The sequence below is a fragment of the Asterias amurensis genome, chromosome 1 (genome assembly GCF_032118995.1).
Source record: "Asterias amurensis chromosome 1, ASM3211899v1".
Lineage (NCBI taxonomy): Eukaryota > Metazoa > Echinodermata > Asteroidea > Forcipulatida > Asteriidae > Asterias > Asterias amurensis.
Genome location: NC_092648.1, coordinates 4,973,472 through 5,116,685, shown reverse-complemented (window position 1 = coordinate 5,116,685; position 143,214 = coordinate 4,973,472). Strand labels below are relative to the sequence as shown.

General features: G+C 39.5%; 10 protein-coding genes across 15 annotated transcripts in view; 5 read left to right on the top strand and 5 right to left on the bottom strand.

The window, feature by feature from the left end:
- The window catches only part of LOC139939733 (protein YIF1B-B-like), a 14,223-nt gene extending 7,125 nt beyond the window's left edge, over window positions 1-7,098 (top strand). For both annotated transcript variants that reach the window (XM_071935838.1, XM_071935830.1), the window contains exons 2-7: window positions 893-1,152; window positions 2,038-2,142; window positions 2,611-2,750; window positions 5,030-5,185; window positions 6,063-6,156; window positions 6,876-7,098. In XM_071935838.1, coding sequence (XP_071791939.1) covers window positions 893-1,152; window positions 2,038-2,142; window positions 2,611-2,750; window positions 5,030-5,185; window positions 6,063-6,156; window positions 6,876-7,043 — 923 coding nt within the window. In that variant the 3' untranslated portion in view covers window positions 7,044-7,098. The remainder of the gene's footprint in view (window positions 1-892; window positions 1,153-2,037; window positions 2,143-2,610; window positions 2,751-5,029; window positions 5,186-6,062; window positions 6,157-6,875) is intronic.
- A 3,842-nt stretch (window positions 7,099-10,940) lies between these two features.
- On the top strand, window positions 10,941-28,688 carry LOC139943519 (uncharacterized). 2 transcript variants are annotated; one of them, XM_071940336.1, is made up of 6 exons: window positions 10,941-11,110; window positions 13,847-14,210; window positions 14,806-15,012; window positions 16,183-16,509; window positions 16,886-17,072; window positions 26,987-28,688. In XM_071940336.1, the coding sequence occupies exons 2-6, from the start codon at window positions 13,858-13,860 to the stop codon at window positions 27,047-27,049; spliced, it is 1,137 nt and encodes a 378-aa protein (XP_071796437.1). In that variant the 5' UTR covers window positions 10,941-11,110; window positions 13,847-13,857; the 3' UTR covers window positions 27,050-28,688. The 2 variants fall into 2 exon arrangements, with proteins under 2 accessions (XP_071796437.1, XP_071796436.1); XM_071940335.1 differs by lacking the exon at window positions 26,987-28,688 and having other exon boundaries at window positions 16,886-20,673.
- LOC139943506 (uncharacterized) lies at window positions 21,260-25,165 on the bottom strand. The gene is made up of 2 exons (XM_071940334.1): window positions 23,830-25,165; window positions 21,260-23,096 (listed from the first exon to the last, which is right to left on the bottom strand). Exons 1-2 carry the CDS (start codon window positions 24,284-24,286, stop codon window positions 22,027-22,029), a joined length of 1,527 nt encoding a protein of 508 aa, XP_071796435.1. The 5' UTR covers window positions 24,287-25,165; the 3' UTR covers window positions 21,260-22,026.
- A 162-nt stretch (window positions 28,689-28,850) lies between the features above and the next one.
- LOC139943495 (uncharacterized) lies at window positions 28,851-40,875 on the bottom strand. 2 transcript variants are annotated; one of them, XM_071940321.1, is made up of 14 exons: window positions 40,748-40,875; window positions 39,375-39,570; window positions 38,753-38,837; window positions 38,168-38,364; window positions 37,421-37,574; window positions 36,861-36,974; window positions 35,849-36,018; window positions 34,638-34,742; window positions 34,035-34,193; window positions 33,358-33,495; window positions 32,020-32,184; window positions 31,250-31,406; window positions 29,955-30,919; window positions 28,851-29,500 (listed from the first exon to the last, which is right to left on the bottom strand). In XM_071940321.1, exons 2-13 carry the CDS (start codon window positions 39,558-39,560, stop codon window positions 29,982-29,984), a joined length of 2,568 nt encoding a protein of 855 aa, XP_071796422.1. In that variant the 5' UTR covers window positions 39,561-39,570; window positions 40,748-40,875; the 3' UTR covers window positions 28,851-29,500; window positions 29,955-29,981. The 2 variants fall into 2 exon arrangements, with proteins under 2 accessions (XP_071796422.1, XP_071796412.1); XM_071940311.1 differs by having other exon boundaries at window positions 28,851-30,919.
- Window positions 40,876-42,044: 1,169 nt separating this feature from the next.
- On the top strand, window positions 42,045-49,500 carry LOC139943490 (uncharacterized). The gene is made up of 3 exons (XM_071940298.1): window positions 42,045-42,296; window positions 44,506-46,148; window positions 47,393-49,500. Exons 2-3 carry the CDS (start codon window positions 44,758-44,760, stop codon window positions 47,808-47,810), a joined length of 1,809 nt encoding a protein of 602 aa, XP_071796399.1. The 5' UTR covers window positions 42,045-42,296; window positions 44,506-44,757; the 3' UTR covers window positions 47,811-49,500.
- A 4,734-nt stretch (window positions 49,501-54,234) lies between these two features.
- On the bottom strand, window positions 54,235-74,202 carry LOC139943470 (uncharacterized). 3 transcript variants are annotated; one of them, XM_071940284.1, is made up of 13 exons: window positions 74,035-74,202; window positions 70,379-70,823; window positions 68,409-68,513; window positions 66,843-67,118; window positions 66,323-66,402; window positions 65,336-65,531; window positions 64,901-64,998; window positions 64,038-64,216; window positions 61,534-61,718; window positions 60,969-61,053; window positions 60,197-60,523; window positions 59,268-59,329; window positions 54,235-58,547 (listed from the first exon to the last, which is right to left on the bottom strand). In XM_071940284.1, the coding sequence occupies exons 2-13, from the start codon at window positions 70,505-70,507 to the stop codon at window positions 58,416-58,418; spliced, it is 1,854 nt and encodes a 617-aa protein (XP_071796385.1). In that variant the 5' UTR covers window positions 70,508-70,823; window positions 74,035-74,202; the 3' UTR covers window positions 54,235-58,415. The 3 variants fall into 3 exon arrangements, with proteins under 3 accessions (XP_071796385.1, XP_071796390.1, XP_071796395.1); XM_071940289.1 differs by having other exon boundaries at window positions 59,268-59,326; XM_071940294.1 differs by having other exon boundaries at window positions 66,843-66,911.
- Window positions 74,203-76,549: 2,347 nt separating this feature from the next.
- LOC139941743 (uncharacterized) lies at window positions 76,550-91,126 on the top strand. The gene is made up of 10 exons (XM_071938362.1): window positions 76,550-76,614; window positions 78,032-78,319; window positions 79,508-79,856; window positions 80,755-80,827; window positions 82,369-82,494; window positions 87,205-87,304; window positions 87,936-88,034; window positions 88,355-88,474; window positions 89,223-89,534; window positions 90,504-91,126. Exons 1-10 carry the CDS (start codon window positions 76,590-76,592, stop codon window positions 90,737-90,739), a joined length of 1,728 nt encoding a protein of 575 aa, XP_071794463.1. The 5' UTR covers window positions 76,550-76,589; the 3' UTR covers window positions 90,740-91,126.
- Window positions 91,127-91,631: 505 nt separating this feature from the next.
- Window positions 91,632-98,252, bottom strand: LOC139943460 (trafficking protein particle complex subunit 6b-like). The gene is made up of 5 exons (XM_071940274.1): window positions 98,078-98,252; window positions 97,066-97,245; window positions 95,986-96,069; window positions 95,067-95,160; window positions 91,632-94,441 (listed from the first exon to the last, which is right to left on the bottom strand). The coding sequence occupies exons 1-5, from the start codon at window positions 98,156-98,158 to the stop codon at window positions 94,410-94,412; spliced, it is 471 nt and encodes a 156-aa protein (XP_071796375.1). The 5' UTR covers window positions 98,159-98,252; the 3' UTR covers window positions 91,632-94,409.
- Window positions 98,253-98,651: 399 nt separating this feature from the next.
- On the top strand, window positions 98,652-113,212 carry LOC139943450 (pinin-like). Its single transcript, XM_071940264.1, has 9 exons — window positions 98,652-98,780; window positions 100,269-100,373; window positions 102,195-102,263; window positions 102,891-103,074; window positions 104,291-104,388; window positions 104,883-104,958; window positions 106,996-107,151; window positions 108,938-109,076; window positions 110,637-113,212. Exons 1-9 carry the CDS (start codon window positions 98,671-98,673, stop codon window positions 111,212-111,214), a joined length of 1,515 nt encoding a protein of 504 aa, XP_071796365.1. The 5' UTR covers window positions 98,652-98,670; the 3' UTR covers window positions 111,215-113,212.
- Window positions 113,213-116,419: 3,207 nt separating this feature from the next.
- Window positions 116,420-124,068, bottom strand: LOC139943439 (actin maturation protease-like). Its single transcript, XM_071940253.1, is given in 8 exon segments — window positions 116,420-117,497; window positions 117,499-117,704; window positions 118,453-118,523; window positions 118,915-119,041; window positions 119,796-119,926; window positions 120,793-120,876; window positions 121,578-122,039; window positions 124,000-124,068. Coding segments are annotated over 7 exon segments (1,101 nt in total). The 5' UTR covers window positions 121,913-122,039; window positions 124,000-124,068; the 3' UTR covers window positions 116,420-117,350.
- Window positions 124,069-143,214: the final 19,146 nt, after the last annotated feature.

The following is a 143,214-nucleotide window of genomic DNA, read 5'->3' as shown; positions in this document are numbered from 1 at the left end:
TATCGATACGGCGCGCTGCCCATGGTAGCGAGGCTGGCATATGATATATGTGCACTTGCAAAAGGGCATGCACCACAGCAAAACCACCAAGCACCGCAGCAATTACTGTGGGGTTGTGGCAAAGTAGGCAATTTATAAAGACCCAGCCAAGTTATTTTGATGGGGGGCTGTGCTGCGTTAAAAAAAAAAATGGTCATAGACCTTATGCACATGACGTCATTTCAGTAGGGCGCCCTCACCTAGAGGTCAAAAGGACGTTGTTCATTGGCCAAAACTATGCGCTGCACATACAAATCTGTGAGTTTCAATTGTTTTTTGCACCATTTTTCCTCTAAGATGGCGGCTGGATGACATCAGTGCATATAAAGGTCTATTGTACGAGTGGACCGATAATGACAAATTTTGAAAGAAAGGAGTACAGCGTCCCACTAACTGCCCCCTGGTTATAGTTATTATGATTATGTTATAACTATTTTATTTGCCATGACAGTACAAAACAAAATACAAAGACAACATACCCCAAGATGGGCAAGGGACAACAAAAGCAAGTACGTAGAATTGTTGCCCAACATCTGTCTGGGATACACAAATATATAAATAATTAAGATAACCAAGTTATAGTAAACAAAGCAATAATAAAATCAGATAATAACACAAAACCAATAATAAATAACTAAGAATGAAAAACAAGAGCAAGCAAAGTTAAACAAAAAATAAATGTATAAATAAATAAAAAACAAATTTTATGGATGGCTATAAAGCAGACTATTAAAAGGATGGACTATAAAACTAAACTAAAATGTGTTGCCTGTAATAAATAATTTTTTAATGAATCATTTATGTTGCACAGAATCTAATGTTTATCCACAATATTTTATTTGTTGTAATTTAGCCAGCCAAGCACAGGGTTATCAGAGAAGACCCCAGCGACCCCAGGGTCAAGATGGTCCCACTCCGCTCTTTGATGACACTAGTACTATGGGAGGAGGGCAGCCGGGACCAGGGGGAAACTTCCAGGCTCAGGGGCCATACGGGCAACCACAACCCGTGGGGTTTCCTGGTCAACAGTTGATGAACGACCCCATGGCCAATATGGCAATGCAGTATGGTGCTGGCCTGGCCGACCATGGGAAGGAAGTCATGGAGAAACAGGTATGGGAACTCCAGGCTAGTTTGGAATAGATGGATTGCACATAGCGTCATCGACTGCCATATTTGATGATAAACAATGGAGAATTGCACGTCAGTACGTGCTGTGCACAACTCGCAGCCAATGATAGATTTGGATGCGTGCACGTTTCAACAAAGATGGTTTTCAATGTCATGATCTGCAATCCATCTTTAAGTCCAGCATTGGTGGAAGAAATGGTACCTGCTGAAGATCTTGGCCCAATTTCATGGCTCTGCTTAGCGTAAGCAAAGGATCCGGGCCCAATTTCATGGCTCTGCATTGGTGCTTACGGAGGCAGGGAATTCTGTGCTTACGGCAAGCGTATTTCACGGGTTAGCGACGATCTTTGGCTTCTGCACGTGCGTACTCCACGTTACTAGGCATTCTATGCTTACAAGGCTAGCGCAAAATTCGCACGTAAGCAGGGAATTGTGATCGTAAGCGCAGAATTTGGCAGTAGGCAAAACCATGAAATTGGGCCCAGGGTTTACGGGGCAGGAATTTCTCACTTACTTCAAGTGTGTTTTTTGTGTTAGCAGGGAATTTTTGCTTGTGCTTGTGCGTACTCTACCTAGACACACTCCCCACGCAGGGTGTCTAGGTACTTGCAATGGGAGACTTTTGGGGACTCTAGGTGGCAGCAGACTTACTAGGCAAATCCATAAAATGGACATTTATCTGGTAAGTCTGCTGTCACCTAGCCTAGCGTTCAAAAGTCCCCCGTTGAAACTGTAAAGAATCAGAATCTTTGGACCTTGGTTCAAGGTCAACTGATATCCAAACAAACAAGCAGCACATCATGTAAAGACGCAACATTTACAAAATGACTACAAATCAATGAGTGATTTTTGCATTCTCCGTTACAGATTGACAGATTTATGTCTGTGAGTAAGCTGAAATACTACTTTGCGGTTGACACAGCGTACGTCTTCAAGAAACTGGCGATACTTCTCTGTCCGTTCACACATACTGTAAGTTGAAATAGTTCTGGAACTTGGCTTGGCCACGAAATGCCAAATTTAAATACAGGTTTTCAAATGGGACATAAGAAGTACTTCGGGAAAGTATAGTAATTTCACAATACTTCTGTGTGTAATGTTGCGCACTTAAAGACACTGGACATCTTTGGTAGTCAGTGTATCTCAACATATGCATAAAATCACAAACCTGTGGAAATTTGGACTCACAAATTTGAATGCTTTCAGATGCCTAAAAAATGCTTCAGGCATGAAGTATTTTAATATTTTCACAAAAACTACCTTACTTCAGAGGGAGCTGTTTCTCACAATGTTTTATACTATCAACAGCTCTCCATTGCTCATTACCAAGTAAGTTTTTAGGCTTTTTAAGTTTTTTAACATTTACACCGTTGCCATCATGAATGTAATCTATTTTTAGTGTCTGACCACCATTGATCTTCATATCTTTTCTTCATACAGGATTGGACAATTCAGTACAATCAAGAAAATGAACCAGTAGCCCCTAGATATGCGGTCAACGCTCCTGACCTTTATATCCCCGTCATGGGCTTCGTAACCTACATACTACTGGCAGGTGTGGCTTTAGGACGGCAAGATAAGTAAGTCCTTACTCACTTCACTGTCTGCTTAATATCTAGTAATGAAGAAGTTCAGAAATGTCCAGGTTAAAGGCAGTGGACACTATTGGTAATTACTCAAAATAATTATTGTCATAAAACCTTTCTTGGTGACGAGTAATGGGGAGAGGTTGATAGTATAAAACATTGTGAGAAACGGCTCCCTCTGAGGTGCCATAGTTTTTGAGAAAGAAGTAATTTTCCATGAATTTGATTTTGAGACCTCAGATTTAGAATTTGAGGTCTCTAAATCAACCATCTAAACGCACACAACTTGGTGTGACAACGGTTTTATTTTATTTTATTATTATCTCGCAACTTCGATGACCGATTGAGCTCAAATTTTCACAGGTTTGTTATTTTATGCATATGTTGAGATACACCAAATGTGAAGGCTAGTCTTTGACAATTACCAATAGTGTCCACTGCCTTTAACTGTATAATGGAAGACAGGGTGGCCATCCACAATTAGATAGAACAGGGTATCTAACAAAATGTGTAAATTAAAGCAGTGTGGCTACGAAACAGCCGGGTGTGTTGGTATCTTTCCTCTCCTTTCATCTCCTGGTCCCCGGTTCGAATCCCGCCAGGGGGCATTATGTGGATTGGGTTTGCAACCGTACCCGATTGCAGTGCCCTTACACATACCAACTAAGTACTTATTGGGTACATTTAGCAACAGAACAATTCTATCCCATAAGGTTTTTTTGTTGTTGTAGTGGTACCCCACTGAGGATTTCGTCAGAATAGCAGGGCCCAATTTCATAGAGCTGCTTAAGCACAAAATTATGCTTAAGCAAAAACAATCATGCTTAGTAAAATCAGATTACCGGCCAGGACTCTACTCAATTGTTATGCTAAGTAAACAACAGCTAACTACCAGTCACAAGCAATGTATATGTCATGACATTTTGTCCAGTAACATGTGTACAAAAAGCAAGCTATTTTCGTGCTTAAGCAAATTTTTTGCTTAAGCAGCTATATGAAATTGGCCCCAGGCCTTTAAATAACCCAAAGCACCCACAGAAATTCCTGCGGTGCCCTACGCTTTTGCTGTGGTGCCCTGTGCTTTTGCTGTGGTGCCCTACGCTTTTGCTGTGGTGCCCTGTGCTTTTGCTGTGGTGCCCTGTGCTTTTGCTGTGGTGCCCTGTGCTTTTGCTGTGGTGCCCTGTACTTATGCTGTGGTGCCCTGTGCTTTTGCTGTGGTGCCCTGTGCTTTTGCTGTGGTGCCCTACGCTTTTGCTGTGGTGCCCTGTGCTTTTGCTGTGGTGCCCTACGCTTTTGCTGTGGTGCCCTGTGCTTTTGCTGTGGTGCCCTGTGCTTTTGCTGTGGTGCCCTGTGCTTTTGCTGTGGTGCCCTACGCTTTTGCTGTGGTGCCCTGTGCTTTTGCTGTGGTGCCCTGTGCTTTTGCTGTGGTGCCCTGTGCTTTTGCTGTGGTGCCCTGTGCTTTTGCTGTGGTGCCCTGTGCTTTTGCTGTGGTGCCCTGTGCTTTTGCTGTGGTGCCCTGTGCTTTTGCTGTGGTGCCCTGTGCTTTTGCTGTGGTGCCCTGTGCTTTTGCTGTGGTGCCCTGTGCTTTTGTTGTGGTGCCCTGTGCTTTTGCTGTGGTGCCCTGTGCTTTTGCTGTGGTGCCCTGTGCTTTTGCTGTGGTGCCCTGTGCTTTTGCTGTGGTGCCCTGTGCTTTTGCTGTGGTGCCCTGTGCTTTTGTTGTGGTGCCCTGTGCTTTTGCTGTGGTGCCCTGTGCTTTTGCTGTGGTGCCCTGTGCTTTTGCTGTGGTGCCCTGTGCTTTTGCTGTGGTGCCCTGTGCTTTTGCTGTGGTGCCCTGTGCTTTTGCTGTGGTGCCCTGTGCTTTTGTTGTGGTGCCCTCTGCAAGGTTCCAATACAAATTTACATTTTCCTCATGGAAGTGCCCCTTACCATAGGAAAATTGCTGTGCCCCTTCAAGAGCGAAGTTCAAGCCCTGGAAAAGAGAATAATAGTACAATAACGGAAGCATCCCGTTACTGCAATTTTTCAACCAAAAGTCAAATAGATGCAGGGTTGTATGCTTCGTTTTTGTAAGGGCAAGGGCACCAAGGCATTTTCTCTTTGGCAAAAGGTACCCTATGAGGAAGTTGTAAATTTCTACTGGAGCATTTCAAGGGCACCAAGGCAATGGCAAGGGGGAAACGGAGTTTTGCCTCCGTGAAGTATCAGGCCTGTAGATGTACTGTATAAGATGTATTTTTTAAAGATACCCTGTTGTTTTTTGTGGTGTGATGTAGGTTTACCCCGGAGCAGCTTGGGATGCAAGCAAGTACAGCACTCGTCTGGCTCATCATAGAGATTGTGGCCGTCCTCCTCACCCTCTACATCATGAACATCCATAGTGCTCTTAGGAAACTTGATCTGGTAGCGTTTTGCGGCTACAAATATGTGGGGTGAGTCATTGAATGTGTTCTTAATCATAACCCGTCCTAGCCTGAACATCTGACGTCGCATTTGTGAAATATGCCAGAGATCTGCCTTTGAGCCTATGTCCGTAATCACCTTTGACCTCGCATTCATTTACATTGCCTTCATGGTCCTGGAGATTCGCAGCTAAATCTGATGTACATGTGTATACATATAGAACCAATACCTGTCTACCGAAAAAGACGGGACCTTTCTAAACTCATCCATGCATAGGTAGCACTGTTCAGTTTCTGTACGGTGAAATACAACCAGCAGGGCTTGATTTCATAGAGCTGCTTTACAAAGTATCACCACCGAGAAAAATGTGTGTAATTTCTATCTTAAAGCTCACTTGTTAAAAGATGATAACGATAGTAAGTATCCTTTGAAATTATTCCATTTGAAATGAGAACATTTGAATCTGAATCTGCGCTGAATCGTTTCACAGGTGTTCGTTTGTGAATACTGTGGCCAGAGATGCAGTTGGTACCCGCTGTCACCGCGTTAAATGTGGACTGATTTGATGTAACAAGTAGACACTATTCAGCTGAAACTTTCACATGTGACTTTTGTTGTATCTTTCTTGATAGCTTTGCCAATTAACCCTCCTGCTGACTGACCATTGGAAACCATTAGAAAATCCATTCCACACCCTCGCCATTGCTTTGTACGCACTCCATAGCTTTATCATTGGACCAAAGTGTAACACAACCATGCATGATCAGTGAAGTGTGTAAATGGTTTTGAATGGTGAGACAGTGGCCTCCGTAATCAACCTCAGAGTAGGAGGGTTAAGTTGACAAAAAAACAAATGGTGACCCTACAAATTAACGTAAGTTTCATTTGTTTTGTTTTTCTTTACAGAATGATTGTGTGTCTTCTTGCCAGTATTCTATTTCAATCGTTGGGGTACTATGTTGCTCTTCTCTACTCAAGTATATCAATTATATTCTTTTTGGTAAGTTGCTTAAACTCAAGCGTAACTCTTCCTTCAGTGAAAACTGATATAAATACTGGTAAATGTGGTATGTCATGGCCTAGCGGTTAAGAGCACCGTATTTAAGCTCTGGTGTTTCTGAACAGCAGATTGTGGGTTTGAGTCCAAGTCTTGACACATAAGTCCTTAAGCAAAATACTTAACCATGATGCTTCATTCTTCGAATGGGACGTAAAGCCATTGGTCCTGTGTGTTGTGTAACACACTTAAAAGAACCCAGTGCACTTATCGAAAAAAAAGGGGTTCGCCATGGTGTTCCTGGTTTGATCGGCAGCATATTGCGCCACAGCACTTTGTATACATGGTACTATGAAAAGGAGTAGGTCTCATACTTACTTGGTAAGAAACACTACAGCTGTATGAACTATGTTGAGAAAGGATTGACTTCAAAGTAATATGGTGTTGATAATTTGGTGGAAAATTTATATTTCTGTGGTGTCTGTTTGTGAATGCTGCGGCAGAGATGCAGCTGGTTGTTAATGTTCTCTTTAAATCCAAGCCCTTGTTTGCTTTCCGATATTGTTAATTGGAAGCTTAAAATATAAAGCGCTAAGTATTTTTCCTTTTGACTTTTCATTGTACTTTTTTAGTTTTCATTCCAGGAAACTATTCGTTCTACTCTAGTTGTTTCTAAATATATTGATATATATATATATATTTTTGATTTTAATGAAATGCAGGTTCGGAATATGAAATTGATCATTTTGCCGGAGTCCCACGAAGACAGTATCGGACACGGCAACAAACGACGTATGTACTTGCTCCTGTTTATCGCTACCTTACAGCCAATCTTCATCTATTGGTTGACGTCGCACCTCACCGGCATCCCAGTCAAGGGTAAAGTCTGAGACCAACATTGCTGTTATTCAAATTCAACCCCCCCCCCTCCGCTCCCCCCTCCCTCTCCGCTCCCCCCTCCCTCTCCGCTCCCCCCCCCCTCTCCGCTCCCCCCTCCCTCTCCGCTCCCCAACCCTCCCGCCTTCCACTTGCACATCTAGCCCTTGAGCATTATCGCCGAAAAAAAAGGTTAAAAGACAGAACTCGGGGTTCTCCACAGGGTTAAATTTTGTCCGGGCGCTAAACCAATCCTGCACTATCGTCAAATTGCGCAAACCATTCCTGCATTGTTTTCGAATTGCGCAAATAATTCATGCACGATCTTCATATTGCGCAAATTATTCCATATCTATCGGCATATTGCGCACACTACTCCTATACTATCGGCAAATTGCGCAAACTATTCATGCTCAAATAGATAAGCCAATAATTTATTATAATTTGGGGGCTAAGTGTCCTTACTCGCAGCTAGAGCTGAATTGCGAAGGACGCGGCTACAACGTGTTCGAGAAGCAGGCACGCAAGGGCGCATTCAGCTGCCAGCCACATCAACCCATTATGACCACGGAGCACAGCCAAGATTGAAAGTGTTTGATTTTTTCCTGAGGGAAGAAAACCGAATAGTCTGGAAAACCCTCGTGGCACAGCAGAGAATTAATGCACAACTCAACTCACATATGGCCCCGACCGGGAATCGAACCGGGGTGAGAGGCGAGCGCTTTACGCAGAAGCCAACCGTGCCCGGACAAAACCGCATGTGGAGAACCCTGAATTGGTTTTGCTAACAAAACAGTTGTTGGCAGTGAAAGCACTTATGTAACCCACCATATACATAAACTGACAAACCTGTAGAAATTTGAGATCTGGGTCATGAGACAATAGTGAAAAACTGAATACTGTTTTTGCGTGACATTGATTCAAAACAAAAATGAATTTTCCTTGGTAAAGGGCACCCTATGAGGAAATTGTTACTATACTGGAGCATTTTAAAGGCAGTGAACACTATTGGTTATTACTCAAAACCTTTCTTGGTAATGAGTAATGGGGAGCTGTTGATAGTAAAAACATTGTGAGAAATGGCTCCCTCTGAAGTAATGTAGGTTTCGAGAAAGAAGTAATTTTCCTTGAAGTTGATTTCGAGACCTCAGATTTAGAATTTGATGTCTCGAAATCAAGCATAGGAAAGCACATAACTTTGTGTGACAGGGGTGTTTTTGCTTTCATTATTATCTCGCAACTTCGAGGACCGATTGAGCTCAAATTTTCACAGGTTTTTTTATTTTTTGTTATGCACATGTTGAGATACACCAAGTGAGAAGACTGGTCTTTGACAATTACCAATAGTGGCCATTGTCTTTAAGGGCACACAGACATGACCATGGGGCATGGAAGCAATCTTCTTTGTTGCCTCCAATAAGTATCAGGCCTGAATGGCTCTTTTGGAAGCCACCATTTCTCCCGAGACTTTTACACAAGGTTGTACCTTTCCATCTGACTAACAAAAAATTACTTCCTATTTATGCTTGATCAAAATTGTGACCCCCCTCCTTGTGTCCTTAATATTTTTACTTGTTGGTCGGTAGTGTACATGTAGACTGTGCTATTTACATGATTAAAATAACTTCATAAAGCAAGAAGTTTCTATTTTTTTTTTCCCCTTAACTTTCCTTAAGTATCTTTTATTTCACAACTTGAAAACATAAGCGTAAAACAATTTGCCTTAACAAAATATTTTGTCCTGTGTTAACTGTTTATATTACTTTTGGGTTATTAAGTTTAACTTGGATGATCGTAAGATATTTCATGCGCAAACAAAATTGTCATTACTTACAAACACTAATGTTAAACTCTGCAACTATTGTATAACAATAGACCCATTGCATAACGTGAAATGCTACAGTGACACTGAGGTTACGAACACGTTTTTAAGCACAAAGAACAGCTATCGTTCAGTGAGGAACCTTTTTGGTCTCGTTTTGAGCGCTTTTTGGCCTCAGTGAGGCACTTTTTTTCAGGAATGAGACATCATATGCACCGGGTGTATAACCTCTCCATACTAGGCCTAATTTCATAGAGCTGCTCAAGCAGAAATTATTGCTTAAAAAGTATTTGCTAAGCGGAAATTAACAGGATACCAGTCACCACTTCTACATGTGACATTGTAGTTTGGCTGGTAACCTTATTCTGGTAAGCATGATTTTGTTGTGCTTAGCTAGTTTTTTGTGCTTAAGCAGCTCAATGAAACTGGGCCCTGAAAGGGGCATATACTTTGAGTAATATAAGATCTCATTATTTGATGTAAAGTTTTGGCATTAACTTTTCATAGTGTAATAACAAAAAGCTTTTTTGAGAAGTACTTTATCTTTAGTAAACTGAGAAGAATGTCTACAGTATAATATTTCATCAGTAAACAAACATGTACAGTTGACTCTTGTTGTAACAAGATGATCGATGGGACTTGCCAAAAATGTACCTTATTACAACAGCAACATTGTTATAAGTGGACAGAAAGACGAAAAAACACAAAGCAGAAATGAAATTTTGGATTTAAAAATGTACTCTATTAAGTAGAATGAGTTTACCAGTCAATCATTACCAGTCAAAATAATGTCCCATAATACTTAGCACTCTGCAGGCACTGGCGGTACGGCATTGTTCTTATTGCTTTGGTTTAAATCATCGGATATCAAATCTGTGAGTTGTATCATTTTTACTTTTGAGAACATACATTTACGATACAATCACCTTGATCATCATCATAATGCCTCCCATGGGTGTAATCTATTTCTAAAATACAATCTCATCCTAGAGCTCATTGGATCATTCAAATCATCTACAACTAACAAATGCAGCGCCATCTTTAAAAACCAAAAGACCGATTATAGCCAGCTCAGAGCAGGCTTAAGATTTAAGACTGGCTATAATTACAGACCGCGCTATTGCAATCGGTCTATAATTAAAGACTGTCTAAGCACGTCTCAAATTAGCCGGCTATAGCGCATAGACTGGTTTAAGACCGCTTGGTGCAATCCGCCCCTGGTCTTGATCTTGGAGGATTACAATATTTTGCTTTCCAATGTTTTATCCATTCTTTTTTTCTGTGGGATTTGTTTATGTACACATATTTTTGTATAATAAACCAGCTTTGAACAATAGGCATGAATAATGTTTTGGCGTGAACTGAATTATTTAATTAATGAGGCTTTTCACCCTATGATGTCAATACCAGATTGTGAAACTGTTTAGGTGTTGTTTAGGACCAACTTTGAAAATGTGGAGTTTTGTAGACAGTAGTGGAAAGAGCAGGGCCCAATTTCATAGAGCTGCTTAAAAGCAATGAAATTTGGCCCTGGATTGCAGGGTGGTATTGGAGATTGGAAGAAGGTTTCTAAAAAATAGTACTTCATTTTAATATATTTTTAAAAATAATTATCAGACGCCACCAAACACTTTATGATTGCCGCTTGAGTCATACAAGCCAAAATTAACTTGGGGAAATTATATCACAATTTATTGATGAGTTATTTATGCAATTTTCCTTTGTGGTTTAACTTGAGTAGCCTGCAGTAGAACTATCTCCCTTTAATCTTGTAACTGAGTTTTAAAGAGATTTGCTCGAATTGTTTTAAAATCAATATGTATGTGATGGGAATATAATAGGGATGAGCGAAGGTGAACATACTGTGGGAAGTTTAGTTGTTTTACAGGATGATAACAACAGAGGGCGCGCGTCATACTTAGTGGAGCGAGTAGAGCCTTTTCGAAACCACGGCTTTGAGTTTGGGCTTCGGCGGGATGCGGGCGGTTCAGTCAACAACGTACGCTTTGATGATGTTGCAGGCAGAGGGGGGTGCATGCTGGAGGTAAAGCCGTCGTTTCGAAAAGGGACATGAGCTGTCTGCTGGTACATGGTATGGTGGGCCGCAGGAGTGTGTGGTGGGTGGGGAAAAACCCAACTTTTAATGGCAGGTCTTTGTGTTGGACTGTCCTGCATGCAGCTTCTACAGGGCGTTCAAGGCAAAAGTGAAACAGTAGAACTGAAGTTGATTAAACAGCAGCAACGAGTTGAGCTGTAAAGGTAAATGGGAAACTTTCTGAAGGGCTGGCTGGAAGTTAGCTCCACTTGTGGGACTTGTGTGGCCAAGAAATAGGATTCAGCTATCCTTGTTGTTGGCCACCACACCATGGAGGAAGAAATATTCCTTCCTCCATGCACAAGTGCAAGTGGGGCTAGCTGGAAGTGGAAGACGACCCAAACCGGATAACTTTCCGTATGTGGCGCCACCACTTTTTCACTCATTTTTACAAAAAGGGATATCTCATTGAGGTAAATTAGATACTATATCCTCTGCTTACCAGTTATCACGCTATTATGCCTTTTTCTTTGAATTGGGAAAAAAATAATGATGCAATATATCAACCGATGCCCTAATTATCTTCATTTATTAATACGAAGTATGCAAACATATATTAAAACTTGATGGACATTGAAATGTTCACACCACACGCCGATCTTGGATGACTTCAACTGGCCCCGTTTGTTTTGAGTTTTTCCTATTTTCACGGCAAACAAGAAAGTATGGTTTCCCGGTGAAGCCGTATGGAAGAAACATCTGCAGTGACTACAAGTGTTCTTTGAGACTCTGTGTATGACTGTATAGCCAGCAGTTGCCTTCATTTTATTCAAAATATTTTTTTATTAAATTTTTAAAATTACCATGGTAACTTGCAAAATTTTTTTAAAAATAAAACAAAAATAAAAAGTGTGAATAATTACTGGCTTCAAAGTCTGATTTCTATTTATTTTTTTTTCTACTTTTTTTCTTAATATTTATAATAAAGCGTATTAATAAACAGTGATAATTGAATCAACAAGCTGATGTTTAAATTTTAATATAAATATTTATAGTATTGATTTGAGGGTTACAAAATAAAAATCTCAAAAAATATTAGAAAATGATATAAGGCACATGGCTTCTTTAAGCCTCGGTATTTTTCTTTAAGAATGCTCAGCAAAACATTCAGTCACATGATTTTGATCATCATGAATTGTGAATTGAAATAGCGTTTGATGAAACTTTTTCGGTGGGCAAATATTTTTTTATGGCCTCAACATTATGACATATTTTTGTACCTTGTAGAAATGCCTAAAATACCAACTTTTTTGCATTTACAAGTGCAAATGACCAGTGGAGCCTTACGTGTTTCTAAGTTTTGGTCAAAGAAGAGGAGACTCTTTGCTTGGCAAATAAAACCACACAATTTTTATCTAGGGACTGTTTACATCGCGCACAGAGAGGTAAAAGATTTGCCACGATATTAGGGACACCTCGAAAACAGGACCTCCTACGATACTATTTTATTTCGAATGAAAAAGTGGTGGCGCCATACGGAAACTTTTCCCAAAATACTTCTAGCTAGAAATCTTTTATTATTTTAGTGGAGAAATTGCCTCTCTCTCAAAAACTACGTTATTTCAGAGGGAGTCGTTTCCCACAAGGTTTTATACTATCAACAGCTCTCCAATGCTTCCCAGATCGAAATTCCAGTTGAACCTAGTTAAACTGGGTTTAACTGGAACTAGTTGAAACCAGTTGATAAACTAGTTAAACAAGTTAAAACCAGTTGGTTTAATATGAAAAATGGACAGAAACCAACTGGTTTATACACAGTTAAACCATGGTTAAACCTATTCCAAACCAGTTGGTTAATATGGAAAATGGACGAGTTTGATCACTATCCAGTTGAACCAGTTGCCCCAGTTAACTAGGTTCAACTGGAATTATGACCTGGGTTGTACCAAGTCAGTTATAAATTAAAATTTGTTATTAGTAATATCCACACATGTACCTTCCCTTTATTGGTTAAGAGTTAACCAGTTGATGTCTTAACAAGTTGACTTTGGTGTGAGTTGATCTGGGTACTAGTTGATCTGGGTATGAGTTCACCCTGGTACAAATTGTCCTAGGTAGTTTGGGTAGCCTACGTGATGCTCAGATAGCTCCCCCTCGCTGCAAGCTCGGAACTTAGGGGTTATTTTTGATTCATCAATGACACTTCAACCACACAGCAACAACATCTTTCGTCTCATCATACCACATCAGGAATATTGGTAAGATTCGTAAGTACTTGGACAAAAGTGCCACTGAAAAGGTCATTCATGCATTTGTTACTTCTCGCCTTGACAATGACAATGCTCTTCTCTACAGTCTTCCTAACAACCAGATTTCCCGTCTTCAACGCCTCCAAAATACTGCTGCCCGCATTGTGACACTGTCTAAGAAATCCTGTTCCATCACCCCCATTCTGAAACAACTACACTGGCTCTCTATCTCTCAACGAAGCATCTTCAAGCTGATGCTCATTGTCCACAAAGCACTTAATGACAAGACTCCATCAAGAAATCTTCAAACAAGTTCAATGCTTCTTCTCATTGAACCCAAGTCTCAACACTCATGGGGAGACGGGTCTTTTTCTTCAGCTGCGCCACGCATCTGGAACTCTCTACCACTTAATCTTAGAACTTGTCTTTGTACCACAACATTCAAATCTCTTCTCAAAACTTATCTTATGTCACAGGTTTTCAAGGACTAATTTTTGTTGTGTCTGTTTTTTTTTTTTTTTTTTTTTTTTGGGGGGGGGGGGGTTTACTGCGCCTTGAACACCCAGCAGGGTAGATAAGTGCGCATTACAAGTCTTATTATTATTTATTAAATTGACTTGGGTACAAGTTGACCTGGGTTTGTGTTGACTTTAGGTAGGAGTTGACCTGTTTCCCACACCAATGACATACCATTGCTCCTTTTGTTTTTAGATTAACTGACCATGGCAAGGCTAAAAAGTTTTGATGATATGCCGGATCTAGAACCAGTTCATCCACGTTTCAAAGTCTTCAAGAAAGATGGGAATAGCAACCTGTTTCTACCCAAAGAGAAAAACAAAGACGTTGTGGAGGAGAAAGATTCAACTTCAGTTAGAAGATACAACTGTATATCTCAAAGTCCGGGCACAAACAATCATGAAGGGGCTGGCGTCCCAGGAAGGGATCGCAACTTCAGCGATGAGAGTTGCCATGGAAACTCATCAATGCTTTCCCAGTCACCTCCTCAGAAGGACAAGATGGTGGACAGTGGTCGAAGAAGCGAGAAGGAGAAAGCTGAAGTAGTATCGCTTAATCAGTGAGTTGAAATGCACAAAATAGTGACAACAAAAGACGGTGAACACTTTTAATTGCTTGTTTTAGAATTGGGAATCATAACAGCAGTGTTGTCTAGCCATGGTAGGCGATGCTGGGCATGCCTGCCTGCCTAGGACTCACAATTTTTGCCCAGTCCTCTGAGCAAAATACATTGCGCCGCACCGATTTCCCCTTGAATAAATCAAGATATTGTCCACTGTGCATTGATCTGAGACACAGCTATGATATGGAGTATCAAATGTCACAGAGAAAGAACACAGTCAAAATTCAACTTATTCATAATTACGTGGCCCCATAACACAAAGAGTTTTAAAACCTGGCATCATGTCTGAAGCTTTCACTCCAGCAATAATGGCCCCTTAACTAAACATGGATAATTTTGTTGATCCCCTTTCCTATGGTGGACTTCGAAAACTCTGGATTTATAGCCCGACCCCTAAAATTGGTCTAGCAGTATTACAACCCTGTCTGTGACTATTTGTTCAGAGCAATCATTCCAGTACAATACCTATAAAATAAAAAATAAAACAGACACAGCCAAATACTTAGCATTTTGTACAATTGCACAAATCCAGGCCCAGAAGAACCACAACATCTGAGAAAAATGAGCGGGAGTCTGGAATTCCGACTTTAGGAGCCCTAGGAAGAAAGCTAGCTGCAGAAGGAATAGAGCTTGACAATCTAACATGGGTCAAATTCTACACTGATGCAATTCCTCCACCAGTGTTGCAGGTTGCGGCAAACATGTTCTTGACGGATTGTCGGCCATCCAAACTAAAAAGGTGATAGTTTGTAAATTTTAATGGCACTGGACAATATTGGTAATTACTCAAAATTACTTGAGAACAAGGAATGGAGATCTGTTAATAGTATATAACATTGTGAGAAACGGCTCCCTCTGAAGTAACGTAGTTTTTGAGAAAGACGTATTTTCTCACTCAAATAATAAAAGACTTTGGGCCTAAAATCTGTTATTAAAGGCAGAGGACACTATTGGTAATTACTCAAAATAATGATTAGCATTAAACCTTTCTTGGTAACGAGTAATAGGAGAGGTTGATAGTATAAAACATTGTGAGAGACTGCTCCCTCTGAAGAAAGAATTAATTTTCCACGAATTTGATTACAAGACCTCAGATTTAGAATTTGAGGTCTCGAAATCAAGCATATTAAAGCACACAACTTCGTGTGACAAGGGTGATTTTTCTTTTATTATTATCTAGCAACTTCAACGACCAATATTGTGCTCAAATTTTCACAGGTTTGTTATTTTATGCAACTGTGAAGGCTAGTCTTTGACAAATACCAATAGTGTCCAGTGTCTTTAAATAAGGGAGTCAATGTGTGGTGAAGAGGTTTTCAACTAGTGGTTTAATCCCAACGAGGCCTGGTTCTTGATAAATTTACCTAGACGAAGTCGAGGTCAATTATCAAGAGCCAGGCCTCGGCGGGTTTAAACCACTAGTTGAAAACCGATTCAACACACTTTGATTCCCATTCATAAATACCTTTTCGGTCAAAAACATCGACACTTGTTGGTCAAAAAGAAAAATAAATGCAACCATTATAATTGTTCAATGATTTCTTTCAACACAACACCCCTCCAGCTATAAAATGGTAAAGCCCTCCGCCGCCCTCGGGTAAACAACTCCTTATTTATGGTAATAACTATTTTGAGTAATTACCAATAGTGTCCACTGCCTTTAAGGAATGAATTAAATGGCCCAGTAACCAGGGGTACTAAAATTGGAAGTGCTATGAGACGCCCTTTATGTGTATAAAGTGCTACATAAATACTCTTCCATCTTAAAATCAGATCAACTTTCAAGCTTTGAAGCACTTAATCGAAGCAAAACAACAGGGACCAGCTATGTGTTTGTTCACAAATGCCTAGTCATCATTTTGTTGTGCCCAAACACTAATATAGAGTATTTTGGAATCTATTTGTACAGATCTGATGGATTATCTTGGATCTTTGTTCGTGCTCCTCGTGGAGATTTTGAGCTGTCTTCCTCTTCAGAGGAGGAGGAGGAGGATGACGATGAGGATGAAGATGATGTTCAAGGGGATAATGATGGGGAGGAGGAGGAGGAGGAAGAGGAGGAGGGGGAGGAAGAGGAGGAGGGGGAGGAAGAGGAGGAGGATGAGGAAGAGGAGGAGGGTAGTAAGAGACGGAAGAGAACGGATGTACCCGGCCTCAAAGATGCATGGGAAAAACTCAACGAATCAGGGGAAGAGATCAACTTCCAGAAAATACAGCAACTTGCTCTGGCTCATGGGTGAGTTTGTATAAATTTGGAGGGCTTTTTATGAAACCTATGTTTGTATTGAATGGCAGTGGACACTATTGGTAATTACTCAAACTCATTGTTAGCATAAAAACCTTCTTGGTAACGAACAATGGAGAGCTGTTTATAGTATCAGACATTGTGAGAAACAGCTCCCTATGAATTTAAACAGTTGAGTTTTTGAGAAAGAAAGATTTTGAGACCTCAGCTGAGACCTCTGCGTTGCTTGCAGTTTGCTTGAAGGTCGACCTCGTTGGATATCGTATGCAGAAGCACTGTATAGTTTTTCGTATTCTACTCATGCTTGTGTGATAACGTTTAGTATAACTACCTGGTATTAATTATTAATATGATTTTGTGTTTATAGGACTTTATGTGGTAAGTGGATGATCTTTCGGAGACGAGGCATCCACGCCGACCTGTCCTGGGAAAGGATATTCCGTGCAACAATCATCGGTCGCCTCGGAAAATGTGCCAAAGTCAGCACGTGGGATGAGAATGAAGATACTCACGTCATCTGTGTGTACAACAAGAACTTCACTGACAAGGCCGAGGTAAGGGAGTTAGAAAACCGACTTCGAGCCATCGGGATCCGATGCAGCATGCATTACAAGCCGGATGTCTTTACGTATCTTGGGGTGTACAGAGGAAACGAGTGGGGCTTAAAACCAGTGATGTATTACAGTAACTTTGATCTGCGGAAAAACAGCTCCGTCATTGTCGCCAATTATGAGTGATTTCTCCGTTTTGAACCAGAATTCTTTTTTTTTTTTTGCCCTCAAACAAAAGAAATTCCGTTTTTTTTTACCCCCCAAACAAATTCATAAAAAAAATGAAGTTAAAACCATAGAATGTGGAGTAGGGCTTTTAAAACCAAAGATAAATGTTAATATTGGGCTTCACGTTCGCAAGTTTTCGAGCTCAGAGTTCATGGGCGGATTGCACCAAGCGGTCTTAAACCAGTCTATGCGTTATAGCCGGCTAACTTGAGACGCGTTTAGACAGTCTTTAATAAAAGACCGATTGCAATAGCGCGGTCTATAATTATAGCCCGTCTTAAATCTTAAGCCTGCTCTGAGCTGGCTTTAATCGGTCTTTGTTTTGGTTTTTAAAGATGGCGCTACATTTGTTTATTTGATGATTTGATACAAAGAGCTCTACATTGAGATTGTATTTTAGAAATAGATTACAGTTAGAGGCATAATGGTGGTGATACTTTGTATCAGAAATGTACGTTCCCAAGAGTAAAAATGATACAACTCACAGACTGGATCCCCGATGGTTCAAACCAAAGCAATAAGAACAATGCCGTACCGCCAGTGCTGCAGATGTGCTAAATATTATGGGACATTTGTTCGTATTTCATTACTTTTGGCTGACTTATCTAAGACCGGCTTATTGCAACAGGCTTAATGACTGACTGAGCTAAGACCGTCGAAGGCAGATAGCCGGCTATAACTGACTGGTCTAAGACTGCTGACTAAGACTGTTTTATAGCAATCCGCCCCAGGCTTTTTTCTCAACAGCCTATCACATCCCTGGTGTATAGGAACGATGGTTAACAAATAAGTGGGAGGGGCGGAGGATCTGGACAGGGGAGTGTTTTGCGCTGATGAGCTTACCCAGAAAAACCCTGGGTCCTTGGGTCGAATTCTCAAAGATAGTATAACTAACAACTAGTCCTATGAGTTATTACAAACTTAAGCTAGTCCTAAGTAGACTTGTCTTAAAGACATTGGACACCTTTGGTAATTGTCAAAGACCAGATTCTCACTTGGCGTATCGCAACATATTCATAAAATAACAAACCTGTGGAAATTTGGACTAAATTGGTCGTCGAAGTTGCGAGAGAATAATGGAAGAAAAAACACCCTTGTCGCCCAAGTGCTTTCAGATGCCTTGAATTCGAGACCTCAACTGAGGTTTCAAATTCAATTCAAATATATTAGTGAGAAATTACTTCAAATAAAAAAGAAGAAGAAAAAAGGGTATTATTGGGTTCCTTGATGGGTGAAGGTCCCCAGTGTGTACAAAACTAATTGGAGCTGTTGCCACGAAGTCAGGGTACAAACAAAATAGGGACAATAGGAGGTCTTCATTTGCAGTTGGTGCTAACACATGCCAACTTATGGTACATGTATTACTTTTATACAATGTGGAATATTTAGATTCAATGCAATACACTGCCAGAGTTCTCCTCGTGCACGAGCTATATATCGGGGCAATATGCGCAAATTGCATGTTAGTATGCGCAAATTTGGGCTGATACACAAAGCAAATATTAAAAGTTAAACGAATCGTTTGTTACTAACTTCACAAGAATCTTTAAGAGCAACGCAGCAACATTCGGCCAAACTTCAATTTTTTGTTCAGATGCCCCACAGTTTTTTGAAGAATGCTGCGTTTTAATTTTAGAGATTTTAATCTCAGAGTTTTCCTCATAGATTTCAATTTATTGTATATTTTATTTTATCATCTACCCTACTGATTTTTATATATTATAGCTTCATACATACAAGTTTATTTGGAGTGGATAAACTATAAATCTAACACACCCATTTTGTATTCGGGAAAGAACTGAGTATACAGTGCTAACACACATTGGTGTATGGGTAAAACCCAAAATTAATCTTTAAAATAAATCCGCAATTCTCGATATCGAGAATTGATAATTGTTTTAATATTTCCTCAAAAAGTAAAGCATTTCATGGAAAAATATTTCAAGAGAAGTCTTTAACCATTACCTTCTGTAAACCCTGTACTTATTTGTAAATCTGTGAACTAAAAAAAAAAATTCTGTTCCGAGAGTGTCCAATGGTTTTAAGGACAAAGCAAGTCGGGTAAAGCATCTTGCAACAGGGCCAACCTCTTCTCTTTACTATAAGTGTACTATAAGTGTCAAGGTTATTTAACGTGCATAACACAACACACTCTGCTGATCAGAAACACCAGAGGTTGAGCTGGTGTTCTTATCCGCCCAGCTGCATTGACACGCCACTATCCAGAAAAAGGAAATTTTGAATGTAGAAAAATCTCTACGTTAATTGATTTGAAGCAAAGTTTTCATTGATGCTGTTGTGCTATAAGCTGCACATCTCGATTTAATAACTTTGTGAAGATTTTTGCTATTTACGATCATGTTTTACTCAACTAAGTACTAACACTATTTCAACCACTTACCACTAAATTTCACTGATAACATCACAACCATGTCACACGTGGCAATTAACAGGCAACGGCCAGTTCCTTGCAATCTCCGACTAAAACATATTTTTATTCACACATCAGTTTCTCATTATTTTCGTTGGGACAGTGACTTAACAGCTGAAAGAATGTCTCTTGTGCTTCTGAGTGTACGGGGACCGATTTCTTGGCTCTGCCTACCGTGGGCAAAGAATCAGCGCTTTCGGAAGCAGGGAATTTTGCGCTTACGTCAAGCGTATTTCACCGGTTAGCAGGTAAATTTGTGGCTTGTTGGCGTGCGTACTCCACGTTACTAGGAATTCAACCCTTACACAGCTTGTTCAGAAGTTTAGCGTTTGCCATGCAAGCGGAGAATGGTAATCGTAAGCGCAGAATCCAGTGGTTAATGGAGCCATGAAATTGGGTTCAGTGCAGTTGGTTGCCTTCAAGTTGCCTGAAAATTGCCCTGTGTGACAATAAGGCCTTTAAAGACACTGAACACTAATGGTAATTGTGAAAAACCAGTCGCTCAATTGGTCGTCGAAGTTGCGATATAATAATGAAAGAAAAAACACCCTTCTTGTCACACGAAGTTGTGTGCTTTCAGATGCTTGATTTTGAGACCTCAAAATCTAATTCCGAGGTCTCAAAGTTTAAATTTGTGGAAAAGTACTTCTTTCTCAAAAACTAAGTTACTTCAGAGGGAGCCGTTTCTCACAATGTTTTATTCTATCAACAGCTCCCCATTACTTGTTACCAAGTAAGGTTTTATGCCAATAATTATTTTGAGTAATTACTAAACCACTGTCTTTAAACTATGCTGTATGGTTTTAAAAAATCGGACATTTTGTGTTTTTGCACATTTTTTATAGTAATTGTCAATGTGACAAATAGAAATTAAAAGAGAAAATTTATAATTTATTTGATTTATTCATTAAAAAATTTATTTTACTTATGACATTTAATTTGTGCCTCTTGGTCTCTTTGCTTTAAATGACTTAAATAAAGTAATTTCAAATTTTATGTATCACGTTACTAATTGCAAATAAATGCTGATTTGAAAGTGTTCAAAATGCCTCAAAATTAACCTCTTTTCTTTTCAGTTACTAAGCATTTACACATCCATGTATATCACACACATTCATCCCTTTCTAAAATTTCTAACATCCTAACTCCACCCACTAACCTACCAACTTAAAGGCACTGGACACTTTTGTTATTTTGTCAAAGACCAGTATTCTCACATGGTGTATCCCACCACGTGCATAAAATAACAAATCTGTGATAGTTGGGACTCAATTAGTCATTGAAGTTGCAAGAGAATAATGAATGAAATGATCCATGTGGAAGCTGACAGAGACTTGCTACGACTGCATAGCCTGCTAGCTTGGTTTTGTGGTGAGACATTCCCTTCAGCAGGGCAAAGGTTGTTGACTTTTTACTTTTTATTTTCAACTTACAATGCTTTTAAAATACACATCAGTGTAAACTGGCACACAAAAACAAATTAATGTTTTGTTATGTTGAAATCTGAAACTTACTTTCTGTTTGCATATCAAGTAATTTACAGAAACTGATGACTAAATTTTGAGTTGAACAAACAAAAATTGACTAGAGCCGGAATCGATTCTGTGACACCCAAGTTTACATGCCGGTGCTGCACTCTTTTTGTTGATGTGAAATACCAAGACCATTTAAACAGAAAAAAAAATATTTTCTCAAAAAATACAGCAATCTTTATTGTGATTTGTCAATTTGAAATAAGCACAAAAGTGTATGAATGTGCTTGTCTCTCCACCGGTCTGGCCGCTCAAGCCTTTGCTCAGCATCTGACACTACTCGACTCATGGAACCTAACTCTGTCAAGCTTCTCAAGTCTGCTTCAAGTCACACCTTCTCTCATTTTGCTCCCCATACCTGGAATGCACTCACTTGTGGACAAGTCGTTAAATGTCTGTCGTGGTGAAAGCATTGTGACTCTCTCTCCCCTGCACGATTCCGAATCTCCCTGCAATTCCTGTGACACTGGAAGTATTCTCGAGAGACTGCTGCCCCCTGCGAGACTACTGCTCCCACGACTACAGTCCCATGATAGTCCACAACCAGCAGCTTTGGACGAGAGCAGCGATCTAGCGAGAGCAGTATTCGAACCCGGGAAACCTGATTCATTATGCCACCACCACGTCTTGATTCTCTCACTGTGGCAGATCATTAACGCCTTGCTCCAACCCAGCCTTGCCCCAACCAGTATTGCGGCAGATCATTAGCGGCTTGCCCCAACCCAGCCTTACCCCAACCAGTTTTGTAATTAACGTACCATCCACATCACTGATGTGCACAGAAAACAGTCAGGTTGTACTCCCCAGGTCCATTCCAAAAGGCTACATTCTGCGATTCATTGCTCAGTTCCAGACCCAGAAACAACCCTAACGCAGAGAAGAGTAGAGTAGCCCTCAACCCTTTAGCGAAGAGATTGATATCCCCCATATGTGTCATGATGTGAGACCAGAAGACGGAGTAACAGTGGCGTTGATGTCTCACCATCATATACCTGAACTCCCTCCACACATAGTCAATATTCAACCCACCTACAGCCAGTGAAGGCAGAACAAAGAACATGATTTTCTGCGACCAGATGAGCACGTTGAGTAAAGGAAGTCCGACATTGTCACTGTCGTGGCTGACGTCGCAATATGTGAAGATGACATAGTTCCAAGTGAGGTGAGCTGTGATGCCCCACGTCGCTACAGCCATTGTGAACGCCATCCAGATCCCGACGAAATCCCGCATCGCGTGAAATCGCCGGTAGACTGCCGATAAATGGTCCCTACACAAGTCGATGGAAAGCATTCCCTTTGGTGCCTTACTCGCCACAAAGTGTGCCACCACGCGGAACTCGCTCTGGAAGGACTTGCGTTCGATGTAAATGAGAAAGCAAAAGGAACCATACATGATGTAGGAGACAAGGGCACACCAGAGGCTTATATTAGCATGAGCATCCCCATTCGGGCGATAGACATAGTCATAGATGATTCTCAACACGCCGTTACCTGTCGGCCAGATCAGAAACAGTCCACAGGTCACACATGAGAGGACACAATTCCCTCTGAGGTATTGAATTCTTTCTAAGATGTAGTTCGTTTGTAGAGCAGCCCATATACCACTGGAGTTTGACCCCGTCTGAAGGAAGGTCATGAGTTCCGATAGTAGACCAAATATTGGAACCACAAAGACCTGGAAGAGATAGGTGAAGTATGACACTAGAAGTAGTGTGCTTGCACGTTTACCCCAGCCAAACTTACAGTAGATGACAAAGTCATACAGCATTAATCCAGACATGCCGACCAGATAAAGGAGCATCAACAATCGCACAAGGTAGAACTTGGTCTTTGCCGCTGGAAATGAAGACAGTGAAAGGAATAGTTCAGGATGGAAACAGTCAGTTTGTGGGGTCCAGGGGTCGGTTTCACAAAGATGGTCCTAACTTAGGACTAATCCTAAGAGTTTAGTTAGGACAAGTAACTCGTCCTAACTGGAGATAAGACTAGTCTAACTCTTTGTGAAATCCACCCCAGGGGTGCCCAATCAAATGCTGGGGTGGATTTCACAAAGAGTTAAGACTAGTCTTATCTCTAACTCGTCCTTAGGACTAGACTTAAGCTTTTAGTATCTCCTAGAGACTAGTTAGGACTGTTCCTAAATCCACCCGTGGAAAGTGGGGAACATAGAAGAAGTTATTTAAACCGTAAACACCAAGAATTGTACACCGAGTTTAACTGTGGAAAATCTTGAATGTATCATTTCAAAATAACACCAGACATTGAGTCAGACTACTAGATTGGCAGCATATTGCGCCACAGCACCTTGTAAACCATTACAAGGTGTTATGTAAAAGGTCTCATAACTCAAACGTAGTCCCACATACCTTGCAGGAAAAACTTGTTGAAGTATTTTGAGTGTCACTAAGTGCCGTCACTGAGTGACGGATATGAGCGCTATATAAGAAGCCACTATTTCTATTATAATTGTTAGTAGTGGCATCATCTACAGTATATTCAAGCAAATAGTCTTTTTTTGATTAACTTTTTGGGGGGATAAAATAGGTGAAACAAAATAAAGGTGACAAACCTGATGACTCATGGCTAAGCTCGTTTCCAAATTCATCTCTGCATATGTTGCAGTGCATGTGATCCAAGCCTAACTCGTCATCGGTTTCATCAGTTGTTGTACTACAGCTCGACACCCGATGGAGAGTTTCTGTCGCTCCGTAGTTGTTGTTCGTGGCACTTGATGGGTAGCCAATAAGTTCAGTGGTGGAGTTTGTCCTAGATCGACCAGCCTGGAAGTGTGCTGCTTCCTGGGGGCATAATGGCCATTCTTGACTACTTGCCCTCCGTTTTCTGGTGGCATCCCTCCTGGGTCGCCATAAACCCAAAATGCAGAGGGTTATGACAAGTGAGCGTGGCCAGGGCTGAATCTTCCTTGGGTACCAGTCTTCACCCTCCTTATCAGCCAATTGACTTGAGGGTACCGGTGAAGTATCCGTGTTTTCAGATGAATGTACTCCAAACATTACCTCTGCCATGATTATATTTAGGATAAAGATGGTCGTGTGCTTGTATCGAAAAAGTTGATCGGTTACGAAAATGGAATTTTGTGATAATTAGGTGACGTTTGTGATTAACACGAAAATCTCTTTTGAGTAATGTTGGTTCTGAAAAGAGCTGTTGGTTGACCACATCAACGTTTCGATCAGTATGCTCTGATTGTCTTCAGGAGATGTTTTGAAAAATTCTCTTTTGAGTGGTGTTGATTCTGAAAAGAGCCAATGGTTGACAACTCAATGTTTCGATCAGTGTGCTATGATGGTCTTCAGGAGATGTTTTGAGAAAATCTCTTTTGAGTAGTGTTGATTCTGAAAAGAGCTGTTGGTTGACAACTCAATGTTTCGTCCAGTAGGCTCAGATTGTCTTCAGGAGAAATGTTGTAGTAAATAGATCGGGATTTCAACCCAGCTCAGTAACTACAGCTTCGCACAGTGCTAATGAAAGTAATACTATTCTCATTCTTTGCTATATACTTAAAAGCCGTTTTCTGAAAAGAACATTGTCATGGCAGACAGAAACTCTGAGGGAATTGAAAGTGAAATATGAGTTAAAAGCAAGAGGATGTGACTTGCAACTAAGTGAAAGAAAACAGGATCCCGCTGTTCTGTAAACAGTGGAATTTGAAAATGCATAGTTTGCTCCAAATATTTGGTCACGCAATCTTGTTGTTGCATTAAACATAGGCATGATACAGTGTATTTGAGGAGAAAAGTACAAATTTCACTTTGTATTTATTAGTGCTGACCTACTTAACACTACCTGTATAGGCTTGAATAGGCTTTAGGCAAGTTAAAATACAAACATGTGACCTGGGTTAGTGATGTTGGAAGTGCTTTGAGACGCCCTTCAGTAATTGACAGCTATATATAAACACATCAACAAAAGTAAGTCCCCCCCTAAACAATTTGTCATAACATCGTAAAAGGTAACACATTTTACCAATACAACTGATTAAGAAATAATTCTATGACATGTTTCCTAAGTGGTGTATGAAAATGAAAGATGTCCATGAATTCATGGCTGAATGAGCTCAAATGGAAGACAAAAACTGCCATTCTCAAAAGTCACAAAGATTGCGTTGTGTTGTTCACCGATCGCGATGAGACGAGAAGTTGCCTGCGTCACATTGACGGTCGGAGACGGGTAGCATTTTTGAGATGGAGCAAGTACCACCCATGCCTAATAGAAATACACAATCTGAGAATGGGTGTCGAGTTGGAGAGCAACATGCAGAGTGCTGTGTTCAACCAGTTACAGCCTACGGTGGTGGGAGTGTCATGGTGTGGGGTGGTATAAGCCTTACCAGGAAAACAGGTTCAGGGTAGCTACTGCTTTGCTGGCTGGTGAAGGCATCGAGCGAATGGTGTGGCCGGCAAGTTCCCCCAACCTCAATCCCATCCCTGTGGGACCAGCTGAAGCGATCTGCATATTCCCACATCAACGCCAACAGCAACCTGGCTCACCTGTCCCATCTTCTGCAAGTTCAGTGGAATGCCATCCCACAGTGGCAGCATGTCACCAGACCGACCAACACCATGACGGTGCCAGGCGGTCATTGGCAGGCGTGGTGGATACAGGCGTTACTGACCTGTATATTTGATAAACCTTTGTGACTTTTGAGAAGAGCAGTTTTTGTCTTCCATTTGAGCTCATTCAGCCATGAATTCATGGACATCTTTCATTTTCACACAACACTTAGGAAACATGTCAAAGAATTACTTCTTAATTAGTTGTATTGGTAAAATGTTTTACCTTACGATGTTATGGCGAATTGTTTAGGGGGAGACTTACTTTTGTTGATGTGTTTATATATATCTATATAAATTTTTTAAAAGTTATAAGCACTACTACTACATCTTTTTATGATATAGAAACCGTTTCCCCACTGTCTAAACAAATGATATAAAGTACATAGGCTTACCTAGAATAAGGTTTCACTTTTTTAGATTTCTATTAAAGGGAGTGTATTTGTTTGGTTATCACTCTTATAATTAACGGCCAATGAAAACTTTTGGTTAGAAGCCTATTGCAGCTTTTGGAAGTATAAAGCATTTTACAAAAATATTTGGTTAATGTCAAAATGTGTTATTTTCTTTGTCCCCAAAATTTGAATCTGCGAAGCATTACTGCAGTAACACTTCTCAGATTGTGTATTTCTATTAGGCATGGGTGGTACTTGCTCCATCTCAAAAATGCTACCACCTTTTGAAATGAGCTTTTGACAAGTTAAGTTTCTTGTATAAATTTGTATTTATATAGGATTAAAACAATTGAACAGTTCCACAAAACGCTAGGTGTTTTTTTGCCTTTGAAGGCACTGGGGCCGAATAAGCAATAAAATTCACCGCAAGACAGATTTTCAGTATCACCATAGAGATTTGTATTGTGACATCACACTTTACTTAGCGACTACGATTGATTTGAAGTTACGATCAATTTGAGACCTTTGTGAAATCGGCCCCTGGACACCTTTGGTCCTTGTCAAAGACAAGTATTCTCACTTGGTGTATCCCAACAAAAGGGATGAAAAAATCTTTAAAATCTGACTCAAAAAAAAAAAAAATGCCATTGTTGCACAAATTGGTGTTTTCAGATGCATAATAAAAGACTTCAAGCCTGTCCTATTTTTTTCTATGAGTGAGAAAAATTACCTCTTTCTCAAAACTTTGTTATTTCAGAGGGAGCCGTTTCTCACAATGTTTTACACTATCAACAGCTCTTCATTGCTTGTAACCGAGTAAGTTTTTATACTTCAAATTATTTTGAGTAATTACCAACAGTGTCCAGTGCCTTTAAGTGTTACAAACTATGAGTGTTGTAACAACCTTGAAAACTGTTTTAATTTCTGTATTAATAGCTTAATGAGTTCCTTTTGTAATATTGCAAACTTGGGTTTTCCCACAGGTAAGGCAGTGTTTGCTAATTATGAGGCAATTGAAGAAAGTGAAAGGACTTAAAAACATCTACTTGTCAGGTAGATTTTTGTTTTTTTGAGAATTGTCTGGCTTTAAATTTTACCAGGGTGTCGTGGCCGAGCGGATAAGAGCACAGAATTCAAGCTCCGGTGATTCTGTTCAGCAGAATCCCGGTCGTGACACTTGTGTCCCTGAGCAAGACACTTAACTATAATTGCTTCTCTCCACCCAGGGGTAAATGTGCCATTATACACTTTCGGTAAACAGTATTGTCCAAGTCCCACACTTCGTGCATCACAACTTATATATAAAATAACAATCCTGTGGAAATTTAGGCTCAATCGGACATCGGAGTTGGGAGAAAATAACGGGAAAACCCACTCCTGTTTTCGCGCCTTTTGCCGTGTCATGACATGTGTTTATAAAAAATCCGTAATTCTCGCTAACAAGAATTTATATTGTTTTACTGTTTTCTCAATAGTAAAGCATTTCATGGAATAATAGGGAAGTCTTTCACCATTACCTCCTGTAAACCCTGTAAATTATTTGTACATCTGTGAATTTTTTTTTCTTTCTCTGTACCGAAAGGGTCCAATGGCTTTAAGGCCCAGTGACCAGGGGTAATAATGTTGGAGCACCATTAGCGTCACTACGTGATGGACCTGAGCACAATATAAGAAGCCATTATTATTAGTATTATTACTACTGCGAAACAGATTTTCGGAATTCAGGAGACTTCTCAGTTCTGAAATGAACTTTCCAGCTTTTTAAATAAATACTACCTGCGCGGAAGGTAGAAACCAGGACTACTTCTTTGGCTTTCAAGTGGATGGTTATTAACTTCACTACCGTGGAGTGAGTTCTTAACTGGTCCCAATGTTTTGACTAGCTTGCTCTAGTCATCGTCAGAAGACAGTACTCAATGATATTTTCAAAAGAACAAATACATTGCAGTTTTTATCCAAAGAGATTGTTGGTTTAAAGACACTGGACACTATTGGTAATTGTCAAGAGACCAGTCTTCTCACTTGGTGTATTTCAACATATGCATAAAGTAACAAACCTGTGAAAATATGAGCTTGATTGGTCGTCGGAGTTGCAAGATAACTATGAAAGAAAAAAACACCCTTGTCACATGAGGTTGTGTGTGCTTTCAGATGCTTGGTTTCGAGACCTCAAATTCTAAATCTGACGTCTCAAAATCAAATTCGTGGAAAATTACTTCTTTCTTGAAAACTACGTTCCTTCAAAGGGAGCCGTTTCTCAGAATGTTTTATACTACCAACCTCTCCCCATTGCTTGTTACCAAGTAAGGTTTTGTGCTAATAATTACTTTGAGTAATTACCAATAGTGTTCACTGCCTTTAATTAATGGCACACTATTTTGTGTTGGATACGTGGCATGGTGTACCTCCCTCTTGATGTGTCTTCATGGAATCTCAGGACTTCTTTAGAATATTTTTTTTGGGGGGGGGGAGGGGAACAAAGAATCTACAGTTCCATAGTTTCGGAGGAGTAGTAAAACAAAAAAATGGAAGTCAAACAATTTTTCAACTACACAAATACAACAACTTGTTATAATTTAATATGTGATACACACATACTGTAGTATGTATTTTAAATGGTTACTTAACAGATGACAATTGCAACAATAACATACAATATTTGCATCACTGGGTGAAAAGGTACAAATTTACAATAGCCAAGTTAATCAATAGACATACCTCAAAAACAAAACAAAACATGGCCGCCTTATTTGATGACATTTAATTTTATACAGGTTGTTTGGACGATGGTTGAAAACTGAAGAGATTTACTTTTTTCTTTAAAATCCCTATGAGGATATTGTAAAATTCTATTGCAGCATTTTAAGGACACCAAGGCAATGACCAGGGGGCATGGAGGCAATCGCCTTCGTTGCCTCTGTGAAGTATAAGGCCTGCTCTACACTGTATGTTTGACATTAGGCCAAGTAAAATAAATAACATGCTGCTCGTCTGGACTTTTGGAAAAAGTTGGTGAGGGAGGTCCTTGTTATTTGTTATTTTTAAATATGTTGTTATTTTTTTCAAGATGGCCACCGTGTCTCAGATGGCCGCCATATCGTATTTGAAGATGGTTATATGGTTTTATGAGTTTGTTCTGTATGTCCTCAAATTCTGTGTGTGTTTCTGTGTCTATTTTGATACATTGTTATTCTTTCCAAAGAGTTATTCTTGCTTTTGCTCCAAAGTTATTCTGTGTGTATGGCATCACGTCTTGTCCTGGTGCAAAGAACTGTGGCATGCAAACATGAAGGGCAAAACGTTTCAAAGTAATGAGTTTCTCATTATGCGTTTTTTGTAGGCCTACATGTAAGTAAGATGATGAAATTGCTCAATAAAAATGAAGGGTACATTTGAAACAGCTATCAATAATGTAAATAACAAATAACAAAAAATTCGGTGGGGCCGCCAAAATTGAGGCGGGCGGGGCAGGCAACATGTTATTTATTTTCCTTGGCCTTAAATGTTCAGGCCAGATGTAATGATGCATATTACTTTTACTACCTTGTCCCACATCTTTCCAATGGCCAAATATTATGCGTGCTAAAACCGTTTTGTATCCTTTGGTATTTTGGTGGTGCTGTACAAATCCAGTTTTTATTACATAAACAATAGTAATTATATAAACAAACTAGAATAGTTGTGTTTCTTTTAAACAGATTGATTTCAAAATCACTTGTACTTACTGCGTGACTATGATTTGCAGTTTAGTGTCAGACCAATGGAGGACTAAATCTCTCTTTATCAAACTCTTTCGTCTCAAACCGGGCGATGCTTCTTGCGGCACTTTGCTCAGTACTTGATACTTTAGTGAAACCAGCTTCCTGTGACCTTTGATCTTTGACCTCAATTGACCGGGTCAACAGCTGGTTAGATACCTCATCATCATCCTCATACTCAAAGTCTGATGATGAAACCAGAGTGTTGGTTGAGGCCTGTGAGTCAGTTCGTATCGAGGAGGTGATCCTGGAATCCAGGCTTGATTGGGCTTGCTGCTTAGCCTTCCGAGACCTCCCGCTGCGGTTTGTATGTCTTGACGACGGAGGCTGTGGGGAATTGGATTCGTCTAAGTTTGAGCTGAATCTCATGGAAGAGTTCCTTAAGGATGTGGTGGAGAGCTCAGGTGATCCCATGGACCTCCTTGGATTCTTAGATGTCGACGCTTCAGGAACTGTGCTCCGAAGGGTACCTCTAGGAGTTACTTGTTCTGGCGAGCTAGCACCAAAGTCAGTGCTATTTGTAAAGCTTCTAAGTGATAAGCTAGAGGCCGCTTGCCTCGAGGCCTGCTTATCTGAGACTCTCTTGGTGGACGCTGGAGGCTGTGGCGACTGCAGGGAATGTCGAGGTGCTGAAGAAGCCTCCCATAGCTTCTCAGTCACCACCTGCTTCCTGTCGCCATTTCTACTAGAGGGTCTGTCTGGATAAGCACCAAACCCAAGACCCTCGGCTGGCTCACTGTAACCATTGCCGATGCCGTTCTGTACTCTGGATGCATCCTCCTCCATTGACCTTCTCATAATGTCATTCTCCTCCTCTGCGTCTGGGTTCCTTCCGGCGATGTCCATGATCAGACCGGTTGTAGAAACGGCAGTGGATGTAGCCCTTGGGTTTCTAAGCAACTCTCTGATGGAGCTTTGGGAGACCACTGCATCTGTTGAAATAAAATAACAATAATAATAACTGAGCAGGCTATTATTAAATCATCCTTATTTGCAGCTGAGAAGCTCAATTGCGAAGGATGCTGCTACAACGTGTTCAAGCTGCTGGCATGCCAGGGCGCCTACAGCAGCCAGCCACATCAAGACACAGATATAAACATGAAGAACAGCTCAAAACTCGTTTGTGTCGTGTCAGAGAACCAATGCATGACTCTAGTCACATACGGCCTTGGCCAGGAATCAAACCAGGGCCACATTGGTGAAAAGCGAGCACTTTACGCACTACATTCTTTTTTACAAGGTGTTGACACACAGGTACTTACATGATGGGTTGCTGTCCTCTGACCTAGCAGTCATCTGCTGTGTGTCCAGTGAACTCACAGGGGTGAGGTCGCTGAGTCGACTTTCCGATAGACAAGATTCCCTGGCTTCGGCCAAGAGTCTCTGCAGTGTATCATCTGATAGTCTTGGAGTTTCCTCCTGGAACATAAAAACAAACAATGAGAGACAGTCACATGATGATGACTAGAGCAAGCTTGGTGAAACGTTAAGACCAATTAATAACTCACTCTGTGGTAGTGAAGTTTGTAACGAGAAGTCCCTTCGATCCAATAGATGTCTTGCATACACGAAATGTACAAGGACGCTGAGGTCACGCGCACATTTTTAAGCACAAAGAACAGCTATCGTCTAATTCGCTTTTGGAGAGTTTTACGTCACATGCAGGGGTCTATGAATCCTTTCTGTAATCAGTAGCCAATAAAGTTCCCCAAGTGATGGGGTATGTTGTTCCCTCAAGGGTGTGGAACATGCCAAACCAGGCCTGTATGCTTCGTTTTTGAAAGGGCAAGGGCACCAAGGCATTTTCTCCTTGGTAAAGGACACCCCATGAGGAAATCCTACTGGAGCATTTCAAGGGCACAAAGGCATTGACCAGGCGGCATGGAGACAATCGCCTTCCTTGCCTCCATGAAGTATTGTGGTATGAGGCCTGCCAAACAACGTGTTACTTTTTTATGATCGCTGACCTCTGTCCAATTAATATGACGGTGACGTATTACCAAATAATTGACTTCCATAGTCAAGAGCTCACCTGTGCATCATAATCTTCCTCGTCGACTGCAGACAAGGCTCGGCCAGACCGTGGTGAAACCTGAAGGATTGAATCCGTCTCTGTTGCCGCCCTAGAGCTCAGCTCTGAACACTGCTCCAGCAGATCAGACAGGTTCTCTTGGGACATACGAGGAGACTTGTAGATCTAGTAAAAGACAAATATCAAAGAAGGAGAAACTGTTGACAAACTTGCCAAATCTTGTGGTTTTCTGACAGATGTTCTACAGTGTATTAAGTCGCGGGATTCTAGGAAAGCTTTTGCGTGGTCACGTAAAAGACAGCAAACAGCCACAAATCTGTTTGGGTGCATTTGATTGGCTACCCTGTTTGTACCAGTTCTTTACACTTGTGGTAGCCCTAACCAAGGCCATTGGAGCGCTGTGGTACTTTCGCTTGCCACTTGAAAACTAAGGTCAAATGTTGGCAGGACTTCCACAGACGGCTCAGTCGTCTGCTAAATTAGAAAATATTGATGTCCAAGACGACACAATGTAATTATAAAACATAACATTTATAAGTTGCAGAGTCACCAACTGTTTGTGTTTAATAAACAATAAATATATATATTAATTTGCTGTCGCGGCGCTCTAAAGGCTTTTCAAACACAATATCAACCTATACCCTCGCAGGTACCCATTTCCACCCCTGGGTAAAGAGAAGCCTCTATTTATTTATTTATTTATTTATTTATTTCCAGGCAAACAGTACATACAAAGAAAAGGTAATAAAAATATAACAACATAGAGAACAAGCCTTTCGTGTAACCAAAAAGCGAAAATAATCACTATCTAAAGGCGATCCAGACAATAAAAAACGTCATAAAATTTTTGAAAATAGCACATCAAATACCAAATCAAATATAAATGTACATAAAATCTATAGAAAATTCATTAAAATTCCAAAAAGAGCCTGGCAACAAATTTGTATAAAAAATTTATCAACCAGAAACGACCACACATCCTCGCTCCTTTCAAAAAGGTACGAGGCCAAATTATCTTCCCCCTAATTCTTCCTTATACCTAAATACTTTTAGACCTACACAGCCAAGAAGAATACAGTTATTTGAATATTGCACAGAACTATAGTGAAACCAGGAACCTCAAAGGAGCCATAAAAATAAGGAAGTACATGAGTCTATAATTATTGCTTAAGGACACAGGTGTTATGACTGGGATTTGAACCCCTCGACCATGACACACTTTCATTACAAACTTCATCCCCGGTCTATGTCTATCTCTAGGATTTGTTATTCTAGTTTCACAACCCTTGTACCACATGTTATTAAAATCTAACTCGCAAATATTTTATTCTCACTCACCTCATTTTCTACACGGTTTTCAAGGGTCGTCAGTTCATCTTCAATAATCTTCAGTCGGTCCTGCTGCAGTCTCTCACCCTTAGCATCTCGTAGGATCTTCTCACCAAGGTCAATGTCCTTGTAGAAATAGCTCCTCTCCTAAATTTGAAAAACAAAACACACAAAAAAACAATGGAATGAGAAAAAAACCTCGAAATCTTTTCTATCTTTAAATAATAACTAGTTCCTTTATAGGGCATTTTACAACAGCAGTATCAATGCACTTTACACGACTCTGATTGGTCAAAACCTGATCACTTGTATTGTGAGTAATATACAGATTGGCTCTGGAAACTAGGGAATAAATGGCGCCATAACCAGCATGCATCGTGTACAACTAGTGTGTGTACTTTGCGCTGAATCGCATGGAAATGCACCTTAGTTTCATTGGCACTCCGCGCACAAGCTTGTATGTGCTGAAACTGTATCAATAGACCCCTTGCATTTGTATCGAAAAACTCTACAGGGCTATGAGCTCACAGCTACCAAACAGGTATCCAGATGGCACATTTTAATTAACCAATAGCATGGGTTAAGAGTATGCAAGCAGCACACGCTGGGTTAAAAAATTTTACGGCGAGATCGATCACCCTTGGGGACGAGGTTGACCTTAAGATCTTATGGTGAACTGTGCCTACCTGGGATGGAGTTGTGCTGATTCGCTCAAAGTCTTGTGCAGGTAGCAGTGCCTTGAGTTTATTATCAATATCTTGAAGAGCCTGTTGCTCTGTAGCATCAGGTATGTACCCAAACCCAGCCGATACTTGAAGGGCATTCATGCCTCTAGTGTTCTCCATCTGAGGGTGAAATCGGAAGAAACTTTGTTTAGAATTCTTTAGTATTTCTAGACAATATTATTTCTGTCATTGCTTAGCAAACACAACAAGGAATTGGTAACCAGTCATTGTTGATGGGATTTGAGGTATTGCATGGTGAGGTATCAATACATACTTGGTTTGCCAGGTAGTTGTTGTGTAGAGAACTCTCTTGCTATATGTGTCAATTGACTTAGTTTTGTCTCCCTATTCATTGTTTACCCCTTGCTTGGTTCTGTCTTCTTTCTGACCCTCCCTCTCTCTATTCATATTTCCACTTCACTGCTTATGTTACACTTAGTAATCTGTTCAGGTTTGCTGTGCTGTCGTTCAGTCTTTGAGAAATTATGACTGTGCAAGGGTCGAAACATCAGGCCATTAAATATTTTTTGAATGGTTGCCTTTAATCATAGATTCAATTATTACCTTTTCATTATCATCAACCAGCATCTCAACATCTTGCAGTAGTTCTTCAAGACGCTTTTTCTCATCATCGGTCATTGCAATCACATTCCCTGCATCAGTGGCCAACTACAGAAAGAATCAAAAACCAAGAAAGAGAAGCTCAAGTCATTCTGTGGAAGTGTCGTGGCCGAGCTGTTAAGAGCACCGAATCCACTCTGGTGTTTCTGATCAGCAGAGTGTGGGTTCGAATCCTGAGTCGTGACACTTGTGTCCTTAAGCAAGACACTTAACCATTGCTTCGTCCTTCGGATGGGACGTAAAGCAGTTGGTCCAATGTGTTGTGTAACGCATGTAAAAGAACCCAGTACACTTATCGAAAAGAGAAGGGGTTCGCCCCGGTGTTCCTGGCTGTGGCTGCTGTATGTGCCGTAGCACCTTGTAAACCCTTATAAGGTGCTAAATAACAGGGTCTCAGAATTCATCACTGCAATATCCTATCTTTCTGAACGATTGTATATACTCAGCGCCTTGAGTACCTTGTTTGGTAGATACGTGCGCTATATGAGACTTCGATATTATTATTCAATATTATTATTATTTTAAAATATCATTTCTTTTTCGGTCACAAATCTCATTCTTTAATCGAAAACTAACCCAATATGATCTTGCACAAAATTTCTGAACAAAAAACTTGTTGTTTTTACTTAAACTGAAATTTTGTTGAAAGGTGGTCCACACTGTGGGGTGCACAAGTTGCTGTGTCTATTTGGTGTTTCTTGAGAAAAGAACACAAGTGTAAAGACCAGGATGCGAACCAACACTCTGCTGATCAGAAATAACAGAGTTTGAGTCCAGGGTTCAATTTCACCAAGCACTAAGACTCATTATAAATTGAGTTGTCTGTATTGCCATAGTGGTTCGTGTTGTGACATCACACTTTGCTAAGCAATTAAGATTGATTTGTAGTTAAGATCAATCTTAAGACAAGCCACTAGATAGAAAACCCTAGATACCAAAAAACAGCCTAAAAATAACTCATGTGTGAGTGTTAAAAAACAAATTTCGAAATGCATTTCATTCATGCACTTTGGCAGACTATAGGATCACTTAGTGAAAACTTTTTTTTTCATTTCACCTGGTTTTAGCCTGTGAAATGGGAATAGTTCATATTTCACCTCGTGATCATATTCTGGGGCAATGTCCCACAAATAAACAACATTCTGAAAACCTACATCTATATTCCTCTGAATAAAGTCATTATCTCCTGCATGTTTCCCATCTTGACCTTTGCCCTTTGACCCTCCTTTTCTTCTCCGTTTGGTCTTTGCATCGCCAGCATGTTCACCACCACCTTCTGCCTGGCTGCTCCTGTTTGTGTTGTTACCAGGCTGGGAACCAGAACCTAGTAATATCAAATGAACAATAGAAAGCTGAATTTAAAGGTACTACACAGGGTTGGTAGTGCTGACAGAGTCGCAATGAGTGTTAATGTTTGTGTATTCAAACCGTTATACGAGAAACAATGAACATGCGGAAATTTGGGGCTGAATTTTCAGGAGAAAATAGTGAAAAAATATGCCAATGTTCAGCATGTAAACACATAGTCCTGAACTATGGTTCTGATTGTGGATCCGATTAAGATCTGTTACTAAGTCATAGGGGTGTGGGTTCACACCAGGTCATGACACTTGCATCATTTTGCAATAAAACTGTAATTGTCTCTTCACCCAGGGGTCAATGGGTACCTGTGAGGACAAAGATGGTTCTTGTGACTGATTTAAGGCAGAGTCACACTGCAGCAATAACGAGAACGATAACGATCATGACGCAAAGAGAACGTAGAATGCGTCTCTTTGCGTCGATATCGTTATCGTTCTCGTTATCGCTGCAATGGGACCGGGCCTTTAGGCTGATGCGCTACATATTTGGCAGCATAAGCTATACTCCCCAGGGTGCTGAGATGGTTTCAGGGTATAAATAAGTGGCACCGTTTTGGGGGTTGTAATGTTCAAATGCCATAAGCGTCACAATTGGGAGATACCGGCGCTATGTTAATGAAATTTGATTTCCATTTAGTGTCATTTATTCTGGCTGTGAAGCCAATGACCCAACGAGAGGCAAACTTAATACTTGTACTAGCCCAGAACCAAATGGAGAAACAACACAGACGGAAGTTTAACTGTTTTAGATGTGGGAGGAAAACCCCAAGAGAATTATGATGTCCATCAATATTAAGCCACTTACCCCCTTTGCTTCCTTGGTTTGTATTAACGGAGTCGGCAGCGCTCCGAGCAGAATCTATCTCAGCTGGCTGAGTCTGGAACACAGGATCCAGCAGCTCCTCTTCAATCCCAACACCTGAACAACAAACAAACAAAAATCACTTATTGTATTTGGCATATACCGTGCAAGTCTGGGGCGTATCCATTTTCAGAACCACATTGCTTCACCGCGTGGGACGACCAAAGATGCGCTGGGTAGACAACATCCGAGAATGATCAGGTTGTGATGTCTGAACTCGAAGCAGCAGCACTCGGTGGTGGGAGCGGAACCAGTGGTTCAATAAAGTGTGCACAGGCAAGGATGGACTTGAACACCACCAGAGGTGTCTTTGGGTACATTCTAGATACCCCAAATTAAAAAACTCTGCAAACTTTAAACGCAGTTTATTTAAAAAAAAAACAAGATGTGGACGTTTGCGTGTCAAGTATGTCTCCGGCAGGCGCCAATTACGCATGCCACAGACGCACCAAATTTGATCGCTCTTTTTAGTCATATGATCTTGACTGCACCTCTAGTCTTACCTTCACTGTGACTTGGGGGAGGTACCAGAGCTAGAAAGCGACAGGTATTCTCAGTCACCTCTCTCTGCTCGTCGCGCCCCTCTGGCTTCAGACCCTGTAACTCTCTCTCGAGATCCTTGTGGGCTTTCAACCTCTGCCGCTTCACCTCCTTCTCCTAGACACATCATGAGTAATGAGTTATGAGTTATGCATAAGAATAAGAAATTGAGTCTTGAAACAGCTTCATGAAAAGCACTGATGTAACTTTTTAAGTCAACACTGCCCACTCAGAATGGGCAAGAGGTGGAAGTGATTTTGTAATGAGTAATGAGTAACTCTAGAAAGTGAGTCAACAGCTTTACAAAACGTAACTAAAAAATAAACAGGAACTCAGTTTGGTCAAGAGGTGGAAATGTCTACAGTTGGCTTTGTGTACATTCAAATCAAGTTAACATTTTGTTTATAATAATAGCAATATTGGTATCTTACATGTACATAGCGCTCATATTTGTCACTCAGTAACGCCCATGGCGCCTACATTCAGTATTGAGACCTCTTTTCTGAACATAGCACCATGTAATCATTTACAAGGTTCTGTGGCGCAATATGCAGCCAATCAAAAAAGGAACACTGGGGAGAACCCCCTCTCAGACCTCAAGTCCAGTGAGCTTGACTGCTTGATATATTTACACCAACATTAATATTTAGGCTATAAATTAAACTCCAAGAACAATGATCATAAATATTGTAAATACACTCTTTACATACCTTGATAACTCTCTTGGCCAGGATCCGATCAAGCTGTTGCATCTTCCTCATCCCTTCTCGGACCTTAGGATCTTGTATCTCATCCAAAGGGTCGGATCTAGCTGAGGAGACTTCAGGGGAGTCTTTATCACTCTTTGGGTGTTCCTTCGAACCATTGTTGTTGTGAGTGTTTGAGTTGGTGTGTGGCATACTATTGTCTATAGATAGGAATAATTTGCATACAGAGACATAGTAAAGATGCATGGTTAGATATTGTGACTTGTGTTAAAAGGAAGGTATTACTCTTACAATCAATAGCAATAAAAAATCTTTGGTTAGAAGAGTACAGCAGCGTTTGGTAGAAACATTTCACTTTCAAGAAATGTGTTTATGTAAAAAGATGTTAGTTTTTATGGCACAAATTTGAATCTGAGAAGCGTTACTGCCGTAATGCTTCTGGACCACTTGCCTACAGGTGACCTCAATCCTCCAATATCCTCCTTGGAGTCTTAAGATTGAAATGTCTGACCCAGTGATTAAGCAAACTATCATTTGGGCCAAATTGAATTTGCTTCCAAGAAAATGAAATAATAATTTGCATTGTACCTTCATTGATATCAGAATTGCTGTTGTCACCGCATTCACTGTCGCTATCAGAAGAAAACAGCTCCACGACCTCCAGATCAAAAACCTGTAGGAAGTAGAAAGAACTTGTCATAGAAATAGGTTAAAGACAGTGGACACTATTGGTAATTGTCAAAGACCAGTATTCTCACTTGGTATATCTCAACATATGCATAAAATAACAAACCTGTAAAAATTTGAGCTTGATTGGTCGTCGGAGTTGCGAGATAACTATGAAAGGAAAAAACACCCTTGTCACACGAAGTTGTGTGCTTTCAAATTTCGAGACCTCAAATTCTAAACTTGAGGTCTCAAAATCAAATTCGTGGAAAATTACTTCTTTCTTGAAAAACTACGTCACTTCAGAGGGAGCCGTTTCTCACAATGTTTTATACTATCAACCCCTCCCCATTACTTGTTACCAAGTGAGGTTTTATAATGATAATTATTTTGAGTAATTACCAATAGTGTCCACTGCTTTTAAACCTTCCGACGGTTTGTGGACCTTATGAGCATTTTAGTACAAGCTGATTGTGGCCGCTATGGCCTTTAAAATGTTCATGCCTTACATTACATTTCTAACTGTATTTGATTTGCTTCTAACCTGTTGATCCACAATAGGACATTCAGGGGGTAATATCTCAAGGGAGTTGTTGATGTCGATCCCATGCCGTGCGCTCCCTGCAGACGATGGTGCCTTTAGTGAGACACGACTACCTGGTCTGTGGTGGTTGCGATGGTTGCTCGCTGGACGAGAAATCTCATCTAGGTTACCCTTGGTGATGTCCATTGCTAGAATTCTGTATGAGGGAAGAGAAAAAGGAGTTCATTATACTGATAGTGACAAAGAAACTGGCTGTATCAAAGACAAGGTAAACAATTTGTCTGTTTGTTTATTTGTTCATTTAGACTTAGAGGATCCTCCCGATACTTGGCAAAGCTCCCCCTAAAGAATAGAAATGCCGAGCTGGCGACAGCCAATTTTTCTCATACAAATATTGGTTAACATCTATGATTATAAACAAAAATGTGTTTCCTGAGTTCTGTAAAAAAATCCACAGGCCTACATTGAGTGTTGTTCCTAGAAAAAAACTGCTAAATTATTTAATCAAGATCAAGGCAAATCTCACAGGACGGGAGGGATACAAACCCATAACCTTTGCAATGCTAGAGAGCAGTGATTTTCATTCAGGAACAAGATGGCAATGATATTCTAGTCACTGTGAAATCAGCGATTAGCTTGGTTGGCCAGATTTGAACTTGTCCAAGAGTTGGTAGTCGCCAGTCTACAATGTTATTGTTAATTATGAATATGACTGGAGAGCTGAACACTGAAGGTGCATTGATTTTCAAACATCGTATTCATAATAAACAAATAAAAAACAACCATTGCATTTATCTTGGTTGGTTAATCCACTTTTAAAAAATGAGATAATAATTTCATTTGCAAAGAACAAAACAAAGTCATGTTTTTGTAGAATGTTAATGCCATTTGATTTGATTTTAGATTGTTTTAATTTATTTAATATTGTTGAATTGAATGTAAATGTGAGAAGAGTAGAACATATATTTATAAATAAAATGTTAAGAAAGTATCTGTCACTTTTACTGTGTCAGTGTCACCACTGCTGTGTCACTAGAGTAGTGTCAGAAAAAAAAGCTTTAATTAATAATAACAACACTTTGGTGTAATAACTTGGGCTTAGTAACTGAAATTAGAAAGGGTTTATCCACAGATGTTGACATTTAAATACAATATTACTAACACTACTATTCCCTTTAACAGAACATTCTTTTTTGAAAAAACTTACGATCATCGCAACTAAACTTTCTAAAGTTCGTAAGATTGATCGTGGAGAAATCGGTCGATCGCGTTCGAGAACGGTTTAAAAATACACTGTTCCAACAGGCGACACCAACGGATTGGAAGTAATCTCGTAACCAATATGTTTCTAAATACCCCCTTTTATCACTCACCATTTAATAAACGCAAACAAATTCGACAAAATGATGAATTTTCAGCCCAAATTCAACTGCCTCTATTCGTACGATTGACGGTTCCTAGACAACCACAACGCGCCGCCATCTTGCTTTATCGCAATGCATGCTGGGATGACAAAGTTCGCAGCTAAATAGCTCTAGACTTGTGTACAAGTCGTTCAATGTCTTTCGCGGGACTGTATTAGAGTTTCGTAGTCTCTCGTGCAGAGCACCAAAATGGTAAGCCTACTCCAGTCGGGCCCAATTTCACAAACTTCTTTGCTAAAAAAAAGATGAGTGGGGCACGAGTCAAATCAATGCTAACTTAGGCCTTTTGGCTGATAATTTTTTTTCTGCTAGGCTACTATAGAAACTATTTTTCTGTGCTTAGCAACGGTTTGTGTGCTTATTACAGGCTGTGCATTCGGGACAAGGTAATTTGGTATTACTTCAATCGAGTTTGACTCACCTCCATGGTTTGACGAAATCAAATTTAAGCTAGGCCTAGCGGCAGCCATCCTTCTCAGACCCCACCATTATCTCACACGAGAATGTTAGATCGGAAACATTCAAGTTAGTTCTACAATGAAAATAGCTTGGATCTCATTATAAGAAATGTATAGGTTGTACGTGTATATTTTAAACGAATAGCTGTATTATACCCCAGACAGAATGCTGAATGAATGTTCATTCCGAGTGACTGCATTCTTGTCGTGGCGAGGGACAAGAGGGAGGGGCAATATGGTCCAAGTGCCCCCAAGCCACTGCCCATAATTAAATAGGCGAATACCCATAGTGAACAACAACGTACATGTACATCTTTAAATATACGTCTGTGGCATTTTACTGGAAGGAAATAAACTGATCCACAGCAGAACAAAACAAAAACCAAAACGATGAGTGGGCTCAATTTCATAAAGCCTGTAAGCACACCACAATTTGCTAAACACAGAAAGGTATTGCTTAACAGAAATAGGCAACATACATTCCTACATTGTTGCGTTGTGACCAACTTAATTGCTTTGCAAAGAAATTTGTCAAGCAGTATTTTCTGTTTAAAGAGCTATATGAATTGGCCCCAGCAGCACGTGGGCCAAAATAAATATGCAACCCAGTTTTTTAACAAAGAAAATATGACCCGTACTTCACCCTAGTGTTGGTTTGAACGGGTATCAATGTGGCATTGGGGTTGTTTTCTTCACAGCTCAAATCTAGGCACCAAACTACAACAGTGCTTAAAAATTTGATCAAATAGTTTAACAACCCCTCCTCTGCATTGGTCTCGCCATTTTGGGGGTCGTGTGGTAAAAGGTAGGCCTAATACTATCAAACCTTGTGTTTTCATAAATAGAGATATGAGGATTATACGCAATAATCATGCAGGAGCTTAACTTATTCCAGATAAGATTTAGATGAGATTAAGAAATTAAATAAAAACCGAACTCGGCGAAACGGGGGCAGTTCAGTTGTGGCATAGAGAGAGACCCAGTGCAGAGTGCAACAACATCCTGTGTGCGGTTCTCACCACCCAATGGACTTTATATGTGTAAGTTTGAACTTCGTGCGAATTCTGGTGCGTTTTTCACTGTTTTTCACTGTTTTTCACTGTTTTTCACTGTTTTTCACTGTTTTTCACTGTTTTTCACTGTTTTTCACTGTTTTTCTTCCTTATCCATGGTGTAGGCCTATATACTTTTCTTGATGCACACATTGTCTAATAATGAGATGTATAAATTTAAAGTGCCAAAAAACAACAGTTCTGAAAATGACTGGCTAATTTCATCAGTGGATACTATTAGTAATTACTCAAAATAATTATTATCATAAAACCTTACTTGGGGAGAGGTTGATAGTATAAAACATTGTGAGAAACAGCTCCCTCTGAAGTGACGTAGTTTTCGAGAAACCAGTAATTTTCCACGAATTCGATTTCGATATCTCAGATTTAGAATTTGAGGTTTCGAAATCAAGCATCTGTAAGCACACAACTTCGTGTGACCATGGTGCGACAAAGGTGTTTTTTTTTTCTTTCATTAATATTTTGCAACTTCGACGACCGATTGAGCTCGGGTTTGTTATATTATGTATGATATGTTTAGATACACCAACTGTGAAGACTAGTTTTTGACAATTACCAATAGTGTCCACAGTGTCTTTAAGCAGATACTGCTTGGTGACAAACTTCTTTGCTAAGCAAAAGTTAAAACTTTATTCGTTCTCTCCATGGAGTTCTTGGCAACATCGCTGTATAATTATATAGCGATGAAGTTCACTTTTCTGAGAGTCCTTGGCTTCACAACCAGAGTTAAATAAATGGAAATGAAATCCTTGTAAACAAAAACCGGGGGATACGTCTTATTGCATTGCCACAAACCAATAAAAGTGAAGTGGTCCAAAGTGTTGCTCGTCTCGTAAATTTTCAATTACGGGCATGTGGTCATTTCAAGGTTTGACAACTGGCGAGCCACGAATAATCTCATTTGACATGGAAGAAAAAAACACCTGTTGAATGGAGACGCAAGGAGACACCAAAAAGGGCCTCGTGAAACAACAGAGTTTTGTTTTGAAACACGACTATCCGTATCGGCATTCCTTCACAGTACTCGCATTAAACGTATACTTGCTCAAAATGTGGTAGCCTCCATTCAAGATGACGTAATTGCTCAAAATAATTGTTAGCCCTGAATGAAAATTGGTAAGGGAACTTTTACAGGCAACTTGGAGGCAACCAATTGCAGTGCATGAGTACTTTGGTAGCACATAAGTGATTTTTTCAGAAAATGTTTTACGATATACAAGAGAACATTCAAAGTGCCAATTGATTCTCTTCTTGGAGATTGCCTGAAACTGGTTGCCTATAAATTGCCTCATGTGACATAAAAGAAAAATTCCCAAATGTTACCGAAAAGATTATTCATACTTAAAGTGCATTTCAACAGGCCTATATAGATAGAAATGTTTGTACATCGAAACACTCATTTGTATTTGAAAATAATGGACATTTCAGTGGCTGATTTATAAATATTGTAGGTATGGATAAATTTGCAAATCATAAAAAAACACATCTCAATCAACGGAGGATGTTTGTGCAAGAGAAGAGTTATTTTTAAAATTGGACGAGGTCATTTTATACGACAATGTAAAACGTAAACAGACAACACAATAAAGCATTGTGGTTGTTCAAATAAAAAAATAAAAAAAACACTTTGAGGATTCGGTTATGACTGTAGCGGGCAACTTTGTACATCACGTTTCCTTAAAGGCACTGAACCCCTTTGGTAATTGTCAAAGACCATATTCTCACTTGGTGTATACAAATAACAAATCTTTTAAAATTTTGACTCAATATTGGTCATCTAAGGTGCAAGAAAAAAATGAAAGAAAAACACCTTTTTGCACACATTTGTGTTTTAGATGCCGAAAAAAGGCTCGAGTGAGAAGTACCCCTTAACTCTTCAAAGGGAGCCGTTTCTCACAATGTTTTATACTATCAACAGCTTTCCCTTGCTCGTTGCCAAGTAAGTTTTTATGCAACAATTATTTTGAGTAATTACCAATAGTGTCCAGTGCCTTTAAGCATGGAGTAAAGTTCCTCCATTCTTTAAATGTATGTGGTCATATTGAGAAAACAAATAAAACTGACACAAAACTTTAATTTGTGACAGCCCTTTGCATCAAACTTTCACAAAGGTCACCAGTGCCGTCAATTGCCACCATGTAATCTTTATATCACTGTTTTGCTTTCTCTCTCCCAGGACTATCTGCATGTAATTTCCCAATAATCCACGACACCTGTTAGTTTGCCTTCAAGACACCCTCATCAATGTGCACCTAACCCCAAGGACCCATCAGAACTGGTCCAAAATCTCAAGGCTCTCTGATGTTGTTTGTTACACGCCGTAATCACTAGCATTTCGCTCCCCCGTCGGTTTGGTGGTAAGCCGCTCACTGAGCTGGGAAAGAGAGTGTTTTCTGAGAACATTTTTTCAAAGCATACCTGAGTCAACATGGCGAGTAAATGGTTGGGTATCATCGCCTGTCTCACATTGGTTCTATTTGTGTTAGCGGTTAGTGTTTCCTCATCCTCCTCGAACTCAAATGATGATGGCTTAGTGAGATACAAAAGACAAAGTGATGTGGCTGTAACATCCAAGACAGCAACTGATGATGGAGGAGAAAGTTTGGAAACAACAAAGAAGCCCAAGAAGAAAGGAAAGAAGAACAAGAAAGGAAAGAAGAAAAATCCCACCACTGAGGGAGTTCCAATTGAAACGGAAGACACTGATAGTGATGCCGTCACCACTGCTGAAACACCGGGGCCTACTGATGATGATGGGCTGCTGGGAATCGCTGCCGTACCCCAGGCCCCTCCATGCAAACCGGTCGTCGACCAAGGCCTGGGTTTGAACTTCACTCTTACATACGACCCTCCCGTGCTTTACGTTCACGAGGGCCAAATGATAAATGTTACCATCTCCTACTCCGGATTAATAACCCCACGTGCCATGGTTTTGAAGAGCACAGACGAAGCCATGTTTGTCATCCTCAGCAATGACACTTTCCTCATGACTCCGATTGGCACCGACGACAACGTCACAATGACCGTGACACTGCAAGGGGTTCGTCTGGGTGTCACCGTCCTTCAGGTCATACTCCTAAACCCAGTCACTTCCGACGTGGATGACGCGGACGTCTTCACCTATTTAGTAAAAACCAAGAGAATACCTCGTTTTATTGACACTCTGTTTGATTATATGCTCCTGCCCCTGGTTCTAATCGCGACATGCGGTATGGGATGCAAGCTCGACTTGGACCTCATCAAGGAGAAGCTTCGCCGTCCCATCCCAGTCCTAGTCGGCCCCGTGTGCCAGTTCATATGCATGCCCATCGTTGCCGTGTGCCTGTCCAAACTCCTTGAGTTAGACCCCTTGACGGCAATGGGGCTCCTGACGGTAGGGTCCTGCCCGGGTGGCGGCCTCAGCAACATGATCACTCTCTTAGTGGACGCCGACCTCATCATGAGCGTCACCATGACGTTCGCCTCCACCTGCCTAGCCCTCGGAATGCTCCCACTAAACCTCTTCATTTACGGTCGGTTCTTCATACCCGAAGGCTCCGAAGGCGAAGCCGGGATGAACCTCCCCATCAGCAAGATAATCATGCAGATCTTCTTCCTGACCATCCCCCTCCTGGTCGGGATGCTGATACGACACAAGCTCCCTAAGGTGGCCCATTATGTCATCAAATCCCTCAATGTTCTCTCACTCACCCTGGTGATCTTGACCCTTGGTATCGGGATATACTCCAATGTCTATGTCATCTACTCCCCGGGACTAGTTCTCCTCGGTGGTTTCTTGCATCCAACGCTCGGCTTCATCATCGGATTCGTCTTTGCAAAGTAAGTTCGGTTCAAAAATATTACGTCTCTAACCGTACAACCAAATCCAATACACAGAGCATCCCCTGCAGAATTTTCACTTTGTGACCAATTAAAAACTCACTCCACGGCAGTGAAGTCCCCTCGATGCACTAAGTGAAAATAGTAAATCCCAGCCGATTTCCCACTTTCCGCCTAGGGCCCACCCATTTAAAAAAAAAGCTGTTAAGCAGAAAATTCTGCTTTACAAATTTCATTGCTAAGCAAAATTTGAGTGGGGCACCAAATGCAACGGAACTTTGGCCGGTACCAAGATTTTGCTATGCAATGTTTTCTGTGCTGAGCACATTTTTGTGCTTACAGGCTTTATGAAATTGTGGGCCCTGTAAGTTCATGAGAAAGACAGTTCTTTTTAAAACCGAAAATGAGAAGTCTCTCGAATTAAAAAACCCGACTCCGCAGCAGTAGATAGTAAGTCAAGTTCTCAAGAACTACACAGCAAGTATAATCCACACGTTGTTACCGCAAACCGATACATTGATCATGCAATGCCTCAATTCCAACATTTACATGTTATTATTACTGTGGCAGTTACTTATTCCATCATCTAATAATCCCAGTGCAGTATAGAGAATCTGTCAAACCACAAATCGTATTTATTTTATAAAATGGTTAAAGAAGCTTTGATAAACCATTCTGGAAATGAATTCAGTTGAATGTATGGTCTTTGTGGAAACTTCCCTTAAAATATTTTCCCTTAAAATATTTTCGCTTGAAAAGTGTATATATGTGAGAAGCAATTAATTTTGACCTTTGCGAGTCACAAAACTTTGCGAGTCAAAAAACCTCAGCAGTTCACAATTGTTGCGAGTCCAAAAACCTTCGGAGTTTAAAAACCGTGAGAACATCAACTTCTAAGTTTGCAATATTTTACAGCGACCCCGATGAAATATTGCAATTTACACAGGGGTTACTTTATATTTCCTACTACTACTTAAGAAAAGTGGAATGGGTTTAATTGCCTGTTGTGCAGCAAAAGAAAGATATAATTTTCCAGACTTAGTTTACAAACACGACCTCTTGTTATACCCCCCAGCGACCATGCTCATCTAATTTTGGTTTCATTTGTCACTATCCCAGGCAACTTACAGCAAATGCAAGAGATAGTTCTCCTGACACCTTTTCCAAACACCAAATCTTGTTGTACCCCACACCCATCCCACTGACCATGCTCATCTAATTTTGGTCTTATTTGTCCCCAAAAGGTTCATCGCTCGATTCCCGATCGACTCCTCCTGCACCGTGAGCATCGAGACAGGCGTCCAGAACAACTTAATTGCAATTTCCCTAATCAAGCTGTCCTTCGACCAGCCCGAGGCCGACATCATGGCTCGTATGCCGATCATCGTTGCCATCTCAGCGGTCAGCATCGGCATCGGGATGATTCTCGCCTCCATACCCATCAACAGACGGCGAACACGCAACGAGAAACGGGAGAAGGAGCTCAGGTCCGTGAGCGATAAGTACGACTACAAGCCGGTCGAGCTGGCCGAAGAGACGCCGGAAGCTGGTATTAACGGCAAGGTACCCAATGGTGTGGAAGATGATGTGGTGTTACCCCACGATATCGTGGTGCTAGAGACCAAACCAAAGGGCATGGACGATCCAGAAACTGTGGTGTAGTATATTAAGACTTTCCCATGGTAAAATGGCTTGATTTGTTTGTCTCCATCATTTTTTCTACCCTTTCGTATAGGCCTAAGGTACATTTTTTAAAGGCGAAAGAGTTCACAAAAGTCGTGGCTAAAATGTTTCATCATGTCGGTTTTAAGGCCGTTGTCCAGTCTGTTCTGGGTTGGTTCATGTATTTAATTGTGGTTATACCCATTATACATCGATGTGTGTAGCACTGTATACTTAGTACTTCCCGAGTTCTGTGAAAAAAAGAAGTCACATAGGCATGTTACTCGGGTGGGATTCGAACGCACGACTTTTAAAGCTGTTGCTAGCGAACCATTTTCTACCATCTCTGTCCTTACCCTGTGTTTTTACTAAGTGGAGATTTTATGAATGAAATTGGTGGCATTTTGAGCTTGCAAAAGGCCCCATCAAATTCTTTCAGAATTTCAAAGGAGGCTTTTATAAAGGGGCGGGGCACAGGCTGAGAGCGAGGGAAGCTTGATGGTTTAGTATACCCGTAAAGTTATAACCTTCTATAGAAAAATGTATAAATATTATGATTTATTTCAGAAAGTGTGAAACAGAAAATGTTTTAAAATGATGAAAATGTTTTTAAATGTAATTGTTTATGTCTTTAAAGATGACGCATAGGGGTCTACCAGTAACATAGAGTGCAACACATTTTGTTTCTGGCAGTTCAGAAAACACTTATTTTCGTGTGTATAGAATAATGTTAAAGTTTCATTTACCTGCTGTTTTTTTTTGCATGCCATACTACCGGTAGCACAGGAAACGAACTTAAAGGCAGAGTATACCTTTGGTTTTGGAGCCGTTCAAATTAATGTAGATGTAATACAATAAAACTGAGAACAATCTGAGAATCGTTTCCACAGTAACGCTGCTCAGATTTATTTTTGGGCAACGGTTATTTTTGTTTTACATAACCACACAACTTCAAAAGCGAAGTGTCTAAACTTTGTTTAACTTTCGAAAGCTGCTGTAGACTTGTAACCAAAAGTTTGTTTTGCCGTACATTTAAAGATTACCAAAGAAACACAATCTTCCCATTAACTTATAGTGTTAAATTTGATGAGACAAAAATTACTTTTCTTGTTGATTGAACCATTATGCTTATGTATATTAATTAAAGTCATCTTTAAAGATGCTAAGTCAGATTTTTGGCCGATATGACCCAAAAATTTTGATTTAAAATTCAGTAGGTATTTTGATGGGGGTCGAGAAAGTTACAAGCTTTCATTTGAGCCATTGCTCGAAAAAGGCCGCCAATTATTAGTAGCAGTGAAATAAAGTGCTCAAAATTAGTTGTTGTCGGGATCCCGACAATATATCACGTGACCAATTCTTATGTGTTTTATAAGAAACGTTTTAAATTTTTGTCATGGTTCCTGACCATTAAAAGTAAAAGTTAAACTTTTCGTTAGAGCGGGTGATACTCTTTGAAATACCATTCACTCAAAAAAATCTATTTTTTAATGTTTGGGGCCAAAAATCTGACATAGCATCTTTAATGCACGGTCAATTAGAGACTAAAATGATTTAAGCGCCATTTGTATACTAAACTGCCACCGTTTGAAACACAGTAGCAGTTGATTGTTATTTATGGTCCATATAGATAAACCGTTTTCCAAATGTTATGGTTTTAATGTCATAAAGTCTCATTCCAAATCGTTAATATCTGTATCGAAAGAAAACCATCATTCTGTTCGAGATCGCCCAGCTGTGTAATAGGCCTACTATGGTATCACCAATGTTTGTGGCCATAAAAAATTAATACCTTTTGTCAATAATGCCAAAGTTACTCACCGACCTACTTTATCTCTCTTTCCTAAGAATGTTACGTAATAATACTATAGAAAAATCAATTTATTATCTCGATTATTTACATTTCTGATTAATGTTTTTACAAGCTTACTGTGTTTTTCTTTGAAACTTTAAGTACTCAATGTATTTTGCATTATCGTCATTGTAGGCGTTTTATGTTGTCTATTAATTAAACTATATTATTTCAGAATATGAATATTCCTCAAATATCGTTTCCACTTATTGTGAATCTCGAGCTGGGGCAATTTCAAAAAGTTTGTAAGCATAACAACTTGCTAAGCAGAGACAAATCTTGCTTAACGGAAACTGGTTATACCAGCTAAAATTCCATAAGGTTTACATTGTTGCAACTGCAGTGCCCCACTCAATGTTTCCTTAATAGCAAAGAAGTTTGTTAAGTAGTATTTTCTGCTTTACAGCTTTATGAAATTGGTCCAGGTCCTTGGTCTTGCTCCGAATAGAGGCACTTTTGTTTTTCATGAACTTAAACGTCCCCTTTCTGTTCATGGCGGTATTTGTAAGAAGGTTGTAGTGTTATTTTTTCACGAACAAATATTGACTGCATCGAGTAATATGATTTCAACGATTAAGACCCCCAAGGTGATCACATGAAGTTGTTTTGTAAACAAATTCAGCCGCAAAATTGGCCAGAAGTCCCCCAGAAAAATACCGCACCATGCCCCTTTTGCCCCTCAATTATCAAGTTAAATTCCGATGCTCCATGGAAAGTTTTCCCTTGAACACGGGTATTCCCTTATAGGCCTTATCTGTATTTTATAGTGCCTATTAAAATTTCAACTCAATTTATCGAGCGCCCTCCACGTCCAGAAGTTTCCAGTCACCTTGTGGGGAAGACATGCATGTCTTCCACGTTTCGACCTAATGTTTCCTCCATTATTATTATCCTCATCTTTATACAGGTAATGCTTTTCATTTTGTTATATATTCTTCTTTTAAGTTGTGTATGTTTCTTGCAAATGCATGCCGACGCAAGAAGTAGGCTACACCAACGGTATTTATTAAGTTGCCAGTCCGCCTTTGCTTTTTTTCTTGTTTTTAACCGGTAAATTCAAAATGGCGGCACATGCACGTTTCGGCGGGTTTCAATTCAGGTGTTCAAATGAATTCCACTACTCATGGTTTGGACAGGCTATTCGTGTTATTCCTGTAAAGGTTGTATTGGATTCATTGACACGTCCGGTTAGATTAGTTTGGAATATCTTATTTTGAGTAAATATACCCTAAATTATTTCATAATGAATGAAAAAGTGGTGGCAGGATACGGAAAGTGTTTCAAATGTCATTATCCAAGACGATACTGATTCGTCTTTTGTCTTTTCCTCCTTCTTGCAACCTTTATGCCATATAGGCCTATAAGTACAGTCTGACTGTTTTTTACTAGGCCAAATAAAACAGTTTCTCAGTCTCACCTCCTCAAAAGCAGGGTTGATAAATTTTTATACCTTTGAGTGAACTCATAAAAATGTTTGTCGGGTGAAAAAAAAAAACTTTTTTCACACCATTAAAATAATGTATCACTCTGTACGTTTTAATTGTCTAGTATAGTGAGGATTCTTCCCCATCAAAAGCTTCTTCGAGGTTGGACTCCTCCCCGTGCAAATAGCATGACATCCCACACCAGTGATACTTCAAGTTTATAACTCTAGCCAAGGGTTTACCGAAAGGTGGAAATGCCATCAATTCAACATACCTACCAGAAGTTGGATCCCAGACAGACTTTGCAAACAATCTCTGCAAGAAAGTGCACAGGCTGAAGTCATCTTGTAGAATGGGGTCTTTGTTAGCACCCATCAAAAGCAACTGAATTTGATTTCTGAGAAATTACAGAACTGGGAACACCAAACTGTTGTATGGATTGGATTGATCTATAAGTGATTTGGAATATTAAGGTAAGCAAATGGGCAAAATTTCATAGAGTTTAACCCCCCCCCCAAATAAAAAAAAAATAAAAAAAAATAGCTCAGCTTAACACTATTATGCTTACCAAAACAAGGTTGGCAGGTAAACTAACATGTCACATGTGCAATTTGTGACTGTTAGTGTTTATCTGCTAAATGTCTACTTAAAGGCAGTGGACACTATTGGTAATTACTGAAAATAATTATTAGCATAAAACCTTACTTGGTAACGAGTAATGGGGAGAGGTTGATAGCATAAAACATTGCGAGAGACGGCTCCCTCTGAAGTGACATAGTTTTTCGACCAAGAAGTAATTTTCCGCTAATTTGATTTCGAGACCTCAGATTTAGAACTTGAGGTCTCGAAATCAACCATCTAAACGCACACAACTTTGTGTGACAAGGGTGTTTCTTCTTTCATTATTATCTCGCAACTTCGATGACCGATTGAGCTCAAATTTTCACAGGTTTATTTTATGTATATGACGAGATACACCAAGTGAGAAGACTGGTCTTTGACAACTACCAATAGTGTCCACTGTCTTTAAGCTAAATTTTCTGCTAAAAACAGCTCTATGAAATTGGGGTCTGTTATTCCGAAACTTCTGCTAAGCAAGATTCTTGGCTAAGCAGGTTTTTTAAGTTTGCAGCAAATTTGGACACCCTTTTACTAAATCCTGATTAAAACTTTGCTTTGTAGTATTTTGTGTACACCGTTGAATTGTCTGTTAGTGAAAATGGTGATGACACACCAAGAGAATGCCCCCCCCCCCCCCCATTGTTGATACATTTTAAACAACATGAACTTTAACCAGGGTGAACAGAATGGCCGAGATTGTGATAGGGTGTTGGGTCAGGGACAAAGCCGTACTGTTTGGACAACACATTTATCAATAATCAGAAGCACTCTTTGATTAGATTCCAAGATGTGACCATGCGTTTGTATTTATCATTCATGTTTTTGACGCGTTATGTTTGGTTTTAAGATCAGAATGATTTAATCTCATTACAGACTAACAGAGGACAAAATGTGGTGACTTAGATTTTGTATTGGAATTATCAAATAAATGTTAATCACATTAGTAGAGACAAAATGAAAGAGTGCCGCATACTAGATAATATTTTTCATTCGTTGGGCCATGACCAAGAAAATACTTTAACTTGATAAATAAAGTTGTATTTTGGTAATGTATTGAGTTGTTTGGTGAGATCCATGTGTTTTGAATGGGTGAAGACGAGCTCGCTTTTTGTGTACAAAACCAACGAGGCGTCCTCACTTCGCTTTTTGTGTACAAAACTAATGAGGACATCCTCACTTCGCTTTTCATGTACAAAACCAATGAGGACAACCTCACTTCGCTTTTTGTGTACAAAACCAATGAGGACATCCTCACTTCGCTTTTCGTGTACAAAACCAATGAGGACATCTGCATTTCACTTTTTGTGTACAAAACCAATGAGGACATCCGCATTTCACTTTTTGTGTACAAAACCAATGAGGACATCCTCATTTCACTTTTTGTGTACAAAACCAATGAGGACATCCTCTCTTCGCTTTTCGTGTACAAAACCAATGAGGACATCCTCTCTTCGCTTTTCGTGTACAAAACCAATGAGGACAACCTCTCTTCGCTTTTTGTGTACAAAACCAATGAGGACAACCTCTCTTCGCTTTTTGTGTACAAAACCAATGAGGACAACCTCACTTCGCTTTTTGTGTACAAAACCAACGAGGCGTCCTCACTTCGCTTTTTGTGTACAAAACTAATGAGGACATCCTCACTTCGCTTTTCATGTACAAAACCAATGAGGACAACCTCACTTCGCTTTTTGTGTACAAAACCAATGAGGACATCCTCACTTCGCTTTTCGTGTACAAAACCAATGAGGACATCTGCATTTCACTTTTTGTGTACAAAACCAATGAGGACATCCGCATTTCACTTTTTGTGTACAAAACCAATGAGGACATCCTCATTTCACTTTTTGTGTACAAAACCAATGAGGACATCCTCTCTTCGCTTTTCGTGTACAAAACCAATGAGGACATCCTCTCTTCGCTTTTCGTGTACAAAACCAATGAGGACAACCTCTCTTCGCTTTTTGTGTACAAAACCAATGAGGACAACCTCACTTCGCTTTTTGTGTACAAAACCAATGAGGACAACCTCACTTCATGTACAAAACCAATGAGGACATCCTCACTTCGCTTTTTGTGTACAAAACCAATGGGGACATCCTTGCTTCGCTTTTTGTGTACAAAACCAATGAGGAAAACCTCACTTCATGTACAGAACCGATGAGGACAACCTCACTTCATGTACAAAACCAATGAGGACATCCTCACTTCGCTTTTTGTGTACAAGACCAATGAGGAAAACCTCACTTCATGTACAGAACCGATGAGAACAACCTCACTTCATGTACAAAACCAATGAGGACATCCTCACTTCGCTTTTCGTGTACAAAACCAATGAGGACAACCTCACTTCACTGTTTGTGTACAAACCAATGAGGACAACCTCACTTCGCGTTTCGTGTACAAAACCAACGAAGACAACCTCACTTTGCTGTTGGGTACAAAACCCAACAATTAGTGAGTGATTTACACCATAAAACAAACCATAAACAGCGAAAAATTGAACGACAAAAAATACTTTATTATAAAACAATAATAGTTATATCATAATAATCAAATTTAAATACAATACATTTGTAACGAATTATATAAGTTTTACAAAACGGTGCATTACCTCGAATACTAACAAAAGCTGCAGTTGAGTGTAAAAGATACACGTACAAACAAAACATGGGCACTTTGGTTCGCTTCAGAAGTTTTCTATGTACAAATTTAGTCGTTGCTTAATTAATTAAGTTATATAATGCAAACACAGCAACAACTTTTAAAACATATATGCATAGTTGATCTTTTCAGTCCACAACTAAGAGTGAGCAATTTGTATCAAAATGGCAAGATAAACTTAGAAAATTTACAATTTTAAAAGTTGGTCCCAGCTTTTAGTACATTCAATTCTATAGAAATTTGTTTAGTTGTTCAAGTGAATTTGAAGTAAATCCTAATGCAGTAAAACTAATTAGTGCGAGTGAATTTACATGTGGAGTATAAACTGTATGGTTAAGTAACAAGAAATTTGTTAAAAGTGATGACTATTTCTACTAAGAAAAGAAAATAACAAGCAATGACTTATTTTCGTTCACAATGATAACAAATTCATTAAGCAACACAGCTGAACTGACATTAAAATCTGGACGGATTTCTATACATTTGAATTGAGGCAATAAATTACATCAAAAATCTTTAAATTCAACAATAAATACATGGATGGACTATTAACTTGTCAAGTATAAATATATTGGATATTTTAAAATTTGTCCTGGGGCTGATCCATTCTGTGTTAGAAACTTCACAGTGAACAGACGGTCAAAAGACACACCAAGCCATAGAGCAACTGACCCCCTCTAAATCTAATTTGATCTTGTACCTCGACCATATAAAAACATTCATTTAAAATATATTGTGTTGAAATACGTGCATTTTCACACTGCGTGTACTATGCTAAGGTATTTAACAAGGATGTGCGCAAAGCAGTAACTTTTGGTGAACCATGCAGCGCTAATTTTCAGTGCTTCCCTACCAGGAGTGAGCGATGTGTGAGGTATTGATACAGCGCATTGCCCATGGTTGCGAGGCTTGGTCTAGTGCCAAGGTATGCGCTATTGACAAAGAAAAAGGGTTATTTTGTACACTAGACAGTTTTACACACACAATTGACTGATAGCCCCAAGAGGGAGCAGTCTAAATACTTATACAATAGTTGGCTTAGTGGTGTATTCCCTGCCTTTCACATCTGTGACCCGGGTCCAAATCCTGCGCTGGATTTCACAAAGAGCTAAGATTGATCACAGCAAGCTTTCTAAGCAAAGGGCAGGCATTTATTTGGGGCTGTACAAAAAGTAGGAGCATTTTACCAAGTACAAAGGCTGACCTAGATGTTCACATGGTATAGCCTTTTAAAAGACTTTTCTGGCTATTTTCAATCATAATTTGTCAATCGTACTGAGAAATCCCCATTTTCTAATCAATATGTGCACAAAACAGGTTCAGTCTAAATTTCTTGCTAAGCAAACTTGCTGGACGAAATCGTTCCCTGCAGGTATCTTCAGACATGGCGCACTTGGGCTGTGGCTTCTTTACCAGAAAGATATGTTGTGGCCACATTTGTTTAGCATCCTTGAATAACTGTATGTGATTTAAGTTCATAGTTATTGTACCAGATTAGGCACCAGACTATTTTCTTTCAAGCCTTAATGTGGTTTTGTGCATAATTATGTATTTTGGAGAGGAAAAAATGGCACCAAAGAAGTAAATAGGGTGGGGCCCCACAAAACCTTGGGACCAAAGCAGGACAATACAAACAAACACTACTTGTATACCATAATTATAGCTCCATGCTTATACACTGTAGTAATATATAAACATAATTTAAAAAAACTGAGTTGTCAGTGAGATATATCAATGCTATAGGCCTATTCGTTTTTACTTTGATGTAAATACAAATAATAACATAAAAGCGGTGGGGAACAAACACGTTCATCAGGAAACACAGTTTCAAACAAATTCTTTGGTAATTCGGATGCAGTCATTTGTGTTTACAGAACACATGGTAAAAACATCCCATCCAATACGAGAGGCATTGATTTTCTCAAAATGAATGGCAGTGCCAGTCTGTGATTTTTGTTCAAAAGCCTAGAGGAAGTTGATTTTCTGGAATTTTAACGACTCTCAAGAGAGAGAGCAAAATGCTGTGCAAAATGTGTCGGTTGCTACTCAAAAATCATCATTTGCTACCCATTTTTATAATTCAGTGTGCACAAAATTTGCTCTGTTAAAATATTTTGCTATGCAAAAGTGTGGATGAGATCGTTCCCTAGAGCACCAAATCTTGTACCATGTACATGTACCATGTACCATGTACCATGTACATACACCTTATTGAACAACTCAAATACACTTTACTTCAGCCCACACAAATTGTTTGCCATGGAATGTCAGATGTCACATGTCACTTCACACACATTTACCTCAGAAAATCTGGAGGTATAAAAGCTACAGGTAGAGAATGCCATAGTAACCAAGGCTAGATATAAAACCCATAGTTTCACTCAAGCCACATACATGAAAATGTGTCACTACTTGTACTCTGCAAGTCACTGTGAACACAAGGAACACAAGACTATGTGAACACCTAGACTAAAGGCACTGTCAACACTTGGTAGTTGTCGTCAAAGAACAGTATTTTCACTTGTGTATCCTAACAACTGCATAAACTCCCCAACTTGGGCCCAAATGGTCATCAAAGTTGTAAGAGAGAAGAAAAAAAAACTGGTTGCACAACTTTGTGTGCTTTCAGATGCATGACAAAAGGCTTCAACTGAAGTCTTAGCATTGGAGTGAGAAATTACCCCAAAACTACATAACTTCAGCGGGAGTTTTTTTCTCACAATGTTTATATTTTCAACAGTTCTCAATTTACCAACTAAGTTTTTATGCCAGTAAGCCTGTGAAAATTTGGGCTCAATCGATCATCGAAGTTGCGGGAAAATGATCAAAGAAAAAACACCCTTGTTGGACGAATTTGTGTGCTTTCAGATAGGAATAGAAGACTTCTAGCTAGAAATCTTTTAATATTTTAATGAGAATTTACCCTTTTCTCAAAGACTACGTTACTTCAGAGAAAGTCGTTTCCCACAATATTTTATACTATCAACAGCTCTCCAATGCTCGATACAAAGTCAGTTTTTAGGTTAAAAATTGTTTTTAGTAATTACCAAATGTGTGTGTTTGGTAGCAAACAATATCCTTGGAAGTATTTATACTGTGCACGGTACTATAGGGGTAACAACTGACATGATGTTTTGCCTAGTACATGTATGCTGATGCAGTTACGCAAAGTTTGTCTTTGCTTATATTGTAGCTCCTTCAGATTGGGTCCCAAGGCACAAGCTTAACTACATTTTAAGCACTTGTTTAATGTCACTTTTAGGCACTTGTTAATAAACCTATATTCATCTTGTATAAAAGAAGAGGTGATATGCTTATCTAGATCTAGTTAAATAGCTAACAGATAATGTCTGTTGTCTTTGACAGAAAACGCAGCAACTAAATTTACAGTGAAATTATTTTCTATAAGGTTTAATTCTAGAGCAAAATGCAGGCACCATGTGTGTTTTGAAAATCTACTCCCTAATAAAACATAAATGCACTCAAGGCGTTTGTTAATGACTACAGTCACCTCTGCTCAAAGACTAGTTGGTTAGCAAACATATAATATCAATTGTCTGAAGTGGTTGTCCCTCACCAGAAAATTTAGAACCTGTGATACTTTCAAAAAACATTTACACATTTTTAAGACCAGTATGTTAATATCAAATTTTGTTTAATTTTAAGACAATGTCATACCAAAAACCAAAACAAAAACACCATTGCAGATAAAAGGACATAATTATCACATTGAAACATAATTCAACCGTCCAATTTGCATCGCGGATAACAATTAGTATTAATTTTTATAGGTAAAAACAAAATTAATATTTGTTATCCCTGCTAAAATCTCGGTGGTCTACTTGTAGTTGGTAAGACACTGCTCTAAAATTTCAAAGGTCGTGGGTTTGAATCCCACTCTGAGTATACAGTACTAACACACATCAATGTATATGGGTGAAACCAAAATTTAAATAAAATTCAACTGACCCGCAAAAAATTCCACTTTCCACTGTGTGCATTTTAGTAAAGACAGACCGCAAAATATATGATTTAAGAATACTCTTACTGTGACTCCTCACTTGGTGCGTTTGTGTCGTTTTCTTTGATCTTCTCAAGCTCTTCAATGTGAGAGATGATTTCTTGGTGCTCCTCCAGAAGTTTCTGGAGCTCTGCTTGCTTCTTTTCCGAGGCCTCCTACAATAAGAGAAAGAAAAAAATTAATGGTTTACTCATTAGCCAAATAGTTTAAATCCACACAGCGTGGAGATGCATGCATACAATACAAATAATTGTTTACTTTTTTGTATATCGCCATAGTTTTTTAAAGTCGCCACACACACAAGGCCGACAGGCCACTTCAGGGTGTGGGCTACAATTATTTTATTCCAGAGGCTGTTCCCACCTACTCCTAGTCCTAGGGCTGACACAGGGTTACCCCAGGGTGGCACAGCATTGGTTGGGAGCATTTTTTCTGTTAAACATTCAAAAGCGCTGGTCTAGGTCAATCAAAGAATTATCACTTTTTTTAAATAGTTTTTTTTTTTATGCAAGTCGCCAGACACAAGGCCCTGAAGGCCACTTCAAGGTGTGGGCTACAATAAACTATTTTTCCAGGGGCTGTTGCCACCTACTCCTGGGGCTGAAACAGAGTTACCCCCTTTACAGTCCATACGGACCTAGGCTTGGGTATCATCCATAAGAAGCCTGGCTGTTAGAGCAGAAAGCACTACCTCCCCAACTTTTATGAAACAATCATGGTTAAGTGCCTTGCATAAGGAAACAAGTGTCAAGACCGTTACTCAAACCCACACTCTGCTGATCAAACAACAGAACACCAGAGCTTGACAGTGCTCTTAACTGCTAGGCCATGACACGCCATGTGGTCATAACTGGTGATAACAACTCAAATCTTACCTTCCACTCTTGCATAAGTTGATCTGATTCAGACTGTTGAGCCGGATTTTTGCCAACACCTGCTGGTATACAAATATTTAAAAAAAAATAATAATCTAAGGATCCTATTTGTAAAAATGGACAAAAATTCAATAGACATTTCTGTTTTTCACTTCAACATTTACACTGGGTTACTCCTGGGAAATAAACTACGAGTTTGACTTTCATAAATGACAAAAACATAAGGGTGTGGCTGTGAGGTTCATTCCAGTAATTTCCAGGGATTTTCCCAAGGTTTTGGATCTACAGTGTGAACATGGTTAATAACTGGCAAGGCACAGCAATTTTTTTAATGTGGTATGGGGCATTTCTATGGGGAAAATATAAGTTTGTATAGGAACCTTGCAAAGGTACCACAATTGATAATTGTGCCGTGGGTGTTTTGAATCCTGACTGGCAATTATCAAAAACATTAAAGGCAGTGGACACTTTTGGTAATTGTCAAAGGCTAGCCTTCACAGTTGGTGTATCTCAAAAATATGCATAAAATAACAAACCTGTGAAAATTTGAGCTCAATCGGTCATCGAACTTGCGAGATAATAATGAAAAAAAAAAAACACCCTTGTCACACAAAGTTGTGTGCGTTTAGATGGTTGATTTCGAGACCTCAAGTTCTAAACCTGAGGTCTCGAAATCAAATTCGTGGAAAATTACTTCTTTCTCGAAAACTAAGGCACTTCAGAGGGAGCCGTTTCTCACAATGTTTTAGACCATCAACCTCTCCCCATTACTCGTCCCAAGAAAGGTTTTATGCTAATAAATATTTTGAGTAATTACCAATAGTGTCCACTGCCTTTAAGTTGTCTTATGGAATAAAGTTGGTTCATGTCATCCTGCTTAAACAATTCTGATTGGGGACAAAAAAAATTTCACAAAGATGATGACGTACCTTCAAGTTCAGCCTCTAAGACTTCCTCCTCCAGATCAACAACTCTACTCTCACCATGGTCATCCTCAACAGATACCACGATAGCAATCGACAACGGCAGCATCCTCTCCCCCTGAGACAAGGAGCTGCTCTCTGAAGACTTCTCACTCTTATCCCCGCACAGTTCTTGTCTGGTGGATTCGTTCTTTAACTCACCGGTGGGTATACTGTGGGAGTTGTTCTCATTCTCGGTCAGGTTTGACTTGCGGGATCTTGCTGGGCTCGTTGGGGGTGTGGACGGATGGATTTTGGAAGTTGTGGAGTCTTTGCTTGAGAACGTGGTAGTTCCTGCAATTGGATGGATACAAAAAGGATGCTTGTTTTTTGGGCCTCGACAAAAAGTGATGTATAAATTGTACTTCCTTCAATTAACTGCAGAGTTGTTAGTTTTGGGAGGAGTGATCTGAAAGTGCGTCAGGGTGTACACAGCTCAAATTTTACACTGGACCTCAGGCTTGAGGCCTGTGATTTTAGCTTTAGGCCAGTAAACCCATGAACGAACAAATCTTGTTCTCTTGTGTTTTCAATTTAATAGGAATACCCTTGAACAGAAACAAATTGTATTTAAATGACGACTTTGGGTTTGATAAAATATCTTTCAGTTCTATGAGTAATGAAAACTTAATACCCGTGAACACATAGGAGATAAGTCTTCTCTCACAGGTCTTCGTGCTTTTTCAAACAAACACAAGTGAAATGCATGTTATAATGGATAATTTATTTTGGCAAATACCTCCAACACCACTGGATGAGCTGTTAATCTTGCAGAGGTCTGATGTGGATGTTGCTGGGGTGCCACTCGGTACTCTGAAACCAGTCTGTGGAAAGGAGGAAAGTAATTCACTTGAAATAAAAGCCTTGATTTGTACATAACAAACTCAAAATAATCTGGATGTTTGGACTCTGGAAAACAATGTTATTATGTCATTTCTCCCCCTTCAAGGCAAGTTCACATATTAGAGGGAAAACAAATTGAAACATTGCAACTGGAAAAACAAACAACATAAGAGATGAATCTTCCCTTAAAAAAGTTTAGATGATAAAACCATGTTCTTATTTTGATTCTAGTCTCTTCTCATTTTGATTCTAGTCTCTTCTCATTTTGATTCTAGTCTCTTCTCATTTTGATTCTAGTCTCTTTTCATTTTGATTCTAGTCTTGTAAATAAAATCCCAACCCAGTAAAGATTCTGAGAAACAAATCCTTTGGTCTTGTGGAATTTCCTTCCTCCCAATTACAGCAAGGACAAGGACAACGTTGTTATAAATCTAAGGCCTGTGTGGGGGCTCAGTATGTACCTGCTGTGAGTAGATGTCCTCAGAGTCAGCAAACTTAGCATTACTGCCTCGTGTAGGTGGAGGAATGCCCTCGATGCCTGGGGGTGGATCAGAGGGGAGACTGGCAGCTCGTCTACTCAGAGAAGACTGGCTGATTACCCCTACACCTGGTGCCGCTAGTACTCTCTCTGTACTCTGTGTAGGAGCTACAAAGGGGAACAAGGGGAAGTGATTATTCTTTGCTTCTAAAGCCACTTTCGTACTATGTCTCTTTAGCCTGTGGAATACAGCCCTGGGAAGCCCTAAGAGTTCTTTACCCCACTGTTACCCCGAGGCACTATCACACTGTGTCCCTTTTCCGTGGGCATGCCCATTTCCTGAATAGATCAGGGGTAAAGTGATTAGAGTTGTGTGAAGGGAGTGATCGCACTTTTTAAAACATTATTGTCAGATCTCACACTTAACTTTTACCATTGCTAGCCAGTCAGCCATGACCCAATTCTAGAGAGCTGCTTAAGCATAAAATATTGCTTAACAATTGTCTGCTTAGCAGAAATGATCAGGACACCAGTCACAAATCGTAAATATGTCATGATAATTTAGCTGGTAATCTTATTCCTGAAAGCATGTTTTTGTTATGCTTAGCTACTTTATTGTTGCTCTATGAAGTTGGGCTCAGATCAATTACATGTCCATGTCATAGTTAATATAGAGTTGTAATGGTCTTTGCCTTGGATTTGATTCTTTCAAATATAAAAATTTTCACTCATGTATACAAAATCCTCCACACCCAATCTCCATCATATCTGGTTGAACTTGTTCATTCCCACAACTCCAATCTGATGAATACAGGCAATGACTCCGCTCATCAGCTGATCAGACCCGGCTTTCCGTTCCTAGAACTAGACGGAAAGCTGGGGATAGCTCATTCTCCATAGCTGCCCCTCGCCTAAGGAATGAGCTCCCCGCGGGTCTGAGAGAGGCGATCTCGTTGCCTGTATTCAAAAGCCTCCTCAAGACATTTCTTTTTCCCCACCCATCCTAGTTTGTTTGTTTTCTTTTGTTGTCATAGTCTCATGTAAAGCGCTCTGTTCTCCGTAGAGCGCTATATAAATGCTTTATATTATTATTATTATTATTTGTACTGCACCTGATCACATTAATTTACAAACCAGCTGAACCAGTTGAAAAACATAGGATTTGAGGCATTGCATGGTGAGGTATCAATATATACATGTATTTGGTTTGCGGTAACACCATGTGTGTTCTACTTGCCAGGTAGAGTTTGTTCTTAGAGAACTGTCTTTCTTAATTCTACTATCGCGGCGTAGATTGTTCGGGTGTTCGAAAGACTTCTCAGTTCTGAAAAGAACTGTACTGCTTTTTAATTATTACCCGGACGGATGGTATAGAAATAGGCGGGACTACTACTTTAGCTTACAGGATCGCAATTATAACTGTACTGCACAGTTGAAAAACCATACAACTTTGTCCTCCAACTGTATATTATACACTCAGAGAGACTGGCTCAAAGTTCCTATATAATGGGACTTTGAGCCAGTGGAACACATTGTGGCTTAAACAGAACATTTTTTGATATTTCAAATTTCAATAGTGATATGAACATGCTGTAGGGCATAATTACATTTAATACTGGATTTCATGCATACATTACACACCACTGATATGAAATGAGTGATACCCCATAACAATATTACTTTAGAAAGAAGAAACTTTGACCTTGGTGTCTCTGTAGGTCTAATTTGCACTCCACTCGTGAACAAAGTGTTGTCCCTACAACAAAAGACTAAACGTTCAGCCCTGCAGAGATGGATCACCCACAAACACACATCACAAGTGCTCAAGTCTTTGCAATCACAATCATGTTGGCTGGCCAACTTGAGTTTATGAAGATAAAATGGCAGCAATTTTGATAACAAACACAACTACAATGTGAACTTGTGATAAAAACAGAAAGGTGCACAGTGAATGCCTCGGTATACATACTTGCATATCATCACAAAGTGTTTTGTTTTATAGGTAAAACTATCTTACCCCGATAACGCTCAGAGACAGAAACTGACATATAGCCAACTTGGATAAAACATAACAGAACTTTAATTAAAAGACACTTAAGGCACTGGACACTAATGGTAATTACTCAGTAATGGAGAGCTGTTGGTAGTATAAAACATTGTGAGAAACGGCTCCTAATCTTAGGGTTTGCACGTTACAGTGCAAGGGTGGGACTCGTCCTAAGATTAATCCTAAGTTAGGAAGAGTTTGGTGAAATCGACGGCAGGATTGGCTGTAAGTTGTAATCAAACTGTTGACAAAACAAAGCATTGATTCCTTCTCAATTGAGTCAATACTCAACTAATTCTCTTGTTGTGGTTTGCTTGGTGTTGACATTCACATCAAGTACGTAAGAGTTTTTTTTACTTCAAAGAGTAGACTCCCAGTAATTCCCCCCCCAAAAAAAAAAATTCAAAAAATGAAATTGACTTGAAACATCTTAAACTCACCTGGTAAGCGTGTTAACCTAACTTTACTTCCCCCATCATCGGATGTCTTGGCTAAGCATTTACTATTGTAGTAGTATGGTGCAGGTACACGGGGCTTGGCTGAGCCTGCGAGCGTGGACCTTGACCTCAAGTCACTGTACTGCACAACTGAATGGGGACTCCTTGGATTTCTAAAACTCCTGAAGCAATCAATCGAAACACAGAAACAATTATACTAATTTTGGTCTTTACCCTTACATTTATGTGTGTCAGCACTGTGTATACCACGTGAACTTTGTTTACGATAAGTGTGACCTTGTACATTTTTTGGGTGTTCTGGCAGGCAAGATACTGCACTGGTCATCTGGGAAAGTTGACATTTTGAGTCATAATTTCCACATAAATCCAAGAGTTATGAAAGTAAAAACTGGATAAGTTTTGAGATGTGCCCCCTTTCATCATATCAAAAGTTGATGAATAAGACAGTGCAATCTCCATAAAATATAAGATTTTATGTTTTCTTCCATTGGGCTGTGTACAAATCGTGCCTGCAAGAAGTCCAGGCTCTGTGGCTCTTTTGTAAACATGTGATGTCACAGGTCACATGGTCTATACTCACTGTATATTAAGCTCTTTGAAAACAATCACATGCATACTACTCGGTTGGGACTTGAACCCATGACCTTTGCAATTCTAGAGCAGTGTCTTAGACCACCGAGATTGCCCGGTAGCTAGAGGCTTGCATATGCCAATTATGTTTGTCGCAAGTTTATGGAATGCTACAAAATGCTGGTGCAACATGCACTCAACTCGGTAGGTGGAAAGCAAAAGTAAGTGGACATTTATGTCAAAAGCAAAGTCAAAAAATAAGTGTTTTAAAATACCTTATTGTCAAAGGTGTAGCTACTGTCTTTGTTCTGAGGCTTGATGGACCTCCAGATTTCCTTGCTGGTAAAAGACTCTGCAAACTGGAGAGATTCCCCTGTAATAAATAGAGTCAAGACAAATCATTGTAAACCAAACCGAGATTTAACTGATTATTAGAGTGCTAAATCTATGTAAGATTGGTTCTTGAGAGCCCAATTTCATGAAGCGTAAAAATTGCTTAGCACAGACGAATCTTGCTTACATGTAGCAGGAATAGATTACCAGCCGAATCTACCATGTAATGTATTTTGTTTGTCACTGGTTCCAAACTAAATTTTGATGAGCACAACAATTTTGCTAAGCAGACTTTTCTGCTAGACAGCTGTATGAAATTGAGCCCAGTAACCCCTACATGGTATAACAAAACTACCCATTGTTTTATAGAACCTTACCTTACAGACTTTCCTATAACATTCCTCCAGTCCCACCAGCTTCTTGTTTGCATTTTGGATATCTTCAATGATGGACGGAGCGAGGCTGGATTCCCTGCCGGTGCTCAAAGAGCGTAGACTCAACTCTTCAAGGCCCAAATCTTCAAGATGGGTCACCCCGCTGTTAGTTGCAGCAACAAAATTTCGGACAGATTTCCTACAAATTGATATGAAAATTTGCGATAAATTGTGGCACGCTTGTAGGAGGGGTAAATCTATTTGGAATTAGAACTGAAGCAGGGGTGTGTTTTTGCGGTCGTAACCAATATTCATTTCAATGGCCAGTGATCAACCAATGACTGGTTTAACCAAAAGTTATCGGTCGATCGCAAAAAATGCACCCAAGGTTGATCATCACCAGGCTGAGCAACATGTAATCCACTGAAAGTATGAAGAACACCACCTGCCTCTGAGGGTTGGATGCATTAATGCTCATGTCGGCCTAGCTTGATCGCATTTCTCCATGCTTCTCAGTCTTAGTGTAAGGTTCAAGTCAATGCACATGAGGTCTACTGGGATGTTGTTCATCTGGGCCTGTTCTTGGGCAAGCATGTGCCTGTAAATTACCTTGTGTACCATAGGTCTTTGTAATCTTTCATATGTTTTGAAGTGCGTCTTAAAAGAGCTCTTTCTTAAATATAAAGTCTTAGATCTGAGTACAGGAGTGTAAATGATTGAAAGACTGACCATTGAGAAAACCGAGGTGGGACAAGACCAAAAGTGAATATGTAGCCTACTATTAATAGACCGATCCAGTAGGCTCCGCCCACGATGCACGTGTGAGCAAGAACACATGGGGCTCTCCAATGCCTTTCGGCACAACTCTGCCGCGCTCCAAGATATGCGCACGCATGTCGGACCTTATTTGTCGGACCTTCGTTGCGTTGTGACTGGTCAATACACAATGGGGCGGAGCTTAGTGGATCGGTCTATTGAGGTTGAGCTTACCTTAAAACTGGCGATGGATTATTATTTGGATTTAGCTGCAGCTGGGCTTCATCCTGTCTGGACTTTGGAGGTTTCGCTTTCTAGAGAGGATAGATAATGAGACACACCTTTTAAATATGGCCGTTAATAACATGCATATGAAGTGATTTGGTTTTACGCCAACACTTATGTGTGCCAAAAACAAAGAAGATTCAAACCCATGTAGTAATTAGTAATGTGATGCTTGTGTGACCATTCTGAATCTGCATTGTACATGTGTTCAGATTAAAATGCGTCAAATTAGCTAGGTTTTTAAAGTCATAATTTCAGTATTCACTTTCTCTTTTATAAGTTCTACATCATTTTGTCATAATATCCTGTCAGTGAAGTTGTGTAAATCATTCGCATAAAACTTACAGGGGACATTGGTTTTTCCAAGTTTTTGAGTTAGAAACCTTACGCTGCAAGCGTCCCCGCAATGGCGGCTAAAACAGATTGGTCTATAAAGCAACTCCAGAAAACAATTTAAGACTGGGCTCACCCTGATTGGCTGTGGTTGGAATCCTCTTGGCTCTTCTCGGATCCGTAGAGCTTCCACTCGCTGTTGCTGCTGTTTAGGGCGGAGGATGGGTAGGCGAAGGATCATGGGTGGGGTATAAGGGAGTGCCATCGGGGTGGGACAAGGGTGTTTGTAGATGTACAAGAGGGAGGCAGAAACACAGTCGGGATCAGTCAACAATACTTGCTTAGCGCTAACCTGCTGTAACTTAGGTTGTAATCCCTGCTCTAAACCTGCCTGTCCTGGATCGGTGTAGGCCTGTTAATTGTCAATCACAAAACTAAACTAAAAACCTGGCTTACTGTTAAACCTGTGTGTAAACACAGAGCTGGTCCTAGCCCTATATAGGACTCTTCCTCTGTGCTGTAGTATAACACGAAAGTGTAAAGTCACCAGGGCTAGAGCTGGTCCTTGCTCTATGGTGTAAATAACTTCAATGTTTAAGACCTACCCATTCATGAGTAAAATCCTTGGCAGAAGCCTTGTGGATGATTAATACTACACCAGTAACAATAGGGCTACCCCCTTTAACCAAGTACAACTACGTAACAATAAAACATCCTGTGAACAGTTGGCCTTCAGATGGCTCTTAAAGCAACAACAACCTCAAACCATGGAGCTATGGTCTGACGCAATATAAATACCTTTCTGGCAAGATACTCATTGCATGACCTTATCCTTATTAACAAATAATCAATAATCTGGTAGGGATTCTTTATGTTTGTTCAACCCACTTTGAGTAGGCTGTAAAAGAGATAGACCTCAAAGATGGTAGAGTGTGATTGATATATAGAAAGAGAAAAGTTTAAAATACAATGTAACTTGTGTAGAACATCTTAAATGTGTATCTACCAACATGTACAATTATAGGCCTAAAGTTAGAGCTAGATCCTTTCACTACATAGTTTTCCCTCTATATGATACTAAGCGCAAAAACAAGCACAAGCTACAACGTAAATTTTCCAATAATCTAAAATTCAAGTATTATAGAAGTCATAACTGATCTGTGACCTACATGTCTTAATCTGAACTATAATGCACCAAAGCATCCTATGGAAACATCACACCAACTTTTTGTATAAAGAAGAATTATGTAAATTAAGTTCTAGATGTGGGAGGAGAACCCCAATAGGGGGAAAAAGCTTAAGAGGGAACTGCAGCCGATTTCAAGAAACGCTAGGATTAATCCTTTCTCGAGTTACGACGAGTAACTCGTCCTAACTTAGGATTAATCTTAAGGTTTGCATTTTACAGTGCAAGGCTGGGACTCATCCTAAGTCCTAAAATTAATCCTAAGTTAGGAAGAGTTTGGTGAAAACGACGGCTGGTCCCATTTTCATGACTCTGCTTACTCTTAATTCTACGCTTATGGCCTATGCGCTTTACTGTACAGCCATCGCAAACGCAGATTTTGGCAAAGCAACCAGGAAACATAATCTAAAGAAAATTGTTTTGTTTTTTATTCTGTTGGATTGTCAAAGCCGATAATCCTTGACATGAAACTAAGCAAAGCACCTCATTCTGTAATTGTTTACAAACACTACTTACCCTTCTTCGTTTCTCTATAGGTGTCCTTGGTCTAAACAGTGTACCTCGAGGCTTAGCTAAGGGAGGCACGGAGTGATAGGTACGAGGTGAGTTAGGAGGTACCTCCTGAAGACAAATAAAATACAAACCATTTTATATTAAGACCATTAAAGGCAGTGGACACTTTTGGTAATTACTCAAAATAATTTTTAGCATGAAACCTTACTTGGTGACGAGTAATGAGGAGAGGTTGGTAGTATAAAACATTGTGAGAAACAGCTCCCTCTGAAATGACGTAGATTTCGAGAAGGAAGTATTTTTCCATGAATTTGATTTTGAGACCTCAGATTTAGAGTTTGAGGTATCGAAATCAAGCATCTGAAAGCATCTTTCATTATTATCCCGCAACTTCGACGACCGATTGAGCTCAAATTTTCACAGGTTTGTTGTTTTATGCATGTTGAGATACACCAACTGTGAAGGCTAGTCTTTGGCAATTACCAATAGTGTCCAAAGAGCTTAATTTTGAGCAAGGTTGATAAATTGTACCTTGTGTGAATGGACAGAGTTCACTGTTCATAAAGGACAGAAAATTTGAGCTTTCACCTTCGGGACCTTGGACAGTCTGAACATTATTGTCCTTTCACAAGAAGTGCAATTTGTAAAACTTCACAACCATGCTAAAATTAAGCAAGAGACCCCTGCTAATTACTACTGTCGTGATAAAACAATCAGTTAGATTAGAAAATATATTCCAAGCTGACATCATATTGCTTTAAAAAGAAAACAATCAACTTAATCACTTGAAAACATTGAAATGAAAACAGCTGTTACCTTTTCTTACAGATTAAACAAACAAATTAACAAACAAACACTGCATCAATTTCCATTTAAGTTTTAACCAACCATTGCAATGGAAGACTTGAGGATGTTTTTTTATTTATAGTTCTTGCCAGCAGTGCGCTTGCTCAGACCTACATGTATGTGCACAATACCGAGCATGTGCGCGCATGCTCAATGCCGCATAAAACGACCGTATTGTCTGCTGCCACCAGCGTCTCAAAAGCCTCCCAATAATCATCGCCCATGCCATTCAAGCTACGTGTATAAACCTCCTGGAGGGCAACTGATTGATTTTTGTGTTTATATTGTAGCACTTAATGTTTGTCAGTAAATATCATAAACTCCTAGGTGCCAAATGAACAGTGATGAATTCCACACAGGCTATGCTAGTCTTTGTATCAACTAAATATTGACATAGGTTTCACAGTGTGGCTATGGTATGACCATGGTATGCCTGAAAGCCTCACCAAACAGACAAAAAAAGTGAGGGAGAAATGGGTTCTTTGAAGCTAATGATAAATTAAAAAGTAACTAGACGTATCTATTTGAAGTCGTTAATGCTCTTGGTGTGAGTTTGAATTACATTGTAATAAAAGAGAAATTTTCTTTAAACCCAAATGAAACTAAGTAATAAACGATAGATATGTTGTAAAGAAACTGGTAAATGCTGTGTAACATTTTTATGTAGAAATCATTTTGTAGGAAGGCGACAGAATGTTGACTAAAGCTTCCTAAATTGCACTCATTAAGCCCCTAAATGGAGTCGATCAGCTTGCCAATGAGGACTTTTCCCAGTGCTTAGTGTTTAAATGTAGGGCCTGTAGACTTTCGTTGTATCTTTATTAATAGCATTGCCTATAAATCAACATTACCAAAATGAAACATCTTTGAAAAAAGAAAAAAAAAAACACATCTTTGACTCAACCTTTAAGGCTGCCTGTTGGTTTGAAGAAACTACCAACTCGAGTCTAGTATCGTAGGGAATGAAGTTAGTATCAGCCTTCCTGTACATTACGCAGTTCAACACTAGAAGTTCAGAAGGCAAAATAGATTAGTTACGAAAAGCGGTGGACAGCTATTTGTTAGGTTGGACACTTATTGGTCTACAAAATAATAAAAACCAAATAACGAAAGGATGTTTTACTCACACTTCCTAAATAAACACCAGTCATGTTCCGTGGCATGGTTCGTTGTTGCCGAGCTGGGAGACTGTTGTATGTCAACATGATGTGTGCACTGGCAGGTGGCAGATCGGCACTGGGTTGCACACTCTTCATAATTAGAAATGATGTGTGTGCACGCACGTCGGTTGCGTCAAGAGCAAATCATCAGTTTCTTTTTTTATGCTCAAACATTTTTCATTGTATCAGTGAAGCCCCACAGGAAGCTGATATCTTCTTAGCATTAATTAGTTCAGTGTATCCAGGTTGTATCCACGTCACATGGTCTGTTTTGATCCCATACTTTCCCCCCAGGAGCTTGTTTTAATGATGAGGAGTCCCAGGCTGTCTGTCTGGCAGTCCTTTGGTATTGATTGAGATAAAGAAAAACTCCCTTCTGTTTAGCGCATCTTGTTACAAACTTCTGTATTTCCTGAAATTAACAAAACCATCATTCATTTGTTAGAATGATCTTTAATGAAAGGAGTTAAAGCATCCCGATGATACTTTGTTCTTGTAAGAGAAATGCAATCTATCCTAGTAGTAGGGGGACAGCCATAGATTTCACTAAACTCATCCTAACTTAGGATTAATCTTAGGACTTAGGACGGGTTCAGATCTGTATCCAAATACGTAGGACGCATTGAACCCATCCTAAGTTAGGACAAGTACTCGTCCTAACTCGAGTTAGGATTAATCCTAGCGTTTCATGAAATCGGCTGCAGGTCTGATACTTCATGGAGAAACTGAAGGCGATTGCCTCCGCGCCCCCTCATAATTGCATTGGTGCCCTTGTAAAGCTCCAGTAGAAGTGTAAAATTTCCTAAAAGGAGAACCTTAATGCACCAAGGATAAAATGCCTCAAGTGGTGCTCCTGCCCTTTCAAAGGTGAAGATACAGACCTATGACAGAATTACAAATTTGCACTAAACTATTTCAAAGGGCACTAAGGCAATTGCCAGGGGCATGATGGAAGCAATTAATTTGGTTGCCTCCCTCGACTATAATCCAAGTCCGAAAAGAACCCGACCCTGGTTTAACAAAAGTTAATTATCTTCACATTTGTCGGTTGAAGAACTTTCAAGGAAAGGTCAAATTATAATTGGAAATCTTAAAAAGCTATTAATGGAAAATCCTAGAACACTCAGCATGGGTACTCTTTAAAGAAATTGAGGCTTACAGTTCTTTTCAGGGCAAAAACTTGCTTTAAAAAATAGTTGAGTCTTCATTGTGTTCTGTTCTGAAAACTCATTAATTCTTTTGAGGATTATTTTTGACGGGGGTACAACAGGGAAAGAATACCTTTTAATAGAAAACTTTGGGGCCTAACTCCCTCTGCCACATTATTATTATAGTATAACTAAATTTAATTCAATATATTTTTTTTATCTACTTATTAATTATTCCACTCAATTTTCAACAAACAACTATCAGGCCTGCATCTATCAAATATTTAGGTTTCTGAAAATCAATTTGTGTTTTTTTATCAGGTAATGTATGAATGTAGGCTACCTGGCTTAAATATTGATGCGCATTAAATAATTTGGATGTGGGAGGAGTGAGGCTAATTAGACCAATTTGAATAAGAAAAAATTCAGAACGCGTAGTTTAATTATTATTTACATGGCTCTCTTTTAACATCGGTCTTATCATAGACGCCATTTTATTTTATGAAAAGATGTTAAAACTTAAGAAAGAGAGCCATGACAACAGCCAAAACAGGTGGGCTTATTACTTAGACGTAGAAGCGCGGTGGTGGTACTGTGTAAGATGCCAGTTCCGTCTTGTCCTGTCTGTCACACATGTCAATTGTCATGTCACTGTCACCAGTGTCAGTGCCACTTCATTTAGAGTGACAAGTAACGACTATGTACAATGAAAGGGCTATGCTAGCGTGGCTAGGAAAAAGACATAATCTTTGACTGTATCAATGTGTGTGTTGTTTAGTTTCATTGTACTATTGTTTGTTTTAATCGTTAATATCAATTTGATAATTGATGACAGTTCGTAACTGTTTGGTGAGTTTTTTTTTTTTATCGTTGCCTTGGTCAGTTACTTGCATGATGATTAAAGTTGAGTTTATGTTAGGCCTGGGCGAATAATTTGAATATCCGGTTAATGGCGAATAGGTTTTCCTATCCGTAACCGCGAATGCCTTTTTTTTCTTAACCGGATATCCGCATAGGGCGCGAATAGCTATTTATAAACCGGATAGTTCTGTAATTACAACCAAGTAACCGGATATTCTTTAATATCCGAATATCCGCGGACGTCGGGCGACAACTGACATGAATGTTTTGTCTGAATCCTAATGAAACTTCTATTAAGACAGCATAAAACAGCATAAATTAAGTATTTAACTATGCTCACCTCCGTGAAGAGTCAAAACAATGACATTTCTGACGTAATTTGTTCAAAGATTACAAAAGTTTTCCTTCACGTAGAGTCATCCACGATCAAAAGAAAAAGCAAATCGCCATCTTTAAATTAGATCCGGTCATTTTTATGAATGAACCGAGTGACACTGTCTAAAACTAATATCAATCCGCCCAGAAGATCTCATTCACGAACGAACAGCGCCCTCTAGCGACAAAAAAAAAAAAAATTCTAAATATTTTTTTATTTTTATTTTTTTTATAGCGCCCTCTAGCGGCGAAAAAAACTATTCGAATATCCGGTTAATTTCGGATAGTTGGCCAGCGGTATAACAAAATTTCACTATTCGCCCAGCACTAGTTTATGTATGTTGAAATCATAAAATAGGATAAAAGCAAACTCAACTAACCTGTTTATGTAGGGCCAGGGGTGGATTTCACAAAGAGTAAAAAGACTACTGACTAGTCCTCTCGCGATTTGAACATTTGAATTAGTTATCTTTTGAATATCCTAGCCTACACGAATACGATAACTTTTTTAATATGAAAAAAGATGTTTTTTTTTAAAGTCCCACTTTGGGTCAGGAATAGTCCTATGATGTAGGACTAGTCCTAAGTTCCACCTTGGGTCAGGAATAGTCCTTTGACGTAGGACTAGTCCTAAGTTGGAAATTAAGCTTGGTTCATCAAACTTCCTGCGAATGCGATACAAATTTGACGTCACAAATTCGCAACAAATAATTCGCAGCAGTTCAACTCTGCTCAACTCACTTGCCATATCAGTGCGAAAGGAGGGTTGTGATGTCAAATTCACGTCAAATTCGCTTCGCAAAAGAATCGCATTCGCAGGAAGAACGGGGCTTTATTATTAATTAGTCCTAGCCTAGTATAAAGTGACTCTGACAATTTGACCCCCAGCCTCCAGCGACAGTACATGGCTAAGACTATAATAAATAAAAGCATGCAGAGGGAATCCTTAGTTTTATTATTTTAAAGTTATTTATATGATGTGGCAGTTTATATTTTACCATTAGGCATATATTTACTAATGCTCTGAAAAAATACTTCATGTTCATCGACATATCACAGTTTCCACGACAGCAATCAACACGAACATACAAAATCAGGGTACTTTGGGGGTGCGGGGTATTCTGCAATTGTGTCAAACAAAAGTTTTTTAACTTGGTTGGAACACAAGTCAACAGAACAACAACAAGAACAACACTACCACAGCATTTGCTTGGTAAATAACTCACGTAGTGTACTTACCCATATTATCAGTAAAATGTCCGTCCTTGGTTGTCTAAATTCACTTGACTTAAAGTTCAAGTACGTAACGTTAGTTTATCTACTTTTTGTGCACCACAAGGCAATAACTATACAGCGGCCATGATTTTCATTATGCATGGTGCACACACAGTGTACACACACAGTACACAGTCGCCACACACAACGTTTTATTGCTTGGTTGCATGACGCGCATGATGAATGGCCGCTAGCTTGAGTGACGTCATAGCAACAAGAACCCCCCGAAGCGTTTAATAACACACATTTTGATTGGTTCAGTAGATACCACGTGACTATGTTGCAAAACTTTGTGTCGTCTGCTAGCTCCTAGCTTGGAAAAGAGTGCAGTGACCATAGAGCTATATAGCTCTATGGCAGTGACGCACTAATGTGCACATTTTGATGTATAATGTAAAGTTGAAATCGGCAATGAATGTTTGTACGATTAAAGTATATAAACGCATCTGATATATTTCTGTTTGATGTACACATTTGACAAAGTTTGTCATCGCTCAAGAAACGTCAGTTATGTAATTGCAAACACCAGTTAATTTTGATTCAGTAGATGACAAAACTTGTTCTAGTCACCGTGAAACCATGGAGGTAGGATTGTGAAACCAACGGTTAAGGTTGAACACAAACCTTGATCATCAGTCTAACCACTTCAACCACAGCGGTCCACCAAACACAGTACTGTACTTGGTATCCATCCTTTGTCAACGATTCTGAGAAAATCACTTTAAAAATTCTTCTTAAATGGTGAATGTATGGTGCTTGTAGTAAGCTTACATACACCATATTTTGATGGCCTCGGATAGTTTAACAGTTTGAATGAGTAATTATAAAACAAACAACGCCAGAAAGTACTCCCATCTAGCAAAGTACACACAAAGCGGAGGTCTCCCATTGTGGCCCCGCCTTCATACAAACATCACTTACCGTACCTTGAAGCGCCAGACCCAGTAGAAATGTCATCATTTACTGAACTGAAAGGTCATGCAAGATTGATGGGGGAAAATAGCTGTAGGAAAACAAATAATGTGTGAACGATTGGCTGTTTCGTAAACTCCCCTCCATGACCCAGTTTTTAATCATTAATGCAGTATTGATATTGCATCCGAGCGTATACACCATGACATTTTATTTTATATAAAAATATTATACATCTGTTGGATGGGATCAGATGGAGTTTTGCTGTGCCGTGGTGCAGTGTAACTTTACCAGCATGGGCGGGAAACTAACGACTGTTTCTTCAACAGTAGTGTTGATATCTACGGTGCTTCTTTGTGTTCTGCAGTTAAGCTGTGGTAAAGTTTTTTTTTAAAGGAATAGACCGTGCAAGTCTCGCGGGGTTTTGAACATTTGAACCTGTTCATTAGCGAGTGAGACTTGCATGGTTCTAGGCCCTTTTCGAAACCACGGCTTCGGCTTTGGATTCGGCTTCAGGCTCCGTTCTCTTGTTGAAGCCCTCTGCTAAACGAGTACGCAAAGCACGCGAAGTGTCAAAACAACCGCGGAGCCAAGATAGCCTGGAGCCGAAGCCGTGGTTTCGCAAAGGGCCATAGTTTTTGACAGGCCTGGAGGATCTACTATGTGAAGCAAGTGGTTCTCCGGAGGACAGGCTGTCCGAGATGTTGAGACAGTTGAGTCTCAAACCATGGTTCGTTTCAGAACTCGGCTTCTTCTATGACGAGAGACATCTTTGAGTCGTGGCTGTCATTGGGAAAACTATCTCTTGTTGGCTTTTAAAGGGAAGGTACACGTTTGGTAATTACTCAAAACGAATATTAATATAAAAACTGACTTGGTAACGCGCATTTGAGAGCTGTTGATATTATAAAACATTGTTGGAAAAACGACTCCCTCTGAAATAACGTAGTTTTTTGAGAAAGAGGTAATTTCTCACTAAAATATTAAAAGACTTCTGAAAGCACACAAATTCGTCCAACAAGGGTGTTTTTTCTTTCATCATTTTCTCGCAACTTCGATGACTGATTGAGCCCAAATTTTCACCGGTTTGTTTTTTTATGCTTTTGTTGGGATACACCAAGTGAGAAGACTGGTCTTTGACAATTACCAAACGTGTACCTTCCCTTTAAAGTTATCCACTTTCATTTCCCGCTTCTGCAACAGTCTAATTATAAGATGTGCAACACTTTTCCTTCCCAAATGATTCGCGGGAAACAAAACTATGATCACTATTAAGACAGGTTTGCAGTAATACCATTATTGAGATGGTCTGAAAAAAACCGGCGGTTAAAAGGACTCGGGAGCCAATACTATTCTCAAAAGAAATTTCACAATGTGTTACCGCAAATCTCTCTCCGTTATTCTTCCACCTTCATGCAAAGTTACAAATCCCACATTGTTGTTTTCCTATATATATGTAAGTTCCAACTGTTATTTATTGAATGAGTGATTTTATTATATTTTCAGCTCAGACTCCGAGGGCTTGCCAGGAAGCATCCAAATATGGACCCGGAGTTACGACAGAACGTTTTATCGACCCCGATGGGCCTGGGGGAGTCGAAGGATTCATGGTTATTTGCAATTACATGGATGGTAAGCTACTTTTTTACGCTTATATTATGCTAGCAGCCGATTTTACGAAACACTATAGGATTAATCCTAACTCGAGTTAGGACGAGTAAATCGTCCTAACTTAGGATGTGTTCAATGCGTCCTAACGTCTATGGATACGGAACTTAACTCGTCCAAGTCCTATAAAGTTAACCCTAAGTTAGGAAGAGTTTGGTGAAATCGACGGCTGGCCAGATACTTCACAGAGCAACGAAGGTGCTTCCACACATGCCTCCTGGTCATTGCCTTGGTGCCCTTGAAACGACCCAGAGAAGTTTTAAATGTCCTTATTATATGGTGCCCTTTACAAGGAGTTATTGGTGCCCCTGTCAAAAACGAAGAATGACTGACTGATATGCAATGTGGCAAGTGAGTGTAGTCACAATACAGCATACTGTTATGTGGCAACCTGTTTGTGGGAGGTTAGACCGTTGCTAATTACCAAAAAAATGAATGACCATAAAACGTATACTTGAACTGCAAACAATGGTTAAAAATTGACAATCGAATACAATAAAGTAGTCAGAAAGTAGTGTTATTTTAACACCCTGAATGGTATTAAGTTTAGATTCTTGGTATTTCTTTATATGGCATTATGTGACATCACCACTGGCGTCAATTTTAATTTGAAAAAGGCTCCAGCGTAATAAGTTTCGCATGTATGAAGGCACATGCATACAGCAAGCAAGGGTGTTTTTTCTTTCATTATTTGTTTGCAACTTTGATGACCAATAATTGAGCACAATTTTTCACAGTTTGGTTATTTTATGCAATGTTGGCACCAAGTTCAATGTGTCTTTGACAATACCATATCTATTTAATTGGCACATTACTTAGAAATGTTTTACATGACACTTCAAAAACTGTGGTATGAAAAATGAAAAAGAAAATGTTGGAGGTTTTGGGAAACTTTGTGTCGGTTTGTCATGAATTAAAAGTTTGTCCTAGTACACTGACTATAGGGGCTAGTGTACTGCTTGGTTTGGATGTATCAGACAAATTTACCAAAGTCCTTGCAACAGTCATAGTATTGTGTCCACTTTAGGGTGCGTTCGATTAGCTTCCCTGGGTCGACCCCGCGGTGCTCACACGGGTGAGCCCCTGACAAGAGCTGAACGAACAATCACTCGCCGCTCTCGTAGTGACGTCATGCTCATGGGGCCAGCCCCCAAGTGACCCACTCCACAAGCAGGGCACTGGGGGCTGACCCGGGTGAGCCCATGTAATGACGTCAAAACTATTCGAACGCACCGGGGGCAGTCCAGGGTCGACCCAGGGAAGCTAAACGAACGCACCCATTATTATCTCAAAATGGCTAATTGGTAGAGCATCTGCCCGGAGTATCAGGGGTCTTGGGTTCAAAGTCCACTGAGGACCGTTTTTTTTTATCCCATGTTAGGTTCTACCATAGTAGAGCATGAACAGGCCGAGACGGGTGACACCTCGGGTGAATCGGATGGTCGCTTTCGAATACCGTTCACGTATGAACCCTCAATGGAGCAGATCGGAGCACTGACTGATGTGTCTCAAAATTGTTACCAGTACGTCAAATTCCGGTGTAAACAATCTAGGATATGGAGTGGAAATACAATGCGGACTTGGCTGGAGTCTAGGGATGGAGTGAAGATGTTGAACTGGGGAGGTGCCCCGGCTGGTCACCAGGGCTGCGCCTGCTCGTACGGTCGTTGTAAGTATTATATTGTATATTGTCGTTATGAATAATGATCTTGATTGTTTTTTTTACCCTGAAACTGCCCTTGGCCCAATTTTATAGAGCTGCTCATGTAAGCAGAAATGAGCAGTATACCAGTCACACAGTGTACATGTGCATGGTAGTTTGTCTGATCGCCTTATTCTGGAAAGCATATACTTTTGCCGTGCTTATAGCTGCTTGTGTGCTTAAGCAGCTCTTTGAAATTGAGCTCTGGCGGCCTTTCACTTTCGTATTTTATTCTCAGTGTGTACTACTGTGTAACACACAGAGGAAGAGTTCTCTACAGGGTTCGCTATACATGTGTTATTAAAAACACTGGACACTATTGGCAATTACTCAAAATAATTGTTAGCATAAAAAATTACTTGGTAACAAGCAATGGAAAGCTGTTGATAGTATAAAACATTGTGAGAAACGACTCCCTCTGAAGTTACGGTAGTTTTCGAGAAAGAATTATATTTGAATTTGATTTCGAGACATCAGAATTAGATTTTGAGGTCCCGAAATCAAGCATCTGAAAGCACACAATTTCGTGTGACAAGGGTGTTTTTTCCCCATAATTATCTCGCAACTTCGAGGACCAATTGTGTTTTGTGCATATGTTGAGATACACCAAGTGAGAATACTGGTCTTTGACAATTGCCAAATGTGTCCAGTGTCTTTAAGCACCGTATACTTAGTACACTCAGTGTCGTGGCCCAGTGGTTAAAAGAGCACTTGACAGAACTCGGGTGTTTCTGTTTAACAGGGTGTGAGTTTGGGTCCCGATTCACAAGTAAAGACACCTTAAACCATGATGCTTTCGTCCTTCGGATGGGCGTGGAAAGCCGTTGGTCCCGTGTGTCGCACGTAAAATAACCCAGTGCACTTATCGAAAAGAGATCGAATTTATTTCTCGGCTACTTCTGCTGCTCTCACACTGTGGCATGCTAGCGAATGTGCTTACCCGAATGGAAATAGTTGACATTCGCTCAAACTCCGCAACATTCGCCATTTCTTCGTAAGCGTTGGAACAAATTCGACGTTCCACAAGTCATCCTCCACCTCCTTCGCAAGAACATTCGCCATAGTGTGAGAGCAGCATTCCTTTTAAACAAAATAAAACCCCTCATACAACGAAACAACCTAAAAGTACAGCTAAATACTTTTATGTGTCTCCAGACGATTGTTTGAGGCGTGGAGACAAATGCAACTGCGACAGAAACGACAACCACTGGCAGGTAGATGCCGGCAGGCTCGAAGACAAGAATCTACTTCCGGTAACAAAGCTGGAGATTGGAGATCTCAATGACAGAGGGGAAAGAGCACAGTATGAAGTTGGGCCGCTGATATGTCAGGGAATTGGTAACATTCGCAGTTTTTATAACATATTTTTTTCTTGTTTGTGTTGTCTTGTTTTGAGTTTATGTTTGCCCATCCCTAAGTGTTGTTCAATGGTCAGCAAAGGTGGTGCCTTTGAGCGGTGCAAGGTGCTATGCATTGCAAACAGGTTGACGTATTTTCTGGCGCGGTGAATTGCTCATGTTTAAATTAGGCGCGCGCTCGATCGCATCTTTGCAAACAGCGACGCGAGTTTGTTCCCTTTTTGTAGGATTAGGCTATGTAGTAGGATGGGACCAAGGACTGTGGACACCAGTGGGGCGTGGACGGACGGATCTCTGACAAGCTGTGGATGATCCTGCCGACTGTGACGAGGATTGGTATAAACATAGGCCTCTACAATATACCAACTATACGGTGAGTAATAACATAATATTCAGGCAAATCATCGGGTGAGGTATGGTGGGATGGGTTGCGGTAGGGTGCGGTGGGGTGTGATGCATTGAGGCAAGGTGGGGTGGGATGCATTGAGGCACGGTGGGGTGGGATGCAGTGAGGCACGCTGGGGTGGGGCGCGTTGAGGCACGCTGGGGCGGGATGCATTGAGGCACGTCGGGGTGGGATGCATTGAGGCACGGCGGGGTGGGATGCATTGGGGCAAGGTGGGGGTGAGGTGTGTGGGTTTTTGTGGGGTACGGTGGGAGGGGTGCGGTATGGGGTGGGACGGGCGTGCGATACGGTTGTAGTGCGGTGGGGTGCAGTGGGCCTGCCGGACCGGCCCAGACGCGGCCATCTAGCCCATCATTTTATTGTCATGCACTCATGTGGAAAGGGAAAACAAGTTAATTACGTCCCTATAATGGTCGGACAAACTGCCAGAATGGATTCGCTTCAAATTAGTAATGTAGTTGATCAATGACAAATGAGCTGTCCTTGTGAATAACCATAAACAACATCTTTTTGTAACTCAACGAAGGTTGCACCAAACAAGACCTCAATTATTTAATATTGAAATTTAGTATCAGATGTCTGTGTTGCAAACCGTTATTTCGTCTTTGATACTCATCTTCCCGCTTTCTTTCTGGTAGGTCAATTGGAGGAGGCATGGTCTTCAACATCGGAGAACGTCCCAACGGACAAGTTCATATATTTGTTTACAAGGTAAACAATTAAGCGGAGGGAGGGGGGTTGTAAAATGTATTATGATGATTTAATAAGGGCTGATATAAGTCTCCGCATTATCATCACGAAAATTTAGTATTATAAGACATTTCTTAAGATTTATTTTTAAGTGCATCGCCACAATCATGGTTATACATTTTTGGGGGGTGACCATTTTATAAGGAAGTTTGAAAACCGCTGATGTAACAGTTATCTCAATGTTATTTTAATGTCATTTTGTAATCGCTGTGTGAGTGATGTGTTTAAAGTGCCAGAGCTTGTCGATGACAGATCTGCTAAGAGTTACTCAATGTTTCTATGTTGTTCATTTGGCGTCTTTGAAACAAAAAGTGTACCGATGAGTGTGGCTGTGCACTAAATAAAATAATATAGATTTTAGATATAAATAGTCAGTGGACACTATCGGTAATTGTCAAAGACCAGTCTTCTCACTTGCTGTATCTCAACATATGCATATATTAACAAACCTGTGAAAATTTTAGCTCGATTGGTCGTCTGAGTTTCGAGATATTAATGAAAGAAAAAACACCCTTTTCACACGAAGTTGTGTGCTTTCAGATGCTTGATTTCGGGACCTCAAATTCTAAACTTGAGGTCTCGAAATCAAATTCGGTGAAAATTAGTTAATTAAAGGCAGTGGTACTGTTGGTAATTACTCAAAAATAATTATTAGCATAAAACCTTACTTGGAAACGAGTATTGGTGAGCTGTTGTTGGATAAAACATTATGAGAAACGGCTCCCTTTGAAGTGACATAATTTTCGAGAAAGAAGTATTTGTCCACGAATTTGATTTCGAGACCTCAGATTTAGAATTTGAGGTCTCGAAATCAAGCATCTGAAAGCACACAACTTCGTGTGAAAAGGGTGTTTTTCTTTCATTATTATCTCGCAACTTTGATGACCGATTGAGCTCAAATTTTAATAGGTATGTTATTTTATGCATATGTTAAGGTACAGCAAGTGAGAAGACTGGTCTTTGCTATTACCAATAGTGTCACGTGTATTTAATGCTTTGTTATTACTCACAAAACGCAAGTTTCGATTTCTTATTTTTGTTTAACTTGGGGAATGTAGTTCACACAGCATTCATTAATTATAAACCATAAAATAATAATGGCCCACGGGGTGTACGTCACAAACCGTTTGGTTTCATTTTGCATTTCATATCAATTCTCTGTATTGAAAAGTACGACAAGTATGCCCATGGTCTCACTGAATAGGCTTTTGGGGAAAATATAATTTAGCACTTTAAAGACACTGTACACCTTTGGTGATTGAGTGACCAATAGTGTCCAGTGCCTCTAATGACTAACTAGTAATAAATAAATATTTGCGTGAGCTTTCGATAGCACAAACTACTTCATCGGATGCAATGAAGAGAACAAACTTCAACTAAGATTTATTAACAGTCCAACACATTCAAAACAAAGTGTGGTAATGCGTCAGTGCTGAATAGGTCTATGATGAGGTATATCAGCCATTCCATTTCTGATGTCGTTTGATCCCTTTTTATTACAGGTTTCTGTGGACATTTTGCATTTTGAAGATGGCCGGTGCTTGACCCACAAAGACGGTGTTCTGGGAGCACGGCAAAAGGCAGAGTCAGAGGCACTCGTCCCGTCCCCGCTCCTTCCCCCACGAGCGGTACACTCGTCGGAGAGGTGGCTCGTGGGGCCAGCGGCGCTCCGTCCCCCAGATGTCGTTTGATCCCTTTTTATTACAGGTTTCTGTGGACATTTTGCATTTTGAAGACGGCCGGTGCTGGAGCCACTCTGTGTCAGTTAATACCAGTCAGACCCGAGCCCAATTCAAGAGCTGCTTAAGCACAAAAAAGTAGCTAAGCACACAAAATTGTACTAACCAGAATAAAGTCACCGGCCGAAAAACACTGTCATAAATGTTCGGACTGGTGTCCTGCCCATTATTTTGAAGCAGGGTTTTTAAGCCGCTCTTCTGCCAGGCATGCGACTTTGCTTAGCAGAAAATGTTTCAGCAATAATTATCGTCTTGAAGCAACTCTATGAAATTTGGCCCTGGTCCGGAAGGGAACATCGGTCAACATTGACTCGTTTCAGATCAACGTGACCCTAATTAGTATTTTGGAATTCTTGAAGCTATGCAATATACAAATTGTTCTATCCCCTTTACTATCTGGATCACAATATGACACTTTTTTGTTGTGTGATTGAGTTTTTATAGGCCTACCACAAAACGGAGATTTTTTTAACAAACTGAAATAATATTTGTGTCAATTTATTGGTTTGTGTTAACACCATGTTCTGGGAACGGTCTTTCTTTATTCTACTACTAGTAGATTTATCGGGTGTTCGGGAGACTTCTCAGTTCTGAAAAAAGAACTGTCCTGATTTTTATATACACTACCTGGGCGGGAGGTAGAGAAAATTGGCTGGGACTATTTTTTTTGTCATAATTAGCTTATCAATTATAAGGGAGTCCTCTACAGTTTGTCATGTATAACTGACCAGCGTTATGTGACCGGTGTGGCTAATCTAAAAACTTCCGGGTCAGAATTGACCTAGACTTGATTAAAGGTAGTGGACACTATTGGTAATTGTCAAAGACTAGCCTTCACAGTTGGTGTATCTCAACAAATGCATAAAATAACAAACCTGTGAAAATTTGAGCTCAATCGGTCATCGAACTTGCGAGATAACAATGAAAGAAAAAACACCCTTGTCACACGAAGTTGTGTGCGTTTAGATGGTTGATGTCGAGACCTCAATTTCTAAATCTGAGGTCTCGAAATCAAATTTTGTAAAAAATTCCTTTTTTCTCAAAAACTATGGCACTTCAGGGGGTGCCGGTTCTCACAATGTTGTATACCATCAACCTCTCCCCATTACTCGTCACCAACAAAGGTTTTATGCTAATAATTATTTTGAGTAATTGCCAATAGTGTCCACTGCCTTTAAAGTCCCAATCCCGATAGTGTCCTTTTTTTATTTTCAGTCCCATCGCCTAACGCCGGGACCTCAAAAGCTACATTTTGACATAGGGACCTCTCGCACGGGAACGGGACTTGAATCAATTATAGAATGGACCTGGTTTCCGAGTCCCGATAAACCTGACCTTTGACCTCAGATTTATGTCGGTTAGAACCATTTCTTGGTCATTTTTTGAAACAGATTCCGGGTCAAACTAGCACAGAAAAGGGTTTGTGAATTTTGTGAATTTAGTTAATGATGACACGGCGTTGCAAACAAGGGACACCACTTTACTTAATATACAGCCTTTTCTAAAAATAGCTAATCAGCATGATACAGTCGACCCTCGTTATAACAAGCCCATGGGACTGGCCAAATTACCTCTTTATATATCATGATATTTTATAAAAGAGCACAGCAAAACAAGGAAGCATAAGCAGAATAAGATTTTGAACTTCAGAATGTACTCTTAATAAGCAGAACCTCTTTATAATACTGTGCTCTCATAGCAACGGTTGTGCACTCAGTTACTGAAACGGAAATTAACGTAATAAATGTGTACACCGGATCAAACAAACTGGAAGTTCCTGTCAATTGTTGAAATAAATTACCTTCAGAATCAATGTTTTCGTGTCCATTTTTCATTTACATCAGTCGATATTAAACAGTTGGGTCTAATCAATCAAACCATAGAGCAACGACGACGAGAGTAGGCTCGGTTCGAGGACATTAGTCACCTTTGCTCTTTACTGAATGGTTGAATGGTTCAAATATCAAGCGTAGATTGACAGGCAAATTAGTCTAACGTCTTGAATCAAGCCTATATAAGTGGTCTTGATGGACCATCCAGCAACAAAGAACGATTTGATTTGTGTTAATAAGTGATTGACTGCCATAACTTGGCTCCCTAATGGCCCAATTTTATGGAGCTGCTTGAGCACAACAAGAGGGATAAGCACAACAAAATTATGCTCTACCAGAAGAAGGTTATCCTTCCAAACTATGTTACATGCACCATTTGTGACTGGTATCCTGGTCATTTTCTCTTAGCAGAAAAGTGTTAAGCAATATAAATAAGCAATATTTTCTGCTTAATCAGCTCTATGAAATTGTGCCCAGTCAGTCATCGAGTGTTAACCAACAATGATTATAATACCCCATGCTCGATGTGTTCGCTCGATCACCAGTTTCCCGTCGGTCAAACCAGAGTTACAAAATCCGTATTTAAACAGCTTCTCCAACCCCCAACCCCACCCCCTGCGGCACCGATATAAGTTTTTAGAATCGCTCAACAATGCAACCCTATATTTTGCCCAGCACCCCTCACCCCCTGCCCACCTGTCCCCACACCCCTGTTACAAAACAAAGAAGAACAAAACGCATCTCAGATGCAACAAGGGTGTTTTCTATTATTCTCTTGCAACTTGGATGACCAACGAGTCAAAGTTTTCACCGATTTCTTATTTTATGCATGATATTGAAATACACAACTTTGACAATTGCCAGTGTCCAGTGCCTTTAACATTAATTTACCCCCGTCGGATTTTAGAGAGAGAAACAGAATGACGCAAATATAAGCCATCTTGAAACCCTTGTCGAGGTTCGTTTTGACGTCAATTATGAATAACCGATTATTCTATGTCAGCGTGCCGTAAATATCGATGCCTCAGCCGGAGCGAGTTTGGACTGAGTACACAAATGGCACACAAAAATAGTTCAAATCAATGAACAGCATGCACTTACTCTACTTGTATATTTTATAAAGAAGTCAATTTTTTAGATAAAAGATGGATGACGTTTCAATAATAAATTGGACGGCAAAAGTGCAAATATTTACATTTTGCCAGCATGACAAGTCGACGGCTATTGCCTTTTGTTTGCCTCCATTGATCGCTGTGAGAACACGTCAGTGGATGGTGGTCGTAAAGGTTATTGAAAGTTTAAGAAATATATTTGAAGAATTTTTTTAAACCGTCTGAAAATTCACACTTTCAAAATGATATTCATTGTGCTTTACAGGTATAATTTAGACAAACCAGTTTCCAGGAAGCAAGGATTAAAGGTACACAATATGAAAACAAAATAACTCCGAGTTAGAAATTCAAAATGGAGTTGAACAGTCTGTAAAAGTCTTCGAGGTTTATTCTGAGTTTTTATTCAACCTTAATCAGTGGGCCGGGGATGGAACCCCCTCTCCCACCATCCCCCACCTTCCCCCAACGATCCCCACGATCCCCCAGCATCCCCACCCTCCTAACCCCGTTTACGACCGACCAAGGAATGGCACCGCTAGTTTCGACTTGCATAAAAAAAAAAAACACAGAGTGTGGTTGAAATGGTGCGGAACCATCGGTAACAGACAAACATACAGTTGGATTTTGGAAACATATCTGCGGGATCGGTGGGAGCCTGACCCGTTCCCGGATCAGACTGACCTAGAAAGTTGTTAACAAAATTGTGGCATTTAAACGCGGAGTCTGCGAATTGTTGACCCTCTTACCTTGGGTCATATTAATACTTCAGGTCTTTCTGACCCAGAAAATGATCACAGGCCCCACGAGAGTGATCCGGTTCAATACTGACCCCGTTTATTTTTTAAAGTACAGCAAAGAAAACATGATTTAATTTGTACAGAAACTGTTGGAGACCGGTCTTATGGTTTTAGGTTCAATTGAGAACCTGATTATATAATAATGGCAGAGGTTGCTCTCTGTGTGTAGATCGACAATATTTGGTTAAAGGCAGTGGACACTATTGGTAATAATCAAAGACCAGTCTTATCACTTGGTGTATCTCAACATATGCATAAAATAACAAACCTGTGAAAATTTCAGCTCAATTGGTCGTCGAAGTTGCGAGATAATAATAAAAGAAAATTACCCTTGTCACACTAAGTTGTGTGCTTTCAGATGCTTGATTTCGAGACCTCAAATTCTACATCAGAGGTCTCGAAATCAAATTCGTGGAAAATTACTTCTTTCCCGAAAACTATATTACTTCAGAGGGAGCCGTTTCTCACAGTGTTTTACACTATCAACAGCTCCCCAGTGCTCATTACCAAGAAAGGTTTTATGCTAATAATTATTTTGAGTAATTACCAATATAGCGTCCACTGCCTTTACTGCAGGTCAACCCCATACATAGTTTAGCACCATGATTAGTTGAGAATTATTGATTACTGTATCATGTCATATATTGCACTGAAACAAATTATTATGTGGGATGCTTGTCATTGTCCGATTCATCGATTAGACAATGGATACTCTCAACTGATCGATACACTGCCATTTGTCAATATTTATATTGGGTTATCATTAATCACCCCTTATTGATCCCAATTTTGTTTCAACAACATCTCATGTATAGTTCTTACTTATATAGACGGTGCAGATATTCGTGAAAGACTTAGACGATAGCTGGCGATGGGAAAGACACCATGGGTGTACAGTGGGGTGCAACACTGATGCTGGCTGCACTGTTCGTGTGCCATTTGCTTCAATTCGTCAATGGTGAGATTAAAATTAAATCCACTTTATGTGTTTATGTTTGGGGTCTATAGAGCTACATTGAGAATTAAACTTTACATCTTTAATCTTTCAAATCGTCAACTCACATTAGCGATAACAAAACTTGTGAACCATGAATTTTGAGCACGATATGTGTATATTCTGACGGGCTGATTCCGACTAAAAAAAACTTTAAAAATTTATTTTAAGACAAGGAACCGTTTCCTAGTGCATGGTACTTTAAAGCAGTGTATACTTTTGGTAATTGTCAAAGACCATTATTCTCACTTGGTGTATTCCAACTAAAATAATGTTAAAATGTTGGCTCAACTAATCATCGAAGTTGCAAGCAAATAACGAAAGAAGAAACCACCCTTGGTAAACAAATTTGTGTACTTTCAGATGAAAGGCTTCAGGCCTGAAGTTTTTGTCAGATTCAAATATATTTCAGTGAGAAATTATCTCTTTCTAAAAAACCTACCGGAGAGAGCCGTTTCTCACAATGTTTTATACTATCAACAACTCTCCATTGCTCATTACCAAGTAAGTTTTATGCTAAGAATTAATTTGAGTAATTACCAATAGTGTCCAGTGCCTTTAAACACATGATTTCCCACTTTATTTTCTTATGAAGCCTACAGTACTTGCGACGATGTTCGGGATGCTGGGGATACGTATGACAAATGGTACGTGATGGAGTCTGGTATTAGTGTCTACTGCTCGATGTCAAAAGGTATAAAACAGCATTTTTACAAAGTGAAAGTGGAAAGTTATGACTTCTAATCCTTTGGTTTTTGGAACCATTCGATTGTTTTAATCCTATATAAAATGTAGATAATGCAGCAGTAACCATTTCGGGGAAAATAGCCTTCAAATATTTGGTTGTCTTGTGTTATTGTGTATTAGCAGAGTTCTTGTTTTTTTTTGTGGCAGGAGTGTCAGACACGTTGCACTGGAAACTTTCAACATTATTATTGCTATTAAGTGTAGCATAAGCCATATTATTATTTTATGACTGGCTTTGTGTATTTTTGTCTTTTCCTTCTCAAAAAGTGTACATGAATTGTGAGGAGTACCGCCAAGATGGATTTGTGGTGGATGGTTTGTACTGGATCGATCCGGATGGGCCGGGACTGGAAGACGCATTTTATGTTCACTGCACAATGGCAACAGGTGGGTCGGTCCTATTCGCATACATAAAACAGACACGAGAGACTTGATTTGTCTCCTATCCAAATCATCGTTACCAAACTGAGGCTGGAAGTAAAAAAAAAATATTAGCATTCATTTGGATACAGGGAACATTCGTGACTTTTATCACCCCACTGCTGGTTCAAGTTGAAACTCTGTCACTGATGTAATCGTCCATATTTGGCCACTTAAAGGCAGTGGACACTATTGGTAATTACTCAGAATAAATCAGCATAAAACCTCACTTGGTATAACGAGTAATGGGGAGAGGTTGGTAGTATAAAACATTGTGAGAAACGGCTCCCTCTGAAGTGACATAGTTTTCGAGAAAGAGGTAATTTTTCACGAATTTGATTTCGAGAACTCAAGTTTAGAATTTGAGGTCTCGAAATCCAGTATCTGAAAGCACACAACTTTGTGTGACAAGGTTTGTTTTTCTTTCATAGTTATTTCGCAACTCCGACGACCAATCCAGCTCAAATCTTCACAGGTTTGTTATTTTATGCATGTGTTGAGATACACTAAGTGAGAAGACTGGTCTTTGACAATTACCAATAGGTTCCAGTGTCTTTAATAATGACGTATTTTGTTAACGAAAAAGTTGTAACTTGCAAAGTATTGCAAATTTAGACATTATAACACCGCATTAAATGGATTGATTAAAGCGAAATAAGTGACTTTTATGCCAATGTTCTTCCAATTTTATCGATGGAAAATTCTACCTATGCAGGACTCACAACAGTATTCAACAACATCCCCTCACACGACGGTATTCTAATCTTCGGAGATGACGCCCTCTACGACGCTCCTGGCGAGTACTCCAAGACGGTTACGTACGACGGGACGACAGACCCCCAGCAACTGAAACCCCTCATCGAATCATCAGTGAGCTGTGTTCAGTTTTTATCCTTCGGTTGCCAAGGAGTCCAAATATGGAGCGATGACGGGGTGCAGATGGCCTGGTGGGTGTCACGTGACGGCGAGAAGATGCCGTCGTGGGGCGGGGCACCGAGCGATTTTGAAGGGTGCAGTTGTGGCTTGGGTTATCTTAGTTCAATTAGTAGCAGCAGTAAGTGTATTAGTCCTTCTTTTTATAATTTGTATAGCTTTGAATTTTAAACGTTTAAAGGCACTAGACACGTTTGGTAATAATAACTAAATGTTAACTTTAAAATTTACTTGAACGAGCAACGGAGAGCTTTTGTGATAGTATGAAACATTGTGAGGGACGATTTTTTGAGAAACTAATTTCTCACGTAAGTATTTGAATCTGAGAAAGACGTCAAGCCTGAAGACCTTTTCATGCATTTGAAATCAGCCAAATTTGTGCAACAAGATCTGTTTTCATTCATTCTTGAGTAAAACACTCAGTCAAATTTTTAAAGACTAGATTTATGTTTGGATACAGTGGGAAGACTGGTCTTTGACAACTACCAAAAGTGTCCAGCCGTCGATTTCACAAGGGAACTTAAAGGAACACGTTGCCTTGGATCGGACGAGTTGGTCTATAAAAAGCGTTTGAAACCGTTTGTTATGAAATGTATACGGTTAGAAAAATGTTTTACCAAGTAGAATATAATGATCCACACAAGTGAACTATCACGGTCGGCCATTAATGGGAGTCAAAATTTTGACTCCCATAAATGGCCGACCGTGTTATTGGACGAGGTAAAAAGAAAACCACGCAATTTCGAGGCATATTTGTGTAGATCATTGTATTCTATTTTTAAATCATCTTTCTAACCATATGCATTTTATAACAAACGGTCACAAAACGCTTTTCAAAGACCAACTCGACCGATCCAAGGCAACGTGTTCCTTTAAGACTAATCTTAGGACTTGGGACGAGTCCCAACCCTGCGCTGTAGCATGCATACATTAAGATAAATCCTAAGTTAGGACGAGTTACTCGTCCTAACTCGAGATAAGACGAGTCCTAACTCTTTCGAGTCCTAACTCTTCGACGGCAGTGAATTTATCTGAATCGCGATAAATGTTTGTTGGTATGCAGTGTGCCTCGGAGGTGGTAGGTGTAACTGCGATTTCGACTGGGGCATGATCCAGGTAGACGAAGGAAACATCGCTGACATGACCAAGCTACCGGTCAGAGAGGTTAGAATCGGCGGGATAACATCCAACAGTCAACGGGTCAGGTTTAAGGTGGGCCCGCTAGAATGCTCCGGTGTTGGTAAGAATAGATTCACTCGTCAACTAAACTCCACCATCTCGACCATTCTATATTCCTAACTCCACCATCTCGACCATTCTATATTCCTAACTCCACCATCACGACCATTCTGTTCCTTTCTGTTCAGTGTTCATGCTATGACTACTCATTAAAGTATCAGTATGTTTCCATGTGACAATGCGAAGTTAGGCAACTAGCGGTGCGGCACGCGGCGCTGTTTGCGCTAAAGCGGTTTTCTTCAGTTTGTGCAGGGGGACGACGCGACGGGGAAGATAAGAGCATGCTCTTATCTTGCAACCAACAACTTACTGGAGAGCAGTGCAAACGGAACGGCACATTCCTTGGAACGACAATGTAGCAAGGTCCAGCAACATTCGGAAGGTTTTGGGAGACGGGTGTGTTCGGTCACTTCACGCAAGCCGGGAGGAATCTTACGGAGGGCCCGATGTCGGCAGTTCCTCATATAAGGTATACTAACTGTTGGCTCAACTTTTGTGGTCAACTCTGAAGAATCCTTGGCCACACGTCCGGACCGATTTTTGTGTACAACGACTGATGGAACATTTTGAAGCCAAATCCCTATAGCCTGGTCTGTGTGTTTTGGATGCGTAAATAAAAAACATTTTAAAACAGATATTTTAAGACCAAAATTTCAAACCGCCGACCCGCCTGTAGTAAATGCAAATTCCAAAGAGTTCAGCGGTCGCTGTACAAAAAAAGGGTCCCGAAGTTTGGCCAAGGGTTCAGAGTTGGACACAAACGTGGGGCTATATTACACTCAAATTGAATACCGACCAGTGCTCGCCTTCTGTTGTTCTATTACAAGTTCCAATCCTCTTTTTTTAAGTCAAGTTGCTTTTGAATAGAAATTACATTAAGTACACTTATTCAAGAGAAAAGAACTGGAAAAGAAGATGACAATCTACTACTAGGGTAATTATTTTCCTCTTTTTTTTTATATACTTTTACTATACTTATTTTGAACAATTTGTACAAAGTCCTAAAATTTGATAAAACTGCTGGACAGGCCCAAAATGGCTTTCGATTTTTTCAATTTTAGACCCGAATTGGCGATTTTATTGTATTTACTGTATGTATTTAGTCCACCCCTGTGCTACTCCGGTTTAAAGGATCAAATATTTCCAACATTTATTTCTTCCCCAAAAGTGTTCTAACAATTTGTATGTATAATCATTTTATGAACAACTTAGACACCTTGGGAAGTTTGCCTGTGAACTTTATTTTCTAGCCAACTGGGGCATTAATTTTAAACACCCTTGATTCTTAAAAACAATACACTGAACCTCTTGAATTTCAAATAAACATTAAATTTGTTAGTTCTTCTTTGATTTGTTTCAGATGCTTGTCCATCGGTCTTCTAAGCGACCATTTTGCTTCAGGGAGGATAAACAATCCAAGAGCTATGGGGTACATGAATTAAATGAATTACAATAATTACTTAGATTACAGTTTTTACATAATATTACAAATTCCTTGTTCTCAGAAAAAGAAAATATTCAGCAATAATGAGAGGGTTATCTTAGTCAAAAGTAAACATAAAATTTAATATTATGGTATATTAAATTGTGTGTACACCTTTAGCTTTGCACTTTTAACCCTCCTACTTTCCATACCCATTTGCCATTAAACAAGATGACCAACAATTCAGAGCCACTCAAATGGGCAAGTTGTGAATGGTAGAACAACTATGCAAAGGACGTTCTGTGTACTGTGTGGATCCATTCATCATATTGCAGGTTGACATAGTGGATGCACCATTCAAAACCACAGTGGATAATATTGAATGGTCAGACGGTAGGAGGGTTGACTGTGTACTATAAGGATGCATTCACACCAAGTTATCATAATATTGCAGGCTGGCATAGTGCATCAACTATTCAAAACAGTGGATGGTATTGAATGGTCAGACAGTGGGAGGGTTGACTGTGTACTGTGTGGATGCAATCACCAAATGTTATTGAATTGCAGGCTGGCATAGTGTATCAATCGTTCCCAGTGGATGGCATTGAATGGTCAACCAGTTGGAGGGTTGACTGTGTACTGTGTGGATGCAATCACCAAATGTTATTGAATTGCAGGCTGGCATAGTGTATCAATCGTTCCCAGCAGATGGTATTGAATGGTCAGACAGTAGGAGGGTTGACTGTGTACTTTACCACAAATTATCAAATCATGGCAGACATCTACCACTATGGTAGAGCATCAACCATTCAACACCACAGTGGATTAAATTGAATGGTGACACAGTATAAGGGTTAGGATAATTACAAATTTGTTTTACAACTATAAACTATATACTGTACATGTATGGGCCTACTGGTTACTCAAACTGTAGCAAGACCAATTTCCAGATGGATTCAATCACTGTTTTAAACGGAAAATGACAATATTTCAGATGGAAATATTTCTCTTGATGATTGGTATTCCTTGTAATCAAAACTATGCCTTATAAATTTTCAGATGAACAAAATTTTGTTTTATAGCAGCTACATAATTGCGTCGTCCACAAAATTCTAATCCCATAATGTTGTATTCGTTGTTATTATTTACATACAAAATTTCCCTCAAGTTCACATATAATGTACTAAACACAGATGACTTTATATCTGCCAACTTGTTCCATACTTCATGGCAATGTTGATTTGATTTGTAATAAATTATTTATGAGAGTAACATAGTGGTAGCACAAAAAAAAACACTAATTATCAGGGACTATCAGGAATATGCAATGCTCCATGCCAAAACTAAAATCTGGGTTTATTTGTACCATTTTTGTTTTACCCATTTAGTTTTGGCTTGAGGCACCACTGTTTGATGATAATAATCAGACACTTTAAATAACAACTTAGCTGGTTTAGGTATCACAACTAGTTATTCTCTTTATAGAATATGGTGATTAAAATACTGTGGAAAACTCGGAGTAGTTGCTGTTTGACCAAGAAATACAAGGCAAGTCCTTTCACTTAACTTCTGATTAACCGCCTTTAGTCTTTTATAATCCATTGCACGGTTTTTCTTGCTTTGAATGGATTTGGTCACTAATAACCAAACCATCCATTCTTCGCTTCCTATTGACCTCTTAAAATCTTCCATTATCCATTGCTCTGTTTTGCTTGATTTGAATGGATTTGGTAACTAACAACTAAACCATCCAGTGTTTTACCCATACACATTGTTTGGGTCCTGAAGATTTGTTGTAAAGCTACCAAACTATGGAAATATTTTGTGACGTGTCATGATCTAGCGGTTTAGAGCAACTGGCTCAAACTCTGGTGTTTCTGTTCAGCAGAGTGTGGGTTCTAGTCACAGTCATGACACTTATGTCCTTTAGCAAGACGCTAAACCATCATTGCTCCATCCTTCGGATGGGACGTAAAGCCGTTTGTCCTGTGTGTTGTGAAACACACATAAAGGAACCCAGTGCACTTATCGAAAAGATCATGGTGCTATGTAAAAGGAGTAAGTCTCAAACTTCAAACGTAGTCCCATACACCTGGCCGGAAAATACTGAATATTGAAGCGCCTTCAGCTTCACTGAGTAAAAGATATGAGTGCTAAGAAGCCACTTTTATTTTCAGAGTTTGAAACACAAACGAAGTTTGGGGTTACCATGAGCTTGGTTATCTTCACAATCCTTTGTTGGAAGATGTCGTCTCTTGACGCAAATCCATAGGACTTGTCTTCCATCCTGAACTGACTTCATAAGGGCTACGATCTCTGGATCATGATTTGAAATTTACCTGGAAAGACAAAACGTAATTTCAGTGATGTTTGAAGCTTAGTGTGGATCACACTAAAATATAGTAGTGAACTTTTGGGAAAGTGATAGCTCAAAATACTGGCTCTCGAAAGATACATGGTTCACCCCCACAAGTGTACAGCTATAGTTTTTCTGTAAATTTAACTTGCCGTAACTCCTACCGGTTTAACCTTAAGACTTGCACAGTTTATTAAAAGTATTTCTTGTGGTGCTAAATACTAACCTCACACCAAGTTAGCTCTCATGTTAACACAAATCAATGGTTTAATTTCTTGATATTAACAATAAGAATATTAACATTGAAGGGCTTGTTCTGGTAAGAACTTTTACTCAGTGGGCTTTCAGACTGAAACTAATCCATCATCTTAAACATAGCAATCCTGTACTTAATATGTTATCATTATTTATTTATTTTTATGTACATGCAGCCAGTGGCATCAGAGTTTTTGGCTTTCGAGTCGCAGTTCTTTGTTTACTTTTAATTCCTGGTATGTGCCATTGGTTTATTGTCCATTTTGTATTGTTTTGTTCTTGCTGTATTTTGTATTGTTCTTTTTGATATATGCTGAATAAATAATAAATAATAATTATTATTGAGAACTCACATGCTGGCATAGTGCTGACCTCTGCTGTCACAATGCAATTTAATCCCAAGTTGGCAAGAGCTCCACGAACAAGACCACATGTATACGCTAGATACTGCAACATTCAAACGAGAAACCCAAGTTGTAAGTGATAAAACATATTGACAATAAACAAATCCATATACAGTCGACTCTCTTTATAACAAGGTTGCTGGGGACTGGCCAGATTATCTGTTAATAAAAGGAACATTGTTATAATGGGACAGCAAATTAAGAAATACAAAGCAGAAATGAGATGCAGGACTTAAGAATGTACTCTTTATACGTAGAACCTCTTCTAAACAGTGCTCTTTATAACGTGGGTCTGTTGACTGTAAGATAACTGACAAAAAAGTGTTATCCTTGCAAAAACAACTTCTCTGATCATTGCATGCATTACAGACGCATTGAAAACACATTGCAGAGTTGGTTCTGAAAAGAAACGCTGGTTGACAACTCCTGTTTCTTTCAGAACCAACACTACCCAAAAGAGATTTACACATGGCTTTACAGCAAACCTTGCCTGAAAGTACTTAACAAGTTATTGCTGCTAACAAAGAAGTAAACCACAAAACACTAACAACAAAAATAAACTAATCTCAGTTCAGAATTTCAACCAGTTGGTTTTGGACTGTTCAATTACTATCGTCTACTACAGGGGACTACCGTCAAAGCAGGCCTGTAGCTATACATAGAATTATGAACTCCCACCCAGTTACTGCACACACATACCCTCCGTCAAAATAATATTAGGGCGAGCGCAGTATCTGGGTGCGAGTTCATAATTCAATGTAAGCCACATGCCTGCCTTGATCATGATGGCCGTGCCCCAGCAATGTTTCTCCTTTAAAAACAATCAAACGAGCCATTTAAATCCCTGGAACCACAAGAAGTGACTTACTTTTGGTGCTGCCTCAAGGTACTGTTTACTTGCAGACATTTGAACGAGAAACCTAAATTTGTTATCTTGAAGAACATAAACCCCCTAGAAGAAAAGGAAAAAAGATCATTAAGTATTCTTATCCTTCTATGGTAATGAAATGCAAACATAAGTAGTCTGAGTAAGACCATGGCCCAATTTCATAGAGCTGCTAAGCACAAAAATTTGCTTAGCATGAAATTTCTTCCTTGATAAAAACAGGATTACCAACAAATTTCCATTTGTTGCATATTGCCTGGTTACTTGTATTCGGCTGTTGTTTGCTTATCCTCAAAATCACATGGAAATTTGGTTGGTAATCCTGATTGAGCAACTTGTGTCGGTGTATTTTTTTAAAAACGTTAAAACAAGAAAAAAAAACAGAAAAAAAATTTGCAAAATGTTAGTTCATTGGAACCCTCCTATCTACAACCCTTGGAAGGATCAAGGGTTACGATTACCACAACAAACTATGAGCCAAAATCTCTTCCATGAAGAGTGTTCTGTCGTCTCCCGCCCCCCTCCTCCCCCCACTATGCACATGTGATCTGTGTTAACAAATGTGTTAACAAAGTACACAGGACCTACGGCTTAATATCCAATCCAAAGGACAAAGTAACAATAGACCTTTTCGCAAATACCCATTGCGCAAGCGCTAACTGTTGAATGAGGTGCATTCTGGTCTAGCTATGGATCAAATTTGATCCTCAGCTCGACCAGAATGCACCTAATTCCACGATTAACGCCCGCGCCAGAGTATTTGCGATAAGGTCTATGGTTAAGTATCTTGCTCAAGGGACACAAATGCTGTGACCAAGGGCCTTTCTCAAACCACGGCTTGGGCTCCGGCTCAGGATTAGCGTGCTGTGTACGCAGCTTGCATTTAACCTGCATTTTGGAGCAGTGCGTATTGCACGGAACTCAGCACGCGGAGCCTGAGCCGGAGCCCAAGCCGTGGTTTGAGAAAGACCCCAAGACTTAAACCCACACTCTGCTGATCAGAAACACCAGAGCTTGAGTCTGGTCCTATTAACTGCTCAGCCACCAAACACCTATAGCTACCTGGTGATTTGTCCGCAGATTGTCAATCTGCTTCTTGCAGACATTGGTCCAGAAATCTTTACAGATGAATTTGATGATGTCTAATTCGCTTGAAAACCTTGGAGTGTCTCTGGTGAAACGTTCTGCAACACTTTGTCCGACCCTGTAACCCATCTTCTCCAGTTTGGCGACTAACTGGTCCTGCAAGTTGGAGAAAAAAAGTATTAAAAAAACAAAACATGTTTTGAATGAGCACAATATCAAGCCAAGCATTTAAAATAAACAAGTACAGAATACGAATTGGATTGAGTCTACAACTAAAATCATAGTCTTCTTTTATTTTGAAGCTATTTTCTTATGTTATCTGTCCGATAAACACGGGGGAAAGGAAAGGATAGAGGTATTTGCATTGCATAAACAAGTTTAAAAAAAGGCACCCTTCAACAGCAGGATTAGAAAACAATTTAGTTAACCAAGGCTGAATTAAACAGAACTGGTTCTCTGAGTAGCAGAACACCCCGGTAATTTGTAGCTAACAACAATAGCACACTGATTGACTGATGTCTTTATTTAGTTTTTAGTTTTAACCAGTTAACACAAGAAGCCAAAATTATATTTGAAATTGAAGGCATTTATAACAATTGTTGCATAGCTCAGTGGAATGCATCCTGCTCATTGATCGACACAATCAATTTTTCAATGCCTGATAATTGATTTGGTTCCCTCCTGCCATAAATTTTGATTTCATCCCCCAAAATATAGATTAAATAAAAAGGTAAACTTTCTAATCCTGCGAATCCTGCCACTACTTTTTTCCCTTTTTCACTTCTTTTTACAAAAAGGAATACCTCATTAAAGGAAGTTAGATATTATTTTGTTTCATAACGAATGAAAAAGTGTTGGCACGATACGGAAATGTTTCCTTCATAAGTTTGTCCTAAAAAAAAGAGAGAGAAAACGAGAGAAAAAAAGACTATTTGGTTTATCACGAAACTGGTGCAGTAATAAAAATCGCAGTGATTCGTAAACCTACCTTCTCATCTTTCTTTGCCGAATTTTCCACGTAAGCAACGATCTCCATGTGAAGAAGTTCAAACAAAACATCGTCAGCCATTTTACTGGTGAAAATATTTATTTAAAATACAAGAATCGCTCTTTTCAGCGGCCACTTTCTTTCAACAAATCACGAAAACTAGTCGCCCCATGAATAGTCGGTACTCGTTGTATAAAAGTATGTCAAAATGTGTCTAAAACGTCTGGGAAGCTGTCACTGAAGTATACACATATGGAACGCCAACAGATTTGCTGATATAAAATAATTATTAATTTAAGTCAACGCTAAAAACAAAGTAGACTAGTGGTAATTTTACAGCCCAATACTCATTAAGTCAGTATTAGGGTTCCATATACAACTGTTGATAAAAATCACAGTCGTAAAATGCAAAATTATAATGAATATACTTAAATTCTCAATTCTAAACGTGGTAAATGATTTGATACAATTTGCACTCTATACCTTTACATTCAAGTCGTCTGAAACCTAGACGTTCTGGGTATGAATTACACGAAGCTGTTCTTGTGTGTACTGATTAATTCATTTCATATACTGAAAACACCAAAAAAGCCATGGCGTACGTGTCGGCTTTGCAGGGTCGGCTTGAAAAAGCGAAAGAAAGTCTTCAAAACGTCGATGAAAATATACGAAAACTGACAGGCAGAGAACCTGGGGAAAGGAGGTATTTGTTTATTTGTGGTTTATGAAAATTTGTGTGCATAAGACACTTATAATATCGGGAAAAATGCTGGGAGGAGATCACATTTTCGGCATTTCACTTTCAGCATCGCATGCGTCCCCGCTTCGGCGCTTGTCAGGTCGATAGGGGGCGCTCTTCATGACAGTAATACGAATCTTATTTCTCAGTAATTATTTATTTCAGTTTGGGCTATCTATAATAGAGGTTAGTTTGTAGTATTACCATAAGTCTTCATGAACTTCATGTCGTAGTTGCCCCACATATTAATTATTATTTGGGATAACTTTCCGTATGGCGCCTCCACTTTTTCACTCATTTTTACAAAAAGGGATATATCAATCAGGTAAATTAGATACTATATTATTTTATTTCGAATGAAAAAGTGGTGGCGCCATACGGAAACTTTTCCATCTTAGGCTTAGCCACACACACAGTCCACACACACAGACGTCTGTCGGGACTAGCCCCCATCAATAGGGCCAGTAGCTGATAGCCCCATAAATCGGTCCAATCCACTCCGTATCCTTGGCCCCAGCGCGTCTGATATCAAAATCTTTCGCTTTTTTGAAAAACCATCTGAAACGATCTACATCATTAAACTTACCAATCTAACTAATGCTTGAGAAGTTGCAGATAGCCCTACACTTGGAATTGTTCAAATAGGTATCACAGGTTTTGAGTAAAAATCAAATGAATTTTGAGTGTAAATTTTCTCAACTACCGCTCTTTTAGCGCTACACACTACTAATGCCGATTGTCCTCGACCGTGTGCGTATTTTTTTCCCAGGACACACGTGGATAATTATCTGGACGATAATTCATCCTGGAAAGAAAAAATACCCAATTCATGCTTTGTATACAAACATATGGACACGCGTCTGGGAACTACAAAGACATCCTCCACTTTTTGGCCCTACATCCATATTATAGCTTGGGATATATGGAACAGTCTCCCAGAAGACCTGATCAACTGCACAACTCTTGCTAGTTTTAAGCGGGGTGTACAGTTTGTCCAGCTCCGCTAGGTCCAGCCTGAGCTGCTTTTAGTCGCACTCTACATTATTCCACTGTTCACCCCCATGCACTGTATAGAATACTATATATCCACACCCTTGCATGCACACATTAACTGTAGTATGTAATACACAAGGTGGTGGACTGTACTTTTACGGAAGAAGAAGAAGAAGAAGAAGCTTCAGGGTGTTTACAAAATTTTTGGACTTTCCTGAGTGCATTACTATATGCACAGTATTACGCAAATGTGCCACTCCTATTTTAGGTGTAATTTATGAAGAAAATTAAGAGGCAGAACAGGTCAGAAATTGTATCGACCCACATCCATGATGTTAGCTGTTCCACCTCTGATTTTTTTTAATAAATTACATCTCAAGGAGTGGGTACCCCAGCAATTTAAAATTGATAAATATCCTTATTAATCTTGCCAATTTTTTCCATTGTGTTCTGACTCAGAATTCCTGCTGGTGCAGCAGACCGTGGTAGAGACAGAGACCAGCGCAGAGTGTCAGTTGGAGGCCAGGGACAGAGGGGTAGAGGCAGAGGAGGTGGTGTGCAAAGGTAAGTCACATTAGAAATGGGCGATTGTGAGTTTAAAGACACTGGACACTATTGGTAATTGGCAAAGACCAGTCTTCTTACTTGGTGTATCTCAACATATGGGCAATTCCAAGCAAACATGGACATGACACCAAAAAATCAAGTTTTTGTCACAACTTTCTTTCCCCTTAGAAGTTACAGCTAACATACGAAATCAATTTATTTTTAGTTGTTGACAAGGAATGAACCCAATTTTGCCAAATAAGAACTCAGCTTGGGCTCCACGTAGGCGTGGCTAAATTGAGTGGAAACGTGTAATGCGACTAACCGTAATGCGACTAACCATGGTTTTGCCACGTAAACCTAAAAGTTCAAGTTGCTGACTATTTATAAGTATCCTGTTGGATACTAATGTATAAGAGATGTGTGCTAAACGTAGTAAAACCTTTGCATGTTTTTTAGTTTGAGGAAACTTTTGAATTGAGACAAGTGTATTTTTTATCATGTCCTTTTTGTGTAATGCGACTAACCGCTTTTTACAAAGCTATAACATCCAGAGTACAATGCCCACAACATTTTTAATATCATCACTTAAAAGCCTTGGGTGTCAAGTACAAATCAGTCTATAAACTTAGTGGAAATAATATCTCACATAGAACTACTAGCACCAAGATCAAGAAATGACACTAAAAAGTGTAATGCGACTAACCATGGAATCGCCCATATGCATAAAATATCAAACCTGTGAAAGTTTGAGCTCAATCGGTCGTTGAAGTTGCAAGAGAATGATGGAAGAAAAAAACGCCCTTGGCACACAAAGTTGTGTGCTTTCGGATGCTTGATTTCGAGACCTCTAATTCTAAATCTGAGATCTCGAAATCTAATTCGTGGAAAATTACTTCTTTCTCGAAAACAACTTTACTTCAGAGGGAGCCGTTACTGTTTTATACTATAAACAGCTCCCCATTACTTGTTTCCAATTAAGGTTTTATGCTAATAATTATTTTGAGTAATTTACCAATAGCTTTTAAGACTGTGTTCATCCAGTGTAGGATGTAGCCATCCTCATTTGGCAAGGTGCAAGCCTGTATTTTAATTTTTGAGAGGACGTGGTAATTTTGATTTTGTTGGAAAATTTTTAAGTATATGAGAAACTTTGGAAGTGGTTCAAAGACCAGTGAAAAAGAGGAATGGCCGCCATAATTCCAGCCTGAGAGTGTATTTGTGAAAAGGGAAAAACATTTTTAGTAGGCCTTTTGTCTGATAGTATTCAAGATGGATGGACTTGCTTTACATCGTGCAGACACAGCGCTCTCCTTAAAGCCATTATACACTTTCGGTACAGAAAAAGAAAAAAAAGTTCACAGATTTACAAATAATTTACAGGGTTTACAGAAGGTAATGGTGAAAGACTTCTCTTGAAATATTGTTCCATGAAATGCTTTACTTTTTGAGAAACATTAAAACAATAGCAATTCTCGATAGCGAGAGTTACGGATTTATTTTACACACATGTCATGACACAGCGAAACGCGTGGAAACAAGAGTGGGTTTTCCCGTTATTTCCTCCCAACTCCGATGACAGATTGAGCCTTAATTTTCACGGTTTGTTATTTTATATAGAAGTTGTGATACACGAAGTGTGGGACTTGGACAATACTGTTTACCGAAAGTGTATAATGGCTTTAAATCGATGTCTGTTAGCACACATAAGTGTATATGGGTAAACCAAAATGAATAAGCCTATATCCATGCTAATTTAGCAGTTGTAAGGCTGTATAGTGCATTAAGTGAATACTTTAACCATTGTGTATAATGGTAATATTTTGTTGTCCTTGGTAGGGGAGATGCGTTTCAGCGTTTGGGCTTACCACTACAAAGGAGACAAAGTACCGGCAGTGCCTTTAGCAGGTAAGATTTGCACTCCTGGAGATTGTTCACTTGCGAATGCGAAATGGTCAAGTTTCTGAATTCTTAGAACTCACTTTCAAAGCTGTTCAGACTATATATCTGATCTTTTGCATAAATATTTCACTGTTCATCCTCTTTGTTTTGCTGGCCAATCCCTACTGATGCAAACTGCAGGTTCTACATAAAATCTATGGTCAAAGAGTCTTCAAATGGGAGACTTTTGGACAGTTCTTTTTCACAGTTCTCGCCAGTAGTGCGAGTGCTCAGACCTACGTAAGCAATACTGAGCATGTCATGCATGCTTAGAGCCGCTAAAAGCCCCGTTATGTCTGCTGTCACCAGCGTCCCAAAGGTCTCCCATTGATTGCATCTTCATGATGGAATGACTTAGCAGTTAATATTCGTCAAGCTGACTTTCTGATTTTCAAGGGACTTTTAAAGACTCGCTTGTTTTAATGTACTTTTAATGTAACAAATTATTGTACTTTTAATGTAACAAATAACATCATTTTCATTACGTTTTGTGTTATGCATTATGTAAACTCTTGTCCACTGTTGTTATTTTTGTTTGAAGGTTTTTTTGTCAAAAGATGTAGACTGAAATGTTTGAGGTGTTATTTGTTTCAGGCTTGGTGGCCGTGTGGACGGACCAAGGCTAGGGGGCCGGGTGGACGGCGGACCAAAGCTTGGTGGCCGGGTGGACGGACCAAGGCTTGGGGGCCGCGTGGACGGAGCAAGGAGCCGCGTGGATGGACCACAGCCCAAACGACTGCGGCGGAAGCAAAATGATGATGATGACGATCTGCCCAAGGTTGGTGTTGCTGGGTTGTTTTTTTATAAGAAAAAACTCACATTGATTTAAAACCCCTACTATTGTTTCCAGTGAGTTGATCAACCATATGCAGTTACTGCACTTCTTACAGGTTCAGAGCACATCACATGATGCGTCTTGTTTTTACTAGAAAGCCAATGCGAATGTGATGTGCTGCTCCCACAGCAAACAAAATACCATACCTGTTGCAACCAATTCACAATACCCATTGAGCAGTTTCTTGTTGGAGGTCTAGGCACAATACGGGTGTTTTAAAACAAATACTGACTACTCATGCTATAGATGGATTGCACTACGCGTCATCAACCGCCATATTTTATGTATTTTACACGTGAAAAGTGCACGCATGTACGCGCTGCGCGTGACTTTTGTGCACTTTTCCTGTGTAAAATACATCATGCGCGTGACTCTTGTGCACTTTTCATGTGTACGATACATCAAATATGGCGGTTGATGACGTGTAGTGCAATCCATCTGTAGTCAAAACTATGACCCCCCCTTCACCCGAATCCAGCCTTGTTCCCTTGGCTTCACTCGGGGAAAATAGAGTGAGCATAATGCAGTCAATATTTTTTATACTATTCAACTGCACGGGTTGTTTACGGCTGCCAGAACTGTGCACAGAACTAACGGTGTACTGCGCATCATGCAGCAAGGGTTCAAACAACAGTATTTTATCAATTGAAACATCTTTGTACTCTAATCTTTAAAGGCACTGGACACTATTGGTTATTACTCAAAATAATTGATAGCATAAAAACTTATTTGGTAACAAGCAATGGAGAGCTGTTGATAGTATAAAACATTGTGAGAAACGGCTCCCTCTGAAGTAACGTAGTTTTTTAGAAAGATGTAATTTCCAATAAAATATGTGAATTACATTTCAAGACCTCAGGATAAGATTTTGAGGTCCTGAAATCAAGCATCTGAACGCAAACAACTTCGTGTGACAAGGGTGTTTTTTCTTATCATTATCATCTTGCAACTTTTTGAGTTCAAATGTTCACAGGTTTGTTATTTTATGCATATGTTGAGATACACCAAGTGAGAAGACTGGTCTTTGACAATTACCAATAGTTTCCAGTGTCTTTAAGCCTCTATGAAGATTTTGGTGAGTGATTTTTGTGCGTGTGTTACTTTCATTCTGAACCTATAACTGAATATTGTTTTCCTTTTCCTCTTCTATTTCCCACAGCACACCATTCAATCCTCTGTTGTAGCTACCCCTATCATAGAGAGAACGCGTCAAGATTCCATCAAGGAGCAGAGTAAAAATGAAGAAGGACAGAAACGGTAAGACCAGAGCCCAAAACTTGCTTAACACATTTTGCTTAGCAGATCCTGGATTAGGGCACAGGGCCTGATTTGTTTTTGTTGTAGCCCTTCACCTTGATTTGCTTTAAGCTCTAATATAATTGCGTCAAAGAAAAAAATCAATGCAAGTATGGAAATAATATAAAGGAGATCATAAAGCACAGTTAACGTTTAAAAGCCGGTTTATAGTCGGTCGCGCGATGGTCGCCCGACGGAAATCTTGCGCGCAATCCTAAGACTGAGGCCTAAAAACCGTGTCTTTTTGTGATCGCGCGTCAAGATTTTCGACGCCCGACCATCGCGTTACCGACTATAACTCGGCCTTTTGTTGTCACAATTGACAAAACATAACAAACTGAATTTTGCGTCACCAAAAACCTTTTCCTGTTTGCTTTTGCGCGAAGTGTGAACCAGGCTGAAAATGATTATTATGATTATATTTTTGAAGCTGTGAATCTTTTTTGTTCATCCAGGAATCGGCGGATGTTTGGTCACCTTCTAGGTACTCTGCAGAAGTTCAAACAGGAATCCAACGATTCAGAAAGCAAGGTAGATATAAACAGTGTAATTTGGCAAAGTTGCTTTTAATTTTTGAGTTGTCGGGCGATGTGCTGTGGTAATAACTGCAGCAATGGAATTGTATGATATTTGATCTGTGTTTTTTTTTCCACTTAAATTTGCATCAAATTTTATACATGTATTGCATTGAATTGTGTTTGCATTGACTTATTGCATTGAGTTTATATTGCATTGAATTGTATATATACATATTGCATTCAATTGTACACAGAAATTGCATTGAATTGTATACAAATATTGAATTGAATTATATACAAATATTGCATGGATTGTCACATATTGCATTAAATTGTCACATAATTTTTTTATTGCATTGAAGTGTCACATATTGCATTGAATTTTCACATGTTGGATTGAATTGTCACATATTATATGAATTGTCACATATTGCATTGAATTGTCACATATTGCATTGAATTGTATTCATACAATATTGCATTGAATTGTGCACAGAAATTGCATTGAATTGTATACCAATATTGAATTGAATTATATACAAATATTGCATTGAATTTTTACACATATTGCATTGAATTGTCACATATTGCATTGAATTGTCACGTATTGCATTGAGTTGTCACGTATTGCATTGAATTGTCACATATTGCATTGAATTGTCACATTTTGCATTGAATTGTACATATATTGCATTTTATCTCCAAGTACGCGCTAATCCTCCAATCAGATTGGCAGAATGGAGTGGTGATAAAAACCTATATTGCACGGCTAATATCACTACCATGCGTCTTGTGTGTTCTATGTCACTCGCCAAGTTTGCTTGAAGATAAATACGTTATCACACGCGCGCTCGTGGAAATACGGAAAATATAGCGCGTCTGCGTCCCATATCCAACTCGGCCTTCGGCCTCGTTGGATATGGGACGCAGACGCGCTATATTTTTCCGTATTCCACTCGCGCTTGTGTGATAACTTATAGAATTGTCACACTTTGCATTGAATTGTACATATATTGCATTGAATTGTCACATGTTGGATTGAATTGTACATATATTGCATTGAGTTGTAAACTGCATTGGATTGAATACATGCATTGCATTATATTTCGTTGATTTGTTGTACTGCATTGAATTGTAGACATATATTGATAGATTTTTGCACTGAAAACAATATTTTTGATTATATTTTATGGTATTTACCCAATTTGGAAACATGCTTAATTACTGTGATTTTGTTTTGTTTATTTATTTATTGTGTTTATTTATTTATTCTTTACCCTGGGGAAACCATCTGAATGAAACACTGTTTTTCAGAGGCGCCCAGCAACTACAAACATATTAACATTTTAAAATTGTATTAATATACTATAAAAATACATTTATAAAAAACATTAATTGTACATTTATTCGTGTAATTAGGAAAACCCATTCATCATAGTGAGATACAGTGATTAAAATCAATGCTTAAAATAGTCCAAAAGAAACGAATGAAATATGCTACATTTTCGGTAGGATTTGAAACTTTGCACGGTGGGAGTATAATTAGGTGAGGTTAGCAGTAACACCATGTGAAAATTTCTTTGAGTAGCGGTGGTTCTGAAAAGAACCGGTGGTGAAAAATCAACGTTTCGATCAGTATGTTCTGATCGTCTTCATGGTGCTACCGGAAACCTCGCCCGATGTTACATTCAGTTTGATTAGTGGTTGATGTGCAGAAATATCGCGCCAACCTCTAGCTTTCAGGCCTAGTTATTGCGCCAACCTCCAGCTTTTAGGCCTAGTTATACTTCAACCGTGAGGGTTCAATTTTATAGAGTTGCTTAAGAATTATCAGAATAAGGAAACCACCAAATTACCAAATTACCACATGTATGCTTTGTGATTGGTATCCTGTTCATTTATGCTAAGCAGAAATTCAGCGTTATTTGTTGCTTCAGCGACTCTATGAAATTGAACCAAGCTTGTAGGCCTAGTCCTCTACTTCTTACTGCAGATATTAAAATGACGTTGGTCTCAATATTAATACTAAATTTTTACTTTCCAATATCAGGAAAGCAGACGTGTTGAAATAGAACACAAACTAGACGTCCAGGCTCAGGAAGAGAAGCAAGCTGTTGCACATGAAAGAAAACAACTGTTTATCAAACGAAGCAATCAACAGCTAGAACTGCAGAAACTGGAGAAACTAGTGGATATGGCCAAAGAGGTAAGAGGCTGCTTGGATTTAGCTAAAAAGATTAAGCTTAACAGGGTCAACAGATTGAAGTTGTGGATTAGTAGAAACCAACTATGGGTGTTTTCTTAGATATTGCATACTCTACCACATGGACTGGATTTCTTCTTCGTTTAGGCTGCGTTTCAACTTTGGTTATTGTACATGTGTATGTTTTTGTTTGTTTTTAGCGCCGTGAGCAATTTGATGGATTTGTGCACTTTATAAGTTTTTTATTATTAATATTAAGGGCTGAGCAGTTAAAATTAGTGAAAGTCTTGCTCTGATTGGGTTAGTGTTAGTGGATAACAGTTTGGATTTAGTGGAAGGTGCAGTTTTACACATCTTGTACTGTCAGTTTTGTTGAAAAAGCTTGAGAGGTTATAAGGTCTCAGATCGTAGTATTGGAAGGTGCAGAGAGTACTTGATCTTGTACTAGTTGGTTTAGTGGAAAAAGGCTTGAGAGGTTATATAGGGTCTCGGATCGTAGTAGTGGAAAAAGATTAAGCAGTTCAGCTCATCAACAGATGAGTGGAAAGTGCAGAAAGTGTGACTATTGCACGAATCAGTTTAGTGGAAAATCTTGACAGGATATATATAGGGTCAACACATTGGAGTAGTTGAAGGTACATAGACACATTAGTGGATATAGTGAAACGAGTCTTCCACTAACCGGATTAGTGGAAATTGCTTAGCAGCTTAATTTGTGAACAAACTATTGTAGTTGTAGTGGAAAGTGCAGAAAGTACACAACTTGCACTGATCGGATCAGTGAATGTAGTATAACTTGTTTTAAAATAGTTGACAGATTAGTGAAAATAGGCAAGAGGTTGTCAAGACGAATGGTTTAGAGGCCAGGGACAGTTTTTATAATGCCTGTGAAATGTTTTGAGCTGCCCTAGACTTGATTAGGCGCTGCTGTCTGCGTGCAAAACAGACGAGCGCTAAACTTGCCAGCAGAACTTGCAAGCCGATGAGCTGCGGAAGAATACAAATAAATCTATTGCAAATGCGCACACTCGTCGTCAACTCTTCTTGAGCCTTTAGGTAAGCACAATAATCTGGATTAAAAAGTAATTAGGTGTAATTAGTCGTAGCAGTTTTATCATTACTAGCTTAGCAGTAGGTCATCTTGAATCAAAGAGATTTATCCTAGCAATAGTAATAGCTGTTTTAGCTAAGCAACATTAGCAAACTTGCACTGAAGCTGGCTCAGAGAGCATCATTGCATTGAACCAACCAATAGCAGATTGGCCCAATTTCATTTAGCTGCTTAAACACAAATAGTAACTAAGCACGACCCCAAAAGTGCTTACCAGAATAAGGTTACATAGCTGACACAGAGTAGGCTTACTATTAGAAGTGGCTCCGGCGTTAACTTTACAAGTAATGTCGGGCCATTAACTATTTCTTTGCAATTATACCATAGTTTTTGTTGCTAAGCAGTTTGCAACAGCTTACTCTATTTTCTCAGAAATATTTATTATTAAATGATAATAATAGTATACGGGGAGCCTGTCAAAGCACCAGGATTCAGAAGCTGCGCTTCAAACAGAGGCATCCTGGCTACCCATCAAAATCCAATATCATTTGATAATTAATGATGTCAATAATTCAAAACCATGAGTTATTACCAATCCATTTCTGCCAAGACAACATTTTAAGGAAAGTTTTGTTTCTCAACTTTACAATGGATCACATTATTATTACCAATATCATTCTATTTCTGCCAAGACAAAATTTGTAAAAAAAAGTTTTATTTTATTTTATGTATTGACAGCAAGATGTGTGGGACGCTCATAGTAAGAGGTTGAGTCAGTACATTCGCACTAAGGCTAAACCAGCAATATTCTACAGGCCGGCAAAGCCATCATTGGTAACTGAGAAGAGGTTGAAAGATACTAAAGAATTGATGAACGGTAAGTTCCACGGCTACATCTAAGAAGGGGTAGACTACGCTTGAATATTTTGAATTCTGTAATTGATAGCACAGATTGATTCATTTTGGCTGCCCATTCATGTTCATCAAAAATCAACAAAGTTTACAATGCTGAAAAAGAAAACCATGATATATTGATCGTTTAAATTTGTATTTGACGCATAGTTGTGAAAAAGCTAGCTTATTGATTTGGCTAGCCCTTACCAAAATGGTAAAGGTCAACCTAGCTTTGTTCGAGTTGGTTGCACTATTATATGCAAATGTTTGTGATGCAAAGTTGAGTGTGCTGATGGTCCACAGATCCCTGATTTGTACTTGAAGTGTCGTGGCCGAGCAGTTAAGAGCACCAAATTCAAACTCTGGTGTTTCTGATCAGCAGAGTGTGGGTTTGAATCCCCAGCCGTGACACTTGTGTCCAAGACACTTAACCATTGCTTCGTTCTTTGGATGTGATGTAAAGCTGTTGGTCCCGTGTGTTGTGTAACGCATGTAAAAGAGCCCAGTGCACTTAGCAAAAAGAGAAGGGGTTCGCCGTGGTGTTCCTGGCTGTGGCTGCTGTATGCGCCGTAGCACCTTGTAAACCCTTATAAGATGCTAAATAATAGGGTCTCAGAATTCATCTCTGCAATAAACTATCTTGCTGAAAGTTTGTATACTCAGCACCTTGAGTACCTTGTTCGGTAGATACGTGCGCTATATAAGACTTCGATATTATTATTATTGTTACTCTGGAATGCCAGCACAAATGATAAAGATCAAACTTTAGCTGGCATTTACAGTGCTTGAGGTTTTAAAACCCTGCCTCAACCTCACGGTACTTTATATGCAGTTCGTGACCTCAAGATTTGTACTGTGTGCGTTGTGTGTGTAGGGTGGTGCATCAAATCAGGCACGCATGCTTAAAGAGCCTTTGGACAAGGCTTGGGTAAACTCCGATAAAATATTCATTGAAACTGGTTGATCATTAAGTCTTAATCATCATTCATGAATACCTCAGACAGTTTCGCTATTCCTATTGGTGGAGAGCGCGTCATGTGGGTGTGTATAAACCTTTGTTTATGACCAGTTAAAAGTGTTGAAACATGGGTGTTACACGCGAGCTTGCACCTGTGCTTTTAAGACAGTTTCTTCATTCCTATTGGTCGAGAGCAATGGCTGAAACAGTTGTGCCACATCACGCGACTGGGCCTTACCATTTCATAGCTGGAGGGGTGTTATGTTGAAAAAAATCATTAAAAAATTAAAAATTTTGCATATTTTACTTTTGACCATAAGTGTTGATTTTTTTGACCAAAAAGGTATTTATGAATGGGAATCAAAGTGTGTTGAATCGGTTTTCAACTAGTGGTTTAAACCCGCCAAGGCCTGGTTCTTGTTATCAAGAACCAGGCCTCGTTGGGTTTAAACCACTTGTTGAAAACCTCTTCACCATTCCCTTATTAATAGTAGAAATCCGACGAGGATTTGATATGCCGTTTTGCTGCATACAATGTTTTGAAAAATTATTCAAGGTATGATGCAATCATTATTTCACCCACAGAGATGATGAAGAAACGTCGGGCGGAGATCGAAGAGGAGATTCAACAACTGCAGGATGAGGCGGAGGAGCATGATGGGAAGGAAATGGAGCATGATGGCAAGGAGTCTTCAGAGGTTAAGGGTAAGACCAAGGAAAAGAAGAGACGACATAGTAGTAAGGGTAAGCATGAGGAAGGCGAGCAAAGAAACGGAAAGCATTCCAAGAAGCGGCCGGTCAGCGATGATGGTGAGCTGCCGACGTCAGAGCAGCAAGACACCGACGACGACGATGGTAAAGAAACTTCCAAGGATAATAAGAAAGCCGCCATCTCAATGGAGGCTGAGCAAGAGTGGGTAGTGAAGGAAGGGTCGGCAGGTAAGGATGGGGAAGGGAAACAGCCAACCTCTTCCTCAGAGGAAGGGGAGGTTGATCGGACGATGACGGAATCCGCAGGACCAGAAGAAAGCGGAGATGCGGACGAGGGGAAAGAGAACATAGACGAGAAAGAGAAAGAGGACTTTAGAAGTGCCTTGTATAAGGAGGAGGAGTTTGATCAGAGGAATGAACTGTCTTGGGAGGAGGAACCAATGGAGCAGTGAGGGGAGGGTGATGTCTGGGGGATTGTGTACAATGCTGCGTAAGATGTTGGGCTGCTTCCGCGGGGACTCAAGGTGTTCAAGTTCTTGTTGTTTGTTAAGAAATATTCTTTATTTTCTTCACTTTTTGTTAATACACTCTGATCTGTGGCACCTATAACATTATTTTCTTTGAAATAACAACCGAACATAGATGCTACTTGGATAAAGCTCACATCATTTTTATGGAAAGAAATGGAAAGACTGCTGCCATTTTTATCTACTTCAGGTTTTGAACTCTCCAATTGGTTGCTATCCTAAACATCAGTTTCTTTGAAATAAACAAACATAGCATCATGGATGCTACTCTTTTTTTTTTGGACTCCAATAGACAAAGAGTCCTGTCCAGAATTTGATACATTTCTCATTAGTTCTATGGAAAGAAATAGAAAGCCTGCTGCAATTTTATCTACTTAACCTTTTAATCGCAAATTTGTTTTGTAAGTGGCTTGACGTTTCAACCCTTGTAGACTCTTTTCAAAGGCTAATATGACAACACTCCCATTCTGTGCCATCTAAGACATCATTTTCTTCGAAATAACAAACACGGATACTTTATTTGTTTTATTTGTGTATTGCTCCGAAAGGTAAATGGTCCTTTCCAATTCTTTGGAAAGCCTGCTGTTAAAACATCATTTAAAAATATAAATATTTTAAAAAGTCATTGTCTTTGAAACAAACAAAACGAGCCAACTGACACGTGTTGCGCACCATTTCATCGCAAAAAAAACCCACCAAAATTTCTACTGATATATCTTCTACATTTACCAAATTGGCTAACATCTTCCACAGACGTGAACAAATAAATTACAAAAGCATTTTTCAAATCGCCACAGGTTTACCACAGGTTTCTTACATCTGTTTGGATGTCGTTGGTGTGCTTACAGATTCCTCGTCCTCCAAACACTTTGGAAATATAAAAACAAGAAGGTATCTTTGATACCTTGTGAAGATATTTTTTTCAAAGCAACGGTTTTGTTTACATATCATCACCAAAGAGTACGATCAATAATAATTTGAACGTGGAGGCACGCTCCAAAAAGCAAGGAAGAAAATACAAAATGAAACAAAACAACACCTTTACAAAAGACAAATAAACAGAGTAAACAAAAAAATAATACCTACAACAAGTACAATAAGTTGCAACAACAGTGTTTATCTTCAAGTATGCGCTAATCCTCCAATCAGATTGGCAGAATGGAGTGGTGATAAAAACCTATATTGCAGGGCTAATATCACTGCCATGCGTCTTGTGTGTTCTATTTCACGCGCCAAGTTTGCTTGAAGATAAATACGTTATCACACGCGCGCTCGTGGAAATACAGAAAGTATAGCGCGTCTGCGTCCCATATCCAACTCGGCCTTCGGCCTCGTTGGATATGGGACGCAGAAGCACTATATTTTTCCGTATTCCACTCGCGCTTGTGTGATAACTTATAGTGTTTACATGTCTGTCGACGACATACGATGCAGGACTGATACTTTACAAAGGTATCAAAGGAAATTGCCTCCATTCCAAGCCCCCAGAACATTGCCTTGGTGCCCATGGATTGCTCCAGTAGAAACTTACAATTTCCTCATAGGGTGACAATTACCGAGAAGAAATTGCGTTGGTGCCCTTAAAGAAAAACAGCATACAGGCCTGACAATGTATGATGCACCCGCTAAATTGTTATTGGATATTTACCTTTTAATGGGTTGCAGGTGATTCCTTTTGCGGAATGAGTTGTTGTGGGTATTGACCCCTTGCACCCGCGTCACACGCGGCGACTGATGCCACGCTCACCATGTTGGTGGGCAGTTAGGTTTACGTGTGTTAACGCTGCGTCGCCTAAAATGCACACTTCACTGCATAACGCACGGCATAGAGTTATATATGAAAACGCACAGTGAAATTGCCAACCAGTATGGCGCATTCAAGATTTTTCTGATGATGACGTCAGGTGAACTGGGTCAATTGAGAGAGGGTTGAGGGGGGGGGGGGAGGGGGGGGTGGTGATGGGTACAGCATTTATCACAACTATTTCTGTCTCTAAAGTGAAGCATCATTGTACAGTAAAAAACAAATTAAAATCCAACTCTCGAAGGACTTCTTGAAGCTTTGGCTTCATTGCAGAATTCTATTAAAGGCATTGGATACTATTGGTAATTACTCAATAGCATAACAAATTACTTGGTAACAAGCAATGGAGAGCTGTTGATAGTATAACACATTGGAGAAACGACTCCCTCAGAAGTAACATAGTTTTTGAGAAAAAGGTAATTTTGTCACTCAAATAATAGTAAAAGACTTCAGGCCTGAAGTCTTTTTTTTAGGCATACTATGTATATTAAAGCCTACACTCTGTGTACACGCAGGGTAGCCTATTTAGGTCTATTTCTTTTTTTCTCCTTGCTTATTGATTCTTTTTATTTTATTTTTAAATACAAATATAAAAAACGATACCACAACATACTACATGTGCATACACATCAAATCTGTGTCATGCACCTTTGCCACACTTTCAAACACACAAATCAATGTAGAAATGAGTGAACATGAACATTTTCTTAAAATGTTGTTTGTATTTCCAAAATTCCGACAAGGACTTGAACATTCTGGCGAGTTTCTGGAACAGCCCCTTTCCAGCTGCAGAATCATTTAATATTAAACTGTTGCAAAATGAAAGGTAGGTATGAGTTTTCACTTCACTTTTTGTTAATACTTCTATTTCAGGTCGGAACCGCTGTTGGTATCTTCCAATAATGGCATTACCTATTCAAATGCCGTAATGATACTTTTGTTGAGAGTTGTGATAGTTCTCTGAAAAGACCAGAGCCCAATTTCATGGCTCTGCTTACCGTCGAACTGAGCGCTTACGATCACAAGCATTCCTGCGCTAGCTGTGTAAGCGAAGTAACGCACAAGCACAAGCCAAAATTCCCTGTTAACCTGTGATTTACCCTTGATGAAAGCGCCAATTATTTGCTAACGATAACCAGAGCCATGAAATTGAGCCCTGGCTCTGTTTTCTGCGAAATTCGTAGCTTACTGCTTTTAGAACTTTGTTTTTAAGGGCGCTGTAACTGCAGAATTCTGCAGTAACCAGAGCCATGAGATTGGGCTCAGGTCTTATTTAGAGAACTAAGTCTGAAAGACTGTGCTTACAGGCTTAGTGCCAAGTTTAGCTAATTGTAAAAGCATATAATATTTGGTAAAGAGAAAGTCTGCACAGGCCTAATCCACACTTCTCGTGGGTAATCTGCTTTTTTAATGATTCATTGGGATATAATGGGAACGCTGTTGGAGAGATGAGAGACTATAAAGGATGTTTGGTGGCAGCAGACTTTCCTGGTAAAATCCATTGTTCTCGGAAATGTGCGTTTGGGCAGACTTCGTAAAAAGTGGTAAATTACCTGGAATATGTGCTGCCACCTAGTGTTCGAAAATCTCCAGTTTGAAAACTACCTTTAGTACAGTGAAGACACGGCATCCTTAGGAGCGGATAATTTGCATTAAAACATCACCATAAAAAAAACCTGTTGAATTGACTGGATAAATGACAAATGTGAAATGAGATATGGTGTTAAAAGTTTGCCCGATATTGTGCAGCCATTTGCTAAAGCAGTTGATAATTATTTGACACACCTTTTCATTTTGAAGTTGGTCTTCTCTACAGTTACCTCATGCCATTTCTGGCTTAGTCTGGGCCCAAGGCGTCAGTGAAAGTGGATAGTGTAGTGCGCTCGTTTGTAAATTGTTATAGCGTGCCCTTTTACGGCATGACCAGATAAGTTGGTTGAGTCATGCCATAAAAGGGTGCGCTATAATGAGTTACAACCAAGCGCAGTACACTATCCAATATCACTGACGGCTTGAACCAAGACTACTTCTTGCTCAGCTTTGGTGTACTTGTATTTTAATTTGTTGTGAATATAATAAAAACTTGTGTATTTTATTTTTTACAAGAGCCGCAAAAGAAGGACAGCATTTCACTTGAAACATGTTCTTTGTATGCCTTTTTTGTTATCACTTAATTAAAAAAACAGATGTCGGCAGCACTGTGAAAATTTTGACATACCGGTAATTGATTATCGTATTCCAAATAATGTATTGTCTATTTTAAAGAATTGTTCAGAACGAGAGTGTATAACTATGTTCTTAAAGCAAATAGTTAAAATAAGATGCAATGTATATAGTAACATAATAAGCTTGATAGAAAACCAATTGGTGAATTCTTTACCAGGCCAAGAATTTCATCTATGAAAGGGCAAGGCCATTTTTATGTTGCTAAAGGGCACTTCCATTGGAAAATCTTTAAGTCATTGGGAGCCTTTTGAAGGGCACCAAGGCCAAGATCAGGGGCACAGGTGCCCAGGGCCTCCGTGGCCTGCTTTTCTTTCCAGGCCTGCACTACATAAGATCAAATCCATGGATGTTGTACAAAACCTCCTTGAGCAGCTCTGTATTTTACTGTCGGAGTCGGCATGAAAAACCAACTTTATTTTCACGCTAAATATCATTTTTGTTTTTTAAATTTTAAATAAGTACATGTCTTCACATGAGATGTTGTCTCGTCCCATATAAGTGTTTAGAAGTTTTGGCATAAGCTTTAAAACACAACCGTACCGTTTGTTTTGCATCCAAATTTTAAGTTGTGTTTTTGTCGAACACTTATTATTTCTTTTTTTTGGCAAGATTCAGGTGAAGCATTTAAAAGCATTGCTTACAGGCACGGGACACCATTAGTAATTACTGAATATAATTGTTTGCATAAAAACCATCACCAAAGGGGTCCAGTGCCTTTAAGCAGAGGAATTTTGCTAACCAGTTTTGTTGCTTAGCAACCATTTGCAGGATACCAGTCAAAGATGGTGCATGCAATGTGTTTCTTTTTGCAGCTCTGTGAAGTTTGGTCCTTATCAATATGCTGTACCATCTTTATAATCAAAAAGTGTCAAATCTCCTAATGTTCCAATGAAGAAAACCTTAATTATTTTATTTCACTTTGGAGATTGTGGTTTCAACATTAGTATTTTTTTGTACACATGGAAATAATTGTTTAAATCAGGCTGTTTGAATACTGTGTGAGAATGTTGTTATTTTTTACATGTATGTCGCCTCAAAATTTCATGTAAAATAAATCAATCACATACACAGTTCAGTTCGTAATTTGTCTTTATTTCAATACTCTAGGAACTACATAAAAAAGTACTGAAGCTAAATAACATTATCGCTGATTTCCAGGATACATGTGAGAAGGATCTGAAACTTTGCATGGTGGTTGGAAGTGTAACTAAGCGAGGTTTGCGGTATAATCTCTTTGAGTCGTGTTGGTCCTGAAAAGAACCGGTGGTTAACGACTCGACGTTTCGATCAGTATGCTCTGATCGTCTTCAGGATACATGTAAAATTATGTGGTTTTACCTTTAGAGTGATGTGTATTAAACACTGTGTGCCCAGAAGGGGGCCTTCTCCCCCCCCTAGTATAACGAGAAAAACGATAAGCGTATAACTCATGAGGATTCAAACCCACGTCATGCAAGAGCAGATGTCTTGCCACTAAACAATGATGTCCAATTATGCTGTTGGAGTTGTAATAACTTATAGAAAACAATAAAAGCAGTACTGTTTTTTCTGTTGCCCTAAAATGCATCTAATTAACGTTCAGTAAATCTTAATTCTTTGAAAGTATCCCAAGTCTTTGGCAATACAAGACATTACCCTTGTCTATCCCAGCAAGGTCTTATTAGAACGACCTGAATGCACAATTCTTCTTGTATATCGCCCTCTGGGATCACCAACGACCCAATCTCGTCTGTAATGTTACTGTTTCTTCAGTCCACTAAATGTTTCTCTTTTTACATTTTAGTAAACTTTGATTCTTTGAAAGTATCTGCAGTCTCAGGCAAGTTTCCTAACTCCATCCCATCATGGTCTTATTAGAACGACTTGATTGCACAACCGTGCTTGTATACCGTCCTCTGGGATCACAAACGAGTCAATCTCGTCCATAATGTTGCCATTTCTTCTGTCCCCTTAAACGTATCTCTTTGATGTTTAGTAAACTTTGATTTGAAAGTATCTGCAGTCTTTGGCAAGTTTCCTTCCTCCATCCCATCATGGTCTTAATAGAATGACTTGATTGCACAACCCTGCCTGTATACCGCCCTCTGGGATCACAAACGAGCCAATCTCGTCCGTAATGTTACTACCGAGTTCAACCAGGTTGGCATTGCTGTCTGACAGAGCGGAATACTCCCACGGGGTGGACGTGGGTGCTCTTGCCCTGCCTGGCGAGCACATAGATATTGGAGATAGAAATGTTATCGAGGACTGAGCCGATAGCTTGGTTGCTGGTTGTCGGGCCGTTCGGGGTGGCCATGTGGTAGAGGTTTGGTTTATCTGAGTCATGTTGCCAAGATGTTGAATGTAGATCGGACATGCTGTGTTGGTTAGCTTGAAGAACAAACCCTGCGAGTACAGAATATGCATAATGTTATTATCAATTGATTTGGATTAAAAATGTTCATGTGTTTAGCTGTTGAAGTATGTTGCGAGGCTTCCTTACGAGGTCAGAGAAGTGTGTGTTTAATTATTAACAGTGATATGTGTTATACGCTTCAAGACAAGTGTCGGCCCTTTCAAGTTCCCATTTATACACCTAGGTTAAGAGAAGCAATTATGGTTAAGTGACTTGCTCAATGACACGAGTGTGCTGGCTGGGAATCAAACCCACACTCAAATAATTGAGCCACATGGTGGTCATCTCTCTATGGATGGGATGTACATGTAGATTGTAGCTGTTTTTTCTGGGTTCGAATGTTTGTCTTCAAATCTTGCAGTCTTGTTTTCGGTTGGTTTTGGAGAAAGTTTTCTGTAAGGTAGTGAATGTGAAATAAGTAGCACCAAAGATTATAGAGTGCCGCAAGGTGAAAGATGCGGAACTCGGGCTGAAATGTGAAATCCCACTGGACGCCATTTCGGCAAGCAACTCTTTTGATACAACAGTAGATCAGTGCAGATCAGTGCAGACAATGATCATTCCTATCAATGGGAAACAAAACATTCACTTGCTGAAATGGCGCCCATGCATATTACTATTTCACGTTCCAACAATAGATAAAGTTTCAGTTCCGCATCTTGCGCCTTGCGGCGCTCAATAATCTTTGGTAGCACCCTACTACGCTAGTGTGTTTACTGTTTGCTGTGTTTATCTCACCTGTTAAAACAGCCCAGTGAGCCTTGTGTCCCCTCTTGCAACATGGTTCACAATTACCGTCTTTGTCGTAACTTTGCTAGTTAAAGAAAACAGCATCAATATGTGTTCATATCTATAGACAAACCTACATAGAAAGGTTACTTAGTGTTTTAGTGTGGATATTTTTAGTTTCTTAATCAATCTGAAAAATCTATGACGTTTATGTGTGCCAAAATTTTTCTGAATTCAGTGACATTCGGGGAAAAAACATCAACAAGAGAACATATAAACATGGAAAACACAACAAACTTACACTTTTGGACATGACTTGTGTCAAATCTTGCAACTTCATTGGCCATTTGCCATTTTGGTATAAGCTCCTTGCCAACATTAGTCCCATAAGAACATGGAGGTATTTGCACACTGAGTAGTTTTAACCACAGCACTTAAAACAGTAAATATATGTAAACTACAAAAGGATACGGTACTAGGACTGGCCAGCCATTGGCCAAGTGTCCGATGATGCCATGGCGATTTTCCACCATAGTCCCACTGACGACCTTTCCACTGACTCTGGCGACATGACGGGCCAACTCCAGCATATTGCTAGCTGTAGACAATTGATGGAATAGTTAATGATTGAAACATTAGTTATACTAGTGGCTTCTTATATAGCGCTCATATCCGTCACTCAGTGACGTTCAAGACGCTTCAACATTCAGTATTTTCCTGCAAGGTATTGTGGAGCTACGTTTTTGTATTGGACCCATTCTTTTACATAGCACCATGTAATCGTTTACAAGGTGCTGTGGCGTAATATGCTGCCAATCAAACCAGGAACACCGGGGCGAACCCCTTCTCTTTTTGATAATTGCACTTTGTTTTGTTACGTGCATTACACAACACATGGGAGGCTTTACGCCCCACCTGAAAGATGCAGCAGTAATGGTTTATTGTCTTGCTTAAGGACACAAGTGTCATGACCGGGACTCGAACCCACACTCTGCTGAACAGAAACACAAGAGCTTGAGTCCAGGGGTGGATTTCACAAAGGTAGTCCCAACTTAGGACTAGTCCTAGGCAATGCTAAGAGATAGGACTGGTCCTAAGTTAGGACCAGACCAGTAAATCATCCTTACTTAGGACTGGTCCTATCTCTTAGCATTGCCTAGGACTAGTCCTAAGTTAGGACTACCTTTGTGAAATCCACCCCAGTGCTCCTTATCTGCTCGGCCACGACACGCCAAAATTAAGATATTTTTTGTAATGTTGTGTTTACAAAGTAAACATCACCAATGGTGGAAACACAGTCAATATGATGTGAATAAGTAAATAAATTAAGGAAACTAAAATAATGGCTTTACCTGAAAACATTTCTCCCTGTAGCGTAAACCCTTTCTCCTTTGCTGTGGTTGAGATGTGACTTTTATTGACTTTTGTACATGAACTAGGTTCCAGCATGTTGAGTGCAATACACAATGCTGCTATACCACATCTGTGATCAAAACAAAAACATCAACTACACATGCAGGCCTGTATGCTTCGTTACAGAAAGGGCAAGGGCACCAGGGCAGTCTCCTTCAAAAAAAGAAAATTAAAACTTGTAATGCAAGTTTGACCCAAGTAAGGCAAAGGGCACCCTATGAGGAAATTGTAAATTTTTCTGGAGCATTTCAAGGGCACCAAGGCAATGACCAGGGGGCACGAAGGCAATCACCTTCGTTGCCTCCGTGAATTCTCAGGCCTGCTTGACTTTTGGAAAACTTGCTTCAGTCCTCCAGGCCTTAGATCTCAAGAAAATAGAAAACATAGACCACAGTTTTTGTTAACCCATTTTCACTGTCCAGATCAGAAATGAAATACCTAAAATATTTGTTTCCTCGTTTTGCTGAAGACTTAAGGGCAAGTATACCTTTGGTTTTTGAAACCTTTTGATTGTTTCAATTCTATATGAGCATAGATGTATACAATAAAACTATACTATGACAAATCTATTTCAAAAGGTGGTAGAAATGTTTAGTTATTGCCAACAATCTGGATCGGTTATGTCTATGCAGGAAGAATAATCCGTAATTGGAATAAACAATCTGAGAAACATTTCATGCAGAAATGTTTCTCAGATTAAAATGTTGTTGAATGCCCTCTCTCTAAAATCACATTCCTAAGAAGGGGATCATTTCTCGAAAATGTTATAGATTATCAACAGCTACAGCACTTCTTACCTAGTAAGTTTTCAAAACTACAGTGCGTGTCAATTTAGGCACCATCAAAATTTAAACATAGAAGGAGGTTTGATTCTGATTTCACAACTAATTTCTTTTGCTTTTCAGAATGTAATGTTGATAGTAATTTTGTCCTTACTCTGGGCCTTGTTGTAAGATAGGCATCGTGTGACGGTTGCTGGCCAACCAAATTGACTCATGATCATCTAGCTTGCACATTCCCCTGAAACAAAATACAATACAATGTTTACTCATGTGAGTAGTTGTAGAGAATTATGCAATAAATCCAAACAACAAATCAAAAGGATTTATTGACTGGAATACCAACTCTTGATGGGCCTCCTTGGTATACATGACATGTCTGTGCGTCCCTAGTGGGGCTCCAAATGCCTCGTAGGTACCCATTCATACCCCTGGGTGAAGAGTTGTTGAGTATAGTGCCAAACCAGGCTCTATACTCCTCATATATGTGTGACACTTAAAGCCATTGGACACTTTCGGCAAACAGTATTGTCCAAGTCCCACACTTAGTGTATCACAACTTATATATAAATAACAAACCTATGAAAATTTAGGCTCAATGTATCGGATTCGGGAGAAAATAACGGGAAAACCAACTCTTGTTTCCGCACATTTTGCTGTGTCATGACATGTGTTTAAACTAAATCTGTTATTCTCGATATCAAGAATTGATCGGTATTTTAGTGTTTTCTCAAAAAGTAAAGCATTTCATTGAATAATATTTCAAGGGAATCTTTCACCCTTACCTTCTGTAAACCCTGCAAGTTATTTGTAAATCTGTGAACTGTTAATTTGTTTTCTGTTCCAATGGCTTTAACGCGTGTCTAGTTCATTTAGCAAACTTCATTCAATGACCCAGACAAAGGAGCAGCAAGTTGTGTTTATAAAGAAGTTTTTTTGTACCATTTTAGTAACTTGTGAATCCCTGTATGAATTTCTCTCCTCTGGATGTCTGCATAGTGTGACTTCACATCAGTTGAAGGTACTCTGCCGGTAACAGAGGGTGGGGAACGAAGGGAGGGTAGGCAAGGATGAGGCGTGGGTTGTTCAGGAACGGGAGGCAGGGGTAGGCTAGGAAGAGGAGTAGGGGGTTGTTCAGGAAGAGGCGGGGGCAGTCCAGGAGGTGGCAGGGGTAGGCCAGGAGGAGGAGGTGGAGTCGGAGTGGCTAACTGATGCTCCTCATCACAATTCTCAATCCTGTGTGGACAGGTTGATCTCGTTTCCCTTTGGTTGATCATTATCACCACAAGATGCAGGATTTGCGCCAAGTCACAGGAGTCAAATAACGAATGGATTCATTTTGAGATCATCCTCCATCGACAAAAGGTTGTTTTTCATGAATACGTTGGCAGTTTTGCTGAAGAGCTGTGAAGAGTCAACCAGAAACATTCGTTAATAAATAGGGCTGGATAGCTCGGTTGGTAGAGTGCTCGTATATGTTAATCCAGAGGTTGTTGGTTCAAATCTCGCTTAAGTCAGTTTGTCTTTGTGCAGCCCCAAAGAGTTTGTATTTTGAAATCAACAAAGCTGAATGAAAGGGGTTGTTCTAAACCCCCCTCCTCGGCCCTTGATCCTATGCCCCTTGACTACGCCCCATATAATCAAACCGTGTCTCAAATCCAAATCTTGTTTGATGGCTTGAGTTTGACTAAGTCTAAGGCATGTACGGCGCAGATTTTTGTGTCTTCTACTTCTACCATACTTCTAGTCTACTTCTACTTCAGTACTTGTCATTCTATACATTCTTCAGTCAGGATGTAAACGCATGCCCATGGATCGAATGCTAAACATAGAAATGAGATAAAGAGATGGCAATTATTGAAATTAAAAAAAAACTTTGTGATCGTAACCCTTGGCCTGTGGCTCTGATGTTAACTCGCATTGCTTGCAAGACTTTGTTTGAAAGAATTTAAAGTTATTCATTAATTAAATATTTGTTTGTGTTGTGATGTACATGATGTAGTGCTATTGGTGATGTGATCATTTGTCAACACTTTAGTAGTAGAGCTACCAAACCAAGAAGTAGAATAGTGCAATTTGCTTTGAGACTTTTAATACCTCCGTTGTATCCAGATTACATAGGCACTGGTCGTTAAGGCAAATAAATAAGGGACTTTCCCGAACAAGGCCCGTGCCCAACGCGACGATACAGTCATTTGACCAGTTCGGGATCATTGACCAGTTCGGGATCACTTCAACTTTGCAATAACCAAATAGTTATATCACTTCTCATTATTACCAATTTCTGTTGATAAATGTGAAGATTAACACCCATTAAACCAACAAACCCAAAATAAGGTGCCAAACATCATCAGCAAATAAATTATGGCTGTTTTCATGAAGGTTGTCTGCGAAATTTATCATTTTTTTGTGTAAAAATGTTGGTTGAAAAACACTGTTAAAACTTCTTACCTTTAGAATTGGAGTACCGGGGCAAAAAATATTTATGTAAAATGATAAAAATGTGTAAAAAAACATTCCTGTAAATACTGTGCAGACACCTTGTTTTTTTGAGGAGACGAAGTTACCAAAATCTTCTTTAGGGGGGCAACTTACCCTTGACCAGTTCGGGATCACTCAACATCTCATTGCGTCAAATGGTGCCGCACTAACTTACTAAGTATGGTAAAATCATACTACTGCAGTAGAAAGTTTATTCAGATGATTTTGAGAAACATTACTTCAACAAATTCTTTTAGATTTTTTTTTTTTTTAGAAATTTAAACTTGGAGGGGTCGATAATGCTTTTTAGGTTCGCTTCACTTTTTCATTTGCCTTTGCTGTTGTTTTGTGGTTTTGTCACTGGGTTTTTGCGCTGCTATTGAAGACACTTGCATGACATTCACTAAACAAATGAAGTCCAAGTCCATGCCAACACACCTCTGAAGTTTTGTGTCCTTGAGAGACAGTTTTATGAATGGGAGTTTGGGTTTGCAATAAAGGGCACTCTACTGATTCAGAATAGATTCAACTGATCCTGAACTGGTCAAACAGGTGACAATACTTTTCTTAAAGCCTCTTCAAAAGAACTAATCTTTTTTTGTCAGTGAATACTTGGTGAGTTTTATGTCATGTTTAGGTAAACTGATAAACTTTTTTGTTTAAGATATCAAAGAGATTGCAACAAAAAACAATGTGAATTCAAAAAGTGATCCAGAACTGGTCAAACGACTGTAGTCCGATACGATAAAAAAATTAGGCTGCAAAACGACTATGGTGTTTTACAATAGAAAATGATATTCTTAGGGTTGACATGGCTGTTTGTTTTAAATAATATCTATACTCTGAATGATTGCATACACTATTACTGTCAAAAACAACTTACTTTGTATTAGAAATCACCCTTTTTACTGACAGCCGCCCACATTTTTTTGTCATTTTTGACCATTGAAAGACGCCCTCAAGTGACAGAAATTCTATCAAGGCGCTTGAGGGCGCTTGATACATTTACCCACAGATTATTTCTGTGCACATAACAAATTAAATCAATTTGTAGTTTTGCCCCGTTTATTGGCCAGCTCATAAATGCCTCGAATGAAATTCGCAGGAAGTTGCATCTGATGATATAATGTTAATCCAGTAGTCACCCCAAAGTCAACCTTTTTGTATTACAAATATAAATAATAGCTAGGTTTTATAAATAAATAAAAAATTAAAAAATTAAAAAAGTTTCCGCACCTGTTATGGCCACCCCTTTTTGCCTATTGATGTTTTTAATGGATTTTTGACTTTATCCCCCTTTTAAAACCTTACTTTCCAGAAGTAGGTAGCTGAGATGCTATTTTTTTTTTTACTTATAAAAAGAAAAGCCCACTTTTCGTCGCGCACTCGAACTCGAACTCTCGTGCACCCATGCCCAAATAAGGAACTATTCTCACTTGGTGTATCCCAACATAATATGCAAAAAATAACAAGCCTGTGAAAATTTGGGCTCATTGGTCTTCGAAGTTGCAAGAAAAATATGATGAAAGAAAAAAAAAAAACTTGTTGCACTTGGGTGCTTTCAGATGCATAATAAAGGGCTTCGGCTGAACTCTTTTGTTATTGAGTGAGAAATTACCCTTTTCTCAAAACCTCCTTACTTCAGAGGGATCAATTTCTCACAATGTTTTATACTATCAACAGCTCTCCTTTGCTCATTATCAAGTCAGTTTTTATGGTAATGCATGTAATTATTTTGAGTAGTTACCAACCAGTGCCTTTAAGACCACCATAATATACCTGAAAATGACATTTAATTTCTTCATGATGTTGACATGATGTTGTTCTTTTGTTGTAGACATTCTGTTAACCCCTCCTCTGCACAGGTAAAGTTGACCTAATTAAACTTGAAGGAAAGGTCGTTTGATAATCACTCTCAATGGCAATAAAATTGGGCGAAATTTAATTATCTCATTGTGGTTATAGGCAGAAAGGATAGTTGTTATTGCGTGCTGTCTATAGATTAATAAACGTACCTGCATTTGTATCAACTATAGCAGAACGATAAAGGGCTAAAAGTGGAGCCACGTTATTCAACGCCAATAATTCAACGCCAATAATTCATTGCCACAGACAAAGTACTCATGTAAAGCTGCTGGTAGGTCCGGCTGTTTTTATTAAGCAGCCATTGCATGAAAACGAGCGCCAAGAGTGCAATATTCTGAAATTTATCGCCGCATTACACTTTATTGAGCAAAGTGGATCAACATAATTAAGTCCTCTTGATATGATGTAAGTAAGTTGACGAATAAAACTATGTAATAGTAGCTTGATTGGCGCCCAATATTGCAACTTTGTGCCAATACAGTCACAAAGGTTTTTTTGGGCTTGAGGCGATTTGACTGGGTATCCGGTCTGGGGATAATTACCATCTACCGTCTAGCCGGACCCAATTTTACAAAACTGTTTAGCAGAAATTACTGCTTACTAGCAATTTTCCCTGCTCAGCCAAAAATGAGTGGACACACCAGTCGCAACAATGCAAACTTAATGGAATGTTGGCTTACTGGAAAATCCGGCAGGAAATATTGGCTGGAAAATTACTGTAGTGGCGCTTCTCAGATTCAAATTTCATTTCATTTAATTTAATTTGTATTTATTGCAAGACATTAGTTCCATTCCAACACATATTATAATCAAAAAAACAATAACAACGAGCAGTATTGAGGAAAATTAGAAATGGGGGTATAATCAGAAATGCCAATGGTAGGTATGCACATATATACAGGGATGAGATTGTTTAGACTTTTGGCTGAACTCAGACGTTTTATGTCGGCCTGGTTAAGAAAAATCAGACAATATTTTTTCCACAGATAAAGAAATCCTGCTCATTTGGTGTACTTCTCTAAGGCTTTGAATATTGTTTCCAAAAGCTCCTTGGAATCTATAACCCAAGGGGTTACCATACGGTAAAAATAACATCATATCAACATACCTTTGAATTTGTATCCAACTTTCAGACTTTTTCGTTAGTAATGACTCTCACCCCTGAGACAAACAAAAACACAAAATTGACTATAATGTAACATGGACAATAACAAGTATAGTGCTGAGAGTATGGGATCGATATTTAAAGGCAGTGGACACTATTGGTGATCACTCAAAATAATTATTAGCATAAAACCTTTCTTGGTGACGAGTAATGGGGAGAGGTTGATGGTATAAAACAAAGTGGGAAACGGCTCCCTCTGAAGTGCCATAGTTTTCGAGAAAGAAGTAGTTTCCACCAATTTGATTTCGAGACCTCAGATTTAAAACTTATTCATTATTATCTCGCAAGTTCGATGACCAATTGAGCTCAAATTTTCACAACTAACCTGTGAAATTTGAGATCAATCGGTCATCAAAGTTGCGAGATAATAATGAAAAAAGAAAACACCCTTGTCACACGAAGTTGTGTGCTTTCAGATGCTTGATTTAGAGACCTCAAGTTCTAAATATGAGGTCTCGAAATTAAAATTTGTGGAAAATTACTTCTTTCTCGAAAACTATGGCACTTCAGAGGGAGCCGTTTATCACAATGTTTTATACCATCAACCTCTCCCCATTACTCGTCACCAAGAAAGGTTTTATGCTAATAATTATTTTGAGTAGTTACCATTAGTGTCCACTGCCTTTAAGTGACATCGTCAGAAAAAAACCCATCTTTTTCTCATAAACACATTATACTTTGAAGTGATAATGTTCCTCAAAATCCTTTGTACCTTCGCAAGCGGATGTAGGCTTCTAACCAACAGTTTTAATTATTGCCATTAATTTTATGAGTGCTTACCAAACGTACCTTCCTTTTTATGACACTAGGCCTATAGCTTTTGTCAAATGAGTGGATCACGAAACTCCAATTGACCTTGGTGCCCCCTCTTCAAATGCGCCCAAGCGTTCAGACCATACCTTATTTTATTTACAGAGGTAATAAATTTTGTCTGAAATGTATGGAATAACACATTGAAAAACAATTATACTATTTTAATCTGGTGAAAAGCTCACTGTGACAATTGTGCACTGTCATGCCTATTGACGCATGTACTAAAGTGTGATTAGTAGTTATCGTTATATACGGGCATGTATTAATCTCTTTTTGATGAAGTATAGGCAAGGAACACACCGTTTGACTCGAGTGTTTTTATAGTACTCGTGTCAGGAAAGCAACCATCTGGGTCGGGGCTAGGTGGCGAGTGGGTGGGGCAGGATTAAAGGTACTAGGGGGTTGGAATCCCCCTTTTAAAACTACCCCCGCCTGTTTGGATTTAAAACTTAACAACATTATTGTACCTTTACGTACCCATATTTGGTTCAAACAATGCAACGAATGGTTCGGTATTAGGAGTATAGCAGCAAAATGTTGGTCCCGTGTCTTCACTTCTTGTAAATTGGTTTTCTTCAGAGTTTAAAAGCAGTGGACACTATTGGTGATTACTCAAAATATTCATTAGCATAAAACCTTTCTTGGTGACGAGTAATGGGGAGAGGTTGACAGGTTTAAAACATTGCGAGAAACGGCTCCCTCTGAAGTGACGTAGTTTTCGAGAAAGAAGTAATTTTCAACGAGTTTGATTTCGAGACCTCAAGTTTAGAATTTGAGGTCTCGAAATCAAGCATCTGAAAGCACACAACTTCGTGTGATAAGGGTGTTTTTTTCTTTCATAGTTATCTCGCAACTCCGACAACCAATCGAGCTCAAAGTTTCACAGGTTTGTTATTTTATGCATATGTTGATATACACCAAGTGAGAAGACTGGTCTTTGACAATTACCAATAGTGTCCAGTGTATTTAAGTACAGCAGCAAAATGTTGGTCCCATGTCTTCACTCCTTGTAAATTGGTTTTCTCCAGAGTTTACACAGTTTACATCTTTGAAGCGCGGATTTCGGGGCGAGCGCCCTCAATGTCCGCTTTCATCGTCATTTCGATCTTTTTAATTTGCCTTGCATGTGGGGGGGGGGGGGGGGCAAGCGTTTCGTTCCCTCTCAATGGCTTCATCCTCTCATTACCTGTCAAGCTTTGTGAATAGTCGGTACGTATCCCCCCTCCCCGGACGGAAGATCAAATTGGGAACGGACAGACTGATATAAACGCACAATTATTTAGAATTAGTCCTACTGTTTGAGAACTTCCAGGGGCAATGTTTTTGAAGTTTTGTCCATGCATCACAGCAGAACTGTTTGAAAACTTACAGAGCCAATATTTTGTGAAGCTTTGTCCGTGCATTTTGACAGCTTAAGTTTTGCACACCTGCATATTGTTCACGCCCATCCCAAGGTTCCATTTCCCTCCCCCGTCGCGGAGTCCTCAAAAACCCCAGAGCAAGGACGAGGCACACCCCGTGTATATGACTCATTCGACGGCATGCTCACCTGAGCTGACGAAGGAAAGGTGTAGTGCCGTCGCGGTGCCTTCAAAGGAGATTTGATCATGTTGAAGTGTCCCTCAAGTATGTCTTGAAGATGCTTCAAGTGGTCTGTGCATAATGGGCCCTCATGTGAGATGAGGGGGTATGGGTTAACCGCCTTGCCATTGCTTGAGCCCACCATGACCCCACTCTCAACCCACCTCATACACGCTCTTGAATACCAACATACCTTTTCGAAACCCAGTAATCCCCCACCTCTCTTGTATGCTTCAAGTACCTACTAATTACACTCTTGATTAGTGGTTCCTCATTCATTAATTACTCTTCAGTTTATGTTGTGTAATAGATGACAAGGGTATTCAGTTCTTGTCAAACCTTATATAGCCCTACATCGATCTGTAACTGCCTTTACCAGGAATTAACGGTCGTGTACAGTGGGTCCATCCCAGGTTCCCTGCGGCTTAATTCCCCCTGTAGTAGAGCCTGAGTTTGAATACTAAATACGACATGTTATTTATTGATTAATAAGGCAATTACAGAGCCCATACATGCATCGATCTGTATATGAGTTGTCCATGAGTTGTTGTACTTGGTTGGGGCACTTGTAGCTACAGTGTAAGTGGCCAATTTTGGCGGGCATTCAAGACGACAATGTCCGCGCCGTGGGTGTCACTCTCAAGTGCCTGTCGTACACAATGGGGCATTAAGGCCACCTTGTGCTTTTTTTATAAGAAATTCATGTGGATTTTTTTTTACAGGTGTTTTTTTTTAGTTTGAAATGTTAAATTGATATTGGACATTGAACGTTCATGTAGGTTTGTACATATTGAATGTACATGTATACCTCGCTATTCGATATTGGACAGTAGACTATCACCTATGTTTGTATAATGAATGTAGGCTATTCCTCGATGTTCGATATTGTACATTGGACATTCACGTATGTTTGCACAGTAAATGTATTATACTTTAATATTGGACTTCATTTTTTACAGTGAATGGCCAAACCTTTGTGAGTGTCTACTGTCCAATAGTTACTGTCATGTGAATGTGTTGTGAGGATTGGTTCATTGAGAGTGAATTTGGGTTGTGAGTCAAAATGATACAGCCGGGCTTCATACTATTTAAACAGTATCATTGGTCTCTGTGAAAGTTGTTGTACAATTCAATAAAAAGTGGTTCAACATTCGCTTAATTTAGGAAATCATAATTACATTCCACGTCAGTATTGCAAAAGTTCCTGCGCACTAAGGTTGCGAAGATGCAGAAGCAAAGTGAGTTCCGCTATGATGTAATTATGGACTGCATCATCAGTGACGATGATTCAATTCATCTCAAGCCTTGCCAGCCCGTCCTAAAAAAGATTCAACCCCCGCCGGTCAGCCTTGGTGTGTACGGCCGGCCATCTGTTGCGAGGGGGACCGGTTGCGAAGCTAGATGCTCGGCCGTCTGTTGGTGTCCAATGCCCCGGGGGCAGCTTGCTCCAAACCACGCTAAGGCATCATTACCGGACAATAGCACCCATAATCCCCTGTCACCCATCACATGAGCTGGATATAAATTCCCCATTCTTCCTCGGCCTAATCCTCTTGTAATCCTTCAATTATGCTCAAATTGTTTCTTGTCGATATCTGGCTGTGGAGAGCCATGGTTAAAAGGTGGAATGACGTTTCATTATAAAATAAACATGGCGGCGTAACGACTATTTGATACACCAATATTATCTTTATCTTATACAGAAAACAAAAACAGAAATGCAAAACACAGTTCGATTTTCATCCCGTATTTTATTTTATTTTAAGACCAACACTTCCTTGTTCTATTGTCTACAGACACACCGATGACAATAACCCATAGTTGAATGAATGCACAGAAAATAAAAGATGGAATAATTTCAAGATCTCTTTGTGGGTTGAAGGAAAAGTTTGTTGACATTTCGAATTGATCGTTAGCTCCAATGTTGTATTCCTTCTTTGGTGTTGGGAGTGGAGGTTGTGGTAGTATGGGAGGGGGGGGGGCGGGGGCTGGGCGTAAATGGTTGCGCCGCCTACGGTGTGTGTGTAAATTTAGAGACCATATTCAAAGGCACTGGGTGGATTTCACAAAGGTAGTCCTAACTTAGGACTAGTCCTAGGCAATGCTAAGAGATAGGACTGGTCCTAAGTTACGACCAGTAACCCATCCTAACTTAGGACTGGTCCTATCTCTTAGCATTGCCTAGGACAGGTAGGACTAGTCCTAAGTTAGGACTACCTTTGTGAAATCCACCCCTGGAAACCTTTGGTAGTTGTTAAAGACTAGTTTTCTCACTTTGTGTATCCCAACATACCAAATTACAAACCTGTGAAAATTTGGACTCAATTGTTCATCGGAGTTGCAAGATAGTAACGGGAGAAAAAATCACCCTTGTTACACAAATTTGTGTGCTTTCAGATGCCGAAAAATGGCTTCAGGCCCGAAGTTATATATATTGAGTAAGAAAGGTTCCTTTCTAAAAAAAAACCAAATACGTCACTTCAGAGGAAGCCATTTCTTACAATGTTTTATACTATCAATAGCTCGCCATTGCTTGTTACCAAGTAAGTTTTTATGCTAACTTGAGTAATTACCAATAGTGTCCAGTCCAGTATTAATCCACTTTCCCCAAACCCAATGTTCCTCTTTAAAATGTTTTGTCATGGTGTGTTTATTGAAGGATAGTCTGGTGTTTTTCACAGTGTATAATTTAAGGCATTCGTTATCCTAAACCCCAAGTGAAGCATAGATCCATTTAAAAAAAAGGTTAAATGGGCAATCAACCTTTATGCTAAATCCTTAAGGGCCCAACCCAACAGCATTGCAATAATCCGCTTGTTGTTCACTGTTGCTCATTACCTCACCCAACTTGACGTTCAGTCTTTTCAAGACCTTTTCAAGGCTTCAAGCACATTCGTCTCCCATACAATGAAGCCTTTTCTGACAAGTAAAGTGGAACTTAATTCGATGATAAGTTAACTAAGTACTTGCGTTTAGTGTTGCTAATGACATACGAAGTGGCAGTTTAGAGTGTTGCCAAAGTCGAGTGGATTATTAAACAGCACAAAGCAACCTTCCATTCCTCCTCAGCCCTTACCATAATTGAAAAGACCCATCCCCAACCACCTGCACTCTCTTGTCGAAAAAAAAAAAACACTCAAGAATTGTCACTTGTCGGTCCCCTCTACAACACCCAACCGAATGTCCTTCACCCCTCTCTCTTGTCGAATGTCACTCGATAATGTGTTTTTGTCGACCCATGACGAAAAACCCTCCACCCCAACAACCTACTCTCGTCGCGAATAACACCCTAGAATGTCCATCAATCTCTTCGTCGAACAACTCACTGGAATATCCAACAACCTTTCCTTGTCGAATGTCACTCGAGAATGTTTACTCGTCGACGCCCTCATCGACAACAACCCAATGGAAGCCCAACAAAACAATGGAATGTCCATCCAACAACTCTCTTGTCAACCCAGAATGTCCATCAGCAAACTCACATACTCTCTTGTCGACCAGCAACCTGGATGTTCATTTGTCGACCTTCTCCTTTACGAAACGCCTCCACTCCATCGACTTACTCTCTTGTCGAATAACACACTAGGATGCCCATGCATGTACCCTCTTGTCGAATGACACCAAACCAATTTCATTTGTCGACTAATGGTGAAAACCTCTCCCCACCGAGCAACCTTCTCTATTGTCGAATAACACCATAGACAGAAGGTCCGTTTGTCGACCCATGACGAAAACCCCAGCCACAACAACCTGGGGCCGATTTCACAAAGAGTTAAGACCAGTCTTATCTCGAGATAGGACAAGTTACTCGTCCCATGCTCGTCTTTCTTAGGACTAGCTTTACGTTTCTAATATCTTCCAGGACTTGTCCTAATAAATTCTTAGTGAAATCGGCCCTGGGGTGGATTTCACAAAGTTAGTACTAACTTAGGACTAGTCCTAGGCAATGCTAAGAGATAGGACCAGTCCTAAGTTAGGATGAGTTACTGGTCCTAACTTAGGACTAGTCCTAGGCAATGCTAAGAGAAAGGACCAGTCCTAAGTAAGGACCGGTAACTCATCCTAACTTAGGACTGGTCCTATCTCTTAGCATTGCCTAGGACTAGTCCTATGTTGGGACTACCTTTGTGAAATCCACCCCTGGGTCGATATAACAAAGAGTAGGGACTAGTTCTAACTTAGGACTAGTCCTAGATATACAAAACTTATGGCTAGTCCTAAGTTAGGACGAGTAACTTGCCCTAACTCAAGATAAGACTAGTCTTAACTCTTTGTGAAATCTAGGGTCCTGACGTATGATGTAGTACGGCTACTTCTCCCAGTAGTAAGTTTATCCGATTTTCTGTTTACCACATCTGGGCCAAATTTCATAGAGCTGCTAAGCATCAAAATTTGCTTAGCATGAAGTTTCTTCCTTCATAAAAACAGGATTATCGACTAAATTTCCATTTGTTGCATATTGCTTGTTCCCACTGGTATTTAGCTGTTGTTTTCTTATCCTGAAAATCACATGGAAATTTGGCTGGTTATCCTGTTTTTATCAAGGAAGAAATTTCATGCTTAGCAAATTTGTGTGCTTAGCAGCTCTATGAAATTGGGCCCTGATGGTAAAACCTACTTTTATTGTAATGTATATAGAAGAGTTTGCGGTAACACCATGTAATAACAATCTCTAAATGAGTTGGGGTGGTTCTGAAAAGAACCGTTGGGTTAACTCGACGTTTCGATCAGTATGCTCTGATCGTCTTCTGGAGAACTCATTTAGAGATTGTTATTACATGGTGTTACCGCAAACTCTTCTATATCTTATCTCCACCATGCAAAGTTTCAAATCCTATTTATTGTAATGAACCTCCATGATGTACCGGTACTGTGCTCCCACCCATACTCCCAGATCCCCCAAATCCCTTTGTAATCCTTATATCGATTGGTCCCTGGGAATTTGGCAACCCTGGGTAAAAATAACCCCTTGAAGTTGAATGACCTGGGTTCAACTTCCATAAATACATTTTAAATATTGGATATATATATTCCGTTATCATAGCAATCAGGAATGTCTTGCCAATACATGTCTAATATCAGAATTTTCTCGTGAAATATTACTTGGTATTGGCTAACTTCTTAGTGCCAATAGAGGGCGCACAGAACGCCTGTTTATCTTCAACACATTTAGATCTTGTAAGACAAGTTTCAACACAATGTTTGGTTTCTGATCTTGTTTTTCTCATGACGTGGAAGGGAAATACCAGGATTGATAATTAGTGGAGATAATTTTTAACTTCAATCTTGAAAGCTAACTGATAATAAAGTTCATTTATACAAATACAAGTCACCCAACATCAAAACAAACGAAACCCTGTATCAAAATGAGTTTCTTCTTTTTCGTGGCTCTGTGAGTGAGTGCCCAGGTGGCATACCTTGGCCCAGTTTCATATTATTTGCTCTAAAGGCAGTGGCCACTATTGGTAATTACTCAAAATATTTACTAGCATAAAACCTTTCTTAGTGACGAATAATGGGGAGAGGTTGATGGTATAAAACATTGTGAGAAACGGCTCCCTCTGAAGTGCCATAGTTTTCGAGAAAGAAGTAATTTTCCATGAATTTGATTTCGAGACCTCAGATTTAGAACTTGAGGTCTCGAAATCAACCATCTAAACGCACACAACTTCGTGTGACAAGGTGTTTTTTTTCTTTTATTATTATCTCGCAAGTTCGATGACCGATTGAGCTCAAATTTTCACAGGTTTGTTATTTTATGTATATGTTGAGATACACCAACTGTGAAGGCTAGTCTTTGACAATTACCAATAGTGTCCACTGCTTTTAACAGAAAATATTGCTTACAACATTGCTAAGCAACAAAAAGCAGTCATAGATGCTACATGTGAAGAGCTATTTAAGCTGCGCTGGTAATCTTTTTCTGGTAAGCATAATTTTGTCGTGCTTATAGCTAGTTTTTGTGCTTGAGCAGCTCTATGAAACTGGGTCCAGCTAGGTATAAATGCAAACCAAGAATGTATTTTGACGACTGCCCTTCCTTAACGTTCGTTGGCGTCAAATATTTCTGGTCAGTGTCGAGTGGAAGTTTCCCACTCCCCTCCAAGTCTAAAAACATGGATCCGTCAATCAAGCAACAAAGAAACTGTTTGTGTTTTTTCTTTTTGTGAATTTCAATCATCATCACTGGGTATATTTATTATTAAAAAAGCAAGCCAGCGAGTGGCACGCGCCGTTTATTTACATACTATCTTCAGTCTGTTTGTGTTCATCGATGAAAAATACAACCAGTGTTTTTGTTACTCAATTCTCGTCTAGTAGTTGGAGGTTACCGCACTTGGCATAACGTGTGACCTCAGCATGGTGACCTCAGTGACCTCTGCCTGGTGTTGAGGTCACTGGCAGGGTGCCCTAGTGGCAAAAAAGATCCGCAGTAGCACTTTGGATCGTGCTTGGCATTTAGTGATGTTTGAAGCTTTGAATGGTGTAGATCATAACAAAATATATGATAGTAAAGTGGGTTTGATATTGGATATTGGACATTCACATAGGTTTGTACAGTGAATATTTACTTTGTTTTTTCGATATTGGACATTCACATAGGTTTATACCGTGAATATTTACTTTGTTTTTTTGATATTGGACATTCACATAGGTTTGTACAGTGAATGTTTACTTTGTTTTTTCGAGATTGGACATTCACGTAGGTTTGTACAGTGAATGTCTACTTTGTTTTTTCGATATTGGACATTCACATAGGTTTGTACAGTGAATGTTTACTTTGTTTTTTCGATATTGGACATTCACATAGGTTTGTACAGTGAATGTTTACTTGTTTTTCGATATTGGACATTCACATGTACAGTGAATGTCTATAATATTCCACATCGATATTATACATTGCAAACTCACATAAAGGTGTATACAGTGAGTGTCTATTCCACATCAATATTGGTCATTGGACATTCACCGCTTTGTCTTTGCTTGGAATAGAAAACAACAGAAAAACAACTATGTAAAGAAAAGGTTTGCGACTGCACCAGTCTTTTCTCCTGAAGACAACCATGACATATTTGTTGAAACGTCAAGTTGCTACTTTACGAAACACACGTGATTCCATGGTGCTAATCAAAACCTTACTAAATGCTCTGATGTTTCTGATCAGCAGAGTGTGGGTTCAAGTCCTGGTTGTGGCATTTGAGGATGGTAGCCCCATGTATCTAGAATTAGTGCAAGTAAAATGCAACTATCGTGGAAGAGTAGTGTCTGGTTTACAATGACAAGCACCCTTGTTCAAAGGTTTTGTTATAGACTTGTAAGCTACATTGATTAAGTTCACGTATGAGGCATCATTGGCTTCAATACAAGAAATATTTATAAATAAATAATAATAACATTGTACAGTGAACCTGTAAAAAAAACACCCAGTTTTATAGAGCTGCTTAAAGGCAGTGGACACTAATGGTAATTACTCAAAATAACTATTAGCATAAAACCTCAGCTTGGTAACGAGTAATGGGGAGCTGTTGATGGTATACAAACATTGTAAGAAACAGCTCCCTCTGAAGTTATGTAGTTTTCGAGAAAGAAGTAATTTTCCACGATTTTGATTTCGAGACCTCAGAATTAGATTTTGAGGTATCGAAATCAAGCATCTGAAAGCACACAACTTCGTGTGACAAGGGTGTTTTTTTCTTTCATAGTTATCTCGCAACTTCGACGACCAATTGAGCTCAAATTTTCACAGGTTTGTTATTTTATGCATATGTTGAGATACACCAAGTGAGAAGACTGGTCTTTGACAATTACCAATAGTGTCCAGTGTGTTTAATCAGGTAAGCATAATATTGCTGTGCTTAGCTCTTTTTTTTTGTGCTTCAGCAGCTCTATGAAATTGGGCCCAGGATACAGAAGCTGCTCTTCAAACAGAGGCATCCTGCCCAGATTGAAGTTTGTGGCTACCCATCAAAATCCAATATCATATGACAATTGCATTATGAGGAAGGTTTAAACACCGGGCAATAATTCCCAATCATGAGTGAGGGGAAGAGATATGAATGATGCCACCCGTCTATTGTCCAGCATTCCTACTCCAAGTCTCATGTTCCCTTCCCCCCTCATCGTCATCATCTTATCCCGGGCTCTTTAAGAGTCCTTCACGGTCACTTTCTTCCTCTTTCTCGGACACGCGTTCATGGGGCCGAGAAACCCACCAGCCAGGGTGCTTAAGAAGAAGAAAAACTCCCTGACTCGCAAAGCCCTAGATTACAAGATGCTTATACCACCGGGACAAGATGTGTTGGTGCTTAATTATCCTCCTTTCTTTACCTTGAAGAACAGCGAAGACCAACTAACAAATGGATTAAGTTGAAATTAGCTGTTTCTTGCGAGCTGGTACGACCAGCTTAAGAGCCTTTGCAAGGCGATAATCTCTCAAGACTTTGGAAAATTTTCTTCTTCTTTCTTTTTCAAAAGCGAGAGAAAAGAAATCCTCTTTCAAGACGTGGGCTTTTTATAAGAAGATTGGATTCGTTGAGGGATCAAATTCCCTGGTGAATTCAGCAACACATGCCGCCGGCTAAAGGCGCTAAGAGGTACCCCAAGCTGGCCTCCATTTTGATAAGACAATTAGAAACATGGAGGAAATGGTGCGAGAAAGAAGTTCAGTTTCTTTTTTAGCAAACGGTTATTATTTTTCCATCCTGATGAGGACAAAGCAAGCTGTCAGACCTAGTGGGTTCACATAGCTGTGATGTATTGTCAGAGTGTGTATATGTTGTACACGAAGCCTTTATACCACTGCAGATCGATTGAGCTAGTCCATTTGGAGTGGACCACTACAATGTCCGTGTTTGGGAAACACGTAGGCGATTTGGCCCCAAATGACGCGAAACAAGGAACAAGTGCATTGAGGAACAAGTGGGATTACGGCTGGGTGATCCAGCTTAGCGTCTTTCACCCTTTTGTGGGAGCCCCTCACCCTTAACTGACACTTGCTCCAGGGCAGTGCTTAAGTCTCAAGGAGGCAGCTAAACGGGTTGAGGCTTACCAGTTACCACCCTCCACCAGCCAGCACCTCTAACAGTCATGTCACCACATCATCAACACAACACAGGTCCCTACGAATTAGGAATCATGAGGCTTCACCCAATCCAAAACACCCACCACCAACAACCACCTTGCTTGTTGTGGTAACCTGTTAATCGTTCTTTAATGAGCAAGGACCCCCTTTTCTTGTGACAATCTCCAGTTTTTCGTGAAGGGTTTTGGAGAGAAGATCTCCCCCCTGACCAGGCCTTGTTTCTTAACCATTGACGTATTGTTTAACGGGCCACAACAGTTTCTTTCTTACCCCCTCTTGTGTATGCACACACTTTTGCGGATTACCAGTGTGTCTTTTCTCAGCGGGAACGGGAGCATGTCATCAATAGGTCCAACAAAGTTGCCTGATCTGCCCCCCGGCTGGGCTTCACTTCTTACTCCTTGATTGAGGCCTTTTCAAGGACTAACCTTACCCCCCTTTCCACGATGAGCACTCCCTTCTTTTGTACCTTCTCCTACAACAAGCCAAGTTCCTAGAATTTACTCATTGCATGCAGAGAGTAGTATTTAGGCGTTCATTCATTTACCTTGATTTGTGAAGCCATGCCAAAAATTATTCTCTTCATTTTCATTCTCTTCTTGTGTACATCTCGTACAACCCAAATTCAAAGAATTTACTCATTGCAGAGAGTAGGTGTTCATATTTTATTTACCTTGAATTGTAACGCCTTGCCAACAAAATATTCTCTTCATTTTCACTCTCTTATTTTGTACCTCTCCTACGCTCCAAGTTCCTAGAATTTAATTATTTCAGAGAGTAGTGTGTTCATCTATGATTTTTAACGCCTTGCCATCAAAATATTCTCTTCATTTTCACTCTCTTATAATGTACCTCTCCTACGCTCCGAGTTCCTAGAATTTACTCATTGCAGAGTATCAGGTGTTCATTTACCTTGATTTTTGAAGCCATGCCAAAAAAATATTCTCTTCATTTTCATTCTCTTCTTTTGTACCTCTCGTACAATCCAAGTTCTTAGAATGCAGAGAGTAGGTGTTCATTTACTTACCTTGACTTTTGAAGCCTGGCAAAAAAATATTCTTCATTTTTAGAGTGCACCCCAAATTATGCTCCATCCACAATCCTCAAGCCAACATCCAATGAAGCTAACAACAAGTGTAAAAAACCGTCTGTAAAAAAATTCAAAAACGAAAACAAAAATGGTTGCACACATTTATCAAAAACTATAGCATTCCAAGCAAAACTCAATGGAAGTATTCCAGCACGACCATCTTTATACAATGATTTGGAATCTGGAAGTGAACATTAATGTTCAATTATAGTTGTGCACTCTGTCAACTACCCTTTCAAATTGTGCATTTTGCATGTCTTTTAGGATGGCTATTTACCAATAGTTCATATTTACCAGTAGTGTATTCTTTAGTTTCTCAAATCAAAACACTGAAATCGAAAAGTAGTCCCCTCTTTGTTCTCGAATTTATAAATTAAACACATAATATGAACCCCATTATAGTTTAAAGGCCCTGGACACTATTGGTAACTACTCGACCGAGATGTAGAACAAAGAGCTACTCCAGTAGCTTTTTCCCTCGTACTGCATCTCTTTGGAACTCCTTGCCTGGTGCACGTTTCCCTTCATCCTATGATCTTCCATCTTTTAAGAGGGATGTCAATTCCTACCTTCAGCTCCTCTGAGTTTCTGCATGTCTATGTTTTCTTTCTTGTAGCCCTTAACCTAGAGTGGCTTTTTGCCTTGTTTTGGGCGACTTGCATAAAAAAATAAAAATAAAATAAAAAAGTATTAAACTGTTATTATAGCATAAAAACTTACTTGGTATTAACGAGCAACAGAGAGCTGAGATAGTGTAAAACATTGCGAGAAAGGCTCCCTCTGATGTAACATTGTTTTTGAGAAAGAAGTGATTTCTCACTCAAATAATAAATAAAGACTTCAGGTCTGAATCCTTTTATTAGGCATTTGAAAGCAGACAAATTTTTGCAACGAGGGCGTTTTTTCTTTTATTATTCTCTTGCAACTTCGATGACCAATTGAGCCAAAAGTTTCACAGATTTGTTATCTTATGCATATGTTGTGATACACCAAGTGAGAAGACTGGTCTTTGACAATTACCAGTGTCCAGTGCCTTTAAGATCATGACCTCTGGCGGTGGTATAGTAAAGCCTTATAGTCCAAAACCCAATTTCCTTTTCAGGTCCTTGCCCCAAAACATGTCACACAGATCCCCTGCATTCAATTATCTGATCTTTGTTGTGGAAGATGGGTTCCTTAAGAGATGACTAAGTGGGGGATAGAGGAGCTTGGTACTACATCCCTTTCTCTCGTTAATACTCTCTTCGGTTGTAATTAAGAAAGTAGCTACCAGCTTAAGACGCTGGTAATGATGATGATAAGGATGATGTTGTAACTGTAACCTAATGAGGAGGAATTGTTGATCGATGCGTGGTCCTTAGATCCATTCGACATCGTGGGATTATAATGATGATGTTGCAGTTATCTGAGTTTGTAACTCCATGTTGTTGTTTACAGTATTGCCCAAGGCCCACACTTCGTGTATCACAACTTCTATATAAAATAACAAACCTGTGAAAATTTAGGCTCAATCGGTCATCCTGGACATCTTTGGTAATTGTCAAAGATCAGTATTCTCACTTGGTGTACCCAAACATATAACATGAAATAACAAATATGTGAAAATCTGGACTCAATATTGATCATCGAAGTTTCAAGAGAGCAATGAAAGAAAAAACACCCTCAATTGTTACTCACATTTTGTGTTGGCAAATGCCTAAAAAGAGTGAGAAGTTACCTCTTTCTAAAAACTACGTTACTTCAGAGGGAGCCGTTTCTTACAATGTTTTATACTATCAACCTCTCCCCATTACTGTACCAAGTAAGGTTTTATGCTAATAATTATTTTTTGAGTAATTACCAATAGTGTCCAGTGCCTTTAAGACGCTGGTAATGATGATGATAAGGATGATGTTGTAACTGTAACCTTATGAGGAGGAATAAGGGAATCAGTGTGTGGTGAAGAGGTTTTCAACTAGTGGTTTAAACCCAATGAGGCCTGGTTCTTGATAATTTTACCGAGACGAAGTCGAGGTAAATTATCAAAAACCAGGCCTCGGCGGGTTTAAACCACTAGTTGGAAACCGATTCAACACACTTTGATTCCCATTCATAAATACCTTTTCGGTCATAAACATCAACACTTTTTGGTCAATAGTAAAATAAACGCAAAATTTTTAATTGTTCAATGATTTCTTTCAACACAACACCCCTCCAGCTATGAAATGGTAAGGCCCTCGGCCCGATCGGGTAAACAACTCCTTATAAGGGAATGCTGTGCGAGTTGCGCGTACGCGTGATATGATCGAACTGTCCCGACCGTTGCTCTCGACCAATAGGAATGAAGAAACTGTCTTATAAGCACAGGTGCAACCTCGCGTGTCACTCCCATGTTTCAACACTTTTTACTAGTCATAAACAAAGGTTTATACACACCCACGTGACGCGCTCTCCACCAATAGGAATAGCGAACTGTCTGAAGTTTTTATGAATGGTTGATCAATGCGTGGTCCTTAGCCCTATAGATGGATATAGACCCCTTACATTGGCCGACATCTTTGATGAAACGTGCACGCGTGAAAGGCTGTCATTGGCTGAGAGTCTTGCGCAGAATTTAAAAATGTTCAATGAGTAGTTAGTTTGATATTGGGCATTGGACAATATCAAATATCGAAAAGCAACATTGATATTCACTATACAAACCCTCTTGAAGGTCCAATATCCAATATCGAATAGCAAAGTAGACATCCGCTGTACAAACCTATTTGAATGTTCAATGTCCAATCATAAAAGCAACATTGATATTTGCTATACAAAACTACGTAAATGTCTAATATCCAATATCGAATAGCAAAATAGACATTCGCTGTACAAACCTATTTGAATATTCAATGTCCAATATCGAAAAAGCAAAATTTATATTCGCTGTACAAAACTAAATGTTGCATGTCCATTGTCCAATGTCAAACTAACCTTAGTGTCATATGGGAGGATATGGTCAACGACAGATTCATGTTTAGTGTTGGTTGACCACACTGAAATAACCTATCATGTCATGCCGACTCATAGATGCACTTTTGTACAGACAACCACTAAATGGCCATACGTAATTAGGAAGGAACCTAATTATAGGTGAGGTTGGCGGTAGCACCATGTGGAAATCTCTATTGAGTTGTGTTGGTTTTGAGAAGACCCGGTGGCTGATGACAACTCAACGTTTCGACCAGTATGGTCTGCTCGTCTTCAGGAAGGATCTGACAAGTTTTCAGGTGTGGTTCTTGTCCGAGGCGTGGTTCTTGTCTAAGGATCCTTGATGAACCTCTAAATGAACCCTTAGGAACCTTGATGAACCTTAAGGAACCTTGTTGAACCTTGGAGAACCTGAGAACTGGTGTACACATTGCCCATGTGGTACCTTGCTGCGCCTTGATGTTGGAATGTCTTTGTTTAGGTCCAAATGCTGAGGATGTCAGTTCATTTCATCGTGCACATTGCGAACTGGGTCAAATTTCATAGAGCTGCTTAACACAAATCATTATTTAACAAATGTCTGCTTAGCAGAAATGAAGAGGATACCAGTCACTTGTACAATACGATATTGTACATGTGAAATCGTAGTTTGCCTGGTAACAATATTCTGTGAAGCATAATTGTTGTGTGCTGAGCTTCTTTTTGTGCTTAGCAGCTCTATGATATTGGGCCTAGTTTGGCTCGTAACTTTTTTCAACGTTTTGCCTTTTGTGCTTAGACGGCTTTATGAAAATGTCCCAGCTATTATTCAAATCGCGGTTCAAATACAGGGAGTTTCTCTGAAGGAAATATGAATGACTAATCAAATTATGATAATAGGAAATATGAATGACCTTCTCACGGGCAAAGTGTTGCTCAATGATTACTGTATTAAAATTCCAAACTCCTGTGTTAGATCACAAAGGCAGATGATGCGTAATGATAGGTAGTCCAAGATAAACCAGTTGGGTGTTCTTTGTTTTCTGGGTATGTTCACCTGGCCAGATTATACAGAACGAACAAAGGACCCCAGTGTAGGACAAGAAATCGATCCCATAGCATTCCTGGCTGAATTACTGCATGTAATCCGTGGGCACTTCAACACTCTAAACCTCTTGTGTATTGAAATGTTTCATCCACACATTGTCAATTATTCATCCACTTTTGAACTAAATCTGTAGACTCTACACGCACCTATATGTGATTATCTTGGCCAAATTTCATAGAGCTGCTAAGCACACAAATTTGCTTTGCATGAAAATGTTGCCTTGAAAAAAAAACAGGATTTCCAACCAAATTTCCATTTGTTGCATATTGCTTGTTACTGGTATTTCGCTGTATCCTGAAAATCACGTGGGAATTTGTTTGGCAATCCTGTTTTTATTAAGGCAAACATTTCATGCTAAGCAAATGTTTGTGCTTTAGCAGCTCTTTGAAATAAGGCCCTTTTCATTTATGGGTTGCCCATATCATGAGTCGTATATAGGCTAGTCTATTTCTGAAACATTGAAGC

Bases quoted from the DNA above. Each gene is read 5' to 3' on its own strand.
- LOC139943519 (XM_071940335.1), top strand. From the start codon at position 13,858: ATGGCAAGGCTAAAAAGTTTTGATGATATGCCGGATCTAGAACCAGTT. The intron at 14,211-14,805 runs GTGAGTTGAAAT...GCACAAATCCAG, and splicing joins GAAGTAGTATCGCTTAATCA to GCCCAGAAGAACCACAACAT. The intron at 15,013-16,182 runs GTGATAGTTTGT...CTATTTGTACAG, and splicing joins CGGCCATCCAAACTAAAAAG to ATCTGATGGATTATCTTGGA.
- LOC139943506 (XM_071940334.1), bottom strand. From the start codon at position 24,286: ATGGCAGAGGTAATGTTTGGAGTACATTCATCTGAAAACACGGATACT. The intron at 23,097-23,829 runs GTTTGTCACCTT...CTTCATTTCCAG, and splicing joins GCTTAGCCATGAGTCATCAG to CGGCAAAGACCAAGTTCTAC.
- LOC139943495 (XM_071940311.1), bottom strand. From the start codon at position 39,560: ATGGACATCACCAAGGGTAACCTAGATGAGATTTCTCGTCCAGCGAGC. The intron at 37,575-38,167 runs GTATGTAAAGAG...TGATGTGTCTAG, and splicing joins TGGCCAAGAGAGTTATCAAG to GAGAAGGAGGTGAAGCGGCA. The intron at 34,743-35,848 runs GTAGGTTTTCAG...TTCTTTCTGTAG, and splicing joins TTATTCAGAGGAATATAGAT to TTGGCCACTGATGCAGGGAA.
- LOC139943490 (XM_071940298.1), top strand. From the start codon at position 44,758: ATGGCGAGTAAATGGTTGGGTATCATCGCCTGTCTCACATTGGTTCTA. The intron at 46,149-47,392 runs GTAAGTTCGGTT...TGTCCCCAAAAG, and splicing joins ATCGGATTCGTCTTTGCAAA to GTTCATCGCTCGATTCCCGA.
- LOC139943470 (XM_071940284.1), bottom strand. From the start codon at position 70,507: ATGAAGAGTGTGCAACCCAGTGCCGATCTGCCACCTGCCAGTGCACAC. The intron at 67,119-68,408 runs GTAAGTAGTGTT...GACAATTAACAG, and splicing joins CTATAGAGAAACGAAGAAGG to GCCTACACCGATCCAGGACA. The intron at 65,532-66,322 runs GTAAGCTCAACC...ATCAATTTGTAG, and splicing joins AATCCATCGCCAGTTTTAAG to GAAATCTGTCCGAAATTTTG.
- LOC139941743 (XM_071938362.1), top strand. From the start codon at position 76,590: ATGGTTATTTGCAATTACATGGATG. The intron at 78,320-79,507 runs GTAAGTATTATA...ATGTGTCTCCAG, and splicing joins CGCCTGCTCGTACGGTCGTT to ACGATTGTTTGAGGCGTGGA. The intron at 88,475-89,222 runs GTGGGTCGGTCC...CTACCTATGCAG, and splicing joins TCACTGCACAATGGCAACAG to GACTCACAACAGTATTCAAC.
- LOC139943460 (XM_071940274.1), bottom strand. From the start codon at position 98,158: ATGGCTGACGATGTTTTGTTTGAACTTCTTCACATGGAGATCGTTGCT. The intron at 95,161-95,985 runs GTAAGTCACTTC...TGAATGTTGCAG, and splicing joins ACCTTGAGGCAGCACCAAAA to TATCTAGCGTATACATGTGG. The intron at 94,442-95,066 runs GTGAGTTCTCAA...TTGTCTTTCCAG, and splicing joins GGTCAGCACTATGCCAGCAT to GTAAATTTCAAATCATGATC.
- LOC139943450 (XM_071940264.1), top strand. From the start codon at position 98,671: ATGGCGTACGTGTCGGCTTTGCAGGGTCGGCTTGAAAAAGCGAAAGAA. The intron at 102,264-102,890 runs GTAAGATTTGCA...TATTTGTTTCAG, and splicing joins ACCGGCAGTGCCTTTAGCAG to GCTTGGTGGCCGTGTGGACG. The intron at 104,389-104,882 runs GTAAGACCAGAG...TTGTTCATCCAG, and splicing joins AATGAAGAAGGACAGAAACG to GAATCGGCGGATGTTTGGTC.